General features: G+C 39.7%; 3 protein-coding genes across 6 annotated transcripts; 1 reads left to right on the top strand and 2 right to left on the bottom strand.

Moving 5' to 3' along the window:
- Window positions 1-10,549: 10,549 nt before the first annotated feature.
- On the bottom strand, window positions 10,550-47,088 carry GABPA (GA binding protein transcription factor subunit alpha). 3 transcript variants are annotated; one of them, XM_039237274.1, is made up of 10 exons: window positions 47,001-47,088; window positions 40,157-40,259; window positions 37,255-37,399; window positions 32,833-32,917; window positions 30,284-30,529; window positions 22,520-22,714; window positions 17,702-17,755; window positions 16,613-16,753; window positions 16,168-16,360; window positions 10,550-11,641 (listed from the first exon to the last, which is right to left on the bottom strand). In XM_039237274.1, the coding sequence occupies exons 2-10, from the start codon at window positions 40,231-40,233 to the stop codon at window positions 11,413-11,415; spliced, it is 1,365 nt and encodes a 454-aa protein (XP_039093205.1). In that variant the 5' UTR covers window positions 40,234-40,259; window positions 47,001-47,088; the 3' UTR covers window positions 10,550-11,412. The 3 variants fall into 3 exon arrangements, with proteins under 3 accessions (XP_039093205.1, XP_039093204.1, XP_039093206.1); XM_039237273.1 differs by lacking the exon at window positions 47,001-47,088 and adding an exon at window positions 46,496-46,682; XM_039237275.1 differs by lacking the exon at window positions 47,001-47,088 and adding an exon at window positions 42,885-43,029.
- Window positions 47,020-56,175, top strand: ATP5PF (ATP synthase peripheral stalk subunit F6). Of its 2 annotated transcripts, none has more exons than XM_039237278.1 (4): window positions 47,020-47,082; window positions 51,129-51,305; window positions 55,329-55,453; window positions 55,991-56,175. In XM_039237278.1, the coding sequence occupies exons 2-4, from the start codon at window positions 51,142-51,144 to the stop codon at window positions 56,026-56,028; spliced, it is 327 nt and encodes a 108-aa protein (XP_039093209.1). In that variant the 5' UTR covers window positions 47,020-47,082; window positions 51,129-51,141; the 3' UTR covers window positions 56,029-56,175. The 2 variants fall into 2 exon arrangements, with proteins under 2 accessions (XP_039093209.1, XP_039093207.1); XM_039237276.1 differs by lacking the exon at window positions 47,020-47,082 and adding an exon at window positions 47,129-47,215.
- Window positions 56,176-60,429: 4,254 nt separating this feature from the next.
- Window positions 60,430-121,923, bottom strand: JAM2 (junctional adhesion molecule 2). Its single transcript, XM_039237287.1, has 10 exons — window positions 121,840-121,923; window positions 88,182-88,247; window positions 82,275-82,382; window positions 79,938-80,090; window positions 77,895-78,097; window positions 75,911-76,010; window positions 69,249-69,356; window positions 67,006-67,021; window positions 64,591-64,633; window positions 60,430-62,516 (listed from the first exon to the last, which is right to left on the bottom strand). The coding sequence occupies exons 1-10, from the start codon at window positions 121,904-121,906 to the stop codon at window positions 62,484-62,486; spliced, it is 897 nt and encodes a 298-aa protein (XP_039093218.1). The 5' UTR covers window positions 121,907-121,923; the 3' UTR covers window positions 60,430-62,483.
- Window positions 121,924-132,139: the final 10,216 nt, after the last annotated feature.

Genomic DNA, 132,139 nt, shown 5'->3' with positions numbered 1-132,139 from the left:
GTATAGATAAACCACATCTACTTGATCCATTCGTCCGTTGATGGACACTTAGGCTCTTTCCATGTTTTAGCTATTGTGGAGAGTGCTGCTATGAACATTGGGGTACATGTGCTCCTATGCCTCAGCATTTCTGTATCCCTTGGGTAAATTCCTAGCAGTGCTATTGCTGGGTCATATGGGAGTTCTATTGTTAGTTTCCTGAGGAACCTCCACACTGTTTTCCAGAGGGGCTGTACCAGCTTACATTCCCACCAACAGTGTAGGAGGGTGCCCGTTTCTCCTCATCCTCGCCAGCATCTAGAGTTCTCTGATGTGCTCATTTTAGCCACTCTTGCTGGCATGAGGTGGTATCTCAGTGTGGTTTTGATTTGTATTTCCCTGATGAGCAGGGATGCTGAGCATCGTTTCATGCAACAGACACTCATTCTTGAAGTTCTGGAGGCTGGAATTCCAAGATCGGGTGCCGGCATGGGTGGGTGAGGGCCCTCTTCCAGGTTGTGTCTTCACGTGGTGGAAGGGTCCAATGAGCTCCCTTGAGCCCCAGTAGGTTATTAATCTCATTCATGGGGGCTCCTCCCTCATGACCTTCATCTTCTTATCTCATCACCTTGGGTGGTAGGATTTCAACACATGAATCTCAGGTGGGCCAGACATTCAGAGCCTACTCTCTCTTACTCCATTTTGACCATGTTTGAAAGTGTGAGTACTGTAATATAGTTTTAATGCAGAAAATTTGGAATATACAAATTTTTAAAAATCATAATTCTATCACCTAGAGATAACAAATGCTTATATTTTAGCGAATTACTTCCTAACTCCTTAAACTTTAGCGAATTACTTCCTAACTCCTTAAACGTCATACACAGATATACTCAACTGTAGACACACAGAAACACAATGTCAGCTGGGAGGCTTTTTGCTCTTGAAGATTCAGTTACATTTCTTGGTTAGTTGCCTCCAAATCCACCTGTTTGATGCATTTGTACTGGAGACAGAGATTGTGCAGGTGCGAGGAGGGGGTAGCGTGGGGGTCTATGATAGCAAGGCTGCCATCTTGGAATTCCACATTTGGTTTCCATCTTCCTAAGAGACTCTGCAGTCCAGCCTTCACAGACGTCACACTCAGCTCTCCTCTTCTCCCTTATTTTCTAGGTCAACAAGAACAAAACTTTATCTTTTTCTTCTTCTTTTTTTTTTTTAGAGAGAGGGAGAGAGAGCACAAGTGGGGGAAAGGAGCAGAGGGAAAAGGGAGAGAATCTTAAGCAAGATCCACGCTGAGCACAAAGCCCAAAGAGGGGCTTGATCTCACAACCCTGAGATCATGACTTGAGCCAGCATTAAGAGTTGGAGGCTCAACCAACTGAGCAATCTAGGCACCCCCCAAATTTAACTTCTTATGTGAACAACTCAGCTCTCCTCAAGCCCTACATGTAGACTCAGTTCTAGACTTCCTTTCACATGCCCAAAGTCATGAAGATTCTGAAGAGAGTAAAAAGGTCTGTTGAGTAACAGCATCCACATATCTTAAAAGTTAGCTGCCATGTGAATATCACATATACAGAAATGCACATGATTTACACACATAGCTGACCTTTGAAAAATGTGGGTATGGGGCACCTGGGTGGCTCAGTGGATTAAGTGTCCAACCTCAGCTCACGTCATGATCTCACAGTTTGTGAGTTCAAGCCCCATGTAGGACTCTGTACTGACAGCTCAGAGCCTGGAACCTGCTTCAGATTCTTGTTTCCCTCTCTCTCTGCCCCTTCCCAATTTGTGTGTGTGTTCTCTCCCTCAGAAATAATAAATGAATAAACTTTATTGAAAAAACAATGTGGGTTTGAGCTGCATGGGTCCAATTATACGTGAATTTTTTTTCAGCAAATACAGTTTAGTATTTTAAATGTAATTTCTCTTCCTTATGACTTTCTTAGTAACATCTTCTTTAGCTTCTTTTATTGTAAGAATACAGTATGTGATACATATACAAACTATTCATTAATTGACTGCTTACATTATCAGTAAGACTTCTGGTCAACAGCAGGCTATAGTAAATATTGGAAGACTCAGAAATTACACGGGAATTTTTGAATGCAGGGGGTTGGCACCACTAAGCCCTGCATTTTTCAAGGGCCAACTGTACAGATGTACATATACCTCAAAGTGAAATATTTGAGTAGTAGGTCGTAACCTGATTTTCCTCCTTAATAAAATGTGCTTTATATGTTCTATAATATGTAGCATCAGTTTTTTGGTGTTTTGTTTCTTTTTTTTTGAGAGAGAGGAAGAAGGACAGAGGAAAAGGGAAAGAGAGAATTGTAAGAATTGACACTCAGGACTCTGGGATCATAACCTGAGCCAAAGTCAAGAGTTGGATCCTCAGCTGACTGACCCATCCAGGTGCCCTTATGTAGTAACATTAATTTTTATTTAATTTTTTAATTTTGTTTTTTTGGGTTTGTTTTTTTTTTTTGTTTGTTTTTGTTTTTTGGAGAGAGAGAGAGCGTGCATGCCAGCAGGGGAGGGACAGATAGAAAAGGAGAGAGAGAATCCCAAGCAGGTTCTGGGCTGTCAGCACAGAGCCTAATGTGGGGCTCGAACTGACAAACCCGTGAAATTATGATCTGAGCCAAAAGAAATCAAGAGTGGGACACTCAACCAACTGAGCCACCCATATGGCCCTATGTAGCATCATTGTAAAAATTTTAATGAAGTGTATGTAACATTATATTAATTTCAGGTGTACAACATTATTCAATATTTGTATGTATTGCAAAATGATCACCACAATAAGTCTAGTTAACATCTGTCACCACACACAGCTACAAAGTTTTTTCTTTCTTGTGCTGAGAACTTTTAGGATCCACTCCGTTAACAACTTTCAGATGTGCAGCACAATAGTAACTATAGTGGCCATATTGTTCATTACAGCCTAATGACTTACTTGTTTTGTAACTCAAAATTGGTATCTTTTGACCCCGCTTCACCAGTGTGGCCGTCCCTCACACCCTGCCTCTGGTAACCACTAATCTGTATCTGTGAGCTTGGTTTCTTAGGGGTTTTGCTTTTGTTTTGTTTTTATAGTTTTTTTTTTTTTTTTTTTCAGATTCCACATATACATGAGATCATAGAGTATTTGTCTTCATCACTTTTAGTATATTGAATTTTTATGGGTTTCCATAATAAATGTAAGCAATGCCCTTCTGAGAAATGTGGGTTATTTATAACTTTTTACAATTATAAAAAGACTAATAAATATTTGAAATTAAACAACATATTTTAAAACAGCCAAGGGTGCAAAGAGGAAATAATAAGAGAACTTAGAAAGTATTTGATATGAATTATAATGAAAATAAAACATTATAAAATTTGTGTGATGCAGATAAAGCTGTGTTTAGGAGAAATGTTCAGCTTTATTTTCATTTTTTACTTCCTTTTTAAAAAAAATTTTTATTTATTTTCCAGACAGAGAGAGACAGAGCACAAGCAGGGGAGGGGCAAAGACAGAGGGAGAAACAGAATCTGAAAGAGGCTTCAGGCTCTGAGCTGTCAGCACAGAGCCCAACACAGGGTTCAAATCCACAAACCAGGAGATCATGATTTGAACCAAAGTCAGACGCTTAACCAACTGAGCCACCCAGGTGCCCCTCAGTATACAATTTAAAAGATAAAGATCCATTTATCCCTTGCTCCTTCCTTCCTTTTCTCCTTCCCTATAACCACAAAACTGTTATCATACCTTAAACAATTAACAGCAATTCTATAATATTTAAAAATATCCAGTGTTCAAATTTGCCTGACTACCTCAATGTCTTTTACAGTTTATTTGTTGAAATCAGGATCCAAACAACATCACACATTACACTTGGTTAATTCAGAAAGACTTTTGGGGTGCCTGGGTGGCTCAGTTGGTTAGGCGTCTGACTTGATTTTGGCTCAGGTCATGATCTCAAGGTTCACAAGTTCAAAGCCCCATGTCAGGCTCTGCACTGACAGTGTAGAGCCTACTTGAGATTCTCTCTCCCTCTCTGCTCCTCCCCTGCTCACTTGCTCCCTCTCTCTCTCTCTAAAATAAATATTTAAAAAGACTCTTAATATATGTCAATTATACATAATAAACTTTTAAATCTCTTTTAATCCATACATTTTCCTTCATTTTTCTTGTAATTAATTTTTTTCTCATAGTTACTTTGCATTTGTGTTGTCTTCATTTGTATTTTGTTAATAGCATCCATGTAATGACAATTTCTTGTTACATAAATTTACATATATTTCTCATTACATATATTTCCTACATATACATATAGGAAATATGTTTCAGATATTACCTATAAACCAGGACTTTTTTCTGGGAGATTTGTCAGATTCGGGTTCAATTTACTTTTTGGTGAGAACAGTCCCATCGGGGGCACGTATCTGGTCTCTTTTTGTGTGGTATTAAGATTGATCCGTGCATCCAGGTATTGTCCTTTACCAAATGCCTTACCAACGTTTCACCTAATGGTTTTAGCGTCTGTTGGTGATGATTGCCTAGATCCATTATCTTATTAACAGCTGTATGACAGTATTTTACAAAACATCATAGAATTATATGAATTTAGAGATGCATGGACCTTTTCTTTTATGTTTATTTTTGAGAGCAAGAGAGAGAGCACAGGCAGGGGAGGGGCAGAGAGAGAGGGAGACACTGAATCGGAAGCAGGCTCCAGAGTCTGGATGGGGAGCTTGATCTCACTAGCTGTGAGATCATGACCTGAGCCGAAGTTGGATGCCCAACCGACTGAGCCACCTGGGCGCCCTTAGATGTATGGACCTTTGAAAAATTTAGTATAAGTCTCTCACTTTGAATAAGATAACTAAAAGCCAGGAGAAATGAGAAAAGTATTCAGTGATTGCAATTCTCCTTTGTTAGAAGTTCTAGACGCATCTCCCTTTCACTGACCACAGATGTGACAGAAAACTTCTGTTGACACACAGTTCAGTGAAAAGCACCAGCACTGGCTTCAAGTTTAAGCTGGCTTTATACAAGTGACCTTGATCAGCTTGTCTGACCACTCTGTGCTTCAGTTTCTTTATAAAATGAATAATATTCATCTCTAATTCAAAGTGTTAAAAGAAATAAACGAGAATGCAAAGAAAGGGCTTGGCACAGTGTTAAGTGATCAGAATTAGCCATTATTTACTCAGTCACTCATTCAGCTCTTCAACGATATTTTATCATCTTTACAATAATTGATCATTTTACAATATTTTATCATCTTATCATTAAATGAGATGAGTGACAGTTTTCACAATAGAGAACTGGATGCTGTGGAAGGTAGTTTTCTTTTCCAGACGCTTGCACTTATTTCATGGTACATAATTGTAAGGTGTTTTCACAAACGTCATTTCATGTAACTATCTCAGTAGACCTGTGCTCCAGGTGATACACAATTATTACCAACTATCGCCTAGAAAGGAGGCCATGGAGGAGCAGAGAGACTAAATGGCTTGCCCTAAATTTTGTACTTAGTGGGGAAAGTTGGGACTGTAACCTATTTCTTCTGGCTCTTTCTTTGACATGCTGCCTTACATAGTGTTAGGAACTTCCTATTTGTTTAATCAGTTAATCATTATATTTCAGGCCAACAAGAAGAGGAGGGTAGATGTTTGTACTTAAAGAACTTTCCTTAAAATAAAATATCCTCTTCATTTTGTAATCTGAGAGCTGAAGACAAGAATTCTACTATGGGGCTCTTAATGCATAGCTTTATCCTTCAAACACAAACACAAATGAACATTCTGGTTCAGGTAGGCAACGATGTTAAGTTGATCAACATGCTAATGACATTTGTTTCATACCCTTTCATCCATGAAATGACACCAGCATCAGAAGTAGGAAACTTCCTTTCAGAATGGGGAATAATAGAACAAATCTTTTGCATAAATTTCTAAGCAAATGAATTAAAGAGTTGCTCATAGATGTAATCAATAACTTACTTTTATTTAAAAAATTTTTAGTGTTTATTTTTGAGAGAGAGAGAGACACACACAGACAGAGACAGAGCATGAGTGGGGGAGGGGAAGAGGAAGGAGAATCCCAAGAATCCAAAGAATACTCCAGGCTCTGAGCTGTCAGCACAGAGCCTGCTGCAGGGCTCAAACCCTGAACCACGAGATCATGACCTGAGCCGAAGTTGGACGCTTCACCGACTGAGACAACCAGGCGCCCCAGCAGGTTATTATTTTTAACTATTGTTCTATTCCATTCCTATCTATTTACTGTCACATCATCTATACAAATAGCACAGGCATTAATTGGGTGTTATGTTGTGTCATGGAGTAAAGACCCAAAAATCAATTACCTTGTTACAGATATGAGAAAGCTCTTTTCTCGGATTACAGAGAAATATTCATACATGGCATCGCCACTGCCTTAATCATTTAGTTAAAACCAATGCTCATCATTTAATGACAAAATACTCTAATAAATCACTGTGGTCCACCAATGAGTGTCAGTACGTGAACTGTTTGTTATCTGTCCACAGGCAGACAAGGACAGACAAGAAGACAATTAGAACAATTTGACAGAGTAATCCCATGTTTCTGAAGCCTCATAATTTTTAAAAAGTGGGTATGTACTTTATTTAAAAAAATTTTTTTTGTAGTTTATTTTTGAGACAGATATAGAGCATGAATGGGAGAGGGGCAGAGAGAGGGAGACACAGAATCTGAAACAGGTTCCAGGCTCTGAGCTGTCGGCACAGAGCCCGACGCGGGGCTCAAACCCACGAACCGTGAGATCATGACCTGAGCCGAAGCCTTACGCTTAACCAACTGAGCCACTCAGGTGCCCCTGGGTATGTACTTTAGCCTTTTTAGTTTTGCTTTTCTAGCAATTCAGTTTTTAACTTTGCTGAGGTATAATTCATGTATCCTCATGCTTGCCATTTTAAGTGTACATTTAAATGAGTTTGGGCAAATTTTTCCAGCCATGCAATCATCGACAGAACATAACGTAGGGTATGTTCATCACCCCTCAAAATTTCATTGTGCCCCGTATAGGAAGTTACCCTCATCCCTGGCCCCAGGTGGCCGCTGATCTGCCTTCTGTCCTTACAGATTAGATATGCCTTTCCTAGAGTTGCTCAGTTCTTTTTATTTAAGAGTAGCTTTCCCATTGCATAGGTATTGCGCAATTTATTTACTCAGTCACCTGTTGATGGACATTTGGATTGTTCATAGTTTGGGGCCATTATGAATAAAGCTGCTGTAAACACGAATATACGAGTCCTTCAATAGGCATTGTTTAGGTAACTGTTTCAGTTAGGTAAACACCTAGGATTGGAATTGTTGGCTTGTGACAAAAACGTGTTTAACTTTTCCGAAGTAGTGTGGTATTTTCACCAGCAATGTGCAGAATTTCCATTTGGTCCATGCCATCGCCAACACTTGGTGTTGTGAGACTTTTTAAATTTTTAACAATTAAAATGAGCATTTAGTGGTACTGCGTTGTGATTGTTTCATAGTGACCAATAATGCTGACCAGCTTTTCATATGCTTTCCTGCATGTCACCATTTCTTCTGTTGCTGTTCCTAACTGGTTTGGCTCCGTGGATGCGATTTCATCTATTTTCTCATAAAGACTAAACTCTAGGGGCATCTGGGTGGTTCAGTTGGTTGAATAGCCGACTTAGGCTCAGGTCATGATCTCCCAGTTCCTGAGTTTGAGCCCCGGGCATCTGGCTGTGCACTGACAGCTGATGGTGTGGAGCCTACTTGGGACTCTCTCTCTCTCTCAGCCCCTCCCTCACCACTCTTTCTCTCTCTCAAAATAAATAAATAAATAAACTTAGAAAATAAAGACTAAACTCTAACATCTAATTTAGTCTTGGAGCTAGTTCTTCCCAAATCGATAGTTAAGTAAAGTACATGGGACTCATATGCACGATACAGCAGATGTAGATGGTCATATTTTCATGCAACCTAATATCCCAGGAATTTGAGAACTTTTTATACAGCAAAAAAAATTCAAAAACACAGAAATATACTGTATAATAGTTTTATTTTTCTCATTTTACTATTTTTACATTTTATGCACAAATATTTTTTATCTGAGTAAAAATAGAAAATAACTGTTTTATGTAAAATTACAAAAAAAAATAAAACCCACAAAGAAATACATAATTGTTATTATGACCGTATAAGTGTCTTTATTTAAAGAGTAAAAATGTAGGCAAAAATCCTCCTTCCTTTTACAAAAGACTGAGAATATTTTTTTTTTCTGGCAGCAAGTGAAATATCACTGAAATATCAATATTTTTACACCTTCTAGATGTGAAGACATTAAGTTAGTCACAGGTTGTTTGGTAATTATGAATTTTAAAACATTTTTGTGCTATTTCAAAGATATGCTAGTTCTTTTTAAAAGGTGGTAGCATAACATGAAAAATATGGAAAACAGCTGACCTCACTAAAGTACTGGGAGGCACAGCCCTCTAAAGGAGTGTCATACTTGAGTGTCCCCGTTAATCAGGAGAGAAAAAGAAGTAACTAACGGACATGGAAGCACACATGTGAACGTGCTGAGTCGGTCCATGTGAAGATCAACCATACAGCAATTCTGTTTCATGTGTCTGATTTTCTTATGGAAACACAGATTTCCAAACTTCAGGCTAGGTATGCATGAATGGTGGCTCAGGAAGAACCTCAACGGGAAAACAAGTTTTAAAACAAAAACGGACATTTCCTTGTTTTTGTACTTAGAGGGTACAAAAGATGGCCAATGATTTTTACCTTCCTCCCTTTAAGTATACTGTAAAGTCCCCTATGGAAAATTTACTCACAAAAACAGCAAAGAGTCAATGGCGTGAATTCTAGTTTCTTTTCCAACACAAGTTATCTTGCAATAAAAGAAAAGACTACCTGGCTTTCTGACAATTTGTAACCTCAACACGGACAATGGGAACAGTTTAATATGTCAGATGAGAAAAAAAATCACTGAGGTTTCTTGACTCCACTGGAGAAATCAGTCTCATGACTTAACTAACCTATGATACAGTATATGAAGTGATGAAGACAGAAGAAGAAAGAAATAGCACCTGATCCTGTAGGAGAATGATCCTTGTTCAAGTTATGACGGGGAATAAAAACTACCAAAGGAAGAAAAATGGATAGGATGTATTTTCAAAAAAAGGAACCTGAGGACTTAGAGAAAAGAAGCAATAGTTTGACTTTAGGATCTAAAAGAATGTGGGTGTTCCTTGCCTTAAAATATACATATACATAAAGCTGCAACATCGAGGAAGTCTGTCATCTTTGCTAAAACTTTAAAATAATGTCTCTGCAAAAGCAGTTTAAATCTTAAAGTGAGAAATTCTAAGCTCTTGATAATATACGAGAAAGAGTATACCTTTTTATATTTTTAAAACTATAAGCAACATGTCAATTCTCCAGACCAGAAGACGGGGCAGAACCTTTTTAGTGGTCTATGTTATCTGAACCTGGAGTTCTGTACATTAGTTCATATTGTTATTCTACTCAGATACTCTTGCAGTCACAGTGCCCAAATTAAACTAATAGTTTGTCAGTCTATTCCATATGTGTTTATAAAAAGGTAAAAATAGAAGTTACAAGTTTTTACTCTTTTTAGGCAGCTACTGGAGGGTCTTAAACGACTTAATACTCTAAAGGAACCGACATTAACGCAGTCCTACAGCACAGCACTTCATGTCACGATCCGAGGCGACCAGGGAAGAAGATCCTTCCTCTCCCGCTTGTTCCTAAAATCCCCGCCTGCTACAGTTCACTGCAAAGCACCATCTGGTACCTATAGCAGTGGCTGCTAAGCAAGGCCTCCGTGACTCACTACCACGGCCCTTTCCTATGGGTTAGACAAGACGCATCAGCTGAGCTTGTATACAGCTCTGGAGGGGGAGGGATTTAAAGGAAATGATGAGGGAGAAGGTGCATAAAGAAATATCTGAGAATCAATCTTCTAATATAAGAGGATTAAAGGCTCTCTGCCAGTATCTGGTATCATTATTCATGTATGATACCTTAAAACAAAAAACAGAAAGAAAAAAGAAAGGAAATCAAGCAAAAAAGAAAGACATTCCTAGTGATTTCTGTTTAGTGTTAGCTTGCGATAACATTTTCATATATAGGTGAATCATTTAATTAACATTTTTTAAAATGAGGTATCTTTTAAAATACCTTTCCTTTTGAATATCATTATGTATTCAAATACAGGTGTACAGATATATATACAATGGTCAACTGGACATGTATACAGATATATGTGTACTCATATATAATATTCAAAAGGAAAAAATTAAATAAATGGGAAATTTTGTTTTGGGAGAAGACCTGCCTATACTGGAGGTCAGAATTTTCCTTTCAAATCTACTGGCAAGTAATGTGCTGTTGTCTTGAAAGGTAAGGCTGACTACAGACAGATTTAAAGGCTTCATCTGATCAGAAACACAATGACTATATAAGCTGCTTCTGCATAATACACCTGCAGGCAGAACAGGGCAAGGAAAACAAAGAAACAAAGAAACAAAGCAAGCCATAACAAACCAAACTAAACCAAACTTTTATTTTCTGGCTGAGGTATACCTTTTCAGTTTTTTAAATCTCTGACAGGAAAAACAGAGATCATTTCAGGATTTTTGTAATAGCTGGTTTATTAGAATTAAATGCCTCTCTTAAAATAATTTAAATTCTTGGCCTCACATCATGAATAATCTGTACAGAAAATCCTTAAAATTAGCTTAAGCCAGTTAAGCCAGATTTCAACCTGGATCTCCCTCCTCAGCAGTGCTCGTCTGCCAGCTAACTTCTTATTGTCTTCTGCTTGCAAATATATAAATTACTTTAATAACTTGATACTCTCAGTTTAGTAACTTATTAATCTTATAGTTTTATTTGATATGAATATTTTAGCTCTGCTTGATTAGATGAAACAGGCACACATGCTTTAGCTGTGAAAAATTCCACTTTCTGGTTCTATGTAAAGCAACATCTAAAGCAGCAGAGAGGGGAAACAGTTATAATTTCAAAAATAGTTAAGCCAGACTGTTTCCTGGAGATACTTCATTTATTCTTCATCCTCAGATGCTACTGGCTATTTTTGGTAGGGCTAGACGTTAATACTGACCAGTTTAGCTTTCCTGACTGTTAACAAACTATCCCACAATGAACCTGACTTCACGCTGAAGACATTGTGGTGATCCTTAACATACACATATTCTAAAATATATGCTTCAAAGTAAAAAGATCCAAATTCACAAGAGTATGAAATATTTATAAAAAAATCATGCATCAGATTGTACAGTCTAGAAATAAAAGAAGATTCAAATTCAGTAATAAAGGTGAGAGCAAGACTCGCTCTAACGTTTAAGAAAGACCTTGGACTCCCAGAAGGTCCTGGGCTCAATTATCCTTTTCCGTTTGCAGAGAAGCAGTGGCCAGCGCGACTGCTGTGACCGGCTGGGCAATCCCGTGAAGCTGCATCTTTGCTAGTTTCTTCTGTTCACACTCCGTGACCAAACGGTTCAACTCTGCCGCACTGTATCCAATAAGAGTCTTCAAGTCACAGACAAACTTGTACACAAATCTCTTGCCTTGAACTTTACAAATCATGTCCCCATCATAATAATACCTTTAAAAAGACAAAGACATATTAGGACTATATAAAAAATACAGAATTTGGACTTCTTAAGATATTTCACAGATTCTTCCATAAGCAGGAGCCTAGTATTGTATCTACCTCAATAGCAATTAACACTGAAGTTATAATCCAAGCAAACTTCAAAACAGGACTTACTAAAATGTCAATGCTCAGTGTTTCAAAACTCTATATACTAAATATTCAAACCATATTTCAACAATTATGATAAAATACATAAACAATGTTAAACAAAACAAAAACCCTTATGAGCAGTAATAAACCTAAGAACAAGGGCCTGGAGTCAGAATGTCAAGATTCAAAATCCAGCATCTCGACTTACTACCTTTGTGCTTTTGTGACCACAGGAAAGCCACATTTTCTCTCAGTTGTTTCTGTTTGGCTTTTTAAAGGAGGCTCTGCGCCCAACGTGGGGCTTGAATTCATGACCCTGAAATCCAAGAGTCAGATGCTGTACTGACTGAGCAAGCCAGGTGCCCCTCAAAGTTTTTATTCCCCACCTATACAATGAGGTTAAAAACAGCACTTACCCTCACAGAATTGTTTAGAATTAAGAGGATTATCTTTGCAAAGTGCATGCTTAGCACACAACGACTGGCATATAGCCCTCTATAAAATATAAGCTATGTCAATAATTAATACCCACATAATACGAAGAAAATTTTAATATACATATTCTATGGATTGTGGGAATGTCCCCTTCTTTTCTGCACTGTACAAAATCCTTTATCATGTAGCCACACCTTCACTGTCACCATTTTAATATGTAAAGGCTCTCCTTTCAGAGAAGTTTTCCAAATCTAACATGGAGCCTCAAAAGTATAAGTAAATAGGGGCGCCTGGGTGGCTTAGTCGGTTAAGCGCCCGACTTTCGCTTAGGTCATGATCTCGCAGTTCGTGGGTTCGAGCCCCGCGTCGGGCTCTGTGCTGACTGCCAGCTGAGCCTGGAGCCTGTTTCAGTCTGTGACTCCCTCTCTCTTTGACCCTCCCCTGCTCACGCTGTCTCTCTCTCTCCTAGAAATAAAAACATTAAAAAAAAAAGTATAAGTAAATAGAAGAAAGACAGGATACAGAAAACCAGGAAAGAAGACATCATAAAGAAACAAGGTTTCTATAGTGCAAAGGTAAATTTGTGGGAAATCCCTCCAGAAGTCTAGCTTACTGCTGCTCTGTATGGAGATGGAAACAGAAACAGAGCTAGATTTATACTTTGGAAAACAGACTTTATTTACTGTTATGCATTGCCAATTCCAGTAATAGGGGAATAGGTAAGTAAAGACTTTTCTGGGCAGGTGGACTGTGCAGGCTTTGTTTTCAAACTGCACTGCCCATCTGTACTACTCTGACAGTGAGCAGTTAGGAAAGGAAGGGCTATCTGCCAAAGCACAGGCGGTGTAAATTACCGCATTCAGCAGAGTTTTCTTATAAGTCATTCAATTTAATCAGGAGTCCATTAATGAAAAGGCTGATTTGCATGCAGGAAATTAAGTCACTTCCTTTAATTCCAGAAGAACAAAAGTGTAACAGTCAGTCATGCTGACTCTCTCAGTAAGAAATGATACACACTGGGCATAGTTCTTGTGTTTCCTTTTGTGCCAATCACATTAATACAGAATTTAGATCTCAGCCCACAAACCATCAAATGCCTGTCATCCAGTTTAACATGAGATTGGTATTTCAATTTCTCAAGAAAATTTCTACATAATATGTAAGGCTGTTAGCAGATAGACACTTGAGAAAAAAGTAAAATAAAAGAAGAAAGCAGTTTTACATTTCAAAGAGGAAAATGGATTTATAGTCTTCTGTCTCTTGGTAATAAGTGATGAAAAATACAAATGCCAAATTTTAATTTTACTTCATATGTCTTTCAATCTAGTGGGTGCCTCACACAAGCGTACTAAGAGCAGCATCACTTCTCTAACACCTTCCCTGAAAAGAAGGAGAAAAGAGCACAACACCTGTATTGTCATGGATATGCTTTCTCTCTCTTTTTGAAATCTGTTTCTTTCACCCTTTAAATTGTGAATTACATAAACAGAAAGCACACACAAGTGAACAGCTCAGTGACTGATTACAGTGAATGTTCGCCTGTCAATTACGACTTAGGTCAGGAGACAGAACACTGCCAGCCCCCAGAAGCCCTCCACGGCCCAACCCAATCACCCCCGCCTCTTTACTCTAAAAGGTAAACACAATCCAATCCTGTTCCATGATGATAATTCACAGCTTCTATTTATATTCTCATCACCCAAACGTTGCAATTTAGTTTTCCTGTTTCTTGAACTTTACACTATAAATGTAATCATATAATATACACCCTTTTGGGTCTGATTCTTTCACTGAACATTACATTTGTATCAGCGCTTATAGCTTCAGTTACTTTCTTGGCCACACGGTACACTCCTGTTTACCACAATTCAGTTCTGTCCCGTCCTGCAGACAGATACTTGGTTTCTGGATAGTGTAAATGCTGCTGCTATGAGCATGTGTGCAGACATCTGCAGACGCTTCTGCTTGGTGATCATTTAGGAGAGAAACCGCTGGGTCACAGGTTATATCCCGACCAAAAAGTGCTGAAGCACTCCGTGCTCCATATCCTCGACACCTGGTACCACTGATCTTTTTCATTTCAGCCATTCTGAGATACGTGCTGTGCCATTTTACCGTGGTTTCCAACTGTGTTTCCCTGATTACGAACGAGGTTGTGTGCCATGGCATACGGTCACTGGACATTTAGTATAATCTAATTCCGAAGTGTTTATTTAAGTCTCTTGTCTATTTTTTCTAGTTTTCCTATTGATTTGCTACATGGAACCGATCTCTAGTAAAGTATGAAGAAGGGCGCAAGTTCCACATGGATGGTCAACTGTCCCGGCTCTGCTGACTGAAAAGCAGGTCTTTCCCCCACTACCATCTTTAAGTCAAGTCCTCTTATGTACTTGGCTCTCTGTGGGCTCTCTGTTGTGATCTGCAGTCTGTTCTCTCTAAGAAAACCACGCACTTACCGTCGAAGCTTCCTAGCACTTCCCACTCTGCTGTCCTTCCTCAGGTGCCCTGCTTACCGCGCACTTTATGTTCCCACATACATCTGACAATCACCATGTTAAGTTCTACAAAACAACTTATCCAGATGGTTTCTGCATTGAAACTTAATATCAATCTGGGAAGAACTGACATTTTAATGACTAATTCTAATAATTTATCTGTAATTTTGAAGGGACTTGTAAATATACAATCATATCAACCATCAAAAATGACAGTTTTAGGGGCGCCTGGGTGGCTTAGTCGGTTAAGCATCCGACTTTCGCTTAGGTCATGATCTCGCGGTTCATGGTTTCGAGCCCCGCGTCAGGCTCTGTGCTGACTGTCAGCTCAGAGCCTGGAGCCTGTTTCAGAGTCCGTGACTCCCTCTCTCTCTGACCCTCCCCTGCTCACGCTGTCTCTCTCTCTCTCCTAGAAATAAATAAAAACATTAAAAAAAAAAGACAGTTTTAATTCTAATTCTATGGGAAGGGTCTTTAGACAGCTGGCAAAGTGTGTGAGACTAAATACGCGATAAGCACTTTGAAAACAAAGCATTTTAGTTACTTAGGAGTATAAGGATATCAGTTATTTTGGAAAATAAAATAATTGTGGTAAACTATGTAATAGTACTCACATGATCATGATTCTATAACAGTGAATACCGGACCTACCCACAATTTCTGTATAATTCTGTAATTACAAGAGAGGGGAGAAAGTGTGTGTGTGTGTGTGTGTGTGTGTAGTGATCGGAGGTAAATCATGATCTCAGTGTGAAATTCACAATGTCCAAGTGAAACATGAAGTCACAGTAAAACCAAATTATTTAGAAATACAGAAATAAATTGCAAAGCTATTTTACACACATTCACTCTTCCAAAAAAAGACAGTAATTCCACGATATTTCTATATATCCTACTTCTCAGTAGGATGCACTTCTTAAATGCACATACTGAATTTCCCACTGTAGGAAGCATAATTTCTGAGAGTAATTCTGTCAAAAAAAGTGATACTAGTTATAAGATGTTATAAATAATTGTATTCTATTCCAATTCAGTGTGAAGGTGGGATATTTAGAGTTAGGCAGGTTGAAGGGGAAGAAAAAATAGAGGAACGGGTCAACATTTTGCACCTAATTATAGAAAGAGAAAATATCTGCCTCTTTGCTAAACTTTACACTCAGTTCATCTATGCAAATAACAGCATCTTTATCTGTTAGGTAAATGCCAGAAAAATCAGAGATTAAACAGTTAGTTTTAAACTGTTAAGTATATTCTTTTCAACCAGATAAAAACAATTAAGCTTGGAACCATCTTTTAAGGAAACAACTATGTTCCTCAAAATTATCACTAAAGATCTTTGTAAAAAGTCATTTTTAACAAAAACGTAAAAACTTTAGCTTTGTTTAGTCATTTTTTAGAAGGGCTTAATGTTAAAAAGAAATAATAATAATAATAATAATAATAATAAATGCCTACCTTAATGCACGACTTAGTTTCTCATAGTTCATTGTAGGCTTATTTTTACGTTGTCCCCATTTCTGTGCAACCAGTTCAGGCTGATTTAGCTTAAACTCGCCTTCATCGCCAACCCAAGAAATGCAGTCTCGAGCATCCTTGTCAGTAAGAAGTTCTAGCAAAAACTGCCACAGCTGGATTTGGCCGTTGTTTCCTGCACGGACCAGAGGGACAAGTGCTGACCACGGTGCTACGGATCCAGAGCAGGCCAGAGACAACAAGCAGATTCCCCGGGTCATCCCCAGCCATGCTGGAAACACAGCTGGAGTTGGTTTTTTTTTTTTTTTTTTAACAAATGCTGTTGAAATACTGCCAGGGAAATACCATATTCACATTTTCATGCAGCGAAATAAAATACACATAATTTAACAGATTTTAAGAATACCATTAGATAACGCAAAGATACCTGTTCTGTTCCCAGGAGAACTTCTGTCCTCGCCCGAAATCCTCGGGGCTCTCTGTACTTTAGCTGCCTTTGTGCTACTATTAATGACTTTTATGGTCGTTGGGGTAGCAGACTGCACTGATGCTGGAATAATCTGCACAGCTGCAGGGAAACACAGGGGGAAATTATTTTCCCTTTAAAACAGCACTGAAAAAAATTACTGAAAGACACAGAATGCAATTAGTTTTACTAATACCCCTCTAATTAGCTCTACAAAAGGCCTCCTTTCAAAAAAGCCTAATCCACAACAGTTTTGAGCAAAACTACCAAAAAAGTTCAGGGGATAAGGTATGAGGTTTGCTCTATGGTTTGCGAGTCTTAACTTGAGGAAGAAGAGTTGGTCTTGTTTTGAATTAACTTGGTGGTGTGTATACATTAGACAAAGAATTATGAAAACACTTGTTTTAAAAATATTTCTTCATTAACAACAGTTTATCAAATGCTGGAGAAAACAGGGACAAGCGAGGACTCCAGTGCAGCGCCGGTGAGAGCAAAGCCCTGCCACCACTGCGAAAAGCTCCGGAAACCCCTAATCAAGCTGGCGGTGGAGAACCCCTGGGATCAACTAGAGGCTCTCACACTCAAGCTTGCAAACACTCCTTCAGTGACAGTCACCAAGTTTTAACAATGTTTAACAGCAATGAAAAGGAATGAAATTCCACTGCCAAGTGTTCTCCTGTCAAACAAAAAAGTAAGTTACAAAGGGGTATGTACAGTTTATGGTCATTTTACCAAAAAAGTTTAAATATGTGTAAAGTAATACTATAAAGTGTGGTTACCTAGTTGATAAAGATATAAAACATGCACAGTAATAAACACCAGATTCAGGATAGTCATCTAAAATGCGACCTATAACAGGTACACTTGATATATACGAAGTTTTAATTCTTACAGAGGTATACATAGATGGCTATACTTCATTTCTTGGTATGTCTAAAACATTTCATAAAAAATTTTAAAATTAATTTTTCTTTTTATTACCTTGCAGAAAATTTTAAAAAAATTTTCTTATTGACAAATGGGCAACATATCACGTGCATGAATACTCACGCTGATCAATCGTAACTATCTCATTCATCTGTTGTTCTTGGCTTGCCAGCACATCTGAGGAACACACAAAAATTTGTGTTTATATTTACACCCAGAAATGTAAACTCACAGTAGTAAAACTCAACCGAACCAACCAACCAACCAAAAAGGCAAAGCGTTTAACAAAACTCATTGGCACAATAACCTAAGAAATATTTGACAGTCACTCTGCAAGGAAAAAATATTTTTAAGAGAAGTAACAGATGGAAAGCTCTAATTCTCTGAATGTTAAGAAAAGTTATTCAGAGAATCATGGTTTTCTAAACATAAATATCTGTATCTAAATGTCTTTCTGTATAAAACTATGTAAAACAGGGAAATTTTCATGATCAGATCAAAGATGAGACCGTACACCACATCAAAATTTCTTAGATTAACATTCTTTAGATGTATGTTCTCAGTCAAGATAACTAAGAGGTCTTCATAATTTACTATTCTAACAGATTGTATAAAAGTTTTGAATAAAATTGCTTTAACTTTAAAAAGGCTCCTTCTTAAAGGTAGCTAAATGTTTAATAAAACTGTAGTGGTCCTAAAGTCACAAGTGAGTGAAATAATTTAATAATGGCTACAAATATAGTTCTCATTATGAGAGTTACATTGTAAATACTATTTAAAAAAATTTTTTTAATGTCTTTATTTTGAGAGACAGAGACAGAGAGCAAGCAGGGGAAGGGCCGAGAAAGAGGGAGACACAGATCCAAAGCAGGCTCTAGTCTCTGATCTACCAGCAAAAAGCCCAACGCTGGGCTCGAACCCACGGACTGTGAGATCATGACCTGAGCCCAAGTTGGACCGACTGAGCCACCCAGGCGCCCCCAAGAGTTACACTGTAAAAAGTCCTAATATAACCCTTTAGAGAACCATTCATCACTCATCTGTTGCTATTCTCTACTCAAATGCTCTTCTTTTTCTTTCTTCTTTTTTAAAGGTTTGTTTATTTTTGAGCGAGAGCGAGCATACAAGCAGTAGAGAGAGGGGAACAGAGAATACAAAGTGGGCTCTGCACCGACAGCAGCGAGCCCAATGTGGGTCTTGGACTCACAAAAGGCAAAATCATGACCTGAGCTGAAATCAGATGCTCAACCCCCGAGCCACCCTATTCTTTATTTCTTAAACAAGAGCTCCTATTTCCCAGTCTCTCATACTTCAACCTATTGAGTGCTCATCATATATTGGAATCTTGTCTCTTGAAATTGTTCCTACCAGCAAGCATCTTTATACTGAGTGAGTCCTGGAGCTTGGGCACCCAACACAGCACGACTTCAGGCACCATGCCAGGAGCCGGTTCCAGACACACAGAGCTGGAAAGGGCCAGGAAGCTAAAAAGAGGTCTAAACCCTATCTGTCAGATGGGAGCTTTCTTTGGGGGCCCTGAATTTGGGGGTTTATACAGTTATATGGGACTGGCCTCAATAGCTCTTGGTTCTGATCTTAGCCCTCACTTACTGGCTGTGTGACTTTGGTAAATTATTCAACCAGCTTAAACATTAATTTCCTCATGTTTAAATGAGATATCCCCATCTCCCACCTCATAAGGTTGTTGTGAGGATTAAAGAAAAATGCTTTCAAATAGCACAATGCCTGGGGCGCCTGGGTGGCTCAGTTGGTTAAATGTTTGACTTCGGCTCAGGTCATGATCCCACAGTTCGTGAGTTCGAGCCCTGCGACTGTACAGACACTGCAGAGCCTGCTTAGGATTTTCTCTCTTTTCCTCTCTCTCTGCTCCTCCATGACTTGTGCTTTCTAAGTAAATTAATAAACTAAAAAAAAAAAAAAAAAGCACAATGCATGAAACAAAGCTTAACTTTCCAGAAACTGAAGAAGCTGTTTCATCCAGATTCCTAGTTCTGAGCATTCTCCTAAAGAACTGTGGTCTCTCTTGAAGAAAACTCCATGCCTTATATTTGTAGATTTTTCCCTAAATTTCATAAGGATACCTTGAAGAAGCAAACTGCTACTGAAACTGAAATTGTTCCATTTGTGGTTTCAAGGAACATAGATGCCCTCACCTAAAAAGGGGCACCTGTGTGGCCCAGTCAGTTAAGCGTCTGACTTTTTTTTTTAATTTTATTTATTTTTGAGAGAGAGATAGAGACAGCATGAGCAGGGGAGGGTCAGAGAGAGAGGGAGACACAGAATCTGAAGCAGGCTCCAGGCTCTGAACTAGCTGTCAGCACAGAGCCAATGAGGGGCTTGAACCCATGAACTGTGAGATCATGACCTGAGCTGAAGTCGGACGCTTAACCGACTGAGCCACCCAGGCGCCCCGTCTGACTCTTGATTTCAGCTCAAGTGATGATCTCAGGTCCTGAGACTGCGCCCCGCATTGGGCTCTGTGCTGACAGCGTAGAGCCCGCTTGCGATTTCCCCTCCCCGCTCCTATGCGCTTGCTTGCACGCACTCTTCTCAAAGATAAAATTTTAAAAAATATATTTAAAAAAAGAGGCAAAAGAGGGAGTCACCATCGCAAAGCATATGTGTCACCAACATGTAAGATCAGCTTCTAATCTCTGAGTCTCAGAATGGAGTTTGGTCTGTCTCCTGGTAACTCTCAAGATTAAGGCACAACACAGGGAAGGAAGGTTTTGAACATATGGTCCAAGACCATACAGGCTAAATATCATATTCCTCTACTGAAGCCCTCAAATCCTGGCCATGTACAAAAGAAGAGTCCTAAGAGGCAGCATTCTAGGTGAAATGAAACCATTTTATGAGGACAGTTTAGACACTAACAATATAAGGCAATTCTTTTTCCTAAAGAAAGCCCCCCGGAAACCGAGCACACCCTGAGGTACGCACTGCTTCACAAAGACCACACAAAAGTGTTAGTAACCCATCAGGTTTCCATAGACTTGGATGCTACCTGCTGAGGAACTGCAGGAAAGTGGAGGCGGGGGGGGGGGAGGGGGGGGCGGGCGGAGCCTGACATGAGCCCAGAAGAGGGAGCTCTATCTGTGCGGCAGCTCTTCTTTCTCCTTGAAGGAGCACTGCTGAGGATGAGATGCTGGATTAGACATCCGCTAGAGACTGCCCCCCACCACAGGGGCCAGAGTACCTGACTGTGCTCAAAGCAGCCTCTTCTGGGAAATGAGGCTTGTGAATTACATAAAGAGTCTTACATTATCAACCTACTAATCCCCCAATTCTGAGCTGCGCATTAGGATCCCAAACCAGATGGGACAAAGCAAAGAACCATGGATAGATAAGGAATTTGCAAGATACTTATCTAGGCTGTGGGGCTTTGTTACTTTTGAAAATAAAATTCCAGAGCAGAGTTCTTCTGAGGAAGACCCATTCCACTTCAAGAAAATGAATGAAGAGAGATACGGGAGATTCCTCCATTCCCCATACCAGCAATAAGCTTTACAGAATGAGAAGCGCGAGGAAAAGCAGATAATCCCAACAAAGTGCTGTCCTGGGGGAGACGGCAAAACCCACCAACTTGAGAAAAATAAACTGTAGTCTAAGCACTGTGTCCTGTCTTAATCTTCAGAGTTCTTATAAGAAAACATTTCAGTAAACATGACTCATGTGCTAAAATCTGAAACAATTCAAGAGTTTTCCTTATTTATCTGAAAGGCACAGCAGAGAAAAAAACACTGTAATATCAAGGGCAAAACTTCCACCAGAACATTTAATTTCTTTATCTAATAAGAAAAACTGGAAATAAACCCTGTAAATGTAATGAATGTAGTAAGTCTTTCAGTGTCACAGATATGTTTTTCCTCTAATATTTAAGAGTTTCCATAAAAGAGAGAAACTATGAATATAACCAGGGAAGGAAAATGCCTCTCTCCAGAGCTCATTTCTTACTCTGCAGCAGAGAATGCACCTGGTGAAACTCCCAGGGCAGTCAATTACTATGTAAAATCCCTCCAACCTGAGCTGCTCCTTCACTGGGCACATACTAGAATAAATCCTACCAGGTATCTTTATACGCCATCATAAAAGCAAAGGCAGAGTTTGTCCTATTCACACATACTGCAAAGTATGTGGGTCTGGCTAGCACATCTGGCCTCGAAACCAGGTTTAGGGAACAGGTTATTGCTAAGATAGTTTAACAGGTAGTCACTGTTGGATTAAAGTGGATTAAGATGGAAAAAAATTCAAACAAAATAACACGTATTTGAACTTTTTGTTGGTCAGCCAAGTAGTTTCTAATTTCTGCATATAGTCAATTAATTATAATGATAACGTCTATGAGCTAACATGGAAACACTTATAACCAGCTGCTTTCAATTCAAGATGGAGGGATGCATACTTACACTTTTTTTTCTCTTAGGATCCCATTCAATTAAAAGAAATTGTAGAAGATTTAATTCCACTAATGATGAAAAGAAAGAGGGAAAACATCTGCAGACAATCTCAAATTTCTAGAAGATGAACAGTAAAGGACTGACTGATTAAACAAAAGTCAACGACTAAAATGTATGAAGAGAGCTCAGTGTACAGCATAGCATCTTAAGAACTCGGATTTCTAGTGTTCGTCAGCCTGGTTTTGAATCCTGGCTCTGACACTCCCTAGCCCTATACCCTATGGAGCTCTCTAAGTCTCAGTTTCCTGTCTAAAAAAATAGGGAAAGTAAGGATTTATGGCATTAGTAGAGGAATTAAGTGAGATGATACACATAAAGCTCCCAGCAGAGCCTTATACAATTAAATGTTAACTATTATTGTTTTTATCAATGATCACAATGAACAGTGAAGACAAAGTTATACAGAAATAAAATTAAACTGAAGTTACAACATAAATAGGTAATAATTCAAATTTTATACATTTTCGAAGAAGCTCCAGATGACTCCACAGAATTTCTCCCCGAGGGACTCGCTGAAAAAAATCTTCTTGGTTGAGGCTGCATAATTCTCTTCCGGAAATGTTGAGTGTGGTAAGGTCTATATCAGTCATGCTGAATTCCTTCATTACCCAAACCACCCAATGCAGGACTTGGTCTGTGGACCACTGTATAGGATCTAAAGAGAAAAATATTACCATTAGCCTAGGAACTCCATGAATTCAGTTAATTTGTCAATACATATATACATACACACATATATGTGGAAATAAAATCCAGACAGGTTTCTTTCCCCCAAGTAAGTACAGTAAAGAAACTCAAATAAAATAAACAGAATTTTTAAAAAGTTTATATACTTTGAGAGAGAGAGAGAGAGAGAGAGAGAGAACTCAAGCGAGCCCAGAAGAGGCAGAGAGAGGAGAGAGAGGACCCCAAGCAGGCTCTGCCTTGTCAGTGCAGGGCCCAATGTGGGGTTCCATCTCATGAACCGTGAGATCATGACCTGTCCGAGCTGAGATCCAGAGTCGGATGCTTAACCAACTGAGCCACCTAGGTGCCCCCAAATAAAAAGATTTTTAATGATGTATTTTCTCCTCAGCTCCTTTTGAATTTTTCAACCTACATTTGTAATAACTTCACCTCGTTTTACATCTGTTAGTCTAGAGTCTTATTAAGAAAAACAGTGTAAAACTGCTCTCCAAAGGGTCAACTGGAAGAAATAAAATATGTGATTACTTTAGAGAGAATGGAGTAAGTTACCCAAGTTTTAAACATTACTTTGTAGCAGTGTACAATTTGATGCATGGGAAAATAAACTCAAAAATCAATAAGGGGCTTTTGAGGAGCTAGACTTATTCTCCAAACTGTGCACAACATAATCTTCCCTCCCTTCTGCTTCTTGTAAAAAGCTAGTGCTCCTATATCTACCCTTCAGCGGCTCTTACAACGTGCAAGTTGCATGTTTACTCAGCCGTCTTCCCTATAACACATTAAGGTCTTGAACATAAGGACTGTGTCTCATAAACCACTGTATCTTCAGAGTTTACCACAATGCTTTATGCATGTGTTAAATCCATAACAAGTAAATCCAAATAAATTAATTTCCCTCATCATTTGTTACTATCTAATTGAATTCTCAAATGAAAATGAGGGCCAACATGTATGAGTATTTCACTGTTGTATCCCTGGCACTTAAGAGAGTATTTTACCCACATAAGTTTAATAAATACTGACTGGATTAATTTTGGTATAGATACTTATGCATGGAGAAGATAACCTATCCAAATAGTATTGGTTACATGCCCCAAGCTGCAGGCTATTCAATAGGAATAAGTGGGGGAAAAAACGCTTAAGTACTTATCAAGAGCCAATTTATAATAATAAAAAACGAATCAAACATAATAGGGGATTGATAGCCACAGAACTGATTTTTTATTTGATCTTTTCACCAAGTGCTGAAGGGATGGGGATGGAAACAAAGTTGTTTTTTTTTTAATGTCTCTAAATGCACACATTAAAAAACACCACTAAAAGCAACTAGAGAGTAAAGCCAATAATCCAGGTACATTTACAATAGACCCAGATGACAAGATATCCTCAGGAAGCCCAAATACACGCAGGTGAAGACAAAACCCTAACAGTCACGACCTTCATGGTGTCAGTTATCTGCGCAAGAGAGAGCAAAGAGGGCAGGAAGCAAAGGGACACGTGACCCATTCTTCATTCTGATAACGCGAACGCAGCCAACAAGTTTTCACTGAAAGCACAACAGGCGAAGCCAAAGCAGCAGCTCAAACGGTCCTGCCCAATCGAGTAACAGCTGAGCACAAAAGTCCACAGTAAAAGTCCAAGGTAAAGGCTGGAGCAGCGTAGCATCTGTGAGCTCTTCAAACTGAGCTGTGGATCACGTCCAGGAGAGCGGACCACAATGAGGAGGAACCAGAGGGAATGGAATCGAAGTTGAGTAGCACAGGAACCCCAAGGAAAAAGAGAGAGGAGGTCCAGATAAAAGTGGAGTAAGGGAACAGGCAGGAACTGAGCAAGAAAATGGCTCTTTTTCAAAGTTTAATTTATTTAAGTAATCTCTACACCCAAAGTGGGGCTTGAACTCATGGCCCTGAGATCAAGAGTCACATCGTCTTCTGACTGAGCCAGCCAGGCACCCCTAAGTGGCTCAATTCTTTCGTACTACTTGAAAATAACAGAAGAGTGAGTTCTGAAAAGTTAGAGAAGCTATCCTGAACCACACTTGCCTTTAAAAGTTCAAGTAACCTCATTTTACATAAACATGAACCAAAAAAAAAAGGGTCAAGATCAAAAAAGTTGGGGAAATATAGAAATTAGCCTGATTTGTATTCTTAAATAACACCAGGACTTCTGGTTTAACGTAACTAACTGTCTATGCATATTCATCCTGCTTATTTTCTCTAAGACCGTAATAAAATTAAAGTTAAGGAATTTTTAAAAGAAGTAAATGCATAGGACCATGAGTGAAAATGACAAATGGATGGGACATTTTCAACTCATTTTTGAAGACCATAAGCAGAGTAAAAATCAAGTGAAGAAGGAGAAGTTCTGACCTAACATATCTTTCAAGGAGGATATAGCGAGGAGTTTCCTACCTGCAGAACCCCCTTAAACGCTCCAGTCATGGTGGTGCCAGGGAGCGGAGGAAGTGTATGGGGAAAACGAAATGTATGGTGTGGTTACAGCCTCGAGGGTCTCTCCTTCATTCTCAGGAGCCAACTGAGTAGAAGCACCCCCCCCCCGCCCCCAACACACATGTCCATACCCTTCCCCCAATCCCAGGCACGCTTTAAGATCAGTGACAGACATGAAACAGGTCCTGGGAGAACAGATCCCAGTAATAAAAATCTACAAACTGAAGAGTGAGACCTTCTGCACTTCCCTTTCCACTTCCAGAATGCAGCATTCACATACATGTCAACCCTGAATCCTCACTCCAATGTTCTACCCATCAGGAGTTTGGCAAATTCTCCAGAAAAGTTAAAGAAACCCAGGACAAAGATCTATACATACTGGCCCTTTAAAATCTTTTAATGAAATGACCAATATTCCATTTTACCTGTGTACGGTCAAGAAACCCCTTCCAGAGCTTCAAACTAATTAGGTTTAAAGTTATTCACTCTAGGGCACCTGGGTGGCTCAGGTGGTTGAGCATCCGACTTCAGCTCAGGTCATGTTCTCAGAGTTCGTGAGTCTGAGCACCACATCAGGCTCACTGCTGTCAGTGCAGAGCCTGCTTTGGATATTCCATCCCACCCTCTGTGCTCCCCCACTGGTGCTGTCTCAAAAATAAACATTAAAAACAGTTATTCACTCTTAAAGATGAATAGATGAGCAGGAAGAATCAGATATATGAGTCTAAAAACAAACCATTTAACAAACAAAAATAAACAGAAAAACAGAACCCAGGAAAGACAGAAATAATGCCATACCAAAATGCAAAAAAAATTTTTACAAACCCCAATGCAATAATGAACATATTCAGAGGTCAGAGAAAACATGATACCCATAATACTGAGATCAGAATGCTAAAAACAATAAACAAAAAATAAAGAATCCTGTGAAGTGAAAGTAACTATCAGGACAGGTTGTTACATAAAAAGACAAGATATTTGGCAAAGCTGTACAGACAGATACAGAAATGACAAGCAGAAGAGTAAAGATATAGAGGATCAGTCCAGGAGAGTCAACAGGAATTTCAGAAATAAGAAAGAAAAACACAGAAGGTAATTATCAAAATAATAATGCAGGAAAATTTCCCAGAACTGAAGGCTACAATGGTCTAATGGTCTAGACCAGCAGCTGTCCAAGAGAGATATAATGCAGGGTACTGTGTAACTTAAAAATTTTCTAAAAGTTACATTAGGGGCGCCTGGGTGGCTCAGATGGCTAAGTGTCCGGCTTCGGCTCCGGCTCAGGTCATGATCTCACAGTTCGTGGGTTCAAGCCCTGTGTCGGGTTCTGTGCTGAGCGCTAGCTCAGAGCCTGGAGCCTGTTTCAGATTCTGTACCTCCCTCTCTCTCTGACTCTCCCCTGCTCACGCTGTCTCTCTCTCTCTCTCTCTCTCAGAAATAAATAAAACATTTAAAAAATTACATTAAAAAAATAAAATGAATTATTTTAATAATAATTTCATTTAATGCAGATCCAAATGTTATTTCAACATGTAATCAACAAACAATTTAAACAATTTTACATTCTTCTCTTTTTGTAGCGGGTATTTTACATTTGTAATATTAAAAAAAAAATTTTAATGTTTATTTTGGAGAGGAAGAGAGGGAAGGAGGGAGGGAAGAAGAAGGAAAGAGAGAGAACATGAGTAGGGGAGGGCAGAGCAGGCTCTAGGCTCCAAGCTGTCAGCACAGAACCTGACGTGTGGCTCGAATTCATGAGTCATGAGATCATGACCTGAGCTGAAGTCAGATGCTCAACTGACTGAGCCATCCAGGCACCCCAACACTTGTAATATTTTAAAATGTTAATATCTGACAATTTTGGGAGCCAAAAACATGAATATCTTTCTTGTTAATTATTCAAACTGGAAGAAAAATTAAATGTAAATAAGCATAGTCATCTTTTTAATATTCTTATTAAAAAAGGATAAGAATAAATAGACTTTAACTTTAGTCAGCTTGAACATCCCATTTGACTAGACTTCTAACTACCATAAATTCATTAATTTGATTCTCATCTATAGCTTTTAAATGTGAAATAGTAAAAAACAAAAACAAAAACAAAAACAAAACCAGCAGAAAAAATAGGAGTCCTGGAAAAATCTAAAAGTCAAAGGATTATATATATATGATCAGGTGGTTCTAAGCTCCTGTCAAGATATAAAGTTGAGGGGCGCCTGGGTGGCTTAGTCGGTTAAGCGTCCGACTTTTGCTTAGGTCATGATCTTGCGGTTCATGGGTTCGAGCCCCGCGTCGGGCTCTGTGCTGACTGCCAGCTCAGAGCCTGGAGCCTGTTTCAGTCTGTGACTCCCTCTCTCTCTGACCCTCCCCTGCTCATGCTGTCTCTCTCTCCCTCTCTCCTAGAAATAAATAAAAATTAAAAAAAAAAGATATAAAGTTGATATGTATAAAATGAACTTAAGGAACTGTCCAATGTGGACCAATATTTCAAAGAGATTTAAAGTAGCTATGACCAGGGGCGCCTGGGTGGCTTAGTCGGTTAAGCGACCGACTTTCGCTTGGGTCATGATCTCACGGTTCGTGGGTTCGAGCCCCACATCGGGCTCTGTGCTGACTGCCAGTTCAGAGCCTGGAGCCTGTTTCAGTCTGTGACTCCCTCTCTCTCTGACCCTCCCCTGCTCACGCTGTCTCTCTCTCTCTCTCTCCTAAAAATAAATAAAAAAACATTTAAAAAAAATTAAAAAATTAAAAAAAAATAAAGTAGCTATGACCAGTCAGCCATATTTCAATTTTGCACAGAATTAATAAGCAATTGCAAAATAACTACCCTTATGTGCAGAAAGAAACCTGAAACAATAGTTTTCTAAGAAAATAGTAATTAAATTTCTAAAACTTTCCAGTTGCTAACAATTTTAGGACAAAAAAAAATCAATGATGAAAAAAATTTCCCTATACCTAAATAAATGTGAAGTATTTTAAAAAACCTTTATTCTAAGTAAATAGTACCCTTGGTAGAAACTCTGAGTCAGAGTTTATAATCTTGCTCTCTACAAGATTACTATTACTCTCCATGAAAGATTCTACTACTCAGGGGAGAGGGGAAAATGGGTGATGGGCATTGAGGAAGGCACTTGTTGGGATGAGCACTGGGTGTTGTATATAAATGCTGAATCACGGCAATCTACACCTGAAACCAAAAGCACACTGTATACACTGTTATGTTAGCTAACTTGACAATAAATTATATTTAATTTAAAAAAAGGTTTCTACTACTGAAAAAGTTCTTGTTGAAAGTCTAGCAAACTATGTAAAATATTATTTCAAATGTTTTTATGCTCCCTTCTTTCCTTCTCAGCATTTCCTCTCAGGGGTGACTCAGTAACCAGGTCAAGCACAACATCTATGCTAGCTTCCACACATCAGAAACAGGTAACAATACTGTCAACTACACCATCTCTGAGGAACAGGCTTGATCTCATCCTCTGAAATGGGCTTCCCTCACGTTCCAATTCAAAACCCCTCTCCTGGCTTCCTTCATCTACCCTTTTCCAGCTAGTGGCAAACCATTTTATCTACAAATACTCAGCTTACCAACAACTCTTCGAACCTTCAATAATATTTATTTATTCTCTCACCACTCTTCCCATTTGCCCCCCAACAAAGGATAATATTCTGTTGTTTCCATTTCCATGTCTATTTATTTCCTATAATTCATCTTTTTCTAACTCTATAGTCACTTTTTTCTAAATCTACCAATGAGCCTCTGATCACCAAATTTAATAGATACTACTCAGCTGGCATTTTTTTTCCTTTGTTGTCAGTGTGAGCAGTCTTGCCCATCTACAGCTCTTTTCCAATCTCAGTCCAATCTCACTGTATACATTTTGTATTTTCCTTCTGTCTCTTCAGCCATTCTATCTCCCTTCCTTTTCCTCAACCTGAAATTTTGACAAGCTCCATTGTGCTCCTTTCCATTTTGTCTCTCTCCATCAGAGGCTGCATATATTTTATGGCTTCATACAAATTCAATACAGTGTAGTCCCTGAAAACATCTTCACCTCCAGTCCAAATCTTGTATACCGAAAATACTTTCTGGTTACCTTCAGTTGAGTATATGCCATTCAAAAGTAGTACTACTTTCTCTTGAAAAAATCTTCCCAACACCAGACTTCCCTACCTCTCCCACTTAAGCTCTGGAGGGCACGGACCATCTTTGTTATGTACTGTCAAAAACCCAGCATTTAACATGATGCCTAGCACATACAGTTCTCTAAATATGTAATGAAGATGTAACCAGTTCTCATCACTATTGCCCTATATGTACCCAAGCTTAAGAAGGTGCATCAGTACTTGCTCCTCTCCTTTCTATCCTCACACAATCCATCCATCCGTCAGTTGCTCAGTCCCATCACTATTTTCATTCATCTCTTTCCCCAGAAATTATCAAGCCCAGACTAACCCAGACATTATCACCTAGCCACAACTCAACCATAACATGCCTGTTTTCTCTTCATTCAGTCTCTATGCGCACCAACGTATGCCATGTACTCCTGCCACATGGTCACATCCATCAGTCAAAAGCAGTTCTATACTGCTACTGCTAGAGGGTAACTCCACCAAACCTCACTAGTCCTACATACTCACTCCCATGTCTACCTTTTGCTCATTTGTTTCCTGTCTGGTCTGTCCTTCTCTGCCCATCAGTTTCTGTGTCTATAAAAAACCTTTTCCCCATTTCCCCTCAGGCCACTGTGATCCCTTGAGATTCTGACAGCATATCCCCTTTATACATATATAAGTTACAGCTTAAAACCATGCTACCTTTTATGGCAATTATTTCTTTTCAATTATCTTTTCTCTCTTCAACTACACTGCGAACACTCTGAAAGCAGATTTTGTTTTTTATTTCTTTGTATTCCCAGCACCTGCAAAAATATCTGTCCACAGAGGATAAAAAAGTATAGAAAATCAATATTCTTCCTAAATATTCAACATCAAAAACAGAGTATAACTTACTCACCCTAGTGTCTTCCATGTCAAGCTTAATGCCTGTTACACCCCCAACACATAATCAAGTACTTTATTACCGTAAGGTATCCCAAGGCGCTCTTGCTCTTTCCTATAACCTTCCAGCGCGGCGGCCCAGCGTGTCACTTGCTCTGAGGTCTCATCTGAAATAGTTGTGATGTGTTTTGTGCCGTCAAGCGTTATTACTTGAGCTTCTTCAACAAGATGTGCTTCTGCTTCAGCATGGTGGGCATCTGGATCGATAACTACTTCAACTGTTTCCGCAGGTTTAACAATTTCAAGGATGTTTAGCTTAGGCTCAATTCCTTAAAAGTGAATTAAAAAAAAGGTAAATCTAAATGGAAACGTAAAAGGTACTAAAAAGTCACTAGCTTAGTTTAGGCATTCTCAAATGGAAGGGTAAACACTCTTGTACACATAAATACAATTATTCAATGACCTTTAGTAGATAAGAGTACTGTGTCAAGATTAATTTCCTGATTTTGATTATTGTAATGTCATACAAAAGAATTCCTTGTTTTCAGAAAACACATACACTGATGTAGATAGAAAGAGATCACGTATGCAACTTCTTCTTTTTTTTTTTTAAACATTTATTTTTGAGAGACAGAGACGGAGCACAAGCAGGGGAGGGGCAGAGAGAGAGGGCAACACAGAATCCAAAGTAGGCTCCAGGCTGTGAGCTGTCACGTCATCAGACCCAACCTGACGTTGAATGCTTAACTGACTGAGCCACCAAGACATCCCTGCAACTTATTCTTAAACAGGGCAAAAAAGATAACATGGGGATGGGTGGACGGAGAACAAAGCCAATGAAATAAAAGTTAACATTTGGGGAATCTGGGTAAAGGACATCCAGGAATTCTTTTACTATTCATGGAACTTTTTCGTTTTTTTTTTAATTTTTAGTTTTTTTATTTTTGAGAGAGAGACAGAGCATGAGCAGGGGAGGGGCAGAGAGAGAGGGAGAACAGAATCCAAAGCAGGCTCCAGGCTCTGAGCTGATGACACAGAGCCTGAAGCAAGGCTTGAACTAACAAACTGTGAGATCATGTTCTGAGCTGAAGTCCAACACTTAACTGACTGAATCATCCAGGCACGCCTTGCAACTTTTCTATTAAGTCTAAGACAATTTAAAATCACCACCACTACTACTACCACCACACACACAGCTACTCATAAACATTTATTAGGGGAAAAAAAGTACCAATATGGATTAGAAAATAAAAGCTAGACTAGGGAGAATATAAAGGAGTAGCTATCCACCTGCAGAATTTTTAGAAGTCCTTCTAAGCAAATTGAAATTATTTACTGACTGCTTTTCTTTTCAAAGGTCAAAGTGCATGTCTTAAAAATGAATTGGCACTGAGTGTTTTAAATTCACATTATTAGCTTCTGATTTCCATTTTCAATTGAATGAAAAAATAATATCCCAAATTCTTAAGATATTCAAAACAGAATACACTAGGTCTTTATAATATCAGCTCAGATACTTCTGTTACAATGACAGCTCTAAGAAACTATCATATTACTTAACAGCTACTGTTTGGTCATTTCATCTGTTTTAATCTATATCCAATTTAATCAAAGTGTATTTGAAAGAAAAAACAAAAGTGAACTTCAATTCTCCTTGAAAACCAACTCTACAATAAAATATATAGCTTATCATTCATTATCTGGTCCAAAGATAAGTCACATTTTTTCAAATACACATGAAAAAAAGAACTGGAACTTTTAAAAATTTTTTTCCTAAAATTAATCTCTAATCCTCCATTCAAATTTCATCAAGTCAACTCTTCCTAAATACACTTGCACGGAGAAGTCACTAGGCTTTTAAAAACAAGAAATTTCTTTCTTTTTGCCAATGATGGTCAATCTTGGGGGAAATTGTAGATGAGGAGATAACTACCATTTTCATAGTTTGAGAACACTCTGATTTGTGATTATGAGCAATAGATTACGTTCAAACATTTAAATTAGTCCAAAACTCTGGCCAGAACTCCTAACGAGCCATATTTTTAAAACCCAAGATTCAACCTACCAAAAACAGTTTCCTAATTTTCTAAGTTTTGTACTTACACAAGATTAGTATCTTTTGCAAACTGCTCTCTGTGCTAAACTGTAGAGACTCGATTTCCTTTGCAGCTAGGGTTCCGGTTAGGATTCAGGTTCTAGAATCACTGGCATAAGCCTGCTATTTGGAATTGAGTAAATGACACCTATATTTCTGGCTAGCGTGGGTCACTGTTCTACGCTGACGCTACAGCGGTGGCTTTGAGCTTTGGTGGCTTCCGTGGCAGGGCAGCAGCTCCCTCGGCAATCCGGCTCTGCAGTGTGGCTAAGGTGTTCTGAGCACGTGAACCAGAATGTCTATTTCCACCTCTCTCTACCTTACAATACATTCTTCCCTGAGTAAACTAGGTAGAATATGTTATACTATCTACTTCACCCTGACAGATAGAATTATTAAACCAAAGGCATGAATATGTGGCTATAACATCACATTAGGTAATTCAGACAACTACCTAAAATACCTGAAACTTGTAAAACTGAGTTCTCCCATATTTAAAAAACCTGAACTAAAGTAACTACACTAAAAGTAGCTTACCTTGGTAAGAAATTACCTGTACACTAAGTTGTACAGTTCCATCTGTCTTTACTCCTTGGTCAAACAAACTTCGTTCTGGATCCAGCTAAACATGGGAAAATGATAAAGACAAATTTTAGTTCAGTCATCTGGTTTAATATAAATGGATGTTCAAACAGGACTTAATTTCTGAGACATACTAATGGAATTATAAGAACACAACTAATTATCCAAGTTGTCATATCATTTCTTTGTCGAAATTAAACATATTTTAACAACCATGGTAGTAATTAAAGACAAGATAAATTAACCAAATTTATTTGAGGTGATGGTTTGCTCTAGCTCTGGAGTCTAGTTTAGGATTTTAAATAATGCCAAAAGGCATTATTACTATTTATTCTGTATATATATTAAAAGTAGGCAATAATGCAATTTATCTGTCACAAATAAGCAAGGGTGTTTAATTAGTGGGGAGATTTTTATATAAATCTATTAACATAATTTTTGCCAAGTCTCCCGAATTAGCAATGACACATATTTAAGATCAGGGTTAACTCTAAATCTCTGGTAATGCAGTTAATAAAGTTAAAGCTTATGAGCTTACTACCTGACCTAGCTTTGGTATCTTCTACAATAAGTCTATATCCTTTCAGTATTAGTGCATTTATCCTTCACTTCTCCTAATAGTCAATGCATTTCACACAATGGAAATTGAGGACAAATTGTAAGATTCTGACTTCCAGACATTTTCTGTCACCATTTAAAAGTACACTTGCACTGGAATTATCTTGAATAAGGTATACATCTGTGTGCCTGCATTCCATGCAGCTGGAGGCACAAAGCTCCTCCCATTCCCATTCCCAAGAATTCAGTCAATGCTGTAGTCATGGGACAAACACATTTTCTAACATTAAAAAAGTAGTCATATAAATAAAACCTAAAATCTTAAATGACTTTAGGTCTAAATATGAACAGGGATAAGACAAACTGTATAACCCTACAGAAAGACAGGTCAAACATGGTAGTTTTACTCCTTAAAAGAAGTCTCTCTGCTTGATGCTCTGTTAAAAACTCTCCTGATACCCAGATTCCTCCTCTGTGCAGTAGGCACTGGTGTGGTCCAGTAGAAGCTACAGCACGTGGAACTCTGACAGTGAACTCTCAGGTAGTGCTGAATATACTAGCTAGTTCACATACTTCTCAAAGAAGCACAACTCTGCTACTTTCCATCAGCTTTCAAGTTGACATTCAACTGAAAACACAAAAGCATCACCACAAGCAGCAAGCATTCTGACTCCAAATGCATGTGGTTAGTTGTTATGAAGAAGAGAAGTTGTTATTCTCACATTCTTTTTAAGGAGAGAAAGGAAAACAGGGAACGAATGTAAAATGCTTTAGATCCTAGGCTAGTTCTGAATTCTGTGATACTATGAATTATGCGTATTTCCACTTATTCAACTAATATTTACTGAGAACTTATGATACTTTGGGTACTTTGCAGGTAATACTTTCATCTTGGTTAGGCCAGGTATGATTAAAAAAAAAAAAAAGCAATAAATGTTTTTTTTAATTAAAATTTTTTAATGTTTTATTTATTTTTGAGAGAGAGAGACAGCGTGAGCAGGGGAGGGTCAGAGAGAGAGGGAGTCACAGAATCCGAAGACAGGCTCCAAGCTCTGAGTTAGTTGTCAGCACAGAGCCTGATGTGGGGCTCGAACCCACAAACCGTGAGATCATGACCTGAGCTGAAGTCGGATGCTTAACCAACTGAGTTACCCAGGCGCCACAAAAAAGCAATAAATGTTAGAGCTGAAAGACAAGAGATCAAGTCCAGATTCCCCTTTCTTTTTTTTCCCCTTTATTTTAAAGATGAGAAAAATGAGGTAAAGCCCAGTGACATTGAGTTATTCAATACAAACTTTTTTTCTAAAAGTCTGCCTCAAACAAGAATTCTGAAGTCACATAAGCCTGGGTTCAAATTCCAATGTATCTCTTTGTAGTTATTCATTGGACAAATTTTTAACTTCTTTAAATTTCAGTTTCTACATCTGTAGAATGTAATTAAGAATATGCTGATTTTGGGGCTACTAGATGGCTCAGTTGGTTGAACATCTGACTCTTGATTTTGACTCAGGTCATGATCCTAGGATCATGCCCTGTGATGGGTTCCACACTGAGTATGGAGCCTGCTTAAGGTTCTCTCTCTCTCTTCCCTCCCCCCCACTCTGTCCTCTCCTTACTCATGCTTTCTTTCTAAAATTAAAAAATAAAATGCTGATTTCAAAAACTGATGTGAATGTTAAATGATAAAATGTAACAGTGTTCTTAATTATTATTTTTTAAAGTTTATTTTGAGAGAGAGACTGAGAACAGGGGAGGGGCAGAAAGAGAGGAAAAAAGAGACAATCCCAAGCAGGTTCCATGCTGTCTACAGAGCCCAAAGTGAGGCTCAATCCCACAAGTTCCCACAACCACAAGACCATGACCTGAGCAAACATCAAGAGTCATATGCCTAACCAACTGAGCCACCCAGGCACCCCTCCAATTATTTTTTCATTCAAGGTAAACTGCCCATATAGCTCCATTTCACCAATTTTTAATGGCTGCCTTAAATGCCAATCTACACAAATCATTTATCTAATTCTGTTTTTGGAACATCTGACTTATTTTCAGTTTCTGCACAACCATGCAATGAACATCTCAGATGTAGAACTTTGCTCACCTAGATGAGGATTTCTGTAAGAACAATTTATTGAGATGAACTACTAGGTATTTCACATTTAATATTAATACACGCTAAATACCAGATAACCTTCAAAAAGACTTTGCTAATTTTTTCTCTAAGAGAAGACTTAAATCTTAAAAAATTATATTATTAGACTCACATACATTCTCTATTTCTAGAAGAACAATACCCTTGCCCCTTTCAACATTTACTAGATTTACTACTGAAAGGAAAAGATAAAAGTATGGCTGAGTGCCAAGTGAAATGTACAAGTTTCATTTAAACATTTCAACTTACTCTACATCAAAATATTATTTAAAAGTAATAGACAGGGGTGCCAGGGTGGCTCAGTCGGTTGAGTGTCAGACGACTCTTGGCTTTGGTTCAGATCATGATACCATGGTTCATGAGTTTGAGCCCCACATCAGGCTCTGTGCTGACAATGCAAAGCCTGCTTGGCATTCTCTATTGCTTCCTATCTCTCTTTCTCTCTCTCTCTGCCCCTCCCGCGCACTCTCACTCAAAGTAATAAACTTAAAAAAAAAAAAAAAAAAAAAAAAGATGATTATTTCTAAAAAACTAAGGCAAAAGTCCTACAACACATGGAATAGCTATGTCACAAGGCAAGCAAAGGGGAGAAGAAAAGAGATTAAATAATCCCAAATAATCCTAAAGAGGACACAATCTGTATTAGTATAAATTAGCATAAAAAAACAGTATAAAACTCTAATACTTACTCCTTTAAACAAGGAAGGTCTGAGCAATTCTATCTAAGCCATTACCTTTTATATATGAAAATACTACCTTTCTTGAAAGAATACGATAAAACATGCCTATGAATATGCTGAAAACATAATACACTGTTGAACTACAACCACAGCTAAAATCCTATTCCAATAAACTCTAAGAAATATATACACTAGTATTTAAGTTCTTATCCGAAATTCATTGCTGGAGCAAATTAAAATGGAAGGGAACGTAAAAGTCATTTAGTCAAATTTTTTCTTCTTATAGATAAGGAAACTAATACACAAAAAAGCTAAAAGCTAGTTAGAAACAGGGTGTGAGGAAGGCACACTTCAGGTTCCAATGTCAATGTGTGTCTCACTACTTTATGTTTAGGCTTTGATTCACATGTATTTGAACTTATTTTATATTTGTGAAAGTAAAAAGCAAATGTTTGGTTTAGTACTCAATCTTTTAAATATAATTTTAAATGGAGAGAACTTTGCTAGAAGAACTTTTATTTCTTTTTAAATTTTTTTTTTAATGTTTTTATTTATTTCTAGGAGAGAGAGAGAGAGAGAGACAGCGTAAGCAGGGGAGGGTCAGAGAGAGAGGGAGTCACAGACTGAAACAGGCTCCAGGCTCTGAGCTGGCAGTCAGCACAGAGTCCGACGCGGGGCTCGAACCCACGAACCGCGAGATCATGACCTAAGTGAAAGTCGGACCGCTTAACCGACTAAGCCACTCAGGCGCCCCAAGAACTTTTATTTCTAAACGCTTAAATTTAGTTATACAGACTATAGCTATAGAGATAAAAGGCTAACAAAAAAACATTTCTGGGACTCCTGGCTGACTCAAGTTGGTAAATCATGCAGTTGTTGATCTGGGGGTTCTTAGTTCGTGCAGGTGTAACGATTACTTTAAAAAAATTCTAATGCAGACTTAAATGTTGAAACATAAATCTCAAACAAAAAAAATTTTTTTGTTTTTACCTGGATATCTTGCAGGCAAATTTCATGAGCATCCAAAGAACATTGTAGTCTTGGTTCCAGTAGTTTCTTTAAGTTGCCTATTGGCTCATTGATGTCTATAGCCTGGCTTACACATTCAGCTGGAGTGTAGGTTTGTTCTACAATGCTAAATATTAAAGGATATAATTGTTAACAACTACATTTTTACCCTGGATATTAAAGTAACTACACTCAAACCAAAATTCAATACCAAAACACATTTCTGGTCTTTGAAACTCATTTCTGCATAGACACTATTCATAGTGGCAGGCTTATCACCAACTACTGTTGCCAAATTGAATACTGAATCACAGAGAAATGTTAGTTAGCTTGAAATGTAAAGATATATCCTTGCAGATAGATCTCTCTAGGTATATATATGTCCATATGTGTGCATACATATAAAAATACTACATATGCAATATTTATCAGGGTCCATTTGCATTTATGTTACATTTTCAAGTTATTGTGAAAAATTTTAGGCCCAGAATGGAAGATAAAAGAGTCTCCTTAAAATTTGTGTACCATTTCTACTCGTCAATTTCCTTTACCAACATAAATGTAAATCATAAGGCATGATCAGCGTAATTCCACACTTAAAAAATTACATTCCTGCTTTAAAGCTGTCTGAGACTCTTCTGTATTTGTTATTTCATACTCTGAATTCTATGAAATCTTAAGTTCCTTAAGGGTAAAATCTTTGGCAAACAATTCTACATACTTTTTTGAAATCCTTGTATGGTGTCGAACAGAAGGCACACATCAAATAATATCTTGCTAAATTAGTGAATCTGGAATTCAGTTAAGTTTCACAGCACACTTAATATGATTTGAATCTTATTTGCAGTTGTCAAAGACAGCATCATGTATTTAAAAATTTGTCCAGGTCCATTTTCACATAAATTCCAAGTATAAAGTGATATATGTACGATACTCCCACTTGTTAGTGTACATAACCCAAATTTCTTCTAAAACTTTAATAAAAGTTCATAATAGAACACTCATGATTAAAAACAAAGATTATTTTTAAATAATTGTAAACTATTACCATTATTTTTATTAAGGTAAAACAATTGGGTCTTTGGCCAAGTATTTCTAACAAATTCTTTAGCTATCACACCACAGGCTAGGTTTTTCTTTTTCTGTAGCAATCATTCTTTAAAAGAAATGTCACTTTAAGACATTTTAAAAGACCTACTTTATGTGAGCTCAACATTAAAAAAATTTTTTTTTTAATATTTTGTTGCTACCACTTAAACCTTGGGAAATTTCATGCAAAAAATCTGAATTTCTCTTGAAAAACTATGGACGATCTCCTATCACGGGACCTTAACCCCTGCACAACAGGGAGCGGACGGTGGCTTCGGAGTGCTAACTGCTCCTTTACAGCTACTCCCCAGGCCAACCTAGTAACTATCAAGTTCTTACAGGTGACAGACTCTGCAGAGATTTTCTGTACAGGGCCTAGCAGTAAACACTTTAGGTTCTGTGGGCCATTTGTGTGTTACATAAACATAAATTGACACACGTCAGGCTCCAAGAACCCAAGTGACCCTCACCTCCTAATATTCTGCCTCCCACACTGTTCGGAGCTGGAAGCAGTGCATCACCTCAGAGGTCCCTTGGAGACACTACAACGTCTCTCCTGGGAAGTATTACCTCACACCATCTGCTTTAAGGGAAGCCACCTTCCATGTCCTGAGGAGCCACAGAGAAGCCCACGTGGTCAGGGAATGAGTGATCCTAGAAGCAGATCTGCTCGCCCCAGTCAACAACTTTTCAGATGACAGTAGCCCAGAGTGACAGACAGCTGAACTATAAGGTCATGAAATACCCTGAGCCAGAACCATCTGGCTAAACTGCTTCCAGGTTCTTGACTCTGAGAAACTGCAATAATAAATGTTGCATGTTTCAAGTAGCTAAGTTTTGGGGTAATTTGTGACATAAACAAACAAATGTATGTATACCTACACACCTATCCAATAATTAAAGGAGGAGAAAATAGCATAATCAAACATGTTGAAAAGCTCTATTAAAAATTTAAGTCTTAAATCTCAGCTCTACTCTCAATGTTCAGTATCCTTGTCAACCTTAGTAATTGTCCATTCAAAACAAAATTGTTCTAAACCTTTTTATTTCGCTTAAGTCCTCTACTCTTCAGTTCCTTTTACTTTCAACGTATTATGTCATTGCCTGCTTTACAGAGAAATGTAGGGACCATTAGCCATCACCTTCCTCAAACTCCTTCTTGACTCTCAAATCTCTATTTTTACCCAGACTGTGTCCCTGGGTAATAGGAACTCATTACCACTACCCTTCCTTAATGGAATAAGGGTAGTAATGGAGTAATATTTCATTACTATTCCAAGAAGAACACCTTTCACACCACTATATACTTAGTACTGTGCACGTGATTATCCATGTATTTATTTGCCTCCTCACACACAATGTGGCCTCTACAAAGGCAGGTTACTGTCTTACTTATTCATATGTTCCTGACAGTTACTAGTTTTTAGCTGTTACTTATAGATATTTGTTAAAACTATTTCAGCTTGTAAATAAAACTCTTTTTGAAATAAAAATAACCAGCATTGAGGAAAGGAAAAAGAATCAAACAGTATCCTCAGGGAAAGAAGTATCACAATCAATTGCTTGATTATTATCAGCTAAATTTATTACTACCTTTAGTTTAAAACTCTTTCCCTCCCAGCTACAAAGCAATTAAGTCAAAGGTAAAAAAGCAATACATTATCTCCCCCAAATACTAAGGTCAGTTGGGAATAAAAAAAAAAAAAGCACACCCCCCCCCCAAAAAAACTGTACCTTGATTTTTAAGTAGGTATGCTGTGAATTATAAAAAGTAGTAAATTCAGAAAACACCGACCTTTCTTCTGTGCATTCTGGTTTCTCTGTTCCATCAATCTCAATTTCTATCAGCTCCTCTGCTTCTCTTTTAGTCATGGTTGGAGTATTTCAATAGGTCAGTCCTGCAAGAGTTAAGGCAGAAATGCTATATGAAAAGTAGAAATCCAATTTAAATAAAAGCAGAGGGTAAGCAGAAGAGGAAGTAATCTTCACACATAAAAGAAAATCCACAATGATTATTTATATTAACCTGACATGACTTCTTCATCATTCCATTATATTTATTGGGATGATTTTTGGCCCAAAGTCTTGGTCAATAAATTAATTAAAATTACTTCAAAATCAAGTGAAAGGTATGTCAATTCTATTATAGCACCTCAGTCTTAATAATGGATTCAAACCTGTACCCTAAAAATTAACATGGAAATGAACCACAGCTGTTCAGCTAAAAGCTATACATATAGTAGCAGAACTTACAACAAAGCATTATAATGATAGGGTAACGTACATTAAAGTTAATTACAGCTAGCATTTGTATTACAAATTACAGGTCTTATAAAAGTCAGTACTATATTCTCAAATAGCAAAATAAATAGCAAATCATTATAGATAGGCACATTACTGTTCTGATTATAAGTTAAAATTTTGAGATTTTTTAGATGTGCTTTTATGTATCTTAAACCACTAATTTCAATTTTTTATTTCTGTCATGTAAAATTATTACCTGCTGCTTTAATCTATCATTGATACAAAACCATTATAATTTAAAAAATGCTAAGTAATTCATAACGTAGCTGTATATATTGGTATTTCTTTGAGGCCATTTCTGAGGTGTTAATGCTGTTAAGTTCCAGATTCTGTTACAATCTCACTGGAGATCAATGACTTTGTCTTTGGACTCCATATATACTCTCAGTCTAGCATAGTTTTCTAAGTTTACTATCACATCTAAAAGGCACCCCTAAGTGCCTTTGACTTACAAGGAAATGATCCTCTAAATTTGATATTCTAATATTTGCAAAGGAGTCTCCCACTTATAAGACTTGGCAAAATGAAGAAATCAAATACTCATTCCTAATAATCACAATTTACTGAATGCTGAGCACAAGCATTCAAATGCTTTAGAATCTTCACAACAGGACAATCTTATTTTGAGTATTATCAGTGTACACACACACATGTCCTCATGTGAAAACTATCCAGAGGTTGGTGATGCTCGCTGCACGTGGCTCCACCGTGCTTTGTTCAGACAGGCTCTCTACTGCGAACACGAGCACGAGAGCCAGCACATCTCTCACCTGAATACTGCCACAACCCCTGCTTGCAGGTTTCCCCCTTTCTGTGCCCTTGCTCTCACTACAACAGCCAGTGTGATTCTCTTTAAACTGTAGCACTCCTATATCAATACCAGTCACAGTAAAACCTAAACACTTCAGTGGCCAGCAAGGCCCTACCAGTCCCAGCCCCATCCCCACCCCATTACTGCTCCAACTCCTGCTCATACAGCCTTGGTTGCTGCTGTTCTGGCTGGCTGGCACCTCTTCCCCCAGATGTCCTCCTGCCTAAATTCCTCACCTTTTTGAGGTCTCTGCTCAAATCTCCTTTTCCCAATGAGGTATACCCTGATCACCCCATTTAGTTCTATAACCGGTCTCCTCCTTTACCCCTTTCTTATCTACAGCATCTGTCCCTCTTAACATACTTTATCATTAATTTCTGTATGTACTTTCTCCCTCCATTCTATTATCATCAAAGCACAAAGACCAAAATTGTCCAGGTGACTCTAGGTACTTAAATTGGTTTGTCTCGACCAAGGACTTTGCCTAGCTTCTTAAGGTGGGAGGAGCTTTGCCAGGTTTCAACTTCTCAAGGGACCAAAGTCTCTGTGGGAGGCATAATAACCCAAAATCTGCAAATACATGAAGTTACATAGCAAAGTGGAATCAGGGTTACTAATCAGCTGATCTTAAAATAGAGATTATCCTGGTTTATCTAGTTGGGCCAAAAAAAAAAAAAATCACAAGAGTCCTTAGAAATCTGTAGAGACCCAGAATGATTCAAAGTGAGAAAGACTCAGGGGTCAGCTATGACTGGCTTTGAAGCTGGAGGAAAGGAGCCACAAGCCAAGAACACAGGCAGCCTCCAGAAGATGAAAAAAGAAACAAATTCTCTCCTGAAATCTCTAGAGTACACTGTTCTGCCAACATCTGATTTTAGGCCAATAAGACCCATTTCAGACTTGATTTCCAGAACTGCATATAATTAATTGATGGTATTTGAGCCACTGTGTAGTAATATGTCACACAGTAGTACAAAAAAAAGTCTTCTTTCCCACTTTAGAAGGGCTATAACTTTCCTTTGGTCCCACCATCTCTTAACAGCTGGAGCTGGTTTTCTGACAACATAGTCTCCAGCTGGTACCTAAATCTAGACTATCTGGTATAAAATGACCTGATTCCGCCCACATTATCAAGGTTGCTCTCACACCTGCCCTATAAGGAAGACTAAGGGGAGGGGTTCTCCACTTGAATAGAAACACAACATGTACATCCAGCAGACTGCCTTGGTCCCAAGCAGACTTTTGTTTGGGATGAGTTAAAGATTAGGGCCTTTTCTAGTTCACCTCAGACTAATTAAGTCTTCCCTTTTCCCTGTAAAGCCTATCCCTTAACTGATGCTACGTATGAAACTGTGGAATTCATACTGAGCTCTATAGCAAAACAAGTGATGACCCAGTAGAGACCTACCTGATAGGACAACTTAAGCTGCACAGGGCAAGGACACTTGTTCACATATGTATACGAAGTACAGTACTTGGAATGGTGCCTCACCCTAGTAGGCATTCCATTAACGTGTTGAAAAAAGCAAATGCTATAAGGACTATTGCACATCATATGAAATTGACTCCAGGTGCCTAAAAGGCTGAAACACAAAGGTAAAACTATAATGCTAATAGAAGAAAATGGTGGGGAATGGTTTTGCAGTCTAATGATAGAAAAGAATTTCTTAAATAAAATTCTGAACACATAAACCATAAGGTAAGAAACTGATGGATTTGACTGCATAAAAATTAAGATTTATGTTCAAAAGTCAGCCTACAGCGTAGGAAAATATACTTCCAATGCTCAAAAGTGACAAGGGACTAATAATTGGAATATTAGAAAATTAATTCCTGCAAACTGATAACAACCTCAAAAAAGTCAGGAAAAATTAGAAGAGTTAAAGCATTTTAAGAAAAGGAAATTCACATGAAAAGAAAACAAACTGGTGAAGGATATGAAAAAATGCTCAAATTCAGATCATCCAAAATGCAATTAAAATAAAGAACAATCACTTTATACCATTTATTGGTGTATGTATGGCAAAATTTAGAATGCTGACTACAGAAAATAGTAGGGATCTAAAAACATAACAATCCTCTACCTCTGTTGATAGGGGAATGGATAGGTGTAGGTACTGTGGAAAAAAATCTAAGAGCACTTGCTCAACTGAAGTATGATTATACTTATGACCCAGTACTATGCCCTGGGATAAGCATCACAGATACTCTCACGTAGACTGATAACGGGATGTCCAGGACAGCTTTGTTGCTGATAGCTGGAAGCTGAGGCCGATAGGAGTATCCACTGCAAGAAAGCAGCAAACGCTAGGAAACTTTATTAGCATGGAGAAACAAGAAAATAATGTATACACACAAAATCATAAAGCTGTTCCGTATAGGAAAAAGCGAGAATAGGGTTTATAGCAGAACAACACTTAAAAGATCACTTATGTTTTACTTTCAGGGCTTACATTTATTGCTCACTTTCATTTCCACTACTTATTGTTAAAATTTTAATCAAGGATGCTCCACCATGTGGGGCTTGAACTCAAGACCTAGAGATCAAGGGTTGCATGCTCTATCAACTGAGCCAGCCATGAGCCTCTCCATAGCCTATTTAACAAAAGAATTAGAAAACAAGTGAAATTTCTGGGAACTATGGAAAAATAGAAATGAGAAGTAACCAGAGGCTGAGAAATGGATCTGCAGGCTTCACAGCAGGGATACCTATGGCTGGACTTAAAACAAGCACTAAAACAGGGAGGTGTTTAAAAGTAATTTATCCTGCGAGCTTCCAAAAAAGTTATAGCTCAGTGCCCACAAGGTGCCAAATAGAGCAAAAAATGAGCCTTCTGTACTTCTGGAAGAAATCACGCTACTCATGAATTGATCTCAGAATTGATCTCTTTCTCTCCTCCAGGCTAGAGAAACCATTAATGGAGAGGTTTGGGAAATGATCCAAATCTTTGATATCACTGCTTGAGCAGGTCTTAGCTTTTTCTGGAACCAATCCTCCAGAATTCTATGTCAATACCTAAGAAAATGGAGAAGAGAACATTTTACTTGGTGCCTCTTCCCCTGAGGGCTGCCTCCTGAAACCCTTGTTTCTCCTAGATTAAATATAACCCTGGAGTTCAGAAAACTTCACAGGCTAGTTTTCTTTAAAGTACAGTTATGAATGGGATGCCCGGGGCAGCTCAATCAGTTAAGCGTCTGACTTCAGCTAGGGTCATGGGCTCGCAGTCTGTGGGTGCTGGCCCCTTGTCCAGCTCTGTGCTGACAGCTCAGAGCCTGGAGCCTGCTTCAGAGTCTGCATCTCCCTCTCTCTCTGCCCCCTACCCTGCTCGCACTCCATCTCTCTCTCTCAAAAATAAATAAATGTTAAAATTTTTTTTAAATAGTTATGTTTAATATTCTTTTGGAGTCAGATAAATTTGAGGACTGTATTTCTTCACTGGAATGTATTGTTTGTTTACAGAATTTAAGATATTTTTGCCCAGAGGCGCCTGGGTGGCCTCAGTTAGTTAAGCGTCCAACTTCTGCTCAGGTCATGATATCACTGGTTCGGGCCCCCCATTGGGCTCTGTGCTGACTGCCAACTCAGAGCCTGGAGTCTGTTTCAGATTCTGTATCTCCCTCTCTGACCCTCCCCTGCTCACGCTGTCTCTCTCTCAGAAATAAGCAAAACATTAAAAAATTTTTTTGAAAAATAAAGTCAACAGTTAAGAAAAAAACCAAAACGCATACATCTGTGTAGAGAGAGAGAGAGAGAGAGAGAGAGAGCAAGTATGGAGAAAGGTTAACACTTGGTGACCCTACCCCCACCCCTGCCCCAGGAGATTTTCACTGTATAATTTGTTTTCCAGGAACGCAGATTTGAAGTTTTACAAAGAGAAGTTGGAGAGGGAGTAAACTCAACAGTTTTTAGTATTCAGCCTCCCCATAACTCGGCTCTTATAACTTACCTAACATCTAGCTCCTTACTTTGTTTCTTCAAGACTATTTATCTCTCACGACATGTATATATGCAATTCAGGTAAATTGACTTAAATCCACCTAGTGCCAGACTAGGTCTAACAACAACAACAACAAACCCCAAAGACCTTGAAGAGCCTGGATCAAATCCTGATACAGACGGGTCATTCCCCCAAAGTTGCTGCTTAAGAGCTGAGCAGTTTCTTCTTAAGCTGAAAGCCACACGGGACCCAGGAATGTTATCACTGCCCGGCTCTTTGCTCCCGGGAATCTTTCTAAGTCTTTGCTCCTCCCACGAGTCAGACCTGGAATTCCTGCTAGTGGAACTCATTAGTGGAAACTATGAAGTGGACAGTATTTCTAAATCACGACTCATCATCTTGCAAGGCAGTATCAGGCACTGTTCTCCTCGCTGTCAACCTAATCAAGCCGGGATTCCCTAATACTCTGCAAACACTTAAGACGGCTCCTCTCGTACACGAAATACTGAAAATGTGGACAAACTACATTAACCCATTGTTTTCCCCTTCTCTTACTTCCCCGTTTCTCAAATTGACCCCTCTGGACAACTATACGTTAGTAAGTGTCTTTGATTAAACCGGAGGACAGTTCTAGAAAAACTACTGGAGTTGAAGCGATAGCGCAACGCTGAGTAGGCGAGGAGACTGGTTGAGAACCTTCCTCCGAAACCCCGGGGGCGTCCGGGTCTCGTCCCGACCTTGGCGACTGGGGACCGCCAGGGACGGCGGACTGGCGAGGAGGGGACAGCAAAGGAAGTGAGCGACGAGAAGTGACACGGGGGGCCCGGGGCCCGGGGGCGCGCGGCTTCCCTGGGCCCCGCGCCGCGCGCCCCTCCCCTCTGCTCCCCGCACTGCCTCAGCCGCCCCTCCCCACCCGGCTCCCTCAAGTCTCCACGAACGGAAATGGGAGTCACAGCGCCGGGGACCAGCGGAAACAAAACACAGAGGCGGCCGCGGGGGGGCCGCTGTGGGTGAGAAGGCCCCGGAACGAGGCCGCCCGCGCGGGCCCGCGCTCCCCTTCCTCCTCCGCGGCCGCACTCACCCGCTCCGGAATCGGCCCCGTCGCCCCCACCCGCGCTCCAGAGCCGGCTGAGAACGGCAGGGACGCGGGCTCCACGTGCAGCGCTTCTTCCAGTAAGACCCGCAGCTCCTGCGACTCGAAGTGTAAGGCCCCTGGGCCCTTCCCGCGGAATCGGCGCTGAGAAACTCCAACCCCCCTCCCGCCTCCCAGGCACCCCCGGGTCCAGGACTACAACTCCCAGCAGGTTGCGCGAAACAAACGTGCCAGGCAACGGAGGCTCACGAGGCACAAGAATGCCCAACGCCCCAATCCGCTTTGTTTATATTCTCACTTTCCGGACATAATCCTACACCTCAATAACCCCAAAGAACAAGATGCTGACTTGGGTCCGGGAGGATTTAACTAGGGGAAAGGCCAAAGTGCGCATGCGTACACTACAAGGATTCCAGGAGGGAAAAAGACAGCAGGTCAAATTAGGCGAAGGAAAGATGGCGGAGGCTTCGCCAAGGGACCCGGAAGCACTTACCCTCCACTTCCTCCTCCTGTTTGGCTTCTGTCTCACCTAGAGCTGTCCGGTCGCAGACCGCCTCCGAGACGTTTCCTGTCCGGTGAGTGTCGACCGACCGAAACGGCGGCCCATAATGCATTGCGATGGCGGGTAGGCGGGTGGGGGTGGAGCCAGGGCCGGAAGTAGAACGGTGGCGGCAGCGGAGGCCGTGGCAGCTCGGGACAGAGTGCAAGGTGACTGGCAGCGTTGTTAGACTAGCTTGGCCTCTTGGGAGTCAGATTCTGGGTTTCTTCTTGGGGCCTGGGCTGCTTATTAGCCCTGCCCTTCAGGAGGATAGATCAGCCCTTTGTCATGGGCACTTTTACTGCCGGGTCCAGGGTCACTGCTGACCTCGGCGCCCTTAGGCTTTGAAGTTTGCGGTGGACTCGGTATTCAGGCGTGGTAATCCCTGCTTTGAGGGCAAACCGGGATGGTAGGGGAGGTAAGGAGGCCGGGAGCTTCTGGGCCCCGCTGGGGCAGCCCAAGGTCATTCCCACGGGACAGGTCTGCGGCCAGGCCTGCCCTACGGGGCGCGCGGGAGATTGTGCCGAACAGTTTAAAGCCGAATGTGCACCATAGGAGGGGAAGGGATGATAGTAATCTTAGAAGTTTGCATCCCACCTGAAGATACTGGAAGTGCTGAAACGTGGTTAAGGCAGCTTTGTTTTACACTCCGTTTTCCTGCGCAATCATACGTCTCAACCCCAAGAAACAAGACGCTGACTGGGGGAGAAGGGTTTCTTGAGTTAGGGGTGAGGCCAAAGTTCGCAGGCGAACAAAACAAGGTTTCCAGGAGGGGAAAAGAGTGGGTCGGGTTAGGCGGGTTGTGGATTGAGTTTAGGAGTTTGTACGGAATGGGCAGCGAAAGTACTCACCTCTGGCCGGTCAGTCATCGCTGTAAACTGGAGAACCGAGCACCTTCTACCGCAAGGCCTCTTCGCATGTGTACACTCTCTTGCTGTTGCCTTCCCCAGTCTTTCTCCGTCAAGTCCCGTTCACGGGTTCTCGGGGCACCCCATCGAACTTGAATAGAGAACTCGCCACACTTGGTATTTTACACCATTTGTGAAAGAGAAAGAACAAGTTTTGATGTGAGATTATGTATGCGTTTTTTCGACAAGTTGAATTTGAGGGTCCCGTAGAAGACCTGTTGAATGGGTAGGTTTAGAGTTGAGGGAAAAAAGACTACAATTAGAGATGTGATTTGGGAATCATTAATACTTAGATGATAGAGGGGTGCCTGGCTGGCTCACTTGGTGCACCGTGCCTCTCTTCATCTCCGGTGTGGGTTCAAGCCCCACACTGGCATAGAGCTTACGTAAATAAAATACTTAGATGATAGAAATTGAAAAGATGAAAACAGATTTTACCTAATGGGAATAACACGATTTTTGCAATCAGAGTTAGAGCAAATTAACTGTGGGGATATGGGCAGTGTAATAACCTTTCTTAGACATAGTTTTAGTATCTGTAAAGGATGGATAAAAACACTTTCCCTAACTGTTAATTAATAGTGTTGCCCTAAGGATTCAGGGAGAGAATGTATATGGAAGTACTTTGCGAAATATTTTTGGTTGAACCAGTGTTAGGTGACTTTCTTGCTGAGTGTTAAGCATGTTCTTAAGTTGCCATAAGGGAAAGTAACACCTTGAATTGAACGATTTTCTAAAAAATATATACTTTTTATTTTTTGATAGAGAACACATGCTCCTCCAGCGGGGAAGGGGCAGGGAGAGAGAATGCCAAGCAGGCTCAGCACTTATATCACAAACTTTGAAATCATGACCTGAGCTGAACAGTCAGATGCTCAACCGGCTGAGCCCCCCAGGCGCCCTGAGTTGCACAATTTTAAAATAGATGGGTATCCACTGGGAGTCTACTCTGTAACCTTGGGCCACATATTTAATCTCTAAGCCTCAATTTACGTGTATGTGAAATGGGAATGATAATACGTAGCACCGTAAGGTTATTTGTTGTTTGCTTTGAGTCTTCTTGAGATTTTTTCTCTGATGGGATATAAGGGGTGATGTATGGTGAATTCTTTAATTTCTCCAAATAGTTTGCTTTCAGGGCAGGTGAAGGATATTTTGTTGATTATGAGAGTTCTTTTGGTAGTTTTTATGTGGGATTCCAGGGCTTCTCGGCTTTTGCATTATTGACATTTTGGACCAGATAACTCTTTGTTGTGGAATGGCTATTATTATTTTTGTTCTCATTATTATAGGATGTTTAGCAACATCCCAGGCCTTTACCCAGTGGAGACCAGTAACACCCCAGTCAGGACCACCAGAAATGTGTTCAGACATTGCCAGTAATCTCCTGAGGTACTGGGAGATTGCCTTCCCTCCTCCAGAACTATGTGTTACTCTACGGTCTTCTAGCTTAGTGCTTCTCAAACTCTCAGTAGTAGAGGACCATTTTTTCCCCTAACCCTTGTGGCTAACTTTGAAAACTACAATGAAAGTTAGTTACTGTAAAAATTAGATGAAAGATCATACAGTGAAGACACATAAAATACAAACTGATTTTTTGTTATTCAACAAATATATATGACTCTATCAAATTGCTATAAAAGTTTCTAAATCCTTATTAACTATTTTTGTTACTATAGGCCAGTAACACAATTTGTATACTACTGCTGGTCCACAGTAGTGAGCACTCTGAGCACTTTAATAGAAGTTCATCATCAAGATGACAGTGATTATTGTTATTAATAGGTAATTTGGAAGGGTCATGGGAATCAGGTTAGCATGGCAGGTTTTCATTTTATCTTTTAAGATTCAGAAATTTTAGCAGGTTGTATTGAGGTGTGAATCTTGGATCCCCATTCCAACATAGGGTTTGGTAAACTAATAGACACCATTTTTCTCAATCTGAGTGAAATTTCTTGTAATTATTTATGACGTTCTTATCTATTCCTTCTCTTTTGGAATTCTTGTTTGCATTTATTGTAATTTGAGATTTTTCTGGCATTTGATCTTTCAAGGTACTAAATTAGGTCTCAACTGAAATCATCTTCTGTTTATCTGCTGAAATTCTTTAAAAAATTTTTTTTAATGTTTATTTATTTTTGAGAGAGACCGAGTTGAGCAGGGGAGGGGCAGAGAGACAGAGACAGAGTCTGAAGCAGACTCCAGGCTCTCAGCTGTCAGCACAGAGCCCAATGCGGGGCTCGAACCCATGAACCATGAGATCATGACCTGAGCAGAAATCAGACACTTGACTGACTGAGCCACCCAGGTGCTCCTATCTGCTGAAATGTTTTAGTTAGAAAATCATATATTTTAGTTTCAGGAGCTCTAAGGACTTGGAAATCTAGAAGTTCTTATCTTTCTTTCTTTTTACTTTTTAAAAAACGCTTATTTATTTATTTTTGAGAGCCTGATGTGGGGCTCAAACCCACGAACTGTGAGAGATCATGACCTGAGCCAAAATCAAGAGCCAGACTCTCAAACAACGCAGGCACCCCTTTCATTCTATGTTATTGATTAGGTTGTACCGTTTGATTTTTTTCTCTTTTATTGGTGGGCTGGTTCTTTTGGACTTAGATTTGGCTGTTATAGTATTCTTGAATGCCTGGAATCCTACAGTTGCAACAAGCAGAGCACTGTGCCCGGCTGTGGAGGCTGTATATTCCTGCTCAGCTCCCTTTTGGTCTTCTGAGGGGGGTCACGATAACCTGGCACATTAATTTGGGGGCCAGTGTTCTTTTCTGCCTGAGATGGGCAGTTATCTAACATTCTACCTTGACTATGCTTATTCTTGACCTGTGGTCCAAGACCAAGTTAATGGAGAAGAAACACCTCATCCCAGATTTTGTGCTTCCTTTCTGCACCTAACCCAGCACACAGGCCGGAGTTGTTTCTAACTGCCTGTAGGTCCCAGGGTCTTTTGTTTAAAAAGCAAAAAACTTGCAGTGGGGAGTGGAGAGGGGGAAGGGAGCCCTGGTCAGGTGACTGTTCTTAGCATTCAGTGAGTTCTGGTGTGGTTTATGATTGAGTTCTGTAACAATTAGTGGAATTAGATTCCCACTATATGATATACTTAGAGGTGTTTTACAATTATGTATATTTTAAAGTATGTTAATATCCTGGTGCTTGTTTTCAGTAACAGAATCACCATGATTCTCCAGAGGCTCTTCAGGTTCTCCTCTCTCATTCGGTCCGCCGTCTCAGTCCATCTGAGGAGGAACATCGGTGTTACAGCAGTGGCATTTAATAAGGAACTCGATCCTGTACAGAAACTCTTCGTGGATAAAATTAGAGAATACAAAACTAAGCGACAGTAAGTGGGTAGATCATCAACTGTAGTGTAAATATAAATATTCAAGACATATGTAAGTTGTGAGATGGGAAAAAAAAATTAGTAGGTTTGAAAGCGTCTAAGGCCTTCACTGAGCTGATCGCTGACAGAGGTTCATTAGGTGCTCCAAGGGAAGAAAAAGATCCTGATTCTATTTTTAAGGTCCCAGATTTTATCTTCTATGGGTTCCAAGGGAGAATTCCATTAAATCTATTGTCATTTTAGATATATCCTTATTATAATGTCACTTATTATAAACTATAGCCAATTCTTATAAGCACCTAGGTTCTTGGAAGTCATTTAGGAACTGTATTTGAGAAAATTGAGTCCCTTAGATATTAATTAGCCTAAGGTCATAAAACTAATTAGAGGAAAAACATATTATCAAAATATTTTAATTATTAATATAGTGCCCGCCCTTTGACATAATGATTGGGGGGGGCGGGATATATGAACACAGCATTTTTTCTTTAATGCTATTTCCATCGTTCTGTATTTCTGGGAATGTCAAAGGACAAAAGACGGAAATTGCATAAAGCAAGTCGGGATAAACACAATTACAGAACCCCACAGCTTTGGAGATGAATGATGACCTTAGCCATCATCAGATTCAACCACCAAATCTATGAAAAGTGATATACATCAGTTTGGTGTTCATTTTATTTAGTTCTGTACCATGTGCAAAGTACTGGGTTGTTAACTGTGGTGGGCCACAGAAAGAAGCCATTCTTTCTGCATTTCCATTATATTCTTGAAATCTGATAGGGGTGGAAAGCTCATAGGCATCTATAAGGTAATATGTAAGGAAAAATTGGTTAGGTGCTAATATAGTGACACGTTCAGTGTTTGGGGACTGCATAGGAAGGAATGTTCTTTTCTTGCTGGAGGCAGTATTTGAGATCTTTAAAAAAATTTTTTTAACACTTACTCATTTTTTGAGAGACAGAGACAGTATGAATGAGGGAAGGACAGAGAGAGAGAGAGAGAGAGAGGGAGATACAGAATCCAAAGCAGGCTCCAGTCTCCGAGCTGTCAGCACAGAGCCTGACACAGGGCTTGAACCCATGAATAGTGAGATCATGATCGGAGCCGAAGTCTGACACCCAACAGACCGGAGCCACCCAGGCACCCCCGAGATCTTTTATCCCTTTCGAGAATATGGACAGCTATGGATCATTCCTTCAGTTTAAAAAAAAGTGAGGAATTTACTCACATGATTTTATTGCTTCCAAGAGTTCTTAAACCCGAGAAAGGCTATCAGTACACATCTATACCTGTGGTTATGAACTGGTGTGAAGGTTGAACAGATAAGTGGGAGCGGGAGAAGCATACGTGTTAGGAGGAAAGAATGGTGTGAGCGAAAGCTTGAAAACTGGAATGACCGGGTCTGTTTGGGAAATTGTGTGATGCTGCTCCCCAGGACTGTAGAGTATATGAGGAGTGTGGGAGCAGTAAGGGTAAGAATGGGGTCAGAATGAGTGGATTATGAGAGGCCTCGACTAGAGGTGGGCAATTAAAGTATTATATGATAGGCATTCATGAGGAATTAAAGGTTTTGGAGCAGGATGGTAGGATGGAACAAGATTGCTCTGTATTAGGAAGATAATTTTAATCACAGAGTATTAGAACAATTGGAATGAGTGGAGAAGACAGACAGACATGATAGGAAAATTTAATAATCCAAGCATTGTTTGACGAGAACATTGTCTTTATAATAGTGGGCAGATAACAAGTGACAGTTGTGACATCGAGAGACTGAGAACTGGTTTTGGCTATCTGGTGGAGAGGCAGAGGAGAGGGGACAGTGAAAGAGCACTGGTACTTTGAGACTGGGCAACTAACAAAAAGGTTTTGTTTTTACCACAACTAAGGAGGGAGAGAGCAAAGGGATTAAAATGAAGACATTGTTAGGACATTCTCACAGCAATCTTAACAGATCTTATCCCCATGTTACATACTAGAAAAGCAAGGCTAAAAAGGAAGAATTTGTCTAAAATTACACTCTTCAGTAAGCAGGTGTGCAGGACCGGTTGGGGGATTTGAGTGTCTCCTGTCCAGAGGTATTGTGGCATCTTAGTATTGATGCTGCTTCCACTCCAACTGTCCTGAAAAGCTGTCCAATAAGAAGTCAATCCTGAGGCGTACTCTTTTCAAGTAAGCACTGCGCCCAAAATGGAGCTTGAACTCAGGACCCTCAAGAGTTGTATGCTATACCGTCTGAGCCAGCTAGGTGCCCCTGGGGTGTGCTTAATGTAAGGGGTCTGTAGTTCATTCATTTGTGCAAATTGTGTGGGAAAATGTTCTGCACACAGACTCTGGCCTGGAATGCAGCCCTGACACTTACTAGCACTTGGGCTGTGGGTAGGTTATTTAACTTCTGTACCTTATTTGTATGTAAAATGAGGATGATAATAACAGCACTTATTTCATAGGATGGTATAAAAATGAAGTGATGCAGTAAATTAGCGTAAGAATCCAGGTTAAAGATCTAAAGTATCTGGTTGAAGGCTCCACTGTCTATTCATTAGCCATTATCCACACGTGACTATTGAAATCTAATTCCAATTAAGTATAAATAAAAATTGAGTTCCTTAGTCACATTTCCAGTGCTCACTAGTCACATATGGCTATTAGCACAGACATAGAGAGCATGTCTATCATTACAGAAGGTTCTATTGCATGTGCTGATGTAGAAGATAATTGAGTCCATGACAGCACACATCATTAACAAGTTCTTAAATTAGAGCTGTCCGAGAAAAAAAAAAAATTAGAGCTGTCTCTGTATTTTTTGTGGAAATTCTCTAACATAAGGCCCTATACTTTTATCATAGGCATATGTAAAAATAATTATTACCCTTAATGGAGTTCTCACAAAGTTTTGTTTATTATATCATTCATGCTAGGCGGGCAGTAACATGACAATCACAGAATTTGTGCAAGGAATTAGTTACATCTAATTGGCCCCACTGCTGGTTTGTGATGCTATATTTATCTTCCCAAAGCACAACTCTAATTTTGTCATTTTTTGATTAGCACATAAAATACACAGCCCCAGCCTTAACAATTCAGGTCTCCCATGAATGGAGTCCTGCTGGCTTTTCCATCTAGATGGCTTATTCTCCACACACAGCCAGTTTTTTATTACCTCCACATCTTTGCTTTTTTAGTCTTAGAATGTCTGAATTAAAATCTGACCCAAATGCATCATTTGTCACAAGTGCCACTTTTGTAAAATGAAATTTTATCCAATTAGCTCAGCAAAAATGCTGTCTCCTCAACTCGAATAGATGTTTGATAAACCATGTCTTTGAAGCTTATCAATAACTCTCTTATAGCACAAATGTTTCTAAACATGGGATTTTCCCCCCTAAGTGGCAAAATCTCTGAGGGTAGGAAATATTTCCTTGTTAGGCCCATATTATAGAGACGTAAAGTTACTAAGATCTTTTAAAAACCATTTAGTGGTGGCTGATTTAAATCAGATCATAATAATAGCACTTACTGGCCACTATGTCACCTCACTGTGTGCCAGGCACTATGTTAAGTGGTACGTGTACATTATGTCTGTAATTCGTGTCACACCACCATTATGTAGGACCTTGTGGAAACTAATGTTTAGCGTGCTTTGTGCCTTGCTTCAGTTTATGTAGTTTCAATAAACTGTAGAGCTGACATTGAAACGGAAGTAGTCATTGACTCCAGGAACCCACAGACTTAGCCATTATATCTTACTGCAGCTTAGACCTCAAGAGATTATGACTTAATAAACATTCCTGATACACAAACCTTAGTGTTAGAAGTTTGTTTGAAATTGCTTCATTTATGTGAAGCCTCATCATAATAAAAGTTTGAATTGAAATTCAAGCGGAAATGCGTTTTTTCAGCAACTATATTTTCCCTATATGAAGACTTTTAAAAGGTCTATTGAAACTTAATGGTAAAAGGTAACTTTTTTTTTTGTAAACTAGTGCATAAGATGAGTTTTTACTTACTTACACCCCACAGGGCATCTGGAGGACCGGTTGATACTGGCCCCGAGTACCAGCAAGATCTGGAGAGGGAGCTCTTTAAGCTGAAGCAAATGTATGGAAAAGCGGACATGAATACTTTCCCTAACTTCACATTTGAAGGTAAGTGTCTTCAACCATGGATTCATTCTTGTGGGAGATCTGTTTTAAGTTGAGAATATTATTAGGACAGCAACATTTGCAGAAGCTCTGGTATAAACGTTTGCCATTGGTATAGGAAATTACAGAAGAGGTTAAATGGTGGAGATTTGATATCAAACTCCCTAATCTCAAATCCTGACCATGTCACCTGTGAGCTGTGTGGTCCTGGACAGTTACCTGGTGACTGTTTCCCACCTGACATTTGGGGACAATCTGATATCTTTCTTGTGATCGTTGTAATTAAATGACAGAGACATGAAGCCAGTTAATAGAGAGCCTGGCTTATAGTTAAGTGCTTATTAATAAATCATTACCGATTGTAATATTTCCATGTAGGTGTTTAAAAACATGTTAGATACCATCTAGGTGTTAAAAAACCATAGATACTCACTTTAAAAAAAAAAATCAAAATATTGACGGGTTAAAGATGGAAGCCTTCTAGGTAATGCATTTTATTGCAGTATAGCTAAGCTTGGACCTTTTTGTTCCTTTTCTCAGATCCCAAATTTGAAGTCATCGAAAAACCCCAGTCCTGAAGAAATCATGTAAAATGTATTTGGTAATTTGTCCTAGATTAGTTGTACAGCTGGTCGGAAGTATTGGGATAAACATACATTTCTCAGCTGTCAAATGTTCTTTTAATTCTGATTCCAAATAAATTATTTGATGATGTTGGGCGTACACTTCCTTGAGTGTTGAAGTCTGTGTTTCGGCATTGTTTTTAAGTCTGCCCAGGTGGCTGTAATGAAGCAAGTGGACATCTTGGATCAATTGGCTACAATTTGCCCATGACCTGCCAGGTCCTTCTCGGGGTGCAGGCCTCTCCTTTCACTAGTGGAGCCTTGCCCCCTGAGGGGAGCTGCCCTGACCTAAGGAATGTTTGCTGCAGAGAGATGTTACCATTCCCAGAGTATGAAGAAATGGCTTGTAAACCTTTTATCATAGTTTTTCCAGGAAATTTAAGTGAAGTTTGAAAACACACAGGAACATTCATTGTGTTTTAACTTCCATCTCCTCAAACGTTAAAATCTTCTCAAATGTTAAATGCTTTTATCCCAATAGCCAGGTCCCTCTTTCCTTGCAGTTTATGATCTTAGATCTATTACTGTGCTACACAGATTGAGGAAGGAAAGCTGGGAATGGGATGGAGGTTCTACAAAGGAGCCTCCTTTGAAAGATTAAGCTGTGTGGTTGTTGTTTTGCCCAAGCGATGGAAGACCCAGCAAATGAGCACCAGATAGGTGGCGTAACAGGGACATCAAAATTTCCATTACTGTCGCTGGCTCTTTAGAAAATTACTTTTTTTTTTTTTTTTAAGGAAACCAGCTATGCCTTTTCATATCAGACAATCAGACTTGCATCAAAATGGATTTTAATAAACCTTTAAAGGTTTTTTGGGGTTTTTTTTTGGGGGGTTGGTACCAATTTTAAATAGTTTTACTTAAGACATTGTATTTTCCACTTAAAAACACAGTGCTTATAAAGTGCAATTTTTTTTTCTTTCCTTGGGCACATAGTCCATATGACCGGTTTCTTTACTATGGCAACCTGACTTTAAAACAGCCGTGGAATTTGCTGCAAATTTGGGTCCCTCAGATGTTGTGTGTGGAACAAGGCTAGGCCCAGACAAGGTGGGCCACGGACTGTGAAATCATGACCTGAGCTGAAGTCGGACGCTTAACTGACTGAGCCACCCAGGCGCCCCTGTTTTTGTTTTTTAAATATGATATAAAACAGCCTTCTTTATGAGGTTAGCTCACTCAAAAAGAGGAATAGACTTTTACTGTGGGTGCCAGTCTAGTCGGAGTGAAACCTGCTTAGGACTACCTTTTCCAACAGACATGCAGACATTTCTGAGCGATACAGGTGTGAGTAAACTAGGAAGGTGTGTGGAATTGGCACTCGGGAAGGTAAAGTATTAGAAAAGCCCCAGTTTCTTCAAATACTGCTAAGCAGTGACCTACTTGTACGTAAATAACTGCAGCCGGGGAAGCAATTCGATGTTTGATTATGGCATTATTTAAGGGCAACTGAGGAAGCCGCACTGCTCAGGTCCTTCTCTAACCTCCCCTGAAACAGCTGCGCCCCCCTGTGGCAGGTGAGCTGCCTGGGCGCTGCGGGGCGACGGCCAGGCTGGAGAGCTGCCTGCTCCTTTTTAGCACCTGCTTCATCTCCCTTTCTTTTTTCCTCACTCCGCGGCTCAGCTTAGTTGTATTTTACCTTTTAGAATTTCACACCTACTTTCTCATACACTTTTTTAAAAAAAATGTTTGTTTCGAGAGAGGAGAGCATGAGCAGGAAATGGGCAGAAAGAGAAGGGAGAGAATCCCAAGCAAGCTCTGCACTGTCAGCACAGAGCCCGACGTGGGGCTCGATCTCATAAACTGTGGGATGGTCATGACCTGAGCCGAAATCAAGAGTTAGATGCTCAACCAACTGAGCCACCCAGACGCCCCTCATATTTTTAAAAATCTGTCATGCAAACTATCTGAAGTTCACGTGAACATCCCGATCTCTTCATTCATTATGTAAACGTAAGGATTCTGGCTGCAAAGGACACTGCATTAAGCACCCAACTCCCATGCCCAACATCATAGGGTATTTATTGCTAACTTTTGACCAGGGAAGTGCTTTTTCCCAGCGGAGTGCTACAGTGTGCTTTGAGTCATAGATGTTAAAGGCCTCATCTTCCTCAGGGCCCCTTCCTCTTCCTGGTGAGGCTGCCCCAACCCTGCAAACCCCAGCCTTTATCTGTCACTTCAGTCTGCCAGTGCACTCCCTATCCCGTACTTACCATCTTAGATGTTTGTTACACATGACTTCAGCCTTCTAGGTTTTAGTGTTGAAAATAGCTTTCTCCCATGCCTGGTGCTACAGGTTGCACTGTGTTCTCCCAAGATTCATTTGTGGAAATCCTAACCCCCAGAGCCTCACGATGTGATTGGATTTGGAGATAGGACTTTTAGAGGAGATTAAGTTAAAGTTAGGCCCTTAGGGTAGGCCTGAGTCCACTCTGACTAGTATCCTTATCAAAAGAGGGAATTTGAGTTGAAGAAAGGGATGTACTTCTTATCTAGTGTTACCTTTTTTTTTTTTTTAAGTTTATTTATTTTGAGAGAGAGTGAGTGTGAACAGGGGAGGGGCAGTGAGAGGGAGAGGGAATCCCAAGTAGTTCTCATGCTCTTCAGCATGGAGCCTGACATAGGGCTCAAACCCATGAACTGTGAGATCATGACCTGAGCAGAAACCAAGAGTCAGACACTTAAACAACTGAGCCACCCAGGTGCCTCTTTAGTGTTACCTTTAATAATAACCAAAGAAGACTTCTGTTCCAGGCAATTTTTACTTACTTGAATCTATTTAATGTAGGATTTTTTTGTTTTTGACTGTTAACTAGTTCTCTGCTGCTGCCCTTGGTGTAGCAGAGCCTATAAATCTAGCTCTCTCTGGTTAGGGGCTGCATGTATAAATTCTTGGGGGCCTCTGTTGGCTAGGAGGTCTTCCTGTTGTACAGATTACCTAAGTGGGAGGTCTGTTTCAACTCCACCCTTCCAAACTCCCCTCTGTTCCCCATCCCAGTGGGACAGTTTTTTTTTTTTTTAATGTTTTATTTATCTCAGAGAGAGAGAGAGAGACAACATAAGCAGGAGAGGGTCAGGGAGAGAAGGAGATACAGAATCGGAAGCAGGCTCCAGGCTCTGAGCTGGCTGTCAGCACAGAGCCCAATGCGGGGCTCGAACCCACAAACCGTGTGATCATGACCTGAGCCAAAGTCGGACGCTTAACCGACTGAGCCACCCAGGCACCCCACCCCCACCCCCCCAGTGGGACAGCCTTATTTCAGATGTTTGACCTCACTCAGACACTGGTAAGAAGGCTGAATCAATACTTTTGATGACCCTACTTGACTGGAAAATTTATACATCCTTGCCCTAAGAACATGGAGAAAGTCCTTCACCATTTCTCCTGCTGTCTTCCTTGATATCTTTTGCCACCTCTTTCACCCTGCTCAAATAGCTGTTTCCTTTTTGTCAGGCACTTACAATTTGAGGTTTGCAAAATTTGGGGATAGGCAAGACAGAAAAATGTTAGAAGCTGTGAGACTGGGGAGGGGTGAACTAGCCCCAGGTTACTAAGAGTGAAGGGAAGGTGTGGCGTGAGAGAAGTAAGAATTTAAAAGAAAGTATGTTGGGGGCAAGAGAAAAAAACATCTTGTGTGAAGCATCCTGGACCAGATGGACTTGGGTCGGTTAGACCCTGAGCCCTCACGTCCCTTTGTGAACTTGGTGGACTGACTCTGAGTCTGTTTCCTTGTCTGCAAAGGACCACATGACCCGCTTTATAATACTCTTGAGATGAATGAGATTGCATATACCCTCATGTCCATCCACCCCACCCGACATGTGTAAAATGTTTAATAGTTCTGACTTTTTATTTGCAGGGTATTTTTTTTCCCAGTATTTGGGAGGTTGGCAGGCACCCAAATGAAAGATGAGATTCTAATCTTAAGCAGCTAAAGAGCTAACCTTGTAGCTACAGATGGTAATAGGGCGTAGTTTCCCCGGGTTTTATTGAACAATAGGTGGATGGCTTTTCCCTTGCACCGGTTAAATGGGCCTAAAAAGTTGAACAAGTTCAGCTATTTTTATTAACATAGACTTTAATCAAACAAAACCACTCATGAGATGAAGGAAATTCTTTGCAAAGTTATACGAAAAAACAATCAATTGTTCCAGATTTAGTTAGGTTAAACCCCTAACTAAAAATAAATTAGATCTAGTTACAATAGCAACAACAATTAAAACAAAGCAAAACTTGCTATTAGAGATTTTAGAGCCCTCATCCCTACACAACACAATTTCACTGCAGGAACATAAAATGCTCTATGAATGTTAATGTCGAAGTCCCTCAAAAGCAAATGGAAACACACATCCAGATATAGGTGGGTATACTTTTAATAAATGGAAAATGAGTGCTCAACATTATGTCCTTTGTGTGGGAGCAAGCATTCTGTACACAATGACTTTTACTTAGCTACATACAATATATTAAGATAATGTATAATACATATTTGACTCAATGAGAGTGTTGTACGTTAACACTTTATAAGATGAATCTTCTAGCCAAACGGCTCAGCAACTTTCATCTGTTAGTAAAGCTAAGGCACTATATATTTTCCCTCACAATCTGAATCCGTGTCCTTTAAACTGAAGAACTTGATCTTGGGTGATGGTAGTTATGCCCGAGGAGCCGTCTCTGAGACTCACACACACTCTTGGGCCTGTGGCAATGCAACACGAAAGCATTCCTCATACCAAAGCAAATCAAAGCATGGGTAACATTTAGCTTAATTTTCTTTTGCAAAAGCTTACAGATAGGTGTTTTTCTCTGATTCACCACCAGGAGTTGGGAAACTATGCACGTGGGCCAAATCCTATCTGTGCCTGCTGTTTTTGTAAATAAAGTTTTGTTGGAACACAAACATGCCATTTCTTATTGTCTACGGCTGCTTTTGTGCTACAAAGGCAGAGTTGTGTGGTGTGGTTGTAACAGGCACCATAAAACCAGTGTGGCTTAAAATACTATCTGGCCCTTTATAGGAAATATTGGGAGGAGTCTGGTGAGAAGCATCCAATGCCACAGACAAGTGGGGGGCAAGGCACAGTCTGACAACGGGCATCGGAACAGTGACCTGCTGTGGTATCCAGGTACACGCTAGTGCTTAAGCCATTTGTTTGCCCAATGAACCCTGGGATTTGCTTTGTCTATTGAGGAAGAAAAATGGATTCCTTTAAAAGCAGCTTACCCATGTTCAAAGTTGTCAAAGTTTGTGAATCAGCTTTTCATCCAGATTTGCCTAGATATTTTATTTTCAATAGTAACCGAAAAATCACAATAAGTTACAGATGATTATTCCTTTTAACACAGCCTAATTACTCTTATGATTACATCGATCATTGGAATTTTCCCTTTGTAACACGAGCTTGGACACCTTTATGATTAATCTGTGGAGAAACCAGATGACTGGACCGATTTTTCACTCCATTTGCCAGACAACCCCTTCTCCTCTCTATATCCCTGGCTCTTCAGTAAGCAGGACTGGCCAGCAAGGGACTTAGTCCAGCCCAGAATTTCACTGCATGATTATCAGAGACAAGTCTGAAGTCCCCATCATGCAGAGAAAGGTACCCACAAGGTTGTGTGTGGGGTCCAGTGGCGAGGTCTGATGTCAAGATCACTGATCCTCTTCAAAGGGGTCTTAGGAGAAGGAAATAGCAACAAGCAACTCAAGCAAAGTAAGACATTTCGGCTTGTGTTTGACGCTCAGTTCTATTTAATGAAGAAATCAATGACACACACCAGGTGAGTGAGCTCTGATCATTAGGTATTTTTCTTCACGTTGTTTTTGGTTCTCAGAAATAAAACTAAATACCAAGTGCAAATCCCTGGGAATAAGACCCACTCCTGCTACCTCCCTTCTGTGAATAGATTAGTGATAAATGAGCAGTGGAATAAAAATTGTATTAGGGGAGAAAAGAGGATTCTGGTAGAAATAAGACCAGAGGTTCCTTCTGCATCTGTCGCGATTTCCTGAACCTTCTAAATCAGACTCTTGCACAGAGGGTGGACGCCATTTATATTTTCACGCTCTGTGGACTAATTTCACAATCAGTATCATGTATCTTAGTCACTTTTTCTAGAAGTTAGGGCATTTAACATTTCATATACCCCAGAATACTACACAGTATTGTGATTCTTTTAACTTTGTCCAGACACAAGAAACCAGACTGTACTTTATTTAGGTGCTGACAGAACTATTGGTTTAAAATGACAATTTCAAGTAATTTAACGATCATAAAAATTAGAATGAAATACCAATTGAATCTCCTCATGTACCTCCTTGCAAAAGTAAGACAAAGCTGAGTTTTAAATCTGAATAGCATATGTAACAACAACTGTGGTTTTGATGTATCTCAAAGGTGGAATTCATTTAAATTATAAAAGATTTTGTATGCTTGAAATCCTAGGAAAAGAAAGAAACAAGTTTAATGTATTCACTCATTTAAAGAAATAAATACTTTTTATGAGTATAAAGCTACATGCACTGTGAGAATCTTATAGGTACAAACCAGCAACTCTGTTTTACGGGGAATTAAGTAAATACTAGGAGACCAGGTCTTTCAAACTTTGCCTCAAGAGTAAGGAAGTAAAAGTGGGAGTTAGAGCAAGAAAAGTCCTATTTGCTTAGGGGTGTACCCCTGGCGTCTACAGGATGGAGGCTGGGGTGCTACTAACCATTCTACAATGCACAGTACGCCCCCTCCCAACAAAGAATTGTGCAAAATTGTAAGACTTCGTTATATAAGAATTTACATAAGAAATTACTAATATAATGGGACACCTGGGTGGCTCAGTCAGCTAGGCTTCCAACTCTTGATTTTGGCTCAGGTCATGATCTCACAGTCATGAGTTCAAGCCGGGCTTGAACTCACGTTGGGCTCTGTGCTGACAGAGCAGAACCTGCTTGGGATTCTCTTTCTCCCTCTCTTTGCCCCTCCCCTGCTCGCATTCTCTCTCTTATCTGTCACAAAATAAATAAAACTTTAAAAAAAGAAGAAATTACAATATAAGAATTATAAGAAATTGTCAGTAATGCCAACACTGAGAAATTCTGCTCTAGGGCAAAGCTCCAACTGGAGGCTCGACTCCTCCGTGCAGGAGGGCAACTGAGAGGAGGGTAATGAAAATTTAAAGGTTTTTGCTCTTCTGACTCTGCCATAAAGTATCTTTTTAAAAAAAAATTTTTTTTAATGTTTATTTTATTTTTGAGAGAGACAGAGCATGAGCAGGGCAGGGGCAGAAAAAGAGGGAGACCTAGAATCCCAAGCAGGCTCCAGGATCCGAGCTGTCAGCGGGGCTCTAACCCATGAACCATGAGATCTGAAGTCGGACGCTTAACCAAGTGAGGCACCCAGGTGCCCCACAAGGTATCTCTTACTGTTTGGTAGGATGAGATTATTTTACTCCACATTTAAGGAGTATTTTCTTTACACTGTAGGAGTTACATATTGCTTTCTATAAATATGGAGTTACATGTTGCTTATCTACTAATGAAAGAATAATATGATTTTGGTGTAGTAAACTACAAAGTAAAGTGACTTCTGTGATAGAGTTTGGAGTAGACAATTTTAGAGAATCAGATTTTGACAGGAAAAAAAAATCCATGGAGCCGTAAGTGGGTCATAAAGTTCATACCCATGAGAATCACTTATAGTTTAAAAGACCGGTGTCCACTGCCTACCCCAAGCTCTACAAACAGGGTATCTAAGAGGATCCCTGCCACAGAGTGCCACGGAGTTCAGAAAACCCGTGCTCCGTTTCTCAAGAAAGTGCTTAGACCACTAAAAACATTGGAAACCGCCCTTCCTTCCCACATGCCTGAAAAATAATCCAGAAGGTCGAATATCTATCCAAAGAGCTACAAAATCTGAGTAATGACGGTATTTACTGCTTCGCTGTAGTACTCGCAGATGCGAAAGTGTCCAAATTCTGTTGCCTACACCACCTGAGTTAGATAATTATTGCATGTCCTCAGGGTTTCTAAAATGTTCCTTTCAGCATTAGCAGAGGACATTCCACATCCCTAAGTTCCAAGTTCTCTGAAAAACCAAAGAGAGTCCTGGAATCACAGATCTGGAAGCCATCTGCTCAGGCTGACAAGAATCAGGGTACCTGAACCCAGCTCTACCACTGTAATCCTGTGAGAACTTGTGTCTAGATTTTCTCATCTAGGAAATGGAGCTGATAATGCCAGACTTAATGATGCTCAGGAGGTTGACTAATAATAGCAAACATCATGGAAGAAAATAATGATACAGCAAAGCCCCATTAGTCTCCAAATGCCGGGCAACTTTACCAGACCATCCTAGATGGAGGATGGAAGCTAACACGTACTCAGGTCCCTCTAAAGACCAGTAGTAGACACGAGCACAAAGTATATAGAAAGTCAGAATCCGTCACTCCTGTACAATGACTTCATTTCCCACCCCTATTTCCCAAACACATCTGATCTATAAATATGCTTTAAAAATACTCACATTTTCACTCATTGTGGTGGCTTTAGATGTAGAACTGCATCTCCTGTTTGTAGAATACAAAAGACAATGTTAAAAAAAAATGCCAGGAACCCTAACCGAATTTCTTCTATTTATAGACAAACTTCACAGAGAAAGCCATGCAGCAAGGTGTCGGCCCGTGAAACCCTAGGTATCATTGTAGCCCTAGGACTAAAGATTTCTGTAGAATATGCAAACAGAAACGTACTCCCTTTTAACTTACCATTTTTTTTTTAACATTTTAGCATTTTGAAAGCTTGATCATTATCATCAAAATTGACTTTCTCTTATGGAAAGAAAGCTTTACACAGTAACTAGGGCTCCAGTCATCTGTAATAGGCTGAACTGTATCCCTAAAAAATTCATGCTAAAGTCTCAACTACCAGTACCTCAAAATGTGACTGTATTTAGAGACAGTCTCTTTAAAATGACAAATTCAAATGAGGTCATTAGGGTGGGCCCTAACCCAGTATAGCTGCTGGCCTTATAGGAACAGTTAGCTTGGATACAAACACAAGCAGAAGGAAGACAATGTGAAGACAGAGAGAGGACTAGCTATAAGCCAAGGAGAGAGAGGTCTAAAACAGATCCTTTCCTCCTCGTCCCCAGGAGGAGCCAACCTTGCTGTCACCTTGATCTGGATCTCTAGCCTCTAGAAGTGTTAGAAAATAAATTTCTGCTTAAGCCACTCAGTCTGTGGCACTTCATTACGTCAGCCCTAGCAAATTAATATAACATCCAATTCATCATCACAAAATTTTGAGGGCGATGGATTTGACAAATTGCAAAGATGTATCTAGGAGTAAAGATATTGCCTCCCGGATTCCTACATGCGTTAACAAAGGCATTGCGACTGAAGAAAAGAATTACCTTCTCGCCATTGCAATCCCAACCTTTCCCCTTGTAGAAGATGATGCTTTCCTTTGCTCAAATATCTCCAATTACTTTCTACCTTCTTCAATAAAAGTAGAAGTCCTTACAATTGCCTAGGGTGGGATGTGGGGTGGCTATATCATCTGGCAACCCTGTTTTCTGAACACTCCTCCTTTGCTACTGCTATCCCTGATAACTTGGAGGTCATTTCGGACTTGTACTAGGATATTACTAGAGAGAGAGACCAGGGTTCAGTAGGAAGTCTGGGAACAGGAAATCAAAGGCAGCTAAGTCTTCAAAACGACTTAAAAGATGATCAAGAATCTGAAGCCACGCAGCTGAGAGTAGAGGGGAATGCCCATAGATCTGGGTTGGGTCTGCCATTTCCATGTACACAGAAAGGACAGTCACAAATCAAGTGCACATAAACTTGGGGATCTCTTCTAACCAATCAGTAAAGCGTTTAAAATATATGCAGAATCCTATCATTTCTCAACATCTCCAACAGCATCGGTTTGGAACCAGCCATCATTTTCTCTTGGCTAGATTACTGAGTAGTTTTCCTAACCTCTCTCCCTGCTTCCTCTGCTCTTTGTCACCTTACAGTTTCTTCCTAACAGAGCAACTAATGTGAGCCTCTAAGAATTAAGTAACGGGATACTGCTCCCCCATTCAAAACCTTCCAATGACTTCCCATCTTACTCAGAATCAAAGTCAAACTCCTCACAACTGCCTAGAGGGGCTCCATGTGATCTGGGCTCCATTACTTTGGTGCATCCCCTCTCTCCATTGTCCTCACTCTGTTTCAGCCACACCAGTCCCTTCGATATGCCTCAGATACTCCAGACAAACCTGGCCTCCAGACCTTTCCATTTGTTCTTTTGCCTCTGCTTGAATGTTCTTCTCATGGGTATCTGCATGATTTACTCTTTCTGCTCTTTTACTCAAACATCACTTTATCCATGAGGCCCTTCCCTAACCACCCTAAGGGACAATCTCCACTCCCACCCTGTGCATTCTCTTACTTACTTTAGTTTTCACCACAATACTGTGACAATCTGACATACTGCAAAGTTTACATTTGTGATTATTTTCCATCTGTTTCAATGTAAGCTCCATGAGGCAGAGAGTTATTTGGTCTGTTTTGTTCACTGCCATATTGCCATTCCCTAGGACAGTGTTGGGCACAATGTAAGTATTCAATTAAATGTGAAAATTGTGTTAAATAAAAATTTATTTGAAAATTTTTAATTTAGCAAAACACAGCAAATATATTTTCCAAAGCAGTACTATGGGAAACTACAGGGTTGAATTACTGACTACATTTCTTCTCTAGGTAATTGAACAACATTGACAGATAGGCATGAGGCATGAGGTGGGATGTATTTTCTGATAAACGAGTCACTTCCCAGAGGATAAAACCTACACAGATAGCCCAGCTTTTCGTGTTTGACTTTAAACAGATGGTTAACAGAAAATTAGTTAAGATGGGGGAAAGACATGCATTAAAGAAAGTATACTTACTGGAACGAGGTCTCTTCTACAAAAGAATAAGTGTATATCATTAATGCAAGAGTTAATATGATATGATGCAGACTAACATATTAATATATTAACATAATATACATTAATATATTAATATAAATTTTAGTCTTAATTTCTTTTTCTTATCGTGATCCTCTCTTGTTATATCTATATTTTCTAAATCCAGGTTGGCAAACATTTTTTGTAAAAGGTCACGAGGCAAATATTCAAGCTTTGTGGGCCAATAGGTAAAATTGAGGATATTAGGTAGGTACTTATATAATCAGAGAGAACAAGTTTCCAAAAATTTTTATTCATAAGATTCAACATATAATAATCAGTCTTAAGTATAGGTCTATTTATTGGAAGACTAGAATTCTTCTTTGGGGGGAATAACATTTCTCTTAATTGGGATTCAAAGCTAGTGTTCCTTACTATCAAACAGATTGCAAATATTCATTTGTAAAAACCATTTTTAGCTTGTGGGCCACAGAAAACCAGGTGGCAGGCCAGGTATGGTTCACAGGTCATAGTTTGCCAACTCTTAACTGAAATGCAAGCAAGTTTAAGAAATTGACCCTCTTGGATAGGTTGGAGTAATATTCTTCACTAATGAATTCCTAATACCCAAGTCGAATCTTTAATTAATTGTTTTAAGAAAAATGTATTTACCAAGTCTTCAATAAAAATACTCAGACAGATACTCATTACAAGCAGAGATCAAGATGACCAGAATTCTGGAGCAACCGTATCTGTCTGTACTTTTACTGGTGACCAGCAGGGGGACTCAGCTGGATCCCATTCAGGAAGTTAATTTACACTAGACTAAGATTAGAAGTGCTAAGGAAAAGAGCTATTAATTCACAGAGCAGCTATTCTTAATTATAGGGAGCATTCTTGAAACAATGCTCATGGAAACATCTTATGACACTTAGTATCTATTTATAGGTTAAGTTTTATGTTACTGTAAAATGTTTTTTAAACCTCAATTCTAAAATTAATGTTCACTGTAAAACAGTGGCTCTAAAACTTGCTTATGCTATAAATTTATTATTCTGTTAAAAAACTGCTTCGTACACTATTCCCAACGTACATGATGGACTTCTGCAGCTTTTGAGCTCTCAGATAATTTATTTTATTTTTTAATTTTTAAAATGTTTTTATTTATTTATGACAGAGAGAGAGAGACAGTGTGAGCAGGGGAGGGTCAGAGAGAGAGGGAGACACAGAATCTGAAGCAGGCTTCAGGCTCTGAGCTGTCAGCACAGAGCCTGACACGGGGCTCGAACCCACGAACCGTGAGATCGTGACCTGAGCCGAAGTTGGACGCTTAACTGAGCCACCCAGGCACTCCTCAGATAATTTTAAAGACTGGGAGTAGAGAAATATATTAAGAGAGTAAAACATTATTTTCTAATAACTTATATCATAATCATTTATCTCAAACCTATTTTATCATCAAATGGGAAGCTGGGGTTATAAAAAGTCTAAACTTGAAGAATTAAAAACTATGTGGGGCGCCTGGGAGGCTCAATAAATGGTTAAATATCCAACTCTTGATTTTGGCCCAGGTCATGACCTCACGGTTCCTGAGATCAAGCCCTATACCGGGCTCTGCGCTGACAGTGGGGAGCCTACCAGACTGTCTCTCTCCGTGCCCCTCCCCCACTCTGGCATACATTCTCCCTCTCAAAATTAATGAACATTTAAAAATAAATTAAAACTTTGATCAGAAGCAACTGTAAATACTATAGGTTTCTTGTTTTTATTGAACAGTTCTCTCGTATATACAGGGGTGCTAAACTTGACATTCAACATTCCACTGTTCTACACTGATAAAATATTTCACTGAAACTTCTTATGATAAAACTGGAAATCGGCTTACATCTTGAGCTATGTAATTCCTAACTCAAAGGGATCTTAAATACATATAAACATACTAGAAATATCCACGGACATTGACTATTTCCTAGTAAGTACTGCGGCATTATGCCCCTCCAGGGCGCCTCTCACATATTCTGTGGTATGTCCTGGATGTTTCAGTGAGGCAGCCCTGCGTTTTGTCTCTGTTTGCCAAAGTGCTTCATAACTCACCTACATGTCCTCTTGGATAGTTCCTTCTGCAGAAAAACCAATGAAAACTAGTCTCTAGAGTTCGTTAGAACTAATCGGGAGAAACAGTGTCTCATAAAAAAACTACATCACCGGAAGTTGTCTAGCAAAGAAGGGTGAAATCCACTTACTTGAAAAGTAGCCATTCCTCTGAGCATAGCACACACCAAGGCCACACACAGAAATCACTAAGACCACACCTACTACAGCTGCTATGATGCCACTTATGTTGAGGTTATCTGGAAAGCAAAACAAACCATGCATGAATTTGGGTCAAACAGACAAGACAGATGCAGCTATTAAATTGAAAAACATTCAAAAAAGCTCCCCTTGATATCTATGAAACCATAGATAGTTTCATGCTGTTGAAGCCTGTTCAATTGATTCACTTCCAGGACAAGGTTCAAAGTTGCTTGAAAATATTAACAGAATTAATTTTTGAGGGGCACCTGGGTGAGTCAGTCGGTTAAGCAGCTGATTCTTCATTTCAGCTCAGATCATGATTTCACTGTTTGTGGGATTGAGCCCCATGTCAGGCTCTGTGAAAGGCCTGCTTGGGATTCTCTCTCTTCCTCTCTCTCTGCCCCTCTTGCGCACACACTCCCTCTCTCAAGATAAACTTTTTTTAAATAAACTTTAAAAAAAAAGAATTAAGTTTTGCAAAAATCTTAAATTTAAAGAAATTCAGTGATTCAGAAATAACATGTATGGTATATTATCTTGCATTCATTTGGAGAGGTAATACTTCAAAAGATGAAATATCACATTGGAAATGACCTTCAAAGTTCAGCGAGTTCAAGTATTCTACCACCATATACCCCCAAATTCTACTTAAAATTCTACATCATCATCTGTGCCAATTTCACCAATCATGGAAAACTCATTCAGCTCCAAAGAAAACTGTGTGACTCTATGAAACGAAAAGTCAGTAGCACCTTTCTTGAATCTAATCAGGCTTGTGTGTGTGTCCATATACACACATACACACCCACATACATATATGCCATTAAGCTGTCATCCCATTAGGTTTAAAATGAACTAAACTCCCCAAGACTTTTTCTGTTGTTATTAAGTCATCTTCCCTCTAACCTAATACAACTGGATTGTTTGGACCTCACTTTGAAATTACTACCATGTTACCAACGCGAGGTTTTTTTCAGATACTGATTCTGTTGTCCAAGAATTAGATTATTAACCTTTCAAGATTCATATTTATGTAATTGGGGGCTACCTCAAAAATATCCTCATTCAAGCAATTAATAAAATGATGATTATGATTTTTTTAGGGAAAGAACTATGGAAGAGGCTATTACACACACCCCTTCATGTAAAGGGATCTATTACACCCTCTGGGTATGGGATCCAACTATGTGTGAATCCATCAAAATATTTAATTTGGATCATATTCCTCCAGCTTGTCCACAAGGATTTCATAAGCCACACTCTTCTGTCATTTGGATACTACCTGTGTATTGATTAATATGTAAATTCCCTATACTTTTTTTTTCTTTTATAGTTTATTATCAAGTTGGTTTCCATATAACACCCAGTTCTCATCGCAACAAGTGCCCTCCTTGTTCTCAGCATTCAAGAGTCTCTCATAGTTTGCCTCCCTCCCTCTCTCCCACTATTTTTTCCCCTTCTCCTGTCCCAGTTTGTTGTCTGTTTCTCTTGTTCCACTTATAAGTGAAAACACATTGTAAATTACCTATACTTTTTAAAGGAACAATTTCTCAAAGAGTTCTTGTTTTTAAAAGCAAGTATTGGGGCGCCTGGGTGGCTCAGTCAGTTAAGCGTCCGACTTCGGCTCAGGTCATGATCTCACAGTTCTTGGGTTCAAGCCCTGCGTCAGGCTCTGTGCTGACAGCTAGCTCAGAGCCTGGAGGCTACTTCGGATTCTGTGTCTCCCTCTCTCTCTGACCCTCCCCTGCTCACGCTGTCTCTCTCTCAGAAATAAAAAAAAAAACATTAAAAAAATTTAAAAGCAAGTATTAATTAGCATATGATTCAATAACTTGGAGAAAATTTTAGGTAGCATTTCCTCAACAGTAATTTTAGATATTTAAAAGCATCACAACTTTTGGGAAAGATTGTTTAAAAGAAATATTATTTAAGTGAATATGCTTATCATAAAACTTTCTGGTCTCAAAAATTTTTTTAATTTTTCTTTATTTTGGAGAGAGAGAGAGAGAGAGAGAGGGAGAGAGGGAGAGAGACAGAGGGTAAGCAGTGGAGGGGCAGAGAGAGAGGGAGGCACAGAATCCGAAGCAGGCTCCAGGCTCTGAGCTGTCGGCACAGAGCCCAATGTGGGGCTTGAACTCACTAACCATGAGATCAACTGAGCCAAAGTCAGACGCTTAACCAATTGAGCCACTCAAGCACCCTACAAATTTTTTTTTCTAATGCCAAGTGTTATTAATTTTCTCATATACCTTAAATGTTAACTGATTTTTTTTAATGTTTATTTATTTTTGAGAGAGAGACAGACAGACAGCCCATGAGCGAGGGAGGGGCAGAGAGAGCAGGAGACAAAATCCAAAGTAGGCTCCAGGCTCTGAGCTGTCAGCACAAAGCCTGATGTGGGGCTCAAATCCACGGACCATGAGATCATGACCTGAGCCAAAGCCAGGCACTTAACTGACTAAGCCACCCAGGTGCCCCTGTTAACTGATTTTTTTTTTTTTTGAGAAAGAAAACTGGATATGTCTTTCTTTTGAAAGGCTGAGTAATTTGACCAGAGTAGAAAACATTAATTATTGTTTGGTATAAAACTCCATTCATTTTTAGGGTCACCTAGCTGGCACAACTGGTAAAGCATGTGACTCGATCTCAGGGTTGTAAGTTCAAGCACCATGTTGGGTGTAGAGATTACTTAAAAGTAAAATCTTAACAACAACAACAACAACAACTCAGGAGCACTTGGGTGGCTCAGCTGGTTAAGCATCTGACTTCAACTCAGGTCGTGATCTCACGGTTCATGAGTTCGAGCTCCACGTTGGGCTTTGTGCTGACAGCTCAGAACCTGGAGCCTGCTTCAAATTTTGTGTCTCCCTCTCTTTCTCTGCCCTCCCCCACTAAAAAGATTTTAAAAAATAATAAACTCAGTTCATTTTTGCTGGAGTATTCAAAGGTCAATAAGATCCAATTATTTATTTACTTAAAAAAATAGTCGAGGGGTGCCTGGGTGGCTCAGTCAGTTAAGCATCTGACTCTTGATATTGGCTGAGGTCATGATCTCATGGTTCATGGGTTCGAGCCCAGGGTCAGGCTCTGTGTTAACAGTGCAGAGCCTGGTTGGAATTTTTTCTCTCCTGTCTCTCTCCCCATCCCTTTAAAAAAAAAAAAATTAAAACTCTTTGAAAGCAAAATAGTCTTTATAAAATTAGCAGAGAGGGAATATCCAAAATATTCATAATCTTTTTTTTTAAGTTTATTTAGAGAAAGTGCAAGTGGGGGAGGGGCAGAAAGAGAGGGAGAGAGAGTATCCTAAGCAGGCTCTACACTTTCAGCACAGAACCTGACACGGTGCTCAGACTCACAAACTGTGAGATCATGACCCGAGCTGAAGTTGGACACTTAACTGATTGAGCCACCCAGGTGCCCTACAATATTGATAACCTAAGACAAAATGAAATTAATAGGGGAAAAAATCCACAATAGTCATAATTTAAGGCAAATTGATAACTAAATGAAACTCCTTAGAACCAAACTATACCTACTATTTTCTTTGTAGTAGTCAAAGAAGGTGGTATCTCTGAAGGTTTCAACCTCAAGGTTATTATCTGACAAAAATCTGTCTTGCGGTTTGACAGTGAACTTGACATCTAACAACAACTAATGTCTTATCTTGTAAGACACGGTATAAATTTTATTTTACCTTTTTTAGTGAAATGGATGGACTCTTGTAAGTTAGAGGTACGTTGGTCTCATGCCATTTGCCACCTCCCAGGAGACAGTGAGCAAGTTCTAAAGGCGCCTTATCCCTCACTAACGAGAAAATGTCACACACACAAACCTATGGTGTTCTTTCTTTGGGGAAAAAAAAAAAAGTCCACTATGAAAGGAAGGTATCGTTATTCTAACTGAAAGGAAAGGAGTCAAGCTGTTAAAATCCTACGTGTGAGTGGAGGTCTTGAGTTTTACAGCCTGGGAACAGTCACCAGATCCATGATTTACCTTCTTTCTGAACTTCAAAAAGAGCTTCTTTAGAACAGTTAACAGTTTAGAAGAGCTTCTGTTTGGGGTTACAAGTTATTAGTGATGGCTTACAAAAAAACCCTTGACGTGTGATTTCATGAATTCTCATGTATTTCAAAAGATATAAATTCCAGGGGCTCCTGGGTGGCTCAGTCGGTTGAGCGTCCGACTTCGGCTCAGGTCATGATCTCACGGTTCGTGGGTTCAAGCCCCGCATCAGGCTCTGTGCTGAGAGCTAGCTCAGAGCCTGGAGCCTGTCTTCAGACTCTGTGTCTCCTCTCTCTGACCCTCCTCTGCTCACGCTGTCTCTCTCTCTCCCTCAGAAATAAATAAAAACATTAAAAAAAAAAGATGTTAATTCCAAACCAAAGGCATGTAACACCTAGGATCAATGAGCATTAAACAAACTAATTTTAACTTATAAGCTAAGTTATACCAGAAAGAGGAGATAGTGTGAAAATCCTAGTCAAATTAAAGTGGTGATACTAGCCAAACACAAACTACTAAATCTCATCTATTATGTATTTATTTACTCCAGGCCAAGAAAAAACATTAACTAGTATGTTAAAACCATGACTTCACAGATATTATTTAAGGTGAGACTATATTAGGCAGTGAAATTAAACAGGACCATGTAAAGAAAAACACTAAAATAGTAATAGTGCAGGGGGTATAAGGTTATGGTAAAAAAAAAAAAAAAACAAACCATGAGGATAGTATGTGAATGAATGAAGTTAGGGAAACGCTGTACTAATGCACTAATTTTAAACATGTTCTGATAAATTTTTCTAATGATAACTCCAAAGCGGGACTAAGAGGGAGACTTTCATCTTTTTTTAAAAAATTTTTTAATGTTTATTTTTATTTTTGAGAGAGAGACAGAGAGCATGAGTGGGGCAGGGGCAGAGAGAGAGAGGGAGACACAGAATCTGAAGCAGGCTTCAGGCTCCGAGCTGTCAGCACAGAGCCCTACGCAAGGCTTGAACTCACAAACCACCAGATCATGACCTGGGCTGAAGTGGGACGCTTAACGGACTGGGCCACCCAGCCACCCCAAGATGGATGCTTTCCGATATTTTAGGCAAACACTTATGTTTTGAATTTGGTGGATAATATGTATCTCTGAATTTCAAAAAGACACTTGTGGAAATTAGAATACACTATTGAGTATCTTATACTTCAGGGGATCCTGAAGTCTAACAAGATTGTATTTTCTTTAAAAGATAACACCAAGAGGTTAACTTTACATAAACAACACAAATTCGTGTGCATGTATCTGCATATCTCTGAGCACACTGCAAAAGCGACCTCACAAAGGTGAAGACAAATTCCTGAGCCAAGGGAGCTGTGGGTACTCAGCTTCAGGGTGCAGCCCTCCTGAGTGACCTTTCACCCCACAGGTGAGTGACCTTCACCCTGCAGGAGCCATCTCTAGCTACCCCTCTCCATTACACACCCATTTGCAAAACACAGGACCTTCACAAAGGTAGAACTGAACCAAATTATTCAAAACAAAATGAAAATAAATATCTCCTCTGGAACTCATATAATCTGAAAAGATTCCTGAGAACTAATTTTATTGATTCTAAGAAGCTCATGTTGTGAAATATATGGCAGGTATGTTTTATATCAAATAGGGATTCATAACTACATTCAAATGTCTTTTTTTCTTTTCTTTTTTTAAAATTTAAATCCAAATTAGTTAACGTACAGTGTAATAATGGTTTCAGGAGTAGAATGTAGTGATTCATCACTTACATATAACACCCCGTGTACATCCCAAGTGCCCTCCTTAATGCCCATCACCCATGTAGCCCATCCCCCCTCCTTCCACTCCAGGAACTCTCAGTTTGTTCTCTGTAAGAGTCTCTTATGGTTTGCCTTGAGATCCTACTCTGTGATCAGTAAAGCACTTTATTTTAGGGGATTGAAAAAAATTACCAATAATAACCTGATAATAACAACCAAAATAGCCAACAATATGCCAGTGCTATTCTAACCCTTTCAAACACTGAGTTTTGTTTTTTGTTTCTTTTTTAAGTAAGCTCTGTTCCCAGCACGGGACTTGAACTCATGAACCCGAGATCAAGAGTCACTCGCTCTACCGACTGAGCCAGCCAGGCACCCCCTCAAATACTGATTAGTTGACCCTTCATAATAACCCTATGAAGACAGCGTTTTCCTACGTCCATTCGGGGGAGGCTGAGGCTAAATAATTTGCGCAAGAATATGGAGCTAGGAAGCAACAGAGCTGGAAATCCAACCCCATACCGAATCTTTGACCCTGAGCAATTTTTAACACTCACAGCGTTCGTTTGAAAGAAGACTACCTAGACAAGCATATTTTTAAAGAAATTAGCTGAACAATTAAAGAACTTGAAAAGTATAATGCAAAAGATTCTTGGCTTGTTTGAGAGATGAACTAAGAACAGAATGTTTGCTTTTGGCAACACATTACATCCAAGTGAATTTTAAACACTCCCTCTGGTTTATCTTTCCAGTCGCTCAGCCTCATCTACCCCTTGCTGCTTCCTCTCCCTCAGCACTTGTGTGCACTGACTGCGAACCACTGTTCTTCCCAATATCTCATGCTTACCTACTTGCATTCGCTTCCCGCTACACCTGCGACGTCCGACAGAATTATAGGCTTCACAGGAATATTCCCCACTGTCTAGTTTTGAAACAGTGTTAAATTGCTATTTGTGGAAGGAAAATAAACATATATTTTAAGCAATAAATCTCTAAGTAGACTCCTAAAGTAACCACGTCCCTTGAATTGAATTTTCGCACTAAGTTGGTCTTTCCTTTTTTGTGACCTAGGACTTTATACCTTTACCATGAATTCAAAAATCTGCCATGACTTCAAGGGGCAAGTAGCTAGGCTTCCTGTTTATTTTGACAGAGAAGGACGTAAATATATATGGGGAAGTGTCTTTGTTTTGTGATAATTTGGAAGTGGTGTGGTAAGAAGGCAGTGGGCATTTTTTGAAGTTTATAGCACATGGTCATACAACGTTTTGTCGGTATTTCTAATTCCTAGGACACATCACTTGGAAAGGAAGGCCTCCTTGGTCTGAAAGGACTCATGCAGTTTTCTCAGCCACAAGTGAGTTCACAGCAGCAGCAAACAATCAACACTTCTGCTAAAGGGCCAGAACTACTACCAGGAAGTAGCTTAGGGCCTAGGAAGACTGTAATCAGTGTAGTTCAGAGGGTTACAAATTCTCTCAGTTGTGGGATTCTTGAAAATTCTGAAAAGATAAAGGTCTAACCTTTGCTCCTTCTACTCTCTGCCAAAATAATTGAAAGGTGAGACTTTGGTGTTATAGGCTTCATAACTGTTATTAGTAGATTTATTTCCTTAGTGAATTTCTGAAAGGAAGGAAGGAAGGGAGAGAGGGAGGGGGGGGAGGGAGGAAGGAAGGAAGGAGGGAGGGAGGGAGGGAGGGAGAGGAGGGGGGAGGGAGGGAGAGGAGGGGGGAGGGAGGGAGAGGAGGGGGGAGGGAGGGAACGCGGTGGGTCCTAGACACCTGAAAGGACCCTGCCAGCGCAGAGGGGGAGGGGTACTCAGAATCATTCTTTCACTGCCCTCCTGTCACAAGCTCAGTACTGCTGTGGTCACTGTTGCTGCATCTGTGACAGGCACGAGTCTCTAAGGAACACGTCCTCGTTGTCTTAGATCCTCATGCAATCCATGCTCCTAACAGCAGCCAGGCTTTTGATCCATGAACTCCCTTTTCTCTCTCACTTTTCTTCACCCGCTACCTGCATCGCCCTTTTTTATGTATCCCTCAACATGATGGGACAGAAAGCTTCTCCTCGTGTACTTCACTTTATGAAATCATTTCTCGCTGTCCCCTAAGCCAGACTGTAAAAATATTCACCAGGAATACAAGGCCAAGGGTAAGTATTAACAGTAAGTCAGAATAAAACCATAAATGATTTACTAGCGCATGACTAATAATTGAAAGGAAGTCATAATCATCCATCCAATGGAGTCTCTGCTGCTTATTTCTCACGAAATAACCCGTCCCTGTCCTGCCCTGGTGCATCCCTTTGACATCACAAGATATTTCAAGGGTTGAGGCTAAGTGGGGGAGGTGAGTCTATATCATTTCAAACTCACCTTGGGGCTTTTATCACCTGCTCTGAGAAAAAATAAATTTGAAAAGTAAATATAGCAAAGTGTGACGGCAGGTTTTCTGCCCAAGTTCTCAGTGTAAAATTCATCGGACCTGCTGACTGGGCCCGCTGACGCTGCAAGGGCTGGAGTCAAGGAGCCACATCCAACAATATGCTTTATTATTTACCAGAGGATCGAGTATTTAAATGTTACGGTGTGCTTGCAGATTGAAGGAACGAATCTTTTGACATTTGCTAAAAGTATTGTTTTTAGTTCTCTGTATTGACTTCCCATGTCCTTTTCCATCACTTCCCTGGGCATGGGCCATCCTTTCTGCTGCCCCCCCCCCCCCTTAAGCAATGGTTATCAGCCTTCTATCTTCCATCATTTCAGTTCTAATCATTTTTCTTCTCTAAATACAAGACAGCTACTAGGCCAATGCGTGACATGACCTTACCAGAGTCCCAGATTTTGAATCCACCGTATATGAGCTGTTGGTGCTTTGGAAGCCAAGTTTTGGATTCTCTAACAAAGGGACACCATCTTTAAACCACGTATACTCAGCAGCTGGATTCCCTTCTTTTTCTTGACATCGCAGCTCTACCACAGTTCCACTCAGAGCAGAGCTGGGCACGTTACATGATGGCACTGCTGGAGCCACTGAAGGATGAAATCAAAGGGCACTGGTTATTTATAAGCGAAGCAAGGATTTTTTTTTTAATATTTTTATTTATTTCTAGGAGAGAGAGAGAGAGAGACAGCATGAGCAGCAGAGGGCCAGAGAGAGAGGGAGTCACAGACTCCGAAACAGGCTCCAGGCTCCGAGCTGGCAGTCAGCACAGAGTCCGACGCGGGACTCGAACCCACGAACTGCGAGACCATGACCCAAGCAAAAAGTCGGATGCTCAACCGACTAAGCCACCCAGGTGCCCCACGAAGCAAGGATTTTAACAGCCAGGTAGAGATGGGTTTATTGGACACCTATGAGAGAGACTGGCTACTTGTTCAAGAGATCCATCTTCCTTTCTTCAGCCAGACCATGTTTGCCAGACCCCTTGCAGCCAGATGGAATCATATGCATGAATTCGGGCCAATGGCATGTGGGAAAAGTGGCATAGAAATATGCCATTTCTAGACCTGATTCTAGACCATAAATACTAATCTAGGTTACTACTTTGAAGAGATTGTGGAGATGTAACTAAGGTCCCAAACCTATTATCTTTTAAAATAGGGAGATTATATAGATGGGTCTGATCTAATCACATGACCCCTTGAGAAGTCATTTTCTCTGGTCGGTCACAGACGGGAAAGTCAGAGATTCAAAGCTCAGGAAGGATTCAATGTGCTTTTGGTAGACTGTTGGTGGAGAGGGCCACGTGGCAAGGAATGCGGTGCCTCCAGGAGCCGAGTGTGGCCCCCAGCTCCTAGCCAGCATGGGAGGGAGACTTCAGTTGCACAGGCACAGGAACTGAAATCTGCCAACAATAGTGAGCTTGACAATGGACATTACCCCAGAGCCTCCAGACAAGAACTCAGCCCAGCTGACTCCGTGATTTCATCCTTATGATACTCTAGGCAGAGAGCACAGCTTTGTCTCCTGGACTTCTGATCTACAGAACTGTGAGCTTATAAGTAGGTGGTGTTTTAAGCTGCTAGGTTTGTGACCATTTGTTATATAGCAATGGAAGACTAATGTACCAGCTGAATCTCCTGAAAGGTTTTCTGAATTAAATTTCTACTATACTAGTGCATCATTAGTATTTTAGAAAGACCCTGGGTTAAGTATGGAAAAAGGAAGAGGAGTTATTTGAGTCTGTGATCAACAGTTTATATTAACATCTATGGAGAAGAAAAGATCATGTTTCTACACCAACTGTCATTGTGAGCTATTAGTATCTATCAATGATTCTCATACTAACTAAATATATTGGCTTTGGAGTCAACTCCACCAGGATCCAAATCCTGGTCCAGACACTTAATGGCTCCGTAGACTTGGGAAAATCATTTAGCTTCTAATTTCTCATCTGTTATGAAGATTAAGTAAAATTACATATGTAAAAGAGGCTAGCACAACTAGCTGGACAGTAAATGGTCATTTCCCCTCTTTATCAAATAACTTCTAACTCTTTCTCTGGCCTACTCTTTTGTTTTATTGCTTTTCCATCATCCTATGTGATAGGATTTTGCATGGTAAGAGATATGCCACATATACTGAAAGGTTCTGAAAATTAAATTCTTAGGGGAAATGCTCTTATGTACAGGATAGAGCCGTTAAGATTTACCTTAATCTTAAACGAGAAGAGGTTTTGTCAGACAAATTAGTAAAAGTAAAATTTCAGCAGCAAACAAGGTGAAAGGAGATATAGTCAAGATTTTGAAGGAAAGGTGGTAATTTCTAGAACTTTCCTGACTGGAGACCCAGGTTGCCTCATTGCCCCAGGGCTGGGTGATGGGGATAAGGGTGAGGAACAGTAGTCCCAGAGATACAAGCACATCATACCTAGTACTTCCAGAATGATCGTATTTTCTTCCAGGTTTTGGCCTTTCTTTGATGGGGAACTAATTTCACAACGATATTTCCCAGCATCATGTCTTGTAACATTTTTGATCCGTATACTGAAATCTATCATCTCAGCTCGATGTTTAAAATCACCTTTTGGAAAGGAAGACAATGATGTTAAGAATAATGCAACTACCTTCCTCAAGTCACTTCATTTTTATTCTATTTTTACTTCTGAGCACTGAATTATTTTGAGGTAAAGTATTTTAGCATTTCATCTAATATAATCAATACTTTAAAAGCTCATTACATATTCAACAGGAAAAACAGGAAGTGGAAAGAAATGTATAACAAATTAAAAATAAAGCCCTAGTTAAAGGTAGTTGTATTTATCCTCTACCCGCCCTCCTCACCAGAAGTCTAAGTCTTGACTCGTTAGTCTTCTCAGTGATGGCTTTGCTTTCTAGATAGTGATATAGAAATAGGGTAACATGATTACAACTGAGCAGTGACCCTCCATCTCACTTCCATACCATCTCTTGTTCCTTTTTTCTCAAGAGTCTAATCTACTGCACCAGCAATAATAATTGCATTTTACATCCTTTACCAATGAGCTAAGACATTAAGGGTCCAGGGTCTCCATGGAGTTCACCTTCTTCTGTTCTCTGTCCTGTTTTTAGGGTGTTGTTTTCTAGGTCTCAGTCATTGTTGGCTTCATCTCATACTTACAAAACATATTCTCTTTCACTACACACAAAAATAAAATCAAAATGGATTAAAGACCTAAATGTGAGGCCTGAAACCATAAAAATCCTCAAAGAGAGCACAAGCCATAATCTTTATGACCGCGGCCATAGCAATATTTTTCTAGAGAGATCTCCTGAGGCAAGAGAAATAAAAGCAAAAATAAACTATTGCGACTACATCAAAATAAAAAGTTTCTTCAATGAAGGAGACAATTAACAAAATTAAAAGGCAACCTGTGAAATGGAAAAAGATGTTTATCTGCAAATGATATATTTGCTAAAGGGTTAGTATTCAAAATATATAAAGAACCAATATGACTCAATACCCCAAAACAAATAATCCAATTTAAAAATGGTCAGAAGGGGCGCCTGGGGTTTAGTCGGTTAAGCGTCCGACTTTTGCTTAGGTCATGATCTCGCAGCTCGTGGGTTCGAGCCCTGCGTCGGGCTCTGTGCTGACTGCCAGCTCAGAGCCTGGAGCCTGTTTCAGAGTCTGTGACTCCCTCTCTCTCTGACCCTCCCCTGCTCACGCTGTCTCTCTCTCTCTCTCCTAGAAATAAATAAAACATAAAAAATAAATAAATAAATAATAAAAAAATAAAAATGGTCAGAAGACATGAACAGACATTTCTCTAAAGAAGATATATACTGATGGCCAACAGACACATGAAAAGATGCTCAACAACATGTATCATCAGGGAAATGCAAATCCAAACTACAATGAGATACCACCTCACACCAGTAAGATGGCTAACATCAAAAACAGAAGAAACAACAAGTGTTGGTGAAGTTGTAGAGAAAAGGAACACTTGTGCACTGCTGGTAGGGATGCAAACTGGTGCAGTTATTGTGGAAAACTGTATGGAAGTTCCTCAAAAATTAAAAATAGAACTACCGTACGGTCCAGGAATCATACCACTGGGCATTTACACAAAAGATACAAAAATTCTAAGACAAAGAGATAACATTTACCCCTATGCTTATTGCAGCATTATTTACAACAGCCAAATTATGGAAGTGGCCTAAGTGTCCATTGATAGATGTACGGATAAAGAAGATGAGGTATATTTACAAAATGGAATATTATTTGGCCATAAAAAGAATGAAATCTTGCCATTCACAATAACATGGATAGAGCTAGAGGCTATTATGCTAAAAGAAATAAATCAGAGAAAGACTAATGCCATATGATTTCACTCATAAGTGGAATTTAAGAAACAAATGAGCACAGGAAAAAAAAAAAAAAAAAAACAGAGACAAACCAAGGGATAGACTCTTAATTATAGAGAACAAACTGATGGTTACCAGAGGGGAGATGGGTAGGGGAATGGGGGAAATATGGGATAAGGATTAAAGAGTATAGTTATCATGATGAAAAAATAAAATAAAATAATAAAACATAAAATGATAACCCCCCCACATTCTCCATTTCATAGGTTGCCTTTTAATTTTGTTAATTGTCTCCTTCATTGAAGAAACTTTTTATTTTGATGTAGTCCCAATAGTGTCCTGTTTTTATTTGTAAATTAAACAATCTAGGCTGCACTTGGTGTTCTCTTGCTCTCACCTCATCAAGTCTACAGCTTCTTACCTTTAAGAGACTGCTGATAGTAGATCAAGGAGATACTCCGTCCCAGTTTCTTCCACTCTAATCTGGAGGATATGGTCTTCTTTGTGTGTTTGCAGGCTAATATAACCTCTAGGAACAACAACAAAAATATTTGTTTTCTAATTGTCCCTATGAATTTATATTTTACTTAGTAAATTGTTAAATAGCCTTAAGTATCGCTTTTCTTTCTTTCCTTTCTTTCCTTCTTTCTTCCTTCCTTTCTTTTATTCATTCATTCATAAATCACTTCAACAGACTCCATGTTGGCTTGACTCAAAGATGAACCCTGAGAGCAGTATAGCTCTTCTCCATAATAATTGCATGACACTATGTTACTGACCCTACTTCTTGAGCCTCAGTTACCATCTGTAAAATAAGACAGTATTTCATAGAGTTCAAGTGAGTCTTCAAATAATATATGCAAAACACACATGCCTGGACATAGTAACTAATCTAAAGATGGCAGTCATGGTCAATGATTTATCTCACTATTCCCAGCCTCAGTCATCAGGGGGGTAACAGTTTGGTGGAAGAGGCAAACAAGATCATGTAATTTTGCTCCATTGTGATAAATGCCATGAGGGCCACGGAGGTTAACAGAGGGTGCTTCACACCTAGTGCCCCAGAAAGGCACCTAGTCCAGCCTGTGGAATCCGTAAACATTCCATCAACAAGCTACATTCTCATTCAGATTCCTTCTTCGACAACCCTCTCTATGGATGTATGAATACACACCTGGTATGGACTTCTGTTAAATCATGGATTCCTACTCTTTATCGCTATCCAGATAAATTATGAAAAGATTTAGTTTTGGCATCAAGTTTAACAGCCTCCTTGTAGTTCATTTAAGTTACTTTATTACAGGAAATTTACTGCAATCCTATCTTTAAAGAATTCCTGGAACCTTGAAGGAACCCCCACTTTAAACTGTCCAAACAAGATGACTGAGGTGGGGAGAAATCCTGTGTCTGCTCTGAGTTGCCAAAAGGAATCTCTCATTGTAAATATTGCAATTAGGCAATCTAGAGTGTCACTTTCATATTTCTGAGACTTTTCTCCCACAATACATACAGTTTGACCCCAAAAGCACTAATCTTTGACTAGAAGAGAAATTATGTTGAAATCCTTTCCATTCCTCTTTTTTTGATGTACGAGATTTAATGCCATTTGAACAAAAAAACTTATGTTTATTTTTGAGCAAGAGACAGAGTGTGAGCAGGGAAGGAGCTGAGAGAGAGGGAGACACAGAATCCAAAACAGGCTCCAGTCTCTGAGCTGTCAGCACAGAGCCCAACATGGGGCTTGAACTAACAAACCGTGAGATCGTGACCTGAGCTGAAGTCGGATGCTCAACTGACTGAGCCACCCAGGTGCCCCAGATTTAATGCCATTTTAAAAAAGAATTCAGGATAGTACATGATATGGTAGATTAGAGAGCAATACTTGTATTTTCCCAGGTTTTATTATTATATACACAGATATGGACAAAAAGCCTGTGGGAATATGTATGAAAATATTAAACCAGTGATGATTTTTGTGTGATAGGATTATGGTTTTTCTTTTTGTTACATGTAGCTTCTAATTTTTCTTTAGTTTCACATAAATTGTTAGAAATAGAATAAAAGGTAATGAAAAATAGAATGGAGAATAGAGAAAAGAAAGGCAAGGGGGAAAAAAAAACCACAAAACTTCAAGAATGCCTGAAGTTTTTAGAGAAGGTTTACATTACAAAGAGACATCATTTTACAGACGTGTTTACAATAATGCTACAAAGACAAATGTGTGCTGAGGGACTTGTCTGAGGAAACATGGTTCTGTTCTGTTGATTAAGGAGAATGGGTGGTGACTTTCCGGAGTCTTGAGTTTTAGATAGGTTTCCTTCCCGTATTTTGTTGAGTTTCCAACAATTAAACACACAGTCACACTCATTTTTAGCCCACATGCCTACATCTTAGGAATAAATTTGTACTCAGTCACACTGTTCATATATTTATCTAGAAACACATACAGACACACAGACACAGAAGACAGACAGACACACACATACACACACACAGCCCTTTTCACCAAGATTTGACTTTTCTCCTCGTTGCTCTATGGAAAACCTCTGTAGAAATTATATTAAAAAATGAACCACTATATAAATACAGGGACACCACTCCAGTTTCACTCACAATGACCATGTAAGTTGTGGAGGAATGGCCTCTCCAATTTGTCCAACCATTGAGTGCTTACTGTGTGCCCACCCTTATTCCTGAGCTCTATCAGTGAGCAAAACAAAGATACCTGTTCTTTTGGGTCTTGTAACTTGCAGGGGGAGTCAGGTACATAAGAAATATCATAAAGTGAAGTAAATGCCACATTAGGAGGGAATGAGCACTATGGAAATAAAGTAGAGTAAATCAGAATAGAGTATGAGTGCTATGGAAATAAAATAGAGTACATCAGGAATTTTGGGATGCAACTGCAAACAAAACAGAGTAGTCAGAGTTCAACTCAATTAGAGAGTGACATTTGACCAAAGACTTAATAAAAGAAATTAGAATTCCTTAAAATTTGAATACAAATTTCCTAGAATTCAAAATTGGACTTCACCATGGGAGTATTCTAAGCAAGGCAATGGCCAGCGCCTAGATCTGAAGGGGCCAGCATCATGACCTCCAGAACTGTGAGAAACAGTAAGCCAAATGGAATCATGGCTTCAACATGAGGATAAAGAACCAAATGAACGGAGAAGCTAACTACCACAGACTCTTCTCTCTCTTTTCAGCTAAAATGCAACACTTAGGATCAGTATAATTCTGTAGGTAGCCCTCAGGGTTATCAAACCATAATGTAATAGTTTAAGGCATAGACTTTGAAGTTGGAGCTCTGCTATATACAATGTGTGTGATGTTAGGCAATTTACTTAACTCTTTTTGAACATTATACTCACATCTGTACAAAGGAAACAAATGACAGTGTTAATCTTATAAAGTTATTGTGAAAATTACACTTATATACTCGAGGTAATACACTTACATAGTTGGTACACAGAATGTGCCCCATCAATGGTTGTAATTGCTTTCACTCACGAGAAACTTCTTGTTGTTGTAGTTGAAGTATGCCTTGACACGATAGAAATCCATGCTTTATACAACCCAAATTTACCTAAATATTACTCAAATTTGAACTAACATGTTATTTCAGTTTTAGACACCAAAGACTATGATACAGACATAAATCATATTTTCTCAAAGCAAGGCATACTGAAGCACAAAAACGCACCATGTTTTTTTAATAAGATGATTATTTCATTTCCAACAGTATGTTTCCTTTGTATCGAGGACAGAGATATCTTTTTTAGAAGAACCATTAGCAATAACTACTTTCATGTAGCGGAACAGTCACTTTTAGGAATCACATCTATAGAAGGCACTATGAACTTTTATTTTTTGTAGGATTCTGAACTGCTAATTATCTTTGGATTTCATTCTCTGTGCTCAAGTTAAAAATCATCAAAATTTCATATAAGGCAAAAACAGAATTGATACTACCAAAGCAGTTCTGAAGAATTACGAAGAAATTCCTTCCATGAAAAAAAAAAAGCATTCTATTAAACTGATTTATGATTCTCAGGGTTGGACACTCTGCATAAAGGGTGCTCATATAATTTATAAGCCTAGCAAAGCTGCTCTCACATCAGTCTTGCTCTGTTCTTGGCACCGCTAAGGGAAGTGACACAAAACAGCGGCACTGAAAAGATGGAATTAATTCATGATTTGTTGACATGAGAGAGACAAGAAACAAAAAATGAAATGAATGAGGTAGAACATACCTACACATAGACATAAATTATAAAGTATTTTAGACTTTAACTGAAATTAAGTTGCTGCATGAGATATCCTGCAACTAAAATGTGGACGATGATAGAAATTTATTTTTGCCTTTAAGGAGAGTTAGGTTGGAATGACCAGAGCACATATAAAATAGAATCAAAGTATAATTCTTGATTAAAAGGAGCAGAGGGGAGACAAAGCAACAGAAAATAGTTACTTGGGAGTAAGTAATACTAACATTTGATTGCAGTACATTATAGAAGGATTTTTTACATTAAAAGTAAAACACACATTAACAAGTAATGTAAACAGTACAAGATTTTAGTTTGGAGTGATGGAAATTTTTGTAACTAGACAGAGGTGGTAGTTACACAACATTGCGAATGTACTCACTGAGTCACTCACTTGAATGTGAATTTCATCTCAAGACATTTTAAGTTTATTTATTTTGAGAGAGAGAGAGAGAGAGAGAGAGCAGGGGAGGGACAGAGAGAAAGAGAGAGAGAGAATCCCAAGCAGGTTCTACACTGTCAGTGCACAGCCTAACTCAGGGCTTAAACTAACAAACTGTGAGATCATGACCTGAGCTGAGATTAAAAATTGGTTGCTTAACCGATTGAGCCACCCAGGCGCCCCTCATCTTAATACATTTTTTAAAAAGTAACTGAAGACTGAAGAGTCCTCACTTGCCCTAGGGCCTGGACAGAAGTCAGGGCAGGGATGTGTATTCATGATATCCAGCTGGCCCCAACAGTGAGACCCTCCAGGAAAGTACAAAGTAGGACAATTCACTTCCTTTGTCCCTCACAGAATCCTGGCCAATCTTTTCCTCTAGCCCAGTTTATCCTCCGTAGCCCTAAATTACTCCCAATCATTAATTTGCTCTTCCCACTTCTCTCCACAGAAAGCTAATTCATAATAAAAAGGAAGTGTTTTATTAGATTAATCATATAAAATATTAGGACTTGTAAAAGAACTCAGTTAACTGAAATACTTATTTAATTGATTTGTTATCAAGTGATGTGTTACTTTTGAACTGGCTGGCTGCTGTTTATTATAGCGTTATTCTTACTGAACAAGCACATACAACACCAAGAGCCAGGCACTATACTATTGCCAGTACTAGTTAAATACTAATCTACTTGGTTCCTCCCCACCCAGTTCTCTTCTTTAATCTAGGTCTCTTTCCTTCAAACCTATCTCTCTACACTCCAGGAACCTAGAACATGCCTGAAGAAGAGGGATCAGACACATTTGAAACTTGTTTCTCAAATGTTTACAATCTCTAGCCTAAACAAGCATCATACTTAGGAAACAGCAATTCTTCTGTTTGCCCAGTATTATTCTGTTCTGGGTAAAAGAGCCCTCAGGAAAGTAGTAGGGAGTCAGTATTTGAAGTGAGCTTATAAAGCCCTTAAAACATTTTCCTTGATTACTAGAGCCTTTACATTTTTTTTTTTAAATTGTGGTTAAATACACATAACATTTGCCATCTTAACCATTTTTAACTTATTCCCATCTTAATGATTTTTTAATTTTTCAGTAGTGTTAAGTACATTCACATTGTTAAACATCCCATCTCTAGAACTTTTTCATCTTGCAAAAAGGAAGCTTTATAGCCATTAAACACCAACCCCCTGTTATAAATATACTTAAGAAGCTAAAATAAATAACAAAATGGTACCCCAAAATAGGCTATGGTAATGTCATGTTAAATACATTAAGTTGAGTCGGGTGTGCAGTGTTACTTTCCATTTGCCATATCCAGCTGGCTGGAAACTTTGCAAGAAAGACCTCCATCTACCAGCTTCACAAATTAGATTTGCTTTGTTGCAGATAATTTACACAATAAGAGGCCTCCTTTGTACATCAGGTCTTTCATCATACATCCAAAATTTCCACTGAAGAGGTGGAAAAAGAATTCTCAAGTGGAAACAGCACAGAGTAGCATTTTGGAAGGAAAAATTAGGGTAAAGTAAGGCAGAGGGTCCCAACAAATAGAAAGATAACATCATATGCGTCATACTTTTGAGATAACACAGCCCGTGAAAAATCAGTCAAATTACTCTACCTTGATACTCTATTGCTGTGATTACTCGATGGTCTCTTGGGGCAGAGAATCCATAGGCCTTATGATCTGAAAGATTAAAACAGAAAAGATAATTTAAAATAGCACCAATGGCCACTTGCAAATATTTGAATGGAATGTAACCATAAGGAAAAAGGGCCTAGCATTGGATGACTCCTTCACACATTCATAACCCATAGGTTTTGAAGTATCAAAATAAGTAAAGCTAAGCCAGACTGTATGTCTCTTTCATTTTTTTGTACTGTGTTTTTCTGCTTTCCTTTCACAAAGCAAAACCCATGAATCTATTAGGGCTCCATGAAAGACAACACAATTTCACAAGCCTGGTTGTTAAATAGGCGTTTTTGTCCTTAATTTAGCTTAATATGCAATCCAGTGCCTAAGGTATTGCCCGTTTAAGATAAAAGCTAATTAATTTAAGAGTTTAAGTTGCTTTACAAACTTATCCCTTGATTATACTTATAAAGAAATGGGACATTTAACATATTTTTTACTATAAAACATATATACGATACATACTGTATATTTACGTTATATATACAATTTTTATGAAAAATATAAGCAGAACATCTTTATTTTTCTCCCTAACATTTCCAGAATTTCCAGGACGGGTCTACAGGATTGAAATGACTGACCAATTATGGTGGCTAATTTTTTTTCTAATTATTTTATTTTCATGTGTAGGAAAATCTCACTTTTTATGATAGGGTTTATTCTCCCCTCCCCCTTCCAGCCACCATGGCTTCTAAAAGCTCTGAGATGACTTAGGAAATAGAAATGGGTGAAGGACAGGGCAATGTGGAATGGAAACAAAGTCGACCTGCCCCGGGGGCCCAAATTGAATGGATTGTCAGCACCAGGGCACTGTTTGCCCTTTAGGATTTCCAGCAGTGGTGGCCAAAGGAGGCACATCCTAACTTACACGGCTTTTATCCTCTCAGCAATGGAAAGCAGCTGCATCTATTCAGAGATGCACTTTGTAGGACCCGAATCCAAGGAGGACTCTGTAGCCTGGGTCCTGGTACAAAGTGCATTGCCCAGAAGGATGAGCCCTGTCATCGCTGTGCTGTTGTTAGAGTCAGCATCGCTCTACGAGCAGATGATCTCTGGCTCCGTAGTTTCTGAAGGGTTAGCATGCAACACGGAACTGTGGCATGATGAAGGCACTTCTGTGTTCTGTGAGAGCTTTGCTTTTTGATTATGCAAATTACAATAGATAGAAGTAAAGCCAGAGAGGTGCTGGATGCAAATCACAGACTGGCTGAGCTTGGGATTGGAAAAGGCCCGGGAGACCTTCGGATGGATGTGTTCCTTTTCAGACTCAGCAGTTGACTTCCCCAGGGTCCCATGGTGAGGAAGGAACCAACTGAGAACCCAGCCCAGTCTTCGGTCCACACCCCCGCCCCCCCATCTGTTACTTCCCACGCCCTCCTGTTACAGCTGTGAATCTGGGTTGAAGACAGGCACTTCCCCTCTCAGGATAATGATGATGATATGATGATGATGATGGTGAGATCATCATTTTCATAAAACCACACAGAAATTTTCCTTTTAAAAAGAACTTTTACATTTTAAAAAGAGCTTTTACTTTTTTTATTTGATAAAATTCATTATTCACAACAACTCTGTGTGGTAGGCATGATTAAGACTTCAATAACAAAGTAGTAGAACCAAGAATTAAAACTTTATTTTAATACTTGTTTCTTTTTGATAGAGAAAGAGGGACAGAGCATGAGCAGGGGAGGGACAGAGAAAGAGAGAAAAGGAGACACAAAATCCAAAGCAGGCACCATGCTCTGAGCTGTCAGCACAGGCCCGATGCGGGGCTTGAACTCATGGACCATGAGATCATGGCCTGAGGCAAAGTCAGATGCTTAACTGAATGAGCCACCCAGGCCCCCCTAGAATTTCTTAACTATGAAATAATTTATTACATTTCAGGGAAGGAGGAAAACTGTTTCACAAAACACGCCAGTTTTGATTTATCCACCTATATGTACACTGACCTATAAGTTAATCTTCCCTATGCTGGCCTTCATCACTCCTAAGGAATACATGCTGTTTTGGATAACTTTCCTTCTTTTTCTTTCCCTTAGAAGTCTGGACAGCAAATATAACTGTGAAATTAAAATTCTTAGAAACCTAAAGGCCTCAACTGTCTAGCTCTCCTGTCTAACACTGCACAACTATTCAGGTTCTATACCTCTAAATTGCAAACATCTTCATTAGGCAAGTCAGCAAAGCTGGTGTCTATGCAAAGAATGTAGAATTGAGCTGGTCTTTTTTATTGACAGTTGAAAATATGTATTTTCAATATATAATATATTTTCTATATATATATATATTTTTTTTTTTTTTTAAGATTTTTATTTTCAAGTAAACTCTACACCCAACATGGGGCTTGAATTCACAACCCCAAGATCAAAAGTCGCACACTGCACTGACTAAGCCAGCCAGGCGACCCCACAGTTGTAAATATATTTATATACAGCAGACCTATGTGGCTCGTCTCAGAGAGGAGTCAGGTCACCAAAGAGTGATTTCACAGTGTCACTTTTGCTTGTATATTAAAAAAAAAAAAATGAAGGCATCCAAGCAATCTTAAGTATCTCCCTTTTCCCTTTTCCATTTACTTCTGTCACATACCAGAATAGGTCCCATAGTCCTCTGAACCCCACCGTCACCCCTATTTGCCTCTCTTTTCTGATTTCTCCTCTGCTTCCTCAACTTTGTTTTGTCGATCCCGAAGGTAGAGTCCAAATCTCCAGAGATCATCGAGAGGGAAGACACTAAGCTGGCCAACCCAAAAAGCCAGGACCTCGTACATTCTTGCTGCATTAGATCCACATGATCGCTGGGTGGTTTTCTAATGATTCTGATTCCAAACCATTTTTCTGTGAAACTTTCAAAGCTCACTTTAAAAAAGCCTCTTTTCTCCATTAGCAATGTGTAAATTAGTGCCCTCAGAGACGTTCTGATTGTGACAGGCATTTCTTGTGATTTTTGAACTATTTTAGTACCTTTTTTAGACAAAACAATGAAGACTTATATTCCCTAGAAACCAATGGAGGGAGAAAGCTGGGTAAAACAGAAAAAGAGCATCTTTGTTCCCTCCACATCATCACATCTTTGAACTTTTCAAACACTGCACTGCCTACTGAGAAAGTTTATTTTCTTCAGCAGGCTTGAGTCTTCTTTCATTTGAGGTAAACGTTAGTATAATCTGAGATTGGAAGATTTAGCACTGGGTTCAATTATTTTCCCCTCTTCTCAATTCCAGTTTCCTACTTACTAAAACATCCTTTGAGAAAGATTTCTTAAATTTTCAAATATCACTTTAAAAGTTTTATGGAAAAGTAACAGCTGTTAACTTCAGAAATTTTATCAATTTCTTCAGAACCTGTATATATACATATATGAATAGAAAAATGTATCCCAGATACAAAAAAAGAGAGGATTGGCAAAACTATGAAGGCCAAAAAATTATAAAGGGGATTAGTTTTAGTAAATTAATAAGGAAATACTACTTTTTGATACCTGAATATTTATCTCTGATTTTAAGTGTTGTCTTCCAGCTATGTTGCTTCCTCTGGTTCTGTTCACTGCTAGTCTTGCTTTTATTTAAGTAAAAATATTAAAAATGTGTGGGTCATCTATGATGAACTTATTTAAACAGAGAGCTGTGAATCTTAAAAGAAATAATTATTTATTATAAGATTTCTGTCTTGTTTCAAGCCTTTCTGGCCTTGGAATTCAGTTTTATATTGCGTGTTGTTTTTTTTCTTTTAACTTGTACCCAGTAATTTTATGAAAACAAAATGTTGGATTTTATATCAACATTTTACTAACAGATTTTAGGAAAAGTCTCTGTTGGCTGCTTTCTTGAACTGATTTTTATTTTTTCTTCACTTTTCCAGAACGAGTGTAAAAAGAAAACAAACAAAAAATTATTCTGCGGGTCTGCTGTCTGAGGTCAACAATTGTTTTAAAGTTAGCTACAAAACATCTTTAATAGTTTTGGATGTGTTCCAAAATCACTGGCAGAAGTTCATAAAATGAGGTTAAGAGAGAATTATTTCCATAACTGTTAACAACTCCAAGTCAAGTAATCCCTAACCAAATGAAACCTTTCCCCCAACTCTAAAAATAAAATTTCTTACATTGTCTGTCACTCATCCAAAATACTCTTAAGTGATTAAGAATAATCTAGTACAATTAAGAATTTTAATTTTAAAATTTACTAATAATTTACTAAAGTATTATTAAAGGACAACTACGTGGATGGAACTAGAGGGTATCATGCTAGGCAAAATTAGTCAGAGAAAGACAAATATCATAACTTCACTCCAGTGAGGACTTTAAGATACAAAACAGATGAACATAAGGGAAGGGAAGCAAAAATAATATAAAAACAGGGAGAGGAACAAAAACATAAGAGACTCTTAAATATGGAAAATAAACAGAGGGTTACTGGAGGGGTTGTAGGATGGGGGCTGGGATAAATGGGTGAAAGGCATTAAGGAATCTACTCTTGAAATCATTGTTGCACTGTATGTTAACCAACTTGGATGTAAATTTAAAAAAATTAATTAAATAAAAAAATTTTTTTTTAAAGTGTTATTAAAGGAACACTTTGGTCACACCTGGGTGGCTCAGTTGATTAAGCATCCAGCTCTTGATTTCAGCTTAGGTCATGATCTCACAGTTCAAGAAACTGAACCGAAGGCAGGCTCCAAGCACGGAGACTGCTTGGGATTCTCTCTCTCCCTCTCTTTGACCCACCCCTCTCATTCTCTCTCTTTCTCTCTGAATGAATGAATGAATGAATGAATTAATAAATAAATAAATAAAAGTAATGTTTTTAATTGGAAACACGATTAGGAAAAATTGATGTGTTACAGAGGTTTTTTTGTTCTAAGAGCACATTACACAGAGTACCAAGCAAGTTATACAAACTGTGGATATTAGTTATTTCCTAAGTTTTCAAAACTGAAAATTAATAGGCATGTGGTTTTAATAATTACTAATATACAATTACTATACTAACAAATATTGAAAAGATGCATGGGGCTAGTAGTAACAGATAAAATATTACCATCCAGTATTTATTACAGATTAATATTTATAAGGTAGAAATAACCCAACAAAGTAGGAATTAGGAGTTGGATAATATACTCATCTATCTCACTATCATAGGGGGCGGGAGGATGAGAGAGTGGGGAAGAAGGGGAGAGGGAAGGGGAGGGAAGGAGACACACCCAGACATGTCCTTCTAGTCTCTCAAACTGAACATTTTGGACCTTCCTTTAAATGAGACCTTGATATCCTATATTCGGAGAAAGGGAAACCATACCAAAGTATAAGAAAAAATAAAAGATGTGACTTTAGACCTACTTGTGGCTGATGTCCTGGTGAGTTAATGATGACCTAAAGAATTAAAGGGTGATTTTGACTATGAATAAATTTTCTCCTTAAGAACCTAGCATCTAAGTAAGATGCTATTCTACTGTGTTAATATCCTCATTTGACAGATATGATGATTGAAGAGAGGTCCTTGCTCAAGGTCACAACATTAGAAAGCAGAGAAACAAGGATGTGCAGTTTCATCTATTTTGTCTGGTTCCACAGACCCTTCCCCATCCTCTCATTTTCAAATCAGCACAAGGCTGTGTGAGAATGTCATACAAAACTGGATTCTGTGAGACACTGCAGATGGCTTCACATCCATTTTCTTTCTTTTTTTAAGTGTATTTATTTTGAGAGAGCGTGTGAGTAGGGGAGGGGCAGAGAGAGGGAGAGAGAGAGAGAATTTCAAGCAGGCTCAGTACTGTCAGCACACAGCCTGGCACAGGGTTCCATCTCACGAACCATGAGATCATGACCTGAGCCATAATCAAGAGTCAGAAGCTTAACTGACTAAGCCACCTAGGCACTCCCAATTTATTTTCAATCTTTAGGACTGTAAAGATATTGTTCAGAAAGTATATAACAAACTGTTATTTTAACAGAGAAGCGTTACTAGGCAAATATTTATGGTGAATGAATTAGTAATTTGAATAAATCTTGTACATTTATTACATACTGTACTAAAGTTTTATGCCCTCTCTTTTCTGGTTTTTTAATCACTTGAGTATAAAAAGAGTGATTGTTGTTTCAGACTTGAGTACATAGTTGTTTTCATATAAGTTATATGCTTTAGTAAATTTAGGGAGATGTTCAGGGTATTCTGATACCAAAACAACTGAATGATTAAATTTTGGGGGTGATATTAGATAGAGATGAAGTAAATTAACTTCTTACTGAAAATAAATTCTCAAAAAATGTTTAAAATGTTCTTTAAGCACATCTTTCAATGTTTAACGGTGGCCTCTGATATTGGAAAGCCATCAATTGGCTGAATTTCTCACTAGGTACTTCCCATTAGGACACAAAAAAAGCCATTTTTGGATTCTGAGATCTTTCTTTAATATTCCCCAAGTGACAGTTGCAACCAATTTGTCCACCAGTGGCATTAACTATAGATTTTAGATAGATGATAAGTGTCATCTCAACTCCAGTAGACTCTCAAGATAAAATGAAGAAATCTCAGGGTGTCTCGGTGGCTCAGTTGGTTAAGTGCCCAACTCTTGATTTCAGCTCAGGTCATGATCTCATGGTTCATGGGATTGAGTCCCGCATTGGGCTCTACACTGACATCACTGAGCCTCCTTGGGATTCTCTCTCTGCATCTCTTTCTCTCTGTCTCTCTCTCTCTCTCAAAATAAATAAACATTTAAAAAAAAGATGAAGATGCTAATAAGAATCACATACTCAATGGAAGGCATGGATGTTGACCATTCTATGTTCTGACTGGTTCTCCCTAAGATTAAGGTGCCAGGAAGTCTAAATCTTTATTAGTGTAAAATAAATTGTTACTAAAGACGCCAGATATCAAAATAGACACATGGTGTAAAGGCAAAGAACACTAAAGTGGGAGAGGTAAAGAAAAACCTGAGTGTCTTTCCTCACTAATTGATTCATTTGGTCTGGATTGTGTCTCAGGCACATCTTTTTATTAGAGATGGTTGCATGAAGCTTTGAGAGCTTGATGACATTTTAACTTAATATTATTCATTGCCCTTTGGTCTGAAATTGTAGTTACTAACTCCTACCCTGCAATATGATTTTTCAAGATTAAAAGTCCAGAACCACCACCAGTATTTGATAGTTATATTTCTAAGCAGAAACAGACATACTAGTATAATTGTCAGATGAATAATTCTTAAGAGTAGGTATTTCTCCAGAGTTCTGATCAGCTCTGGGCAAAGAGAGATAAAATCATGTTTCTGAATCTGGGTTCTGAACTCTGGTTCTGAATCACCAAAGTGTGTGAATCTGGGAATCCCTGCCCAAAATGTCCTCACAGCTGATACACAGTGATTACGCAGTGGCTGTTTGGGTCAGGGGATAGTGAAATGGTTATTCTGCAGTCATTTCATACATATAAATCCACTTAAGCAACATATGTGAGTAGAACTCTACCAGCAACTAAATTCTTTCCACCCTGACCCCCTACACAGATGCTTGTTTTAAACTCATTGTACCTCCCGAGTCTTATTTCTCTGCATTACCAAATGAATTTGGGGAATCACTTTAATGCATCCAATGTTTTCATTTTTCAAAAGCAAAACATGCAGTAGTGATTAAAATTAAGTTTTACAGGGATTAGCACTGAATGTCAAAAATATTCTCTAATATTTCTAATCTGTCCAATTTATAGTCTGCAAATGAAGTTATCTTTGCATTTCTCAAATGAATATAGAGCACTGCTAACATTTAAAATCTTTTTCTGAATTAGGAGATTTATAAAATATAATGAACAAACACAGAAAGGGAGGACACACTGTGAATTGAATAAGGCTTCAACTTTGGGGCCCTCCCTTGCAATAGCCCCTCCGGAGGCCCTGGGGGGTGAGGTGGGAAGGCCTAGCAATGGGTGCACATTACGTAAAACTTGCAAGAACAAGATTTTTTTTTCTTGGTACAATTTTTCTTATCAAGGGCTCTAATAATCCACCTTTGCACACAATTATGGACTTCTCCTTATTGAGTTTACTTAGCTTTCTAGACTTGACTACTTATAATAAAGAAAGTGATTTTCAGAATTCATTGTCTGATCGTTCAACCTTTAAAACCCTAAGGATTTTCTATGACCAACAACTGAGTGCACCTCTGCCTTCTCCTTCTCTCTCAAAGTTCATTCCTGAAAATATGGGGGTTGTATGAATTTTATTTTCTATCTCTCCTGCTAGTTGATGATCCATAAATGCTTTAGCCCTTACAAGGCATACATATGTCATTAACTAAATCCTATTACCATAAATGCTTCCAGAAGAGAATTGAAAACTAAGGGCAGCCCTCCCAACTTTTATTGTTGCTTCATGTTTTCTTTCATTAGTCTTCAGGAAGTCAAAGGAACAAGAACCATTTATTCTGAAATGCAGAACATGGAAACAATGGTTTGGCATTGCTTAACTGTCATATTTTACAACTGTTAGGCAAGACTGCTCAGAATTAATTACCCCGATTTCTCAGGTGCTTTACATCCAAGGACTATGATTTCCCCCCTTTTTTAGGTAAATACAGTTCTCTGGCTCGTTCTTTTCATTTCGAAACTGGTTCTACACATCCAACAGTGAGCTAACACCTAAATGTACCATTTAAGGTCAGTCAACTAGACCCATAAAGGAAATGGTTCAATGAAAGTTTGTGTTATGGATTGAATGTCTGTGTTCCCCCCACCCCACCAAAATTCATGCGGTGAAACCCTACACCCAATATGATGGGATTAGGAAGTGGGGCTTTGGGGGGTGAGGGACGATCAGGTCATGGTGATGGAGCCTTCATGAATGGGAAGAGCGCCCTTATGAAAGAGACCCCAGAGATCCCCATCTCAGCCACGTGAGGATGCAACAGGAAGGTGGCAGCGTGTAACCAGGAAGCAGGCTCTCGCTAGACACTAGATCTGGTCATGGAACTTCTAGCCTCCAGAACCATGAAAAATAGAGGTTTGTTTCTGAGCTACCCTGTCTATGGTGTCTTCGCTCTCGCAGACTGAACTAAGACAATCTGCACACATTCAAATCAGAGCTGCATCCTGAGCTGGTCGGGACACGAGTGGGTACCATTAGAGATCCAATTTTTGAAACTTATTCAGATGAAGTAGTTAAAAAATGGACAAAGGTATTTGTGCACAAATATGGTGTATAAAAGTCCAAGTGTCACAAAAAAATTAAGGTGAATCTATCAGATAGTTTGAAATAATGTAGAGGCAATCTTAGCACTTCATTTTTTGATGAGATGCTATCAGAAATGACTTCTCATCCAATGGGATAAAGAGTGAAATACACTCAGTGCCAGTTTCAACAGCTTGGCTTTTTGACTAAACATTATCTGAAATCAAACAAAATGCAACACTAAAACCCAGATGGGTGAGGAAAGGGTAGTCTGTTTAAATGTGGCAGTCCACAGCTTTATTACAGATCAGGGACAGAAGTATTCCTTGTCTTCAGGAAATCACAACTAATAGAGATGAAATGAGACTAACTGGCTTTGAAACCCAGTGCTGTGAATTACTGGTCACACCGCCTTGGGCAAGCCACAGCCTTAACCTTGTAAACCTGTTTCCATTTATGTAAAATGAAGCTAGTAGTGCCTTCCCTCATTGGTTATAAGATTAAATTAAATAAAGCATGTAATTGCTTAGCCTACCTGCTGGCACACAGTAGATGCTCTACAAATGTTTGCTTCTTAGCTCTCCCCTCTCACTCGATGTTTTATCCAATGTGACGATGCAAGTTCAGTGCATTACAAACAATTCCATGTATTAGGATGGATTGCAAAAATAGGGAATGAATTGGTAGGGTTATACTTTTTCTTCCCTTTTAAATGATTAGCATGTCTTCATTGCAGTGGCTGCTCAGAGTGAGAAGTCCTGTGTTTAAATTCTACTTCCTCTTTATGTTTGCTGTGACATATTTGGGACAACTTCAGCCTCTTTGGTCTGTGAAACATGATTTATGATTTATGATGACGAAGCCTTCCCTAACCACTTTCATTGACACAATTCACCACATCCTTCACCTTGGTAACGCCCTCTACACTTAGCGTCCAGAACAACACACTTCCCTAATTTTCCTTCTCACACGTCTTATTCTTGGTCCTCTCCTCTTCTCTATGTTTCCTTCATTAATACTGTGACCCAGACTTATGGCATCAAAACACCCCCAGACACTAACAATTCCCAGCTATATATGTCCAGTCTGGATGTCTCTGCTGAACTCTAGACTTGGATTCAAATGCCTGTATATCACTGAGAGGTTTAAGACACATTTCAAACACGATGTCCAAACCTCATCTTTCTTTCTAGACCTGCCCTACTTACCTCACCTCAGATGATGGCAACTCTATTATTCCAGTTGTTCTGGCCAAAAAGTTTGTACTTGTCCTTAATGAATCCAGTTACTACAGCCTGTCTCAAATTCACCAGCAAATCCTATTAGCTCTCTCTTCAAAATGCATCCAGAACTACTTCTTATTCCTTCTACTGCTACCACTTGCTCTGAGCACCATCATCTCTGCCTGTATCACTCCAATAGTCTCCTGACTGGTCTTCTACTCTTTCCTGGCCTTCTCAAATCTAATTTCAGCACATCCACTAGAGCGATCTGTTAAAATGCTAAGTCAGATCATGGCAGTCTTGCTCAGAATCTTGGACCAGTTCTCCATTTTCCCCAGACTAAAGGCAGAAGCCCTTACATTGGCCTGGAAACCCTACATGGTCTGGCCTCACTTCCTTTCAACCTCCTCTTTTCAATTCTTACCTCCCTCTGGCCTCCTGGTTCAGCCTTGAAGCTGCTCCCTCTGCCTGAAAGACTCTTCCTTGAAATGTCGATTTTGTTCAAAAGACGCCTCCTTAATGAAGTCTACCCTGGCCATCTTATTCAATACTACAACCCCTTCATCTGACCTTTTTCCTTACGAAATCCCTGATTTCCTTTATCCTGCTTTGATGTTTCTTTTTTCCATCACCTTCTAACATACTATATAGTGTACAGATGCACTGAAGGCAAGGACCTTTATTTTCCTACCTGTATCCCATGGGTCAAGAATTGCTTGATATACAGTAAATACTAAATAAATATTTGTCAAATGAATGGAAACAAAGTTAATTTATAGAGAAAATGAAAATGGAATATAAAGAGCTATGCTTAATTTTTTGAATTAAGGGATGAGCTGCACAGGATTAATCTGTGAAAGATTTTGAAGCAGCTAATTTTGAAATTAAAAACACTTTATCACAACATCACTGTGCCTAAATAATTTTCATATTATGCTGCAGCAAAAAATTATGTAGTGGTAATAGTATATAGTAAGTAGTATGTAGGAATAGTTACCTAAAATGTGATTTTTAAAGCCACATATCACTATCTTTTAAAAATATCTTTAAAATATATATATATAATTTAGGGGTGCCTGGGTGCCTCAGTTAAATGTCCAGCTTCGGCTCAGGTCATGATCTCACGGTTCGTGGGTTCGAGCCCCGTGTCAGGCTCTGTGCTGACAGCTAGCTCAGAGCCTGATTCAGATTCTGTGTCTCCCTCTCTCTCTGACCCTCCCCTGCTCACACTGTCTCTCTCTCTCAGAAATAAATAAATAAATACAACATTAAAATATATATATAATTTAGTAAAAAGATCTAATTTTAATAACACAAGGTGAGAAGTTTTTTAATTTAAAAAAAAATGTTTATTTTTGAGAAAGCAAGAGACAGTATGAGCAGGGGAGGAGCAGAGAGAGAGGGAGACACAGAATCCGGAGCAGGCTCCAGGTTCTGAGCTGTCAGCACAAAGCTTAATGTGGGACTTGAACTCATGAACTACAAGATCATGAGCTGAGCTGAAGTCAGACACCTAACTGACCGGGGTGCCCTGAGAAATTTTATTTTTTAAAGTAAAAGTATTTGCTTTAAAATGCTTGGTATATAATTTAAAGTAACATTGTGATGGTTAATTTTGTGTTAATTTGGATGTGCCAGAATGTCTGGATACGCAGTCAAAGATTATTCTAGATGTTTCTATGAAGATGTTTTTGGATGAAATTAACACTTAAATGGACAGACTTTGAGTAAAGCAGCTTGCCCTTCATAATGTGGGTGGGCTTCATCCAATAAGTTGGACTGACCTCCCCTGAGCAAGAGGGAATGCTGCCAGCAGATAGCCATTGGACTTGAACTACAGCATTGGCCCTTCCTAGGTCTCCAGCTTGCTGGCCCCCTTTGCAGATTTTGGACTTGTCTGCCTCCTTAATCCCATAAGCCAAGTACTCAAAATAAATCTTTTTACTTATATACACATCTTCTTTGTTCTGTTTCTCTGAAGAACTCTGTATTAGAGAATTATAATGAATTACAGTAATATATTAATTGCGGTGTCTACTTTAATACAAGTGGGCTTTATATCTTAGGAGTTCTTTTTGGAAGATCAGCAACACACTGTAATATTTTAAAATGTTCCATAGTCATTTATGTTCCAAGAAGAGTGACCTAGAACAGCCTTACGTAGTCAATCACTCTCCTTTAATCCTTAACAAACACCCTCCTCTGGGCCATGCCTATATCTTCAAGGACGATGAGTAATCTTTTCACACAGCCTTCACTTGGAGGGGAAGTGTGCACAGGAATGGGGGCTCAGTCTCTCCTCCATTAAAATTCTCTCCAATCTTCAAGGCCTCTCCTAAGTCTCTCCACTTTGAGAAAGTTCTCCTGTTGGAGCCGTAAAAAACATTTTGACTACCTACCCATGGAACTATGAGAAAGTTAAATAGCATTTTATGATTTGTCATATTTGATGGCTTTTGTGACACCATTCTCTCCTGGTTGTCTTCTCTAATGTCCTTTTCCTCTGTCCTCTCCCTCAGACTGGCCATTGACTTTTAGCATTTTATAGAAGGATGAAGTTTCCATGGTCATAAAGGTTTGAGAAACATTCTGTTAATAAGATAAACAGGGGGTACTTTGCCAGCTCAGTCAGTAGAAAATGTGATTTTTTAAAAATTTTTAATGTTTTTTTATATTTGAGAGAAATAAAGAACCAGTAGGGGAGGGGCAGAGAGAGACAGAGATACAATCTGAAGTAGGCTCCAGGCTCCAAGCTGTCAATATAGAGCCCGATGCGGGGCTCGAACTCACAAGGCATGAGATCATGACCTGAGCCGAAGTAGGATGCTTAACCAACTGAGCCACCCAGGTGCCTCAAAAAATGCGATTCTTGATCTTGGGGTGGCAAGTTTGAGCCCCATGATGGGTGCAGAGGTTACTTTAAAATAAAATCTTTTATTAGATGTTTTTTTCTTAAAGAAGGCTCCACACCACATGTGGAACCCAACACGGGGCTTGATATCACAACCCTGGGATCAATACCTGAGCTAAGATCAAGAGTCAGATATTTAACCAACTGAGCCACCAGGCACCCCAAAAATAAAATCTTAAAAAAATTAAAATTTTCTATCGTAGGAGTTATTAGAGCCTTTACGCTAAGGAGCACTGTGACTCTCTAGGAGGATGTTTGACTTAGAGCATGAACACTGGAGTAGAATAAGAGAGAAACAAGCCCAAGTAAAACTCCTGTAAAAGAGAAGAGACAATCAGAGAAACAAGAAAAACTAGGGCAGAATGATGTCATGGAAGTCAAGGATGGGCAGACTTTCAAGGACAGAGAGCCAACAATGTTGGATGTTCCAGAGGGTCAAGTAAGGTTTTGACTGAAAATAAGCTGTGAATTTAGACACTAGTAAATCAAGGGTGATACAATGATAGCATGCTCAGTGGCATGGGAAAGGGACGGTCTGCAGTGGGCTGAACGGTCAGTACCAAAAGGGAGACCAATAAATACAGATTGCCAACTGAAGAACTTTATTACAGAATCATGATGAGTTTTTTTTTTTTCCCACTGAAATTGTTGAGACTTGAACATGTGTGTAGCCCATGATGAGAGAGCTGGCAATGAAAATAAGCTGAAGATATATAAGGGATCCAAGGAGACTGTCAAGAGCACAGGTAAGAAACTAGCTTTCAACAGGAGAGAGGGCTCTTTGGTTTCAGGATGGAAATTACTAAGGATGAGTATGAATGTGCACAAGTTTGCAATTCATCTGCCTCACTCCTACATGAGGTAGCTTTTTTTTTTTTATAAATAAAGAATTTTTAAATTTTATTTATTTTTGAGAGAGTGCAAATGGGGGAGGGGCAGAGAGAGAGGGAGACACAGAATCCAAAGCTGCCTCAGGCTCTGAGCTGTCAGCACAGAGCCCAAAGCGGGGCTCAAACTCATGAACTTCATGAACCATAAGATCATAACCTTAGCCAAAGTGAGACATATAATGTACTGAGCCCCATGAGGCAGCTTCTAAAAGTACAATCTGATCCTATTTAGCTTCCTTCAGCAGCTTCCCCTTGCCTTCAGGACGAATGCCAAATTCCTTCAAATAGCCTTTCAGAACTGGCTTGTCTTTCCAGCCTCCCCTTCGGTCACTAACGCCACAAACCCCATGTTCAAGACCCCCCAGCTCCTACAGGGCTGCCACCACTCCTTGAACACACCACGGGCATTTACAATGTCCATCCTCTCTCCCTGGAGTTCCCTCCTCCAACACTCCCCTGACATATGATGAACTTCTATAGATAACTCAATGCTCCACTCAAACATCATGAAGGCAAAACGTTCCCCAGCCCCTCCTATCCTTCAGTGCATAGTCAGCCCTCCCTCTATCTGACACGGCACTTTTTATAAGCCTTTATTACTTTTTTATTACAAACTCTCTTTTACATATCAGTTTCTTCCATTGAATAGTGTTAGGAACTTGACGATGTTAGCAACTGTTTGACATGCTTGTACCTACCTCATACTTAACACAATAAGAGATATTCAGATGTCTGTTGTAAACAAAACTGAACGTGTCTTGTCTTAAAATGAGATGTACAAACTTTTTTTTAAACCGTATTTTATATATAGCATAAACTATATTTATATAAAGCATGAAGTAGATTTTAAATATAGTATAGGGGCACTTGGCTGGCTCAGTCGGTACAGCGTGTGACTCTTGATCTTGGGGTTATAGGTTTGAGCTCCACCCTAGATATGGAGATTACTAAAAAATAAAATCTTTAACAACAACGACAAAAATATGTATCTTTGTAATTTAGCATACCACTTGGCATACTAGACCCACAAATACTAGTTAAAGTTTAGTATTAGGCTTTAGTTATATTTTAACAATTCTTTGATAATAATTTTCCACAAAAATCTACAAGCAATTTTCACATTGCAGAAATCTAAACTACCCTCAACATAACTACATATAAAAGGAAAACATGACAAACATTTTAGTGACATGTGTGTGCACATGCTTAAATGCATTCTGTAGAGTCATTTTAGCTTTATTCTCCCATTTAATTTTTTTCTCTCACCTCAGCTAAAAATGAACCTTACAAAGGGAAAAGCTAAAAATAGAATACATAATAAATTTCCTGTCTTCAACTGCCATAAACTGAAGAATCTAACACAGTAATGAAATACGTGTAATTTCCATCCACTTATTTTAATTCGTTGGTTTTCAGCACTACCAGAAGCCCTTTTCCTAATAAATTGTTGATGCCCCTTCACTATCCTGAAATAGAATTTATGGGCAATACATTTTATATGTTCATATATATATAATATATATACACATATGTACGCATATGTCAAATTTGGAAAACTAAATACAATGTTCCTTTAATGTCAAAGAGAAAAAGAAAATAACTTATAGTAAAAGCATACACGTTTCCATTTATAAATGTTTGTACATGAATACACTAGAACGGCACAATGGTGAAGAATTCAGACATCAGCCTGTACTTATAACGTTACATTGGATTTAGGAGGAAAAAACCAGAAGCCATTCCAAACGGTACAGGAAAATGAAGAACAGGCTTACTGTGGACATTGGAATAGAAACTGGTCTCTTTAGCTATGTCAGGTTGTGCAAAACAAGATTTCCGTCTACAGCTACATTACTGTTACTATAGGCTCAGGTGGTCATAAAGTCTTCACTTCTAGGGACATTCAGTGAGACTTGGGGAGGCCCTGCAGGGTGAGGGGCCCAGGGAAATTCTTTATTTTACAACACTGTCTGGCAGATGTTATCAGCTCTGGGCCCTGCCCAGCAGCTGCATAGCACCCAGCCATCACTGTGACAGACAGGTCCCCAGAACCCCCACCACACTCCCTGGGGCGGCGAGGCCCCTCCGGCCGGCAGCTCCGCACTGAACTTGAACACACTCTCAGCTAACAGACACGTGGAACCTGGCATTACAAACTGAGTGCTCTCCACTGAGCTGAGGTAACACGCCCTATAAAGGTAATTTTTTAAGAGCCTGCGATCCTCCGTGTCCCACTGGCGGTACTTGTTCTCACAGGAAAACTACGAAGAAGGTTTTGGAGAGGACACGGGATTTATTGAGGCCTTTCGGGCACAATTCTCTTATTTTCTACCTCACCTCTTGGTTTTTAATTACTCACTGCCAAATCTAAGCCCAATATAATTCGTCCTACTCACAATATGATGGTTTCAAACAGTAACATTTTTAGCTAAGGCACATTTAACCAATTTTGATGATATAACTGAGATAATTGAGGTCTCTTAAGTCTTCTTATCTGTCAAGAATAGTATGCCTAAAGATATTTCTTTCCCTTTTTTTTTAGGCATGCACTCCCATACTCTTAAGTGATTTTTGGAGCTCTCTGACCCAAATTTTGAATAAAAATCTTTCAAAAAGCAAACATATCATGCAATCATAACCCACTTTTCTTTACCTTCAAAGATGCAACACAGAGACTCATATTAATTAAGCTGCAAGTGCCTGAAGCCTAATTAGGAATCCTGGACTCAACATTCTGAAAGAGTCCCACATATTTTCTGACTGATCCTGTTCCCATGGAAACTAAAGTTGGGAAGTAGTAAAAGACAGAAGAAATCACAAAATGGTACCACAGGAATTAGCTAACACAGTTATTCTTTATTTCAAAATAAAGGGGAAAAAACTCGTTTCCTATCATCAGATAGCACACAGTAATTTAAAAGGTAATACATATAAAAAATTTAGGAAGGGTGTGATATATGAAAATATTTATTTTTGCTTATGACAGCATTAATGTTTTTCTTTTCATATTAACTTTTAGAAAGCAAGCCAGAAAATTATGGGGACTTTTTCTATTTCCCTTGTAAATGATCTGTGTTGCTATAGTGTGACTAAATTTGATAATAAATCCCTCAACGATATTGGATGAGCTCATGTTTGAGTATTTTTTCCCATTTAGGTAAACAATATTTTTCAGATCATGAAATATGTATGACTTACCCTTCAGGTTAATATTGCTTTGAATTCAATTTGAGTGGTGAATGCAGAAGGCATTTGTATATGTGAAGAGACAACAAGGCTACAAATACACTAAATGTCAGAAAGCATTTTAGTAACATATTAAGATATTTAAGCCATTAACCACAGTCTACATGGAACACTCAAATTATTTTCTTATTATGACAGAAAACATTAGTCATTTTTGCAGTGCCCCTGCGGGTTACCGCATGCTGAGTCTAAATCTACCCATGACAAGATAGAGGCTCCCCTCTCTTGTCCTTGGGGGTTTATAGTGTCAAAGTGAACACCAGGAAAGAGCGCCTTCAATTTCCCCTAAAATCTCCTCAATCTTTTATCTTTCCTCAGACTTTCCAGTACCCTCATCCTCCACACAGAACAAGGGACCTGGAGTCAGCAGTTCTAATTTCTTCAAGCCCTGTATCTCTGTGTCCCTAAAAATATTCTGAGCCTCTGCTTCTCATTTATGAAGACTTGATAAAAAATAGCTCTAGGTAGCTCACAGGAACCTTAGCAGGAAAATCAAGTAATGAAATTCCGGTGAAGTGTTTCGTCAATAGTAATTCCATTCAAATGCTAATTTTTTTCTTTTTTAATCCTTCAGGTTAGCCATTACTTCACTCTGATCTCCCTTCATTCTTTCTGGCCTCCAGCTAAGAACCAACTTGGCAAAATTCCTCCCGGCTTCCAAGACGGCTTCCAAGACAGCTTCCATGACTTCCTTGGCCCTGGTGCAGTCAGCCGTCTGTTACTTCCCTGGGCACTTTTTCTTCCATTGTCTCTGGTCTTTTACATTCCTTAATGGAGCACCTTCTCTGGAGTTCAGTCCTTTGTCCCTACTAATCAACCTCCATGATTATCTTTCCAAAGAATGTCTTCTCCCTGAGTGAATCACCCTTTCTGTTTTTGTTTACCACTGAAGTACAGGCGATAAGTACAGTAAGTACGGATGATTAACACTTTCATCCTCTTTCCAGTGCTCTATAGAGACAGTTAGCTGCATATTTTGCTGCCTCCTGATATATATAAAATAATCATCTGTTCTCAGTTTAAATACTATGGTTTTTCTGGTTCTTCAAATTTACAAATTGAAATTACTGTGTCTTTTTTTAATTTTTTAAAATGTTTTATTTTTGAGAGAGAAAGAGACAGCATGAGCAGGGGAGGGCCAGAGAGAGAGGGAGACACAGAATCTGAAGACAGGCTCCAGGCTCTGAGCCAGCTGTCAGCACCGAGCCCGACGCGGGGCTTGAACCCACGAACCGTGAGATCATGACCTCAGCCAAAGTCAGGAGCCCCTGAAATTACTGTTCTGATTTCTTTTGATGTCCCCCTCTATTTAATCAACCACTAAATCTTACCAATTTCTATGGTTCTTGTCTTCTGGACTTAACTCTCCCTAATCAGTTTTGGCAGTTGCTACCTTAATCCTGTACCCTATTACCTAATACTTGGGCTCCTGTCACCTCTTTCCTTCTTAAGTCTATCCTATATATAAGGCTCAAAATTGTTCGCCTTAAATACCTTTTTGGGGATGGGGGGGGTGGGTGTTTCAGTCTTCAAAACTTCCAGCAATTTCCTGATAACCACTGCATTGGAGACTTTAGGCATAATATACAATCAACTTCACAAGTACCAAGTCATTTCTTGCTCCTTTTCAAAACAAGCTCTGTATTCTAACCACTAAGAACTCTGAAAGAGGCAGTTTGGGTGAAAACATGTTCTCAATGCCATACAAAATAATGTTACCATCTAAGTATGGTCCATTTTTTTTCCCATTTGAAAACAAAACATTAAATTATAAAGAACTCTAATCATTCCATCAAACCTCCTCATTTCACAAATAAGTAAAACCAAGATCCAAATAAAGTAGTTTTCTAAAGCCTTATCATAACCAAGAGCAGAAATGACACCATCTTAGTTCTTTGTACCCCCAAGCTCCATTTTATTTAGACCATACTTTTTGCTTCCTTGTAAACATGCGACATTTATGGTTTAAAGTATAAGAAGGTCCTCTGACCCTCCGGTAGAGGCATTTCACCTGGACATTTAACTGATGAGTCCAACAATGTACCAATGTCATGTACAACAATGTACCAATGTCAAATATACTTAGAACTTTAATTTATAAAATTAAGCAATTTAAAAAGTGAAGGCGACTCTGCCCACCATCCTAGTCAGGGGAAATGTGACTGACATTCTTTCAGGTAAAAGATGAGAATCTGTCATCCTCTGAAAAGCCAATTTATATTCAACACACTCACTGGCAAGAGAACTTGGCTAAAAGCAGTGTGTCTGTATCCCATTTCCAAAATTATTTGTCCTTTTATTTTTTAATAATAAGAAATAAATTGCCTTAAACATTCTACCCCACGTAATAAAAAGTCCTTCTTTTTTTTTAAAATGTTTGAGAGAGAAAAAATACCTGCATGCAGAGGAGGGGCAGAGAGGGAAGGAAAGGGAGAATTCCAAGCAGGCTCCTCACTGTCAGCACAGAGGCTGATGTAGGGCTCGAACTCACCAACTGTGAGATCATGACATGAGGTAAAATCAAGAATCTGATGCTTAACCGACTGAGCCACTCTGGCACCCCAGAAAGGCTGGTCTTGACTGATCTCATCACTACTGAGCACATTTCAGTATCTTATCATCAAAGATCGTAGGTGAATGTATGGAAAGGCACAAGCAAAGAAGACATGACTTGTTTGTTCACATAATTAGTCCTCTAAATAAATATAAATTCTATTAGAGAACTATGATGCAGGCTTTCTTCCACTAAAATGAAGAGGTTTAGATGGGATGGGAGGTGAAGTGAAACTCCCACCTCTGATAACATCTACATTCTCTGGGTCACGAATTCATGGTGTATTTGGAGTAAGTGTTATCCTGCATAGAAATAGCTTCTGACATAAATGGCTACAAGGAGAGTGTGCCTAAGCTGCTGACACAGACTCAGGCTGCCAAGAATGCCTCTACTTCTTTCATTCTTCCCCCATGGCCAGTCTTCTAGAGAGAATCCTTACAGCGTTGGAATCTTCAAGGTTAAAGGAACTATGGGAAAGTAAGTCCTATTTGGAACTCATTTGGAACTTGATATTAAGTTATTAATGACATGGATTTGAACATTAAACGAATATTTTAGAAAGTGTGAGCAATTTTGAAATGTGCTTGAGTTGGTACATTAAATGCTGGGTATGCCCTTACCTTATAAAAGGAAAAAAAAGGCCGTTGTTGGGAAGAGCCAGAGGGTTCACATAAGAGGCTTGACTGGACTGCCCTCCATTAAATAAATGCAAGAGAAAAGTTTTTAATTTTAGGAATTTAATCAACTCTTTTTCACATTCACCTTTTCTTGCCATCAGTCTACGACTGTCACTGCGTTCATCTAATGGGTACTTTTACATTTAGGGAATAAAATATTAAAGTCCCTTTCAAAGGAAATGAACTCAAAGGTTCACGCTACATTATGAAGAAAAATGTAGCTGTTATGCAGATTTACTAATGGACTTTGCTATATAACCCAGGATCTTGGAGTTCAGTTAATGACAGGGTGTTTTGTTTGTGTTAAGGCATTTTTTTTTCCGTTAGTGTGAAATAGACTAAAAAGGGGGCAATTTAGACAGAATTTGGGTTTCTTGTACTGACCACCCTGGTTAGGGTGTAGAGCTTAAGAGAGCATTTATGTCAGAAATTTCAAGTAGACTCACTCTGGTCTATTTATTCTTTCGTTGAACCAGTAGACTCTAATGCGAATTGTCCAACAAAACCCAGGTGAAGAAAATAAATATTGGATTTTCAATATATTTATCATATTTCCTCTTTTTCTGTTTTATGGGCTTAGTTTTTTTATTATGACAATTTTCTCTCTTTTTTTTTTAAAGCTTATTTATTTACTTTCCGAGAGGGAGCACACATGTGAGGGTGTAAATAGAGAGAGCACATGTGAGGGGCAGTGAACAAGGGAGAGAGAGAATCCCAAGACAGCTCTGCACTGTCAGTACAGAGCTCAATGCAGGGCTTGAACTTATGAACCGTTGAGATCATGACCTGAGCTGAAATCAAGAGTCAGACACTTAACCACCTGAGCCACCCAGGTGCCCCTAAAGATTTATTTATTTAAGTAATCTGTATGCCCAACATGGGGCTCGATCTCACAACCCTGAAATCAAGAATCTCATGCTCTACCAACTGAATCAGGCAGGCTCCCCTATGACAAATTTTCAAATATACACAAAAGTAGAAAGAACAGAATGATAAACTCTATATATTCATTATTTGGATTCGACACTTGTAAAGACTGCCCCATTTACTTCATCTATCCTTTTTGTTGTTGAGGGATTTTAAAGCAAATCACATACTTCAATCACTTTTCTTTATTATTTCAGTAGGTATCAATGCAAATTAAAGACATATAGCTACAATAACATTAAAATAACAAATTATTAGTCATTCCTTAGTATAATCTAATACCCCACCCTAGTCAAATTCCCCTAGTATGTTATTTGAATTGGGATCCACATTTCAGTATTACACTTGCTTCCTAGGCTCTTTGTCTTGTTTTGTTTTTAATCCAGAGCTAACCTGCCCTTTTCTCCCTTCGGCCTTTATTTGTTCCTTCCATGACATTGAATTGTTGCGGAAAACTGGTCAGTTATTCTGTAGAGCAACCCACTTTGTAAGTTTGTCCATATCTTTAATTTGTGTATCTATCTTCCTATAAAGAGATGATATCTTGGTTGGAGGCTTGATCCAAATAAAGGTCAATTATTCTTTTTTCTTTTTTTTTTTTTTTTGAGGGATGAGCATAAACATTACATAGGGAATGCTGTGTGCTTCTTCTTTATCAGACAATGTTTGATTGTCCTACTTTTAATGATGCTAAGATTAATCAGTAGTTTCAGGTGATAACAGACTCGGTCCTTCCATAGACTCCCAGTAGTGGGGATAATGAGTCAGAGTTAACATGTAATTTTTGTACATATTGCTGAATTCCTCTCCATAGCAGATATTTTTCCCTACACAGCCCATCAGCAGTGAGATTGCCTGTTTGCCCACAGCTTCAATAGTAGAGCATGCAGATGAGATCTGTGTTTTTGCTAATCTGGCAGGGAAGAGATGTTAACTCTGTGACAGTTTAATTTGCATTTAAGGAATGTTGAGTGCAGTGTCATATTTGAAGAACTATTACAATTTTTCTTCTGGGAACTCTCTGGGGTTTGTGTTATATGTGCACAATATTTTTCTATTTTGTTCTTTATGTTTTTATTTTCTTTCCATTTTTAGGGCTTGTTGTACATCAGTGACAATACTGTTCGGTTGAGATTTAAATTGCAGACATCTTTTTTTAATTAGTCATTTGTCTTTTGACTTGTGTATGGTTTTTTTTTTTCATGCAGATGCTCTTCTGATATATACTCTATAGAAGAATGTATCCATGTTTTTGGTTTTTTTTGGGGGGGGCAGTGAGTTTATTACTCACTTACATTTAGGTCTTTGATCCATTTGGAGTTTATTCTCATGTACATTGTCAGCATCAGGTCCATTTTCTCTCCAATGGCTACCCAATCATAACGATATTTGTTAAACATTCTCTATGGTTTGAGAGGCTAGTATTTTATAGATTAATAGAAATATAGATCTCACATCTAAACTGAATTTGCAAATGAACTTGGGCCAATTTATATTCTGTTCTATTGGTCTGTCAGTCTATTCATGTGCCAGTCTCACAGAGTTTTAATGATAGAGGTTTTACCAAGGGCTATAATATGAGGCCACCACCTCCTCCTTTCTGCCCCAGAGTAATATTACTCATTTTTCATTATCTCATTTGTTTGATATTTATTTTATATATGTTTTATAATTAACATAATATATTGATACAGAAATACGTGTATATAATCCATTACAAAAAATTATGTTGGGGCATATGCTCCTTTTAATAGAAGTAGGCCATGGAATAAAAAGAAAGTCTGAAGGACCAGTGTTGCAGGTAGTGCTTCTCAAACATTTCAACCTGCTCATTAGATTTTCTGGGGGGAGTAGTGCAATACCGCTGAATTTCTTAGGATGCATCGAATCCTGCCATTTGCAATGAGACGATACCCTTGGACCTTCTTGATGAGACATCTGGATCCAGAAAAAAAATTTTCCCTGCTAATAAGCAGGTGTCAAGATCCAACAAGAAGATATGGTTACTAGACAAGAATGCCTAGGAAAGTCATCTTTGGTTTGGAAAAAAAGACCACTTTATAAGGCCCCCACCAGGGGTGCCTGGGTGACTCAGTTGGGTAAGCATCTGACTTCAATTCAGGTCATGATCACACGGTTCGTGGGTTTGAGTCCCGTGCCGGGCTCTGTGCTGACGGTTAGCTCAGAGCCTGGAGCCTGCTTCAGATTCTGTATCTCCCTCTCTCTCTGACCCTCCCCCACTCATGCTGTTTCTCTCTCTCTCTCAGAAATAAATAAAACATTAAAAAAAATTTTTTAAGCCCCCCCCCTTCTCTTTTATTAAACTTTTACCTACTGTGGGACATGGGTTGCTATGATATCAATTGAGTGGCAAAGAGACTGGACAGTGAGGGGACGATCTGGAATCCCTTGGTCTGGAGAGTACTTTACTACTCTCTAATATCCTGTATTGTGTTTTATCTCAGGCAACTTGTGAGGAGGTATTGTTTGACTCATCTGAATTTTTAACCAATGCTTACTAATTCAAGAGGAGCTTATATGTTGTTGTTTTTTTCTTCTTACAATACAAAGAGGCATCAGGCAATCAGTAAAATTTCTTAAAACTCTGGAAGGCAGACTATTTTGTCTATTACCTTATAACCCTAAACTCTAGAGAAACCATAGTTAATAGGGGAGGAGAGAGTTCTAAGAGCACTAAAATTATGCGTTCATTAGGAAATATTCATTTTATGTGTCCTGGGACTTTTGTTATTAAAATGTTACTTTAGGGGCACCTTGGTGGCTCAGTTCGTTAAGCATCAAACACCTGATTTCAGTTCAGGTCATGATCTCATGGTCGTGAGATTGAGCCCTGTGTCAGGTTCCAAGCTGTGTGTGGAGCCTGCTTAAGATTCTCTCTCTCTCTCTCTCTCTCTATCTCCTCTCTCCTCTCTCCCTCTGTCCCTCTCTCCTGCTTGCACTCGCTCTGTTTCTCAAAAGAATAAAAAACAAAAATTTTTAAATGTAATTTTAAGAAGCTAAGAAACAAACGTTAAACTCCAGATTACTTACTTACATTCAATGAATTACTAGAGAACAATTAGGTGTCAGGCACGATTCTAGAGGCTATAGACACAAAGATGTGTTGTCTCTGCCCTTAAGAAACTCACGATCCAGAGAGAAGCACATGTAAACATGGGAAGGGCACAGCCTTTAAGTACCATAAGATAACCCAGAACACACTAATGTCACTGGGAATGTAATAATATGTAGTAGACTTCAGCTTTGGGGAATGGATGAGTTGGGAGGGTTAAGAGAAGGAAGGGGCTTCAGGGAGGAGTTGCATTTGGCAACTGGAGAAAATTTCAACAAGGACAACGGAACAGCAGAGAAGATGGCTAAGAAGGAGAAACACTGTATCCAAAATGGCATAGTTGTTCACTCCCTAACACACACAAGGCACCAAAGCACTTGACTTGTTCTGCAACCCTAAGCGTCGCATGGGGCCAAAGCCCAATGATCCAGGGCTCCAATCAGCTTATGTAGGATTTTTATCCTATTTTCTATGACATAGCCAACTGCATGTTTAGATTATTGGACAGATAGACACTTGAGTTACTGTTCGTGCTACTGTGGGAGTTCTTACCTCTGATTAGAATCCGTTCCTATTTGAAAGTCCTCTCGAGTATTTTCTAAAACACGAGCACAATTCTCCCTTTTCAAATTTAGCACTTTTCCAGTAGCTCAACATGTTCTCTTTTTATTTGCGGTCATTACTTCTTCTTTGGTCTCCTTTAAAAATAGCATGAGTTTGCACTTGTCTGTAAGTCAGCTAGTGCTGGTGTCGGTTTTCTCTGGGCGTTGGCCTTTACACTTTTTTTGGACTTTTTCATTGCATCGGAGTTGGAATTTTTCCCTTCCTAGATTTGGTCACTGGTCTGGGAATGGATCTCCTTCTGTTTTATTATATCCACTTTGTTTCACTACTTTTTCTTGGTTTTCTGTATTTTACCTTAAGGGATTTTTTTTTTTAACCTTATGGATATTTAAGGCCTCTGTGAGATGCTATCAAGAGTCCTGTTTGTAACAAGTAGCTTTGGGTTGTGGCTTCATTACTAGGAAAAATAAAGCTTTGCAGGAAGTCACAGAATATCATACATAATATGATTTGGTTTGTTGGAAGGGCAGAACAAGAAGCACAGTAAATTTTTTTTTTTTTATTTAAATTTTTTTAACATTTATTTATTTTCGAGGGACAGAAAGAGACAGAGCATGAGTGAAGGAGGGGCAGAGAGAGAGGAAGACAGAATCTGTAGCAGGCTCCGGGCTCTGAGCTGTCAGCACAGAGCCCGATGTGGGGCGCGAACCCACGAACTGTGAGACCAGGACCTGAGCCAAAGTCGGAGGCTTAACTGACTGAGCCACCCATGTGCTCCTAAATTTTTATTTCTTTTTAAATTTTGATATTTTATTTTTAAAGATATGTTCTTATATGCTGGAACTATATTTTTCCCCAAGTTTTCTGGAACTATATGCAAAAAACTTACGAGTGGGTTATCTGTGAGGAGTAGAATAGAAGTCTGGGGGGCTGGAGAGTTATTTTTCATCTTATAACCTTCCTGTACTGTTTGAACTTATCACATACATACACTGTTTTTAGTTAAAAGTGTAAGTAAATGCATTCAACAATGATCTATTTTTGTCTTTGATTATGGCCATAATGTATTTGGCAAGTTTTTACAGTGTGGGCAAAGCTAAAACTAAAAACAGCAGGTGACTATTTTGACAAAATGAGAGTGAGTGAACTAGAAACACCCAGAATAATGGAGTAAGACCAAGTCAGGCTTTTTCACTCTTCACCAATATAAAAACAGCTCAGTCCCAAACTGTCCCTGTAAACAATTTTGAAAACTGAAACAGAAGAGAAAAATCTAATGAAACGAATAAAAACTTGAGGCCACGGACTTAAGAAAGAGAGAAGGAAAGGCAAAATTTGTCAGTTGAGCCCTAAAACTCCTTTCTGTTAAGATCACAAGGATTCTTGCTCAGGGCTTTTTGAGCCAAGACCATGGAAAGCTAAGAGTGTAGCTCTTGAAACACCTTCATGTGACCAGGTCCTGGAGTTCTTTGCTTCTCTGCTCATAAAATGTAGGAACGATTCAAACTACAGAACATTTCCAATCCACTCACTGGCCTAAAGGTCCCGAGTAGGATTTTGTTGTCCTGTTAGCAGGCATTCATTTGAGCACACACATTCTCTCCCTCTCTCTCTTTCCGAATATCTCTTTCTGTGTCTCTGCCTCATACATGCACACACCCTCACGTACTTAGTAACACAAAAGGCTACTTTTCTCCACGATCAAATGCAATCCAATCACCCTTCCAAGGATGGTAACATAAGAAATCTGTAAAACAATACTGAAAGAAGACAAACCCAGGGGTGGGAAAGAGAATAACATTGAAAAATGATAAATAGTAGTCCCCAAAGCTACGGTTTCATGCCTAGATGTTGGGAGCTGAACAGAAACTTGGAAACATTTGCAGCATACACAATTTTTAAAAGTCCCTTAAAAACCTGTGAACAATTTTTTTTCCTCAAATCCCTGATTAAATTCAATTGACTAACTACATTTCAGATCTAAAACAATTTTCCGTGAGTGTGTGGGTTCGGCTCTCAGCTTTGTCCAGCAACGCTGAGGGCGGCAGAAAGAATTACTCAAGACTCCATGCAAGTGAAGAGAGGTGAGAGGAAGGCTACGGAAAGTGTCCCCGAGCTCCTCTCAAGCTCCCATATTTATTAGGTGTACATCAAAGGGAAGATATTGCATCATATGTCAGTGGCCACATGCACGTGCTTCCCAAGACTACAAAAGAGCAGTACCGAAAGCAGAGTAGAGAACAAGATAAGATATTCCATAGATAACGTGGTCTAAGGAATTCATGAGCACAGGTAAGACCTGACTCCTATAGACCATTAACTAGATATTGGTCAGCTGTTTTCAGCTGGGCCAGAAAGCAGTGTAATGCGTTCATTATAATCTCCTTAACCAGGACACAGTTCTTTGATTTCCCACATGGGTGAATAGAAGTGTCTAATTATATATGTGCATGCATAGATTTCAATAAACCATATCAAGGAAATGCTGATGAAGTAATAGCCTGGACCGATCCAGTAACATCTAATTGGGTTCCTCACTTCAACTTCCCGTCCACTCATCCTCCGTATTCTCATTACTCCATCCAACATGTTCTCTTTGAAAATCATATCTAACTGATATTCAGTGATGAAAAGCCTTCAATGGCTTACCCTAGTCTTTAGGATAAATTCGGAATCCTAAATATGCCCCACAAGGCCCTCTGCCACCTGGGTACCGCCTTTTGCACACCCACCCCCACCATCCTTTGCGTTGTGGCCATAAGGAATTTCTTCCATTTCCTGTTTGCCCTTGCCCAAGCACCTCTGGGCAACATTATTCCCTCCGTATCTGAAATGATGTCCACTCTCACTTTGACTTGCCTAGAATATTCTTTTCATGTAGATACACAGATAGGTATACATGTGTATTGTGTAATAAAGGTTAAATTTTTTTTAAAATTCTTCAAATAATGAAAGTATATAAAACAAACTGCTTAAACTAATTTAATACTTAGGTAACATCCTATTGTTGGTGTTTAGATAGGATTCTCATAAGTGTAAGAAATCCATTATAAATGATAACATGAATGTTGAACTCCACTGTTTGCTAATGTTGTCAGTAATAACGGTCCCAGTTGTCTAAAGTATGCTATACATGCGTACGCATTTCATTCCCCCTACGCCTCTGGGAAGTAAGTCTATTGTTGGGATTATCGCTGGTACAGATGGGTGAATGGACACACAAAGAAATCAAATAACTTGTACACGGTTAGACAGTTAGTGAGTGAACACAGAGCTAAGCATCAGAGTGTGTGTTCATTACTGCTACAGTATGTGATCTGAAATATAACTCAAAAGATACAGTTCCGTATCACTACGCATTATAATTTAAAGATAAAAGTTATAGGAGCTCCTGGGTGGCTCAGTGGGTTAAGCATCTGACTTCAGCTCAGGTCATGATCTCACAGTCCGTGAGTTCAAGACCCGTGTGTGCTCTGTGCTGACAGCTCAGAGCCTGGAGTCTGCTTCGGATTCTGTGTCTCCCTCTCTCTCTGCCCCTCCGCTGCTTGCACTCTGTCTGTCTCTTTCTCAAAAATAAATAAACATTTAAAAAAATTAAAAGTAAAGGTAAAAGTTACAGTTGATCCATGGGATCTAGAATATTCTTGGCTACAACAATGATTACACTGTTCCTGTGCACATCCTAATTTGGGTTGGTGGGAATGTCTCCCAGAGAGGTCTACATCCTCATCCCAGGAACCTGTAAACATGTTATCTTACATGGTAAATAGGAATTAAGATTGTAGATGGAATTAAAGTTGCTAACCAGCTAACTTTGGGATGGATAGCTTATCCTGGATTACCTGGTGGAACCAATGTAATTATAAGGGAACTTTTAAGTGGAAGAGGGAGGCAGAAGAGGGTGACCAGGTTTATGAGAGCCTGGCACTGCTGGCTTTGAGGTGGAAGAATGCGGCCAGGAGGCGGTAGCCCCTAGAGCTAGGAAAAACAGCTTGGAGGCTGACTCTCCCCTAGAACTTCCAGAAGACAAGCTGTCCTTTGCGTGCTTTGATTTTACTTATTTTTTTTTTTAATGTTTATTTATTTTTGAGAGAGAGAGAAAAACAGTGAGGGTGGGCGGTGGCAAGGGAGGAAGACACAGAATCCCAAGCAGGCTCCAGGCTCTGATAGAGCCTATCAGCACAGAGCCCGATGTGGGACTCAAACTCGGGAACCCACGCGAGCATAACCTGAGCTGAAGTCGGAGTGATCCTCAGGTGATTAATCCACCCAGATGGCTCAAGCGAACTGGGATTTTAGCCCAGTGAGACCTCTTTCAGACCTCTGGCCTCTAGAACTTTATGATAATAAATCTGCGTTGTACTATTTGTGGTCATTTGTTTCTGCAGCAATAGGAAACTAGTACAGTTGGGTTGTTTTTCTGAGTCCTAGTCATGATAGGAGTAACACCTCCCAAGAAAACGGTACCCAGTTTTAAGTTTTCTTTCTCTGCTTCTGTCATAGAAAGCACTTGACCTACATTCTGATTCCCTTTTTCTATCCTCGCCTTCATCTTCCTCAAAGCATCAATCTGGCAATAGTACTCCACAGTGCTATGGGACGAAAAGGTTATTTTAAATAATGGCCTTTACAGAGATCTTCTGGTCCAACTTCAACAAACACAGCAGCCAACAAGGCCGGCAGGAGGAAACCATTGTGATAGAAAACGGGTAGAGCAAACATACGTACATTCACATAGGCTCCTCTCATTAAACTGCTCTGGGGGAAAGATAAAGGAGGGTTCTCAGCCACGGGGAACTTATTGTTCTCTTTATGCTGACTTTTTGTTTTAGATGTCTTTTTGAATGTCATTTCTGTCTTAGTCTTAAAACGGTTATCAGGTCTACCAGCAAGCCCAATGTGACCTTTACGTTCATCAAATAATTAAGATCATGCCAGAATGGAGGCAGTTCTCCTCCGCAAATTGATTATAATGCTTTGTTCTTAACAATGTTTACAGAGGGCAGGATTTTCCTGGCACTGGTTCCCTGGCGTGCTGTTTTGGGTCAGTTCCACCACTGGGGCAGACAGAACCTTGTGATTTTGCAGAAGATCCAGATTTCTCCCCACTCCACAGTGCTTATCAGTTGATGAGAGATTACAGACTCAGGCCAAGTTGCCTGGCTTCAGTTCCACTCCAGATTTGAGGACCAGCAGCTATCAGCCATGCAGTATTAAGAACAGCACACTGCTCTCATTCACACTTAACTCCTTGGCTTAAATGCCACCTAAGAGAAATCTGGCACCTCTCCTACCTACAATTAGATTGTATACCACAATCATGAATTCCATCCATCCATTTCTTTCATTTATTCCACCTCATTGTCTTCATATCTGATGAACAGGTATCTATTTACACTTACTATTAGCCAGGCACTGTGCTTAGCACTGTATGTACGCAGTGGTGAGCAAACATGAAGAAATTCCTCCCTTCGTGGAGTTCCGATATTAATGGTAAAGAAAAATACAGTTCCACTAAACATGCAAATAAATGTCCATATATCAACAGGTACACCGAAATCATAGTTTAAATAACAACAGCAACCTCAAAAATCTTCCAGACTACTAAGAAAAAGATGAGAATTGAGACAAATAGAAATGAAAGAATGGAATAAGCATGTCACATACAAAACATATAATAGGATTACGGGTACAATTATATTTGAGGTGGATATTAAGAAGATGAGTATATAATTAGAGCCTAAGAAATCCACAAAGTCTTTTCCTGAATGAAGACAGTGGAAAGGGTTCAGTGCTTGGATACAAAAAGAGAGAAGTCCAATGATCTATGGAACAAATTCTCAGATCCTCAAATCCCAGTTTTATTTATTTCCAGCCTCCATAAGTGAGCTTTCCTGAGCCCGGGGGTCATTATCTGTAAGCTGAAGATATGTTCTGTCATGTGTGTTTTTGAGAACTTACAAAGAGAATATTTTAAAAAGTCCTTGGAACAGTGGCTGATATATACGTAGCCTGTAATACCCAGGTTTTGGATCTGGAGTGGATTGTGGAGTGAAACTTAGCCCTGAAGTTCTTGTTTTTGAACAGCACTCTGATAGCATATTGGTTTCTAATACCATTCTCCAATAAAAGGAAGCAGGGCTCCTGAGAGAAATGGCTGATCCTAGGACTAGAGTAGGAAATATACAAGATCAGCCTGAAGCATTTTGTGTTGCCAGAAAGTAAGGAAGCCCTAACAACAAACAAAAATGCACATATATATTTATACAATGATGGGGTTACGTCAAAGGATACAGAAATCACTGAAGAACTCCCAATGGCCAAAGCTGGAAGAATTTTAGCACTAAAATAAATAAAATCATAGTAGACTATAATCCAAAGTATAAAATAAATATTCACAAGCCCATCCCGATACAGAAATCATGAGAAAACATCAGAAAAATACCCATTCAGGGGCATTCTACAGTGTACTTCACCAGTACTCCTCAAACTTGACAAGGTAATAAAAAACAAGGGAAGTCTGAGGAACTATCAAAGCCAAGAGCCTAAGGAGACATGACTACTAAATGTTATACGGTATCTTTGAATGAGATCCTGAAATAAAAAAGGACATTCGGTAAGAATGAACGAAATCTAAATAAAGTGTGGACTTCAGTTAATAATAACATATCAAAACTGTTTTATTAATTATGACAAACATATCATACTAATGTAAAATATTAATAAAAGGAGAAAGTGGATGTGGTATGTATAGGAACTCTCCATAGTATCTACACAATATTTCTTTAAATCTACTGGTATAAAATAACAAAGTTAACTTTAAAAAAAAAACAAAGAAAAGAAAACATTCTTGCAATGCCAGACTTTTAGTCATCCTGGGATCCCCACACACACCAAATCATTGCTCCCTTAGAGTCAGCGTTAGAGGAGCCAATAGTTAGATTTAATCAAAGCCTGAAGAAGAGGTTATTCTGCCCCTTTGATCCCTGAATAAGAATAGCAGAGTGCAACCATTTTCTCTGTTTTTAATTAGTGACAATTCTAAAGTCAGTCTTTTTTAATTTGAAATTTAGGATCGTCAACAAAATACATAACTTTCTCAGCAGTTTTGTTACAATTGCTCCAGTCTGTCTCTTTGTTGCCCTTCTTCATTACTTCATTGCTTTTGTGTGTTCAACACCTGATACCAATTGATATTCAAAATTGCATAATGGTTCTATTGTGAAGCCTTGCATGATTTTCTATCCTATGAATCAGCAGCGTAAGCCCCTTCCCTGAGACGACTTGTGTTCCTCCCCCAGGAACAAAGCTCACATCACCTTGAGTTCAGCAATACTCACTCTGGCAGTAAGAGCGTGAGAAAAAAGTCATTGTATTATGGTATTAGACACTTATCCGGCGGGTCATTTTAAATAGTATATTACCAGAACTTGAATAGCAACAATAACCCATTCTGTTAAAATAATTTTTAAAAAATAAGACGAAAAAAAAATAAGGCAAAGTAAAAGGAGGATTGCTTAAGTGCTTAAGGTCTATTGCAATTTCCTCCGTTTTCCTAAAAAGTTAACGCAAAGAAAACAAAATAATAGGAAATGTTCCCAGGATTTTAAATCTCATGAGCCCAGAATCCGTTACAATCCTGTTTAGAACCATCCCGTGAAATTGGCTTTGGGACGCCCTCCCGCTACCGGTTCATTCAGCTTCTGATTCTTTCTAGCAATCATTCCGCGGGAAGTCCCCTGAGGACACAGCAGCCGGCTGGAGTCCCCAGACCTGACTTCGTAACCGACTGTAGACGTGCAGGTGGCGAGGATAAAAGTGATTCTGGCTCAGCGGCCACGAATTCTGCTCATCCGCTGCCCCACAAGCGCACTGCATTGCACCCGTACAGCTGGGAGCCTCCGAAACCGAGGAAACTCTAACCCTACCTGCCCCCTTCTCTGGTACTTAAGAGGGTGGCCAGCCCTGCCTCCCCGTGATGCCATCTTGAGATCTTAGCATCTTAGACGTAGTTACTGAGTTTTGCATTCCGTTCGCGTCCCCGGGTCTCTGAAAACTTACCCCAACTTTGCAATAAGAGGACTGCCTGCTGGTACGGACTCTTAATTTTCTCGAACCAGAACTGACAAAATCGGATGCTATTTACAAATAAACCGAAGATGCCCGCGCCTGCCCGCACCCGGACTCCCGCTCGCGGGGGCGGGGGGGGGGGCGCAGACGCCCCCGCCGCACACGTGCCGCACCCCAGGGCGCCTGAGACCGCCGTCCGCGCGCGCGGTGGTCCGGGGCTGGAGGTCCGGGTGGGGGAGACCGGCCCCGGCGCGCGCGGCCGGAAGGGTGGAGGGACCCCAGCAACTTACAGCCCAGGGCGACCACCAGGTAGCGCAGCAGCAGCAGCAGGAGGCGGTGGCGGCTCCTCCTCGCCATCTTCCCGGGGTCCGAGCGGGCAGCGCCTCGGAAGCGGAGGGTCGCGGCGGCCCGAGCGCGGGAGGCCTGGGCTGGGGGGGGGGGTGCTGGAGGGAGGAGGGGGGTGCTGAACTTCTGGGGCAGGCGAGGAGAAGAGGCTCGCTCCGGGGAGACCCGGGGAGCGGTGGGCGGACCCCAGGGGATGTCAGCTTCCCCCAGCCGGGGGCGCCTTCTCAGCCCGCGGCCCAGGGGCAGGTCTGGCTTGGCCGGGGACCTGGGGGGTGGGGAGGGGGGGTCTGGGCTGTTCCCTGCGGGGTGGAGGGTGGGCGCGGGAGGGCCGTGGATGCCGGACGAGGTGTGGGCTGGGTCCTAATGAGGGGGCCGGAGGAGGCGCGGAGCGGAAGGGGAGCCCCGGCGGGCGTCCCCCCGCCCCCGCGCCGCCGGGATTGATCGGCTTTGTGTCTGGCCCCGCGCGGGGGCTGCCAGCTGTCCCCGGGGCGAGGAGCCCGCGGGGCGGGAGGCGCGGGCGGGGCGGGGTCGGCGGCGGCGGAGGGCAGCTCCGCCCGCCTCGCGCCAACTCCTTTCTTCCCTCTCCTTGGCACGAAACTTTTTGGGTTTTCAGCATAGGGGTGGAGATTTTTGGAAGGTTTCTGTCCAACGGGCGAAGCTGCGGGGAGATGGGATTCTCCGGCTCCGCCTTGGACGTGGGGGGGGGGGGGGGGGGTAGGGGAAGAGCGATCGGGTCTCCCGCTAGAAGGCAGGGCTCCGATTTTAGCAAGAGCCTTGGCTCCTTCTCAGTGTGAGCTTTGTGCTCTTTGGCGAGTTAAGGTGTGTTTTGTGTTCTTTGCTTTTCACGTGTCAGAGTTGGAAGTTCATCTAACGGGGTGAAATATTTATTATGTTTCTTTCCAGTTACATAACTGCTGCCTGTGGAGTTTTCCACATGTTAAAACTCTACAGCTGCCCTTTGTCAGGTTTATTTTTGGTCTACTGTGCTTTTAAAAGGGAAACCCATTATGAATGCTCTGTTGCCTGCTTTAAAATTGACCTGCACTTATATTGCACACACTCCAAGGGCTAAGCAGACAATTTTTATATTTGCTGCCAGGGACCAAAAATATCTGGTGCATTCAAGAATAGTGACAGGTCTGGAAAAAAACGCCCATTCCCAAGAGAAGAAATTGTGATACATCAGTTGTTTCAAAGGTAGAATAATGGATAAAGTTCTGAATAGAAAACAGTTGATTTAGTGGTGAGGAATTTAGCTCACTGGACAAAGGCGACCAGAGTTTAGATATGCAGAGCTGTGAGGAATGAGACATCCTTGCTGTTTCCTTGGTGACAGGGATGGAAGCTCAATACTCAAGGCAGGGGAGGGGCAGAGGACCCAGAAAGTCAAAATGGCAAAAACGTAAGAGCTACACTCCAGTCAAGCAAGGAGAGGGGACACGGATTTAACAACACACTTTTATGCCAGTTTTTCTGGGCAGTAATCAGAAAAATAGAATGTTTTCCAAGAGAAGCTGTTGGCATTCTCTCTTCTCATTCATGCCACTATATATCTCTTTTGCTCCTCCCTAAAGATGCCCACAAAAAGGCATACATTTTTAAAGTTCTGTGACATCCTATGTGAATAATTGATTCACTCAATTACTGTCATCAGTTAAAGCATTTGTCAAATAGCTACAGCGTGCTGGATGCTGGTGTAAATGATGAAAAGACTGAGTCTTTGCAACTAATGAACTCACAGTCTTGAGAGAGAAAGTCCCATCTGGAAAGATTTCTTTAATTTTTAAAAATTCTTTTATAGTTTATTTTTGAGACAGAGAGTGACAGAGCACGAGTGGGGGAGGGGCAGAGAGCAAGGGAGACACGGAATATGAAACAGGCTCCAGGCTCTGAGCTGGCAGCACAGAACCTGATGAAGGGCTCGAACCCACGAACACGAGATCATGACCTGAGCCGAAATCAGACGCTTAACCAACTGAGCACCCAGGCGCCCCTGTAAGGATTTCTAATATCCTATGATAAGTGTTGTGGGAGAACAGAAAATAGTAACAGCACTTTTTACTGAGCTCTTTCTCAGTGGGGAAGTCTGGTTAGTGCTATGTTGAATCCCCCAGCAATGCTGTAAGGGAGAAAATGTTATCATTCCCACTTTGCAGATGAGAAAACTGGACTGAGAGATGCCAATGGCTTGTTCAAGGTTAAGAATATGGAGATGTTCCTCTCCGGAAGGGTGGGTGCAGGGCTTTACTAGGCATGCAAAGTCGTAGATGTTGAAAGAAAGAAAATAAGCAAAGGGCATTCTAGGTAGAGGAAAGAGCAAGATCTAAAGCTGGGAGATCAAAAATTATGGCTTGTTTAGGTAAAGCAATGTTCTACAGTGCCAGCTATACTGGGGCAGAGGAAGTGACAAGAATGAAAAAAGGAGCTGGATTATGAGAGTCCCTCAGTGCTGTACTACAGACTCTGGACCTTATTCTACAGTTAAAGAGTTTTTGAAAGCACTAGGGTAGGATATGAAAAAAAAATCATATTTTAGAACTGTGCTATCCAATATGGCAGCCTCTAGATCCATGTGACTAGATTTGAATTCAGCCAAATTTAAAATTCAAGTCTCCAATCACACTAGCCATATTTGATGTTCTCAATAGCAACATAGGGGGTAATCACTAACCTCTTGGCCAGTGCAGTTATAGAACATTTCCATCATTGCAGGAAGTTCTACAAGACATTGTTGCCTTCGAATGATGACTCATATGGAAATGTAGAGTGAAGTAGTGACAAGAGAATCAGAATGTTAGATAAGACTGAAAACTATTGCAATATTCTGAGAAGGAGGTGAGGCATGAGGTAAATGGTCACCATGGGAGAAGTAAAGAAGCAAGTAGAGTCAAACGATATTTCGGAAACCTGGTTAGCAAGATTGTCATCAATTAGGTATAGAGGTGAGAAGGGGGAGGGGGTAACTGAGATTTTTAGCCTGGGTTGGTGTATGTGGTGGTTATAAATGGCACCTTAATTGAATAAGAAACATAGGGAGTATACATAGTTCTAGCAGATTTGGAATGAGTTGGCAGTTTGCCAGAATTGCTCACAGAATTCAAGGAAACTTACTGACTTACTGTTCACTGTTTATTAAAAGGATGCAACTAAACAGCCAGAGGAAGCGATACCTAGGGTGAGGTGTGGAAGGGTCCCAAGCACAGGAGCTTTGGCCTCGTGGAGTTGGGGTACACCTTCCTCTTGGTATATGGATACATTCACCAACCTGGAAGATCTCTGATCCCTATAGTTTAGGGGGTTTTATGGAGGTTTTGTCAGCTAGGTATGATTGATGAATTCATTGGCCATTGAAGATTATCTCTGTCTTCAGCCCCTCTGCCCTCTGGAAGTGTGGGCTGGGGCTGAACATCCTAACCCTCTAATCATGCCTTGGTCCTTCTGGTAACCAGCCCCCAATCTGATGCTATCCAGGAGCCACCAGCCACTAGACACATCTCATTAGCATTCAAAAACCCTCCTCATTCTGGAGATCCCAATGGTCTTAGAAGCTTTTGTATTAGGAAACAGGGATTCAAATCAAATATTATAACAAAAGATGTTCCTATCAGCCCATCACTCGAGAAATTACTAGGATTTTAGGAGCTCTGTACAGGAACCAGGGATGGAGACCAAATATATATATCTTATTATATCACAGTATCACACTATACAGTCTGCTGATTATGCTTCTTGGCATTTATTTATCCAAAGGAGCCGAAAACTTATATCCACCCAAAAACCTGCTCATGGAAGGTTGGAACAGCTTTATCCATAATTGTCAAAACTTGGAACCAATCAAGATGTTCTTCAGTAGGCAAATGGGTAAATAACCTATAGTACATGCAGGCAGTGGAATACTATTCAGAGCTAAAAAGAAAGGAATCTGAAAAGACCTGGAGGAACCTTAAGTGCATATCACTAAGTGAAAGAAGCCAGTATCCCAAATGGCTACATCTGGTATGGTTCCGACTATATGACATTCTGGAAAAAGTCAAAACTACGGTGGGGTTTGAAATATTGGTGGTTTTCAGGGATTAGGGGAGACAGATGAATAAGTGGAATACAGAAGACTTTTTTAGGGTAGCGAAGCTACCTACACTACAGTAGTGAATACATGTCAATATATATTTGTCCAAACCCACCCATAGAATATACATCACCAAGACAACCGTAATGTAAACTGTGGACTCTGGATGATTATGGTGTATTGGTGTCACTTTATGAATTTAACCAGTGTATCATTCTGGTGGGGGCTGTTAATAATGCGGGAGGGGAAACTCTCTGTGACCTTCTGCTTAATTTTGCTGTGAATTTAAAATTGCTCTAACCACCCCCCCCCCACAGATCTAGTAACAAAATTAAACCAAAAGAAGACTGAGAGAAAGATCACAGAAAAGAGCAGTCAAGAAAGCGTGAGAGGAAATGGGAAAGAATTAGGAGCAAAGGTGTTTACTGCGTCACTTGTCAAAAAAAAGAGGGCTGAGAATGTCTCCTGCGGTTAGCAATTATGAGGATATTGACCACTTGGACAATAGAGAAAAACAAGCCCCCGTAGAAATTTTAGAAAAAATGCAGAGATATGTGTTCCATACCTAAAAGGTATAAAACTAGTGCATGGGATAAAAACAAATATTGAAATGATTACGAACATCAGCCAGTGGATGCGGGAAAGGATAGCAGTGGTTAATTCTGCGTCAGCGAGCGGTTGGGAGTTGGTTTCATTTATCTCTGATTCCAAGAATGCCTGCCCTGAGGCAGCATGGAGAAATTTGTCAGGAGGCTTGGAGAGGAAGTGTGGGAGTCCCTCAATTTCCCTTCTATTCTCTGAGCTAAGTTTGGGCTCCCCCTGTCCCCACATGTCATAATTACTTTTACCCTGACACTATAAACAGTTTTGTCAGGTCAGCATACATGGGGACCCTGGGGACTTGGGGCTTTGGGACATCTTACCATTTTTTTTTTAATTTTTTTATGTTTTATTTATTTCTAGGAGAGAGAGAGAGAGAGTGCGTTAGCTGGGGAGGGTCAGAGAGAGAGGGAGTCACAGACTCTGAAACAGGCTCCAGGCTCTTAGCTGGCAGTCAGCACAGAGCCTGACGCGGGGCTCGAACCCACGAACCGTGAGATCATGACCTTAGCTTAAGTTGGACGCTTAACCGTCTAAGCCACCCATGCTCCCCGGACATCTTACCATTTTTTGTGGTTTCCACCCACCCTCATTATGAATTCAAGGTAATGTTGATGAAGTGTTGAGGCACATTTCCTAAAATGAGCAATGGAGAGAAGGCTGGGTTTAAATTGAGTGACTTCTCACAACATCTCAGATTTGGTATTTCTGTGTTGGATGGGTTATTTTTCTTCATGGGTGTGGAGACGATGCTGGAAAGTGTGCCCACACTCTGCAATTTACAGAAAAGAAGGGGGGAAAAAAGTCTTTCATTTCCTGAACCACATAAATTCCCAAGTGTCTCTCCTATAAATTTTAAACTGCGGGTAGAATATAAGGTCTTTAACTAATGGGATTCTTATTACTGGTCCCTCAAGTATTATCTCCTCAGATCGCTTTCTGGAAGAAGCCTCATTTCCATTCTGATATGCATACAAGCACACTCAGGGCTGTATTCAAACCACATCCCTTTACAGCCAGATAAACCTACTCAGAGAACCCATGTTGTTTCTCCAGCATGTAGCCTTCCATACTGTCCCAAAGTGACATCTTTCTTCAGATACATTATAACCAAACTTTCTTCCAAGAAAAACAAACAAACAAAAACCCTCAATAGCTTTACCTGGTTCTAATTACTACAAGCAGGAATATCTTTCACATTCTTTGCTCTCAAATTATTTAACATCGCTAAGGTGATTCTACATGCCAATTAAATGAAATTCGTCTGCAATCAGCCAATTATTAATACTTTCATTTATGAGAACACATTTATCATCAACTCAATGGTTGGCTTCTTTATTGAATGACAATTAGCAGTTTCATAAAGAATTAGATAATATAAAAATGATTTTTTTTGTACATGAAATTTCCTTGGGGGAGGAACTAGCATCTAATTAACATTTGCTAGGATCAGTGAAGAAGGGGGGACAGGCATCTATTAGTCTATAAGCATGGGATCCTAACACCTACAACTTGGAGCGAACTTAGAGATAATTCACAGTTCCATTCCTTCCTCCATTCTCTCCTTTTTCATGTCACAGTTAAAGATGATAGATAATGAGACCCAAGGATGAAATGACTTAATCAAGATCACATGGCTAGATAAAAGAGCCAGGCCTGGAATGGATACTAGTGATATTTTGGGGTGTAGTCCCCAAAAGAGTATGGATCCCTCTGCCTTGGCTGGGAACAGGTTTGCCTTTCTGTATACAACTCAGCCCAGTTATTACTTGATTTTCCCCCAGGTTCCCTTGCCTGGGATGACTACACTTAACATATGTGTATGCCCTTAATGAAAGAGTGAGTGGGGAAGGTAAGAACTCTCCACTGAGTTTCAGGGAGCACTAGCGTCTCACTCAACATCTTGGATCTGGGGCAATACAGCCCAGAAGAGAGGATACTGAGAGAATTTGGGCAAGATTCAGTGATCCCTCAATTTGGTCACTGCTCTCCAGAACACTTCTAACGATAATGATACTGATTAATTGTTAACATTTATTAAGCACTACTTACACCTGACACTGTGCAAACCCCTTCCTAGGTGTCATCTAATAAACAACTTTGGGAAGAGGTGCTATTATTATCTTACAGATGAGAAGAAAGATGTAAGAAAACTAAGTCCCTGATTCAGGACTAGGCTAACTAGGAAATAATGGAGCCAGGTTTAAACCCAAGTTTGTTGGACTTCAAGACCCATGTTCTTAACTGCTAAGGTATCTGAAAAGATGGACTACAGTGGAATGTGTTTCTCTCTTTCCCTAGGATGGAAAAAAAAGAAGATATCATCATGGGTATTATCACTTGATCGCTGTCATAATAATGACATCTTCATTTGTTTGACTTCTGTTTGAGATTTTGCATGTTCCCTTTGGATCTCCACAACACCCCAGTGATGGAGCAGGTGAGAGGTAAAATTATGCATATTTTAACAGCCCTATCTCTAACTGACAGATATCAGTCTGAACTTAAGAAACTCCAGGGGCGCCTGGGTGGCTCAGTCGGTTAAGCGTCTGACTTTGGCTCAGGTCATGATCTCATGGTTCATGGGTTCGAGCCCCACATCAGGCTCTGTGCTGACAGCTAGCTCTGAGCCTGGAGACTGCTTCGGATTCTGTGTCTCCCTCTGTCTCTGACCCTCCCCTGCTTGTGCTGTCTCTCTCTCTCTCTCTCTCTCTCTCAGAAATTAAAAAAAAATAATAATAAAGTTAAGTTAAATTTAAAAAAAGAAACTCCAGATGCCAAGCCAATGGAAGTATCTCATTTCTGTATGGTTAACATTCAGGGTACCCTGGGTGACCTGCTGGGTAGGCATAGGCAGCCTGGGCACAGGGGAAGCACGTGTTGGAAGCATGGTTGGCTATGATAGGGTCCTACTCTGTCTTGTTTTTAAAGGAGACCTAGGGACTTAGGTCCCACCATTGGTAGTGAGCCCAAACCATCTGTCTCCAAAGGCCCTGCTATTCCCCATTCCCTTGCTTCAGCTTTTTGTGTATTCTAATGTTTTTATTTGTTTATTTTTGGGAGAGAGTGAGAGTGAGAATGAGAGTGAAAGAGAAAGAGAGAGAGAGAAAGAGAGGAAAGGACAGAGAGTGAAAATCCCAAGCAGGCTCCACACAGGGTGAGTGCAGAGCCCAGCACAGGGTTGTAACCCACAAACGGTGAGATCATGACATGAGCCGAAACCAAGACTCAGAAGCTTACCTGGCTGAGCCACCCAGGGGCCCCACTATTGTTCATGTTCTAATGACTCCTTAATCAACATGTCCCCAGCTTAGACCTCTCAAAGTCCAGATCAGTTTTCTCTGTTTTTAGAATATCTGTACATAGATGGGCCACTCAAAATCAATTTAAGTTTATATAAACATTTTTAAATTAAAATCAAGTCTAAAATTGAGATGATTTCATTAATTCTTCACCCCATCTCATTTGTCTCCGCCTTTTTTTTTTTTAAACCTTTCTCCGTCTCTTCCAACCTTTCTGTCTTCCATTACCTAATATGAAACCAGCATCTGCTAGAGGCCAACCACTGTGCTAAGGGTAGGGGACACAATGAGGCAGATTAAATGACAGTGTCTCATCTCTGGAGATGTAGGTGAGGGAGACAGACCTCAATCAGGCAAAGCAAGCTTGCACTCTCGGGGAGCTATTAACAAGGGTTTGCTTGGTTGGGAGGTCAGGCTTCTCTGAGGAAGTGACACTTTGCCTGGAATCTGAAGCAAGTAGGAGAAGACAGGTGGAAAGAACAGTCTATGACAAGGAAACATCACGTGCAAAGGTTGGCAGGTGGGGCTGTAGCACCAAGGTTGCAAAGGAGACTGATGGAGACCAGGGAGTGCCTGCTACATAAATCCTTCAATGGCTTCTAGCAGCTTTTAGAATAAATGGAGAATTTCCAACGGGAATAAAGCCCTGTTTTTGTCATCATGCTTCCCCAGGGACTTTGCACACACTATTCCCTCATGCACTTGGATCTTCATTCTTTGTCACCCTGCCCCCGATTTTGGTATTACCCAGCATTTATTAAGTATTTATTAAGCATTACCCTAAACTCTTTTCATTTTGTCTATTTTGACTCTCATAACAATCATATCAAGTAAGGAAAGCTATTATGTCCATTTTACAGGTGAGGTCATTGCTACAGAGAAATTGAGCAGCAGGCCCAGAATCATGAGTCTGTGAGTGGTAAGGTGAGCTTTGGAGCAGCACCTGGCTCACTCCAGACTCAATTTGCTTAACCATTATGTGCACTGCTTCACATATACTTCCCTCTTATGAGGTCAAGGTCTACTCATTTTTCTGTCTCTGCTAAAATGCAATTTCCTTAGGAAACTTCCCCTGCCCTTCCTGATTGGATCAAATCCTATACTGCAAGCTCCCATTACCCCCTTCCTCTTTGGCATCCTAGCTGGGATTTTAAAGTCAATTAGACATAAAAAAAATATATATATATGTATATGTATATGTATATATATGAAGTCAATTAGTCATAACCAATCACCAGTAGTAGACTGTGGATCCCATGAAGGCAGGGTTTGTCTGACTTTTAGTTCATTATTATAGTCTCTTTTACCAAAAAAGGGCTTGTTAGTTATTTATTAAATGCTCAATAAATATTTGGCTACTAGATGAACATACTATAGATCCACAAGTCTTGGACAAGAATGTGTTTGTACTGTTGGGTTTTTTTAACCTAATGACTTAGTCTCTTTCTTTTAAATTTTTGTTTACATTTATTTGTTTTTGAGAGAGACAGATCACAAGTAGGGGATGGGTAGAGAGCAAATGAGACATAGAATCCGAAGCAGGCTCCAGGCTCTGAGTTGTCAGCACAGAGCCCGACATGGGGCTTGAACTCACAAACTGTGAGATCATGACCTGAGCCAAAGTCAGACGCTTAACCAGCTGAGCCACCCAGGTACCCCTAACTTAGTCTCTTTAGGATGCTATAACAAAGTACCAGATACCAGGTGGCTTACAAACAACAGAAATCTATTTCTCACAGTCTTGGGGCCAGAAGTCTAAGATCGGGGTGTCAGCATGATCAGCTTTAATAAGGATCCTCCTCCGGTTGCAAAGAGCCAACTTTTCATTGTATCCTTACATGGCAGAATGAGAGCTGGCTGCTTCTCTGGCCTCTTTTTTTATAACAGCACTAATCCCATTCATGAGGGTTCCACCCTTATGACTTAATTCCCTTCCAAAGGCTCCAAAACGCCACCACATTGGGATTAGGGTTTCAACTTATAAATTTTGAGGGGACACAAACATTCAGTCCATAGCACCTAACATGATCTTTTTAAAGTCACTAGTACCTCTAAGCTTCGATATCCCTATATTTGTCTATATCTGTCTATATGCCAATATCTCTACATGCCAGTCTCATTGCTGAATGCTCTATTTTCATTCTCTCCTTTGACTGCACACTGGAGGAAGTGAGGGTACGAATGAGGTCCAATAACTTGACTTAGGCCACCCAGTTGGTCCATGGCAGAACAAAAGATGACTCCATGTCTGCCTGTATCTAAAGCCGTGACTCCACA

Source organism: Hyaena hyaena, unplaced genomic scaffold (genome assembly GCF_003009895.1).
Source record: "Hyaena hyaena isolate Hyena2069 unplaced genomic scaffold, ASM300989v1 scaffold_122, whole genome shotgun sequence".
NCBI lineage: Eukaryota > Metazoa > Chordata > Mammalia > Carnivora > Hyaenidae > Hyaena > Hyaena hyaena.
This window is presented reverse-complemented; position numbering and strand designations above follow the sequence as displayed.

Coding starts and splice junctions, on each gene's coding strand:
- GABPA (XM_039237274.1), bottom strand. CDS start 40,233: ATGACTAAAAGAGAAGCAGAGGAGCTGATAGAAATTGAGATTGATGGA. Junction 30,530..32,832: donor ACAGGTAATTTCTTACCAAG/GTAAGCTACTTT, acceptor TTCACTTTTAAG/GAATTGAGCCTAAGCTAAAC. Junction 11,642..16,167: donor AAACTAAGTCGTGCATTAAG/GTAGGCATTTAT, acceptor GTCTTTTTAAAG/GTATTATTATGATGGGGACA.
- ATP5PF (XM_039237278.1), top strand. CDS start 51,142: ATGATTCTCCAGAGGCTCTTCAGGTTCTCCTCTCTCATTCGGTCCGCC. Junction 51,306..55,328: donor GAATACAAAACTAAGCGACA/GTAAGTGGGTAG, acceptor TACACCCCACAG/GGCATCTGGAGGACCGGTTG. Junction 55,454..55,990: donor CCCTAACTTCACATTTGAAG/GTAAGTGTCTTC, acceptor TCCTTTTCTCAG/ATCCCAAATTTGAAGTCATC.
- JAM2 (XM_039237287.1), bottom strand. CDS start 121,906: ATGGCGAGGAGGAGCCGCCACCGCCTCCTGCTGCTGCTGCTGCGCTAC. Junction 88,248..121,839: donor CCTGGTGGTCGCCCTGGGCT/GTAAGTTGCTGG, acceptor TTAATCTTTCAG/ATCATAAGGCCTATGGATTC. Junction 69,357..75,910: donor CGGGAAGCGAATGCAAGTAG/GTAAGCATGAGA, acceptor TTTGCTTTCCAG/ATAACCTCAACATAAGTGGC.